This window comes from Chelon labrosus (genome assembly GCF_963514085.1).
Source record: "Chelon labrosus genome assembly, chromosome: 11".
NCBI classification, from domain to species: domain Eukaryota; kingdom Metazoa; phylum Chordata; class Actinopteri; order Mugiliformes; family Mugilidae; genus Chelon; species Chelon labrosus.
The window spans coordinates 29470142-29609945 of NC_140344.1; the positions used below are offsets into that span (position 1 = coordinate 29470142).

General features: G+C 44.3%; 11 protein-coding genes across 14 annotated transcripts; 6 read left to right on the forward strand and 5 right to left on the reverse strand.

Moving 5' to 3' along the window:
- Window positions 1–9702: 9702 nt before the first annotated feature.
- Window positions 9703–10323, forward strand: il17c (interleukin 17c; the record flags this gene model as incomplete). Its single annotated transcript, XM_084554874.1, has 1 exon — window positions 9703–10323. One exon carries the CDS (start codon window positions 9703–9705, stop codon window positions 9985–9987), a length of 285 nt encoding a protein of 94 aa, XP_084411000.1. The 3' UTR covers window positions 9988–10323.
- A 6083-nt stretch (window positions 10324–16406) lies between these two features.
- Window positions 16407–24014, reverse strand: utp4 (UTP4 small subunit processome component). The gene is made up of 17 exons (XM_084555622.1): window positions 23931–24014; window positions 22932–23117; window positions 22229–22417; window positions 22062–22146; window positions 21888–21977; window positions 21218–21429; window positions 20967–21138; window positions 20576–20667; window positions 20395–20491; window positions 20138–20202; window positions 19778–19900; window positions 17850–18006; window positions 17525–17631; window positions 17360–17455; window positions 17045–17230; window positions 16839–16949; window positions 16407–16620 (listed from the first exon to the last, which is right to left on the reverse strand). The coding sequence occupies exons 2-17, from the start codon at window positions 23088–23090 to the stop codon at window positions 16504–16506; spliced, it is 2058 nt and encodes a 685-aa protein (XP_084411748.1). The 5' UTR covers window positions 23091–23117; window positions 23931–24014; the 3' UTR covers window positions 16407–16503.
- A 56-nt stretch (window positions 24015–24070) lies between these two features.
- Window positions 24071–26236, forward strand: chtf8 (CTF8, chromosome transmission fidelity factor 8 homolog). The gene is made up of 3 exons (XM_084555623.1): window positions 24071–24225; window positions 24704–24827; window positions 25094–26236. Exons 1-3 carry the CDS (start codon window positions 24206–24208, stop codon window positions 25331–25333), a joined length of 384 nt encoding a protein of 127 aa, XP_084411749.1. The 5' UTR covers window positions 24071–24205; the 3' UTR covers window positions 25334–26236.
- Window positions 26237–30236: 4000 nt separating this feature from the next.
- On the reverse strand, window positions 30237–33601 carry has3 (hyaluronan synthase 3; the record flags this gene model as incomplete). The annotated part of the gene is made up of 4 exons (XM_084555819.1): window positions 30237–31166; window positions 31886–31987; window positions 32649–33199; window positions 33508–33601. 4 exons carry the CDS (start codon window positions 33599–33601, stop codon window positions 30237–30239), a joined length of 1677 nt encoding a protein of 558 aa, XP_084411945.1.
- A 7756-nt stretch (window positions 33602–41357) lies between these two features.
- tango6 (transport and golgi organization 6 homolog) lies at window positions 41358–60764 on the reverse strand. The gene is made up of 18 exons (XM_084555722.1): window positions 60610–60764; window positions 59167–59807; window positions 58697–58813; window positions 58450–58609; window positions 57934–58037; window positions 57682–57847; window positions 56232–56299; window positions 55630–55742; window positions 55292–55468; window positions 55088–55214; window positions 53982–54185; window positions 52893–53036; window positions 51985–52410; window positions 51540–51597; window positions 51310–51468; window positions 48182–48333; window positions 46448–46561; window positions 41358–43203 (listed from the first exon to the last, which is right to left on the reverse strand). The coding sequence occupies exons 1-18, from the start codon at window positions 60659–60661 to the stop codon at window positions 43027–43029; spliced, it is 3159 nt and encodes a 1052-aa protein (XP_084411848.1). The 5' UTR covers window positions 60662–60764; the 3' UTR covers window positions 41358–43026.
- A 1178-nt stretch (window positions 60765–61942) lies between these two features.
- On the reverse strand, window positions 61943–62939 carry LOC311496286 (uncharacterized protein). Its single transcript, XM_084556084.1, has 5 exons — window positions 62866–62939; window positions 62731–62786; window positions 62598–62656; window positions 62104–62532; window positions 61943–62000 (listed from the first exon to the last, which is right to left on the reverse strand). Exons 2-5 carry the CDS (start codon window positions 62733–62735, stop codon window positions 61960–61962), a joined length of 534 nt encoding a protein of 177 aa, XP_084412210.1. The 5' UTR covers window positions 62736–62786; window positions 62866–62939; the 3' UTR covers window positions 61943–61959.
- Window positions 62940–64066: 1127 nt separating this feature from the next.
- Window positions 64067–65018, forward strand: LOC311495891 (uncharacterized protein). The gene is made up of 4 exons (XM_084555539.1): window positions 64067–64104; window positions 64184–64239; window positions 64314–64372; window positions 64438–65018. Exons 2-4 carry the CDS (start codon window positions 64235–64237, stop codon window positions 64881–64883), a joined length of 510 nt encoding a protein of 169 aa, XP_084411665.1. The 5' UTR covers window positions 64067–64104; window positions 64184–64234; the 3' UTR covers window positions 64884–65018.
- An 835-nt stretch (window positions 65019–65853) lies between these two features.
- cry2 (cryptochrome circadian regulator 2) lies at window positions 65854–78905 on the forward strand. Of its 2 annotated transcripts, XM_084554431.1 has the most exons (13): window positions 65854–66451; window positions 67721–67829; window positions 70076–70218; window positions 72434–72618; window positions 72766–72854; window positions 72938–73078; window positions 73447–73572; window positions 73783–73968; window positions 74056–74207; window positions 74348–74550; window positions 75530–75610; window positions 75706–76205; window positions 76559–78905. In XM_084554431.1, exons 1-12 carry the CDS (start codon window positions 66294–66296, stop codon window positions 76197–76199), a joined length of 2067 nt encoding a protein of 688 aa, XP_084410557.1. In that variant the 5' UTR covers window positions 65854–66293; the 3' UTR covers window positions 76200–76205; window positions 76559–78905. The 2 variants fall into 2 exon arrangements, with proteins under 2 accessions (XP_084410557.1, XP_084410558.1); XM_084554432.1 differs by lacking the exon at window positions 75530–75610.
- Window positions 78906–81745: 2840 nt separating this feature from the next.
- Window positions 81746–91916, forward strand: LOC311496304 (C-Jun-amino-terminal kinase-interacting protein 1-like; the record flags this gene model as incomplete). Its single annotated transcript, XM_084556107.1, has 12 exons — window positions 81746–81832; window positions 85136–85211; window positions 86027–86608; window positions 87197–87733; window positions 88718–88954; window positions 89242–89317; window positions 89404–89570; window positions 90505–90608; window positions 90718–90828; window positions 91007–91077; window positions 91163–91261; window positions 91844–91916. Exons 1-12 carry the CDS (start codon window positions 81761–81763, stop codon window positions 91914–91916), a joined length of 2205 nt encoding a protein of 734 aa, XP_084412233.1. The 5' UTR covers window positions 81746–81760.
- A 5324-nt stretch (window positions 91917–97240) lies between these two features.
- On the reverse strand, window positions 97241–100679 carry cstpp1 (centriolar satellite-associated tubulin polyglutamylase complex regulator 1). Its single transcript, XM_084554488.1, has 9 exons — window positions 100404–100679; window positions 100210–100312; window positions 99815–99945; window positions 99526–99610; window positions 99061–99146; window positions 98740–98938; window positions 98549–98658; window positions 98223–98286; window positions 97241–98045 (listed from the first exon to the last, which is right to left on the reverse strand). The coding sequence occupies exons 1-9, from the start codon at window positions 100444–100446 to the stop codon at window positions 97877–97879; spliced, it is 990 nt and encodes a 329-aa protein (XP_084410614.1). The 5' UTR covers window positions 100447–100679; the 3' UTR covers window positions 97241–97876.
- A 998-nt stretch (window positions 100680–101677) lies between these two features.
- Window positions 101678–126606, forward strand: ckap5 (cytoskeleton associated protein 5). 3 transcript variants are annotated; one of them, XM_084555144.1, is made up of 44 exons: window positions 101678–101792; window positions 105106–105204; window positions 106898–107091; window positions 108370–108576; window positions 108996–109167; window positions 109259–109391; window positions 109479–109579; window positions 109730–109843; window positions 109926–110030; window positions 110110–110199; window positions 110443–110607; window positions 110886–111014; window positions 111097–111261; window positions 111343–111444; window positions 111754–111864; window positions 112108–112200; window positions 112334–112519; window positions 112603–112697; window positions 113143–113326; window positions 113852–114012; window positions 114184–114358; window positions 114756–114869; window positions 114984–115112; window positions 115359–115553; window positions 115644–115770; window positions 115912–115994; window positions 116773–116883; window positions 117953–118075; window positions 118344–118493; window positions 118791–118994; window positions 119088–119223; window positions 119496–119689; window positions 120094–120266; window positions 122393–122566; window positions 122658–122778; window positions 123009–123188; window positions 123268–123455; window positions 123896–123971; window positions 124060–124248; window positions 124371–124508; window positions 124630–124713; window positions 124789–124948; window positions 125030–125151; window positions 125375–126606. In XM_084555144.1, the coding sequence occupies exons 2-44, from the start codon at window positions 105148–105150 to the stop codon at window positions 125627–125629; spliced, it is 6165 nt and encodes a 2054-aa protein (XP_084411270.1). In that variant the 5' UTR covers window positions 101678–101792; window positions 105106–105147; the 3' UTR covers window positions 125630–126606. The 3 variants fall into 3 exon arrangements, with proteins under 3 accessions (XP_084411270.1, XP_084411271.1, XP_084411272.1); XM_084555145.1 differs by having other exon boundaries at window positions 125378–126606; XM_084555146.1 differs by lacking the exon at window positions 116773–116883.
- Window positions 126607–139804: the final 13198 nt, after the last annotated feature.

Here is a 139804-nt window from a genome sequence, read left to right on the forward strand (position 1 = left end):
TGCAGTCATCAGACCATGAATAACTGTCTCCAGGTCCTTCACACATATAAACAACTTTAATGTGGGGATGACTCTGAGACGATAAAAACTTCCTTTCACCACACAACTGAAGAAAACGCCAAGATTCTTAACGTCTGGGCCCAATGAGACGTTTAAATTACTGACAGAGCTGGGAGGAGGGTCACCAACCGTCCCTTGAAAAATGGAATCGTCCCGTATTTAGAAACAAAAGTACGTATTGAGCTGAAACGGGACGCACTTTGTCCCGTAGTACCATTAGAATCAAAAATAGTTTATAAAATGTCAGTGTAATGAATGAACAACAGGACGTCTCCTGCTCTGTGACCAGTCAGCTGACAGCAGGAATCACACTGTCAGCTGATTGGTCGAGGGACTGTCGCTTGTGCTACCAGAAGTCAACAACAGCTTATCCTCAAGATATTTATTTTATTCTGTTCATTTTGTTGTTTTGTATTAAAAATAAATTGTTGTCGTGTTTATATCATTCAGAAATATTAATTAATTCAGGGTTAAGTCGAATAGTTCAAAAATCATTTCACACCTGGGTCGGGTCGGCCGGCCCTGACAATGAGGTGTCCCTTAGTTATTATTCAGGGAGACGGTAACCAGCTGGGGGGGGGGCGGGGCAAATAAACTGACCTCAGTCATGTCGTCATTTAACTGAAGCATTAAGACAATCAGAGAGGGTCAGACGTGAGCTGCTTTCACTGATATCTGATGTTATATTTGTTAAAGGTGGAGCCGAGGGGAAACATTTATAAGGAAAAAAGAAGAGGCTCTAAAGTTGACCCCTGAGGGACACCGCATCTGATGGTTTCCCATGATGCACCTATCCTCCTGATTACTTCTCTCTTACTCCTCATGCATTCATGTGCTACTAGCGTTTAGCTCGTTATTAGCCAAGATGATTAACAGACCCCCTCTGCTACTGATCACAATCCCAGGAGATCAGCTGACTTGATGATCATTTAATTATTTAAGACGAGGTGCAGTAGAAATTTGTTTAGTTAATGACCTCAAGGTTTCCTCTTCTCCCTTCAAAGGGGAGTTCATCTTAGTTCTTACTCTGGAGGCTTCAGGTTCTGGGTTCTGTGAAGTCTGGAGACCAGAAATATGGTTCAGTTCCCTCCGCCAACGAAGTCTGAAGACTCAGGTCTGTTCTCCCACGGTCTACGCTGTAGGAGGTCACACCAACGTTGTGGTTCACTGATGATTGTTGGACTTTATGCAGGTCATGATGTAAATTACAAGCCAAGATAAGGAGTTCAGATTTTTATCAGGAATATCTGAGGGTGGAGTCCACCTGGAGGTCACATGACTAGAGTCTGACCTGGTCCTCACCTGGACCTGTCTCCAGTGTTCAGACGGTTGTCGTTATGTTTATGAGTTGTTGTGTTGCTGCTTTGCTTTAATTATGTCTAGTAGCTGTGTGCCGTGCCCAGGAGGTGATTGGTGGGAAGGTCCCGGCCCTGGCTCGTCAACAAGTCACAGAGTTACCTGTGTATCAGAGACCAAGATGGCAGGCCGGTGCTGGCAGCAGGTGTTCCTCATGCCCCCCAACTGACCACAGTGTCTGGGTTCTAATCCAGGCTGACTGGTTCCTTTCTGTGTGTAGTTTGCATGTTCTCCCTGTGTCTGCGTGGGTTCTCTCCAGGTTCTCCAGCTTCCTCCCACCGTCCAAAGACATGCTGGTTAGGTTCATTGGTGATTCTAAATTGGCCGTAGGTGTGAGTGTCTCTCTGTGTTAACCCTGTGATAGACTGGAGACCTGTCCAGGGTGGACCCCCCCTCTAGACCAATGACAGCTGGGATAGACTGGAGACCTGTCCAGGGTGGACCCCCCCTCTAGACCAATGACAGCTGGGATAGGCTCCAGCAGACCCCGCGGCCCTTAACAGAAGATGAATGAATGAATGAATGGCTAGGGGGGAGGGGCCTAATCATGTTGTGTCCTAGACATCCCTAGATGGGGCATAGCATGAATTGCAATTAAAACTTGAATCAACCAAATAGTAACGGTGAAAGGTCGTCTACCTGATTAATAAAACATGTAATCATCTGCAAACGATTACACTTTTACTGCCAAACAGTCGCTGGTTTAGATTTCAGAGTTTAAGAAGTCTCTCTGGTCCAGGAAGTAGTGTCCATGGTGACCACTAGTCCAGGTCTCTCTGGTCCAGGCAGGGATTAAATGAAGACTAACAACTCCTCAAGTCCTCAAACCCCAGATCATGTCGCAAGACCAACATACTCCAACTCCTGGCCTACAAGTCCCAACTGAAGATGTTCAAGTCCCCAAACCAGATCTCAAGTCAAGACCAACACATGTGAGGTCCAGACTCGAATGAAGGCCTACTCAAGAAAACAGGTCCCAAATCAAAGCCATCATCAGATCCTGGATCCCGTCACAAAACCAATATATTCCAAATCAAGACCAACACATGCTGAGTCCAGTCTTAGATGAAGACCACATCAAGACGACATCGTCCCAGGTCAAGTCCTCCTTGAAGACCAACTTGACCTGCAAGTCTCTAGTCAAGTCTAACACGTGGTCGCTCCAGGTTTGAATGAATCCAGACTAACAGTCCCAGACTATATCACTAAACCAATGCATCCCAGACCTTGTCCTGTTAGTCCCAGACCAGTCATGATCCTTTAATGATGAGGCTTCATGTTCCTTCATTAGGATCAGACCTGACTCTGAAACGTGTCTAGAAACCAAACCAGGACCTGGACAACTGAGCACGTCTCAGAGCTGAACCTGACATTTATGTTTTGAGAACCTTTTGCTTTAGTTTTAAAAAGCTACTGAACCAGTTTAACTTCATATTTATGGTTCATTAATAACGGAGTGAGCGTTGTTGTTCTATCAACAGGAACGAGCAGATTGTCTTTCAGCTAAAGGTTAAAAACTTTCTGCGTCTCCAGGTCAGATGTTCTTCCTCTTCAGTCTTCCTCTTTCCTTTTTTTTTTCTGCCACTCTTCATCTTCTTCGTTGACTCATGTGTTTCTTGGGGAAGTGCTTTTCTTTTGGTCAGTCTTGAGCCAATAAAGGAACTTGATCAGACTTCTGCTAAAGCAAAGCAAACGCCGTCTGACTGGATTCAGACGCTTTTAAAGAACGAGTTCATGAAGAGACGACGAGTCCATCATCAGCGTGGTGAGAATATGTGACACCTGCAGGCCAGCACAAGTGTTTTGCATTCAGGAATTCCTCTCAGAGTTCCCTCCAATCACGCGCCCTTTACCTGAACCTCATATTTGCTTATTTTTCCATAACTTGTCGTGAGTTGAATAACCTGTCCTGAGAGAGCAGAGACATCATTTCCACTGGAGACCAAACGGCCAGGTTTTTAAATCCGTCATGTGACTCCTCAGGTTTTAGTGCGGTGGACGGAGGACTGCAGCATTACGTCACATCCAACCACAGCCACTCTGACGGCGTCCTGTTAGGACTCTACAGGTGTGTTTGACCTTTAACTTCATGTTTGGACATTTCAGGCTGTGACGGCGTCCTCAGCTGCAGTTCCTCTCTTTGTCACAGGACGAGCTCTTTAATTTAGAAATGTGATTATTACTGAGGCGACTGACATCTGCTTAGAAAGTTCCAACTTCTCTCTTAAAACACGGCGTCAGCGTCAGAGGGACAGGAGGTCACATTTCAGTAAAACACAGAGGAACTCAACACACTCTAATTACATTATGTCCAGAGTCTGGTCCGACCAGCGCGTCACAAATCAAGTCCCAGGTCTACGAGTCCAAAGTCATGTCGCAAGACCAACATATAACAACCTGCAGCCTGGACGTCCCAACTCATCAAATCCTAAATCATCTTCCAAGAAGAAAAGATTCCAAGTCAAGGCCTGAAAGTCCCAACTCAAGATGTGCAAGTCTCAAATCAAGTTCAAGTCCAGACCAACACGTCCTGGGTCAGGTCCTGAGTGAAGACCAGACACAGACCTGGAAGTCCCAGATGACGTCCAGACTCACGTCCCATGTTAAAATCAATGAGTGTTTAGTCCGAACAAGTTCTAAGTCAGTAAACCGTGGCTCACAGGTCACAGGTCAAAGGTCACAGGTCAACAGCAATCAAGACCTGCAAGCTGTAAATCCAGTCCTGACTCAAGTCCAAGTCCTAGAGTCCTCGTTGGTGTTATATTTACAGTCACATGTGTCTGTTGTCATTTCTCTGAACCAGTTTGTTCCTAAACCTCAGAGAACCAGAGTCCGGGGCGAGTCCATCCGGGCTGAGGCAGAACTCTTTCAGTTTTCATGTGATGTGGATCAAACCGGGACAGAGACTCCACTGAACTGAAGACAGACCGGTGGAAAGTTAACTGTGAATGTCCCTAAAAAGCCTGTGTTGATAAGAGGACATTCCCCTCCGCTGATAGATGACCATCCCATCGAACAAAATGTCCCAGTCTGCTCAGGCCCTGTGACGACGGGATCCCTGCCAGCGGTGGTACTTTCTGTAGCAGCTGGTTAATCTACAATCACGTTAAAATGTGGACATACCGTCCTCCGTCCTCTGTCTTCACTTTATAGTGACTGCACATTTTTGTCCTTTGGGTGTGACGACGGCCGACCGACCGACAGTAAGAGTCACACGGTGTTGGTTTAATATGATTAGGATTTAAACGGTTGGATGATTAGAACATGAGTCAGTGGACGCTTTCGTTTACAACACAAATATTACATCAGTGAGCTGAACCTCTACAGTTACTAGTTAACATCAAGGTCAGACAGAGGACAGATGAGAGCAAAGACTTAGACTTCTTTAATGTCCATAAAACCAACACTGCATCATTCCAGCATCAGAACCTCATCCCTCCATCAAACATGGGGGTGCTAATGTCCTGGTTTGGGCCTGTTCTGCTGCATCTGGACCAGGACGGCTTGTCCTCATTGATGGACCAATGAATTGTGAATTCTACCAGTGAACTCTAAAAGAAAATGTCAGGACATCTGTCCATGAGCTGAATGTGAAGAGAAACTGGGTCATGCAGCAAGACAACGAGAACCAAGAACACAAGTGGTTCTACAAAAGAACGGTTAAAGAAGAACAAGATGAATGTTTAGGAACGGCCAAGTCAAAGTCCTGACCTTAATCCAATAGAAATGTTGTGGAAGGACCTGAAGCAAGCAGTTGATGTGAGGAAACCCACCAACATCTCAGAACTGAAGTGGTTCTGTTCTGAGGAATGGGCTAAAATTCCTCCAAGCTGCTGTAGACCACTGATCAGCTGTTACCAGAAACATCTAGTGACAAGGAGGTCACAGCAGATACTGGACACAAGGAGGACATGATATGTAATATTGGCTCACTTTAATGAGTAAACAAATAAAGAAGTGTAATCCTTCTGTTTCCTGTGTGTCATGAGTCCAGAGGAGGAGGTGCAGGTGGATGGATGGGTCAGCACAGTGTTTTGTTATTTGCTGCTCAGCGTGCTGCAGTCATCGTGAACACAGTCAGAAAAACAAAAAACATTGGAAGTTTTCTCAGTGAAGCTGGAGGTAAAACTCCTGGAGGAAAAAAGGAAGCATGGAATCCACCAAGCACGTGGCTGGCTGCCGCTTACCGTGGCTGAACAACAGTAAGGCCAAGAGGAAGCGAACAGCGAGGAGGAGGAGGAGCAACGCTGCAGGTGAACTCCAGGTGTTTAAACTCACCTGCTTTCTGTTCAGCCTTAAAGTCACATGTTCTATTTTGTTTCATTGACGTTTTCCTCCACAGTCTCCTGAAACACATCTGGAAATCCAGATGCAGAAGATGTTTGTGAGCTCTTTTTTAAAAAAAAGCTTTTTTTTTTTTTTTTTTTGCAAACAGCTGATTTCCAGTTCTTCCTGTTTTAATGTCGACCTGCTTCCCCTTTAATGTCGCCTCATTGTTTCAGCCTGACTGTGTTTTCATCTTTCTTTTCATTTTCTCTTCTCTGTCAATAAATAGGATGACATAGTGGTGCCACCCCCCCCCCCCCCCCCCCATGAGAAGATGAAGAAGATGGAAATAAATATCAGCTCTGTGTGAATACGATGTGTCAATGTTTATTTTATTTTGAAACGTTATTAAATTATATTGTTATATTTTTACTTATTGTGTTAACTTTACTATTTTAATTATTTTTTTATTATTTTTATTTTTCATTTATTTTATCTTAGTTTTTAGTTTATTTTTATTGATTATTTTTATTTTTTATTGATTTATCTTAATAGCTTTTAGTTTATTATTATTGATTATTTTGATTTTTCATTTATTTTATCTTAATAGTTTTTAGTTTGTTTTTATTGATTATTTTATTTTTTATTTTATTTTATCTTAATAGCTTTTAGTTTATTATTATTGATTATTTTTATTTTTTATTTTATTTTATCTTAATAGTTTTTAGTTTATTTTTATTGATTATTTTATTTTTTATTTTATTTTATCTTAATAGTTTTTAGTTTATTTTTATTGATTATTTTTATTTTTCATTTATTTTATCTTAATAGTTTTTATTTTATTTTTATTGATTATTTTTATTTTTCATTTATTTTATCTTAATAGTTTTTAGTTTATTTTTATTGATTATTTTATTTTTTATTTTATTTTATCTTAATAGTTTTTAGTTTATTTTTATTGATTATTTTTATTTTTCATTTATTTTATCTTAATAGTTTTTAGTTTATTTTTATTGATTATTTTTATTTTTCATTTATTTTATCTTAATAGTTTTTATTTTATTTTTATTGATTATTTTTATTTTTCATTTATTTTATCTTAATAGTTTTTAGTTTATTTTTATTGATTATTTTATTTTTTATTTTATTTTATCTTAATAGTTTTTAGTTTATTTTTATTGATTATTTTTATTTTTCATTTATTTTATCTTAATAGTTTTTAGTTTATTTTTATTGATTATTTTTATTTTTCATTTATTTTATCTTAATAGTTTTTATTTTATTTTTGTTGATTATTTTTATTCTTCATTTATTTGCTGTGATTTGATTTTGTCCAGTCAATTGTCTCCTGTTGTATTGTGTGTTGTGTGTTTTGTTGTTGCCTCATTGTTTCGCTGTGACTTTCAGTAAATGATCGTGTGACCTGAGTGGGAACAGAATTAACAATGATGTCTTTCATCATCAGTCGTAACAACAGCTGTCATCAGAGCAGAGCAGAGCTGTAGGAGCCTGCAGGCAGCAGATCTGACTGATACAACCATCAGGGCTATTTTAGGATCCAGTGAGTTGACCTCTGACCTCTGTGGAAACTCTGACTCCTCAGCTCTGAGTCACAGATGAAGAAAAAGAAAAAGAATGTTATTAGTTCTAATGTTTATGTTTGTTCAAGATAAATGGAAACAAACACACATAGAAGCTCTTTGTTTTTATTTATGGAAACTAAATAAATAAACAAATGTGTGTGTGTGTGTGTGTGTGTGTGTGTGTGTGTGTGTGTGTGTGTGTGTGTGTGTGTGTGTCTACATAAATAAATAAATAAATAAATGTAGTTGTGTCTAAATAACAAAGTAAAAAAATAATTATAGTTGTGTCTCACAGTGAATAGATAAATGAATAAATAAATAACTCTAATATTTTTAGTTTCCTGATTAATTAATAAACAAACATGTCCAGCTGTTTCCAGCTGTGTCGCCACAGACACTGTTTGTTTGTGTTTCCTCAGCAGCAGCTGATTCAGCCACAGAGACACCAACACTTCCTCTATCTGCTCTGACACCATTCATCATGAACACACAAACACAGATACATTCATTCAGCTTGAAATGATTTTAATTTACCTTCAAAAATAATAGAAACGTAATTTATTGGAGAAAGAAAGAAGTGTCTGTTCTTTCTCTGAGTCCTGACTCCTCAGCTCCTCCCTGCAGCGCCCCCTGCTGGAGACACATACAAACTATGAAGTCTGTTAAAGCTCAAAATATGGAGAATTAGAAGATGAAGCATTAATGAAAGTCTATCCTTTATTAATAATAATAATAAGATTAAGAGTATTATTATTAATATTATTATTATTATTGTTGTTGTTGTTGTTAATAATGATGATCAGAAGAAGGAATCATATTCTAATGCATTTAATTGAATAAATCATTCATTTTAAGGGCCTTTTTAAATCTATGTGTTTTCATTTTATCTTTACTTATTTGTATTTAGAGTCACGTGCTGCAGGTGAAGGTGTGTTTGTGTTTTTTTCCTTTGGCTCCACATCTTCTTCTTCTTCTTCTTCTTCTTCTTCTTCTTCTTCTGTACAGTTAAACTTTTTCCTGTTGTGATTATTGTGTGTGTGGGGGGGGGGGGGGGTAGTGGGCTGAGTCTCCGTCTCCGTAAACTCTCTTTACCTGCTACACTTTCACTGAGGGAAGAGGAAGTCGAGCAGCGTTTCCATTTCCTCATGTCTCGGTTTTTCCCACCTGCTCTGCTCAGAGCGGATAAATAGAGGAGGTGTCAGCTGATGGACACCACAACTCAGCGACTCCTCTACACGCCTCCTGCCTCCTGCCTCCTGCCTTCACACGTTCACACGTTCACAGAGACGCAGAGGATGGACATGAAGCAGGTGAGTGACCCGGACCCGGGACCTCCGCTCGGACCTTCAGCGCTGCGCTCTCCTCCATCACTCACCTCCTCTTTCTCCTCCTCCTCCTCCTCCTCCTCAGATTCTCCTCTTTGTATTACTCCTCGTCCCGGTCTGGACGTGTCAGGTCCAGCGCTGCCACAGTGAGACTGCGCTGAGGAAGGTGGCCCAGAGGAAGCTGGAGGGCCGGTTCCGACAGCCCCCCGAGCCTTCGCCTACGTCGGCCCCGGGATCACCGCGGATCTGCCCGGTGGATCTGTACCGGCACCAGGGGAAGGAGATCAGCGACAGGTCTCTGTCTCCGTGGAGATGGGTGTAAGTGTCAATCAAAAGCTTCAGATCAATGAGAGACGGATCAGCTGATCAGATGTAAACAGGTTGAGAGGAAAGAGACAGAAAATACAAGATGAAGCTTCATGTTCATCAGTTCACAGAGAAATGAATCCATTCATTATCTGTCACATGTGACAAGAGCAGAGAATGAATGAATGAATGAATGAAAGAAAGGATGGATGGATGGATGGATGGATGGATGGATGGATGGATGGATGAAAGGATGGATGGCACTGAGTCTTCAGATGATTAATGATTTCACTAAATGATAATAAAATGACCAGAGACAGGCTGATCAGCTGATCAGCTGATGAAATGACATTTATTAGAAAATATACAAAAAGTAGAATGAGAGGATGAAATCACATCTAAATAAATACACGTGAGAGTTGACTCTGGTCTCAGGGACACACATGAACACATGGACATTTGATTTTGATTTTGATTTTATTTGGATCCCCATTAGCTGATGCAGAAAACATCAGCTACTCTTCCTGGGGTCCACACACAACATATAACAGACAAGAAATCAACATACAAGACAATAGATATAAAAAGGAAAAGAGTAAATGCTTTTCCTGGGGTCCACACACTAAAACAAACAAGAAATCACAACAACAATAGATAGGATGACAGAAAGAAAAAAAAAAGAACATGTGAGTAAATAAAAATTCAATTTAGTAGTACATACTAGGATTTAGTGCAATCAGCTGTAAGGTGTCGCTTTACTTGTTTTTTGAAACTAACAGATGACTAACACATGAACAGATGAAGACATGAATGATCACGTGCCTCGTGTCCTCTGCAGCACCGTCACCAACGAGGACTACTTCCCGTCCTCCTACGTGAAGGCGGAGTGTCTGTGCTCCGGCTGCATCCAGGTGAAGACGGACGGCTCCCTGGAGGAGAGCTTCGACTATAACTCGGTGGAGGTGAACCAGACCAGGGTGTTCCTGAAGAGGGAGCGCTGCTGCGGGGGGGCCACCTACCACCTGAAGCCCGTCAGCATCAACGTGGCCGTGGGCTGCACCTGCGTCAGGGTGCTGTCCATCGAGGCCTAGACGGAAGGAATGCGCCTGTTTTAAGATGCACCAAGTTTAACTCGGGAGAGTCGAGTCTTCACGGCTGGTCCCTGGATCCTGGACCCCAGTCTGGCTGCTGGTCCTGGTTCTGATCCAGACTCGTCTCTCCTGTCTCTATTTATTGTCTCAGTGAGTCACCGTGTGTCTCCTGAGCTGATCAACATCTTCACTATCGTATAGTTTTATTGAACAGATGCTCTCATGTCTCATGTCTCATCTATTTATTGGGTTGTTGTTGTTGTGTTTATTTATTTCGGAGCTTTTGTCCTGGTGGGACATGATGGATCAGTTTGACCAATCAGCTCCTCAGCTTCATTGAAGCCAAAGAAAAGATTTTATTTAATATCACAGAAACATTTACACAGATCATTTATTTATTTCAGATATAATTCATGTTTCATTATTTATTGATATATATTTTTATTTTTGTTTAAGAACAAATAAAAACTCCAGTTCATTGGAACATTTCAAACATTTCTTTTGTATTTTTTTCTTTATTATTATCAGTTTGTGTGTTTGTTCAGTCACAGATGATGAATCATTGTGTGTCTGTATTCAGTAGGTGATGATCATAATAACCAACATTAGGTTGAAGAGAAACATCAGACAAACATCTAAAACTCCTCTAAAATGGAATAAATGAGATCAACCTAAAGAGACCAGATGGAGCTGGTGGAGAAAATAAAGAGAGAAACATTTAGTCACTGAATGAGAAACCAGATGAGTAGAAAGTATAAATGATGGAGGAATAAAAGATGAAAAACATCTTTAACGTTAGAATGAAAACTAAACGTTTTATTCAGCTCAGTGGCGCCTCCCAGCGGCTCAACACCAGCTACACACCAACCAGACTGAAGACTCAACAGACTCAGGGGCCTCGGGGGCCTCAGGGGCCTCGGGGGCCTCAGGGGCCTCAGGGGCCACTGGACAATAAGTCAGAGTTCAGTTAGAATATAAAAGAAAGAAAATGTAATGAGAGAGTGTTAAAAGATTCTGACCTTGGAGCTGAGAACTAAAGTAGAAACTAATCTGAACTAGAAGGATAAATAGATGAAATAGAAACATATAGATGTATTTATTTTATTCCTCCCTCTCCTTCTTCCTTCCTTCTCTAAAATAACCAACATCAGAAATAAACAGGAGTCACGTGGGTACGGCGAACAAGATGGCGGCTGATCAGGATCCTCGCTCTCCCACATGTAAATCCGTTCTGATATCAAAGTACAGGCTCAAATTATATTAAAAAACTACCCTTGTTTCGAAGAGTAAACAGCTGGCGCAGTTCTGGAAAACTGAAATAACCGAAATTAAGCGAAATGGCCACGTCGAAATATTTCCGAGGCACGGGCCACATGGCTGAAAGGCCTCAGTCACAGGAAGGAGAAGGTCCAACAGGTGGAGGTGACCCAGCTCCAGCCTCGACTGTCTGTTTACAGAAATCACTAACATGAGCAGCACACTGCAGAGCGTTGCTACAGATGTTTAACTATTAAAGAAACGACGACGGAGCTGAAAGAGACAGTGACGGTTATGAAAGAGAGTTTGTAGAAACGCGCCTGGAGGAGACTAGAGCTGCTCCAGGCTGATGGAGACAAGAGGAAGAAGATATGGATGTAGTGTGGGGTCACGTTCAGCCCTGGATCAGGATCCCTCACAGCAAAAGGGACAACGTGAGGCTCTTAGGCCTGAAAGACACTTTAGGGACCAATGGGACATCACTGAGGGCTGGGGGTCCGGGCTGGGGGTACGGGCTGGGGCTGGGGGTCCGGGCTGGGGCTGGGGGTCCGGGCTGGGGGTACGGGCTGGGGCTGGGGGTCCGGGCTGGGGGTCCGGGCTGATGCCGAGTTTGAGACTGAGAGAGCACACCGGTTGCTCGCACCGATGCCGGACCCGGAGCGGCCCCCGAGACCGGTGCTGATACGGTTCCTAAGACAGTCAGCGAGGGAAAAATGGGGCTTCGTATGGGAAGGATGTCGACTGTCTGTATCCCCCGATATGACCAAAGAGCTGGCGGAGAAGAGGAACCTTGACCTCGGTGAAGCGCAGACTCCAGGAGCCGGAGGTGAAGTGGGCCGACCTGCACGCTGGCCCTCCCGGCCACTGAGGCTCAAGTGTCGGGGGAAGAATGTGAGTTTCACTACGACAACGACCAGGGCAATGACTAAACACCCGACATAGGGGACGAGTGGAGATTTATGTCTGTATGGAAGAGCCACATACATGTTGAGAGGACGGGTGTCGGAGGAGAGGGGTCCCACGGACGGAGGACTACAGGCGGGAGGAGCGGTGACCCACGGACCAGATAAGGTTTAGTTTGGTTTCTCATTTTAAAGCTGCACATGTCAGCTACAGGACTGTCAGGCTTTTTCTGGCTTGAATTTATGTTTTGGACTTTGGTCATGTTTTTTCTTTTTCGTATTCTGTACCGGAAGTGTTCTTTACCCAGGTTAAATGTTAGTGTTCATTCAGAGTCCAGGGTTTTAAAGCATGAGGACACAGGAGGCAGACATCCAGATGAACAGTGCTTCAAACAGGAACAGTGAAGTAGACATGAGTATGGAGGGTCATTTGAACAAGGATGATTAAGAAATGTATTAAATACATGTCATGGAATATTAATGGAAGTGGAAATCCAGTCAGAAGACGCAAAGTATTGTCATATTTAAAGACTAATAAGGCAGATATAGGTTTCATGCAGGAAACCCATCTTGTTGAGGGTGAGGCATGTTTTTCACAGCTCAGTCACGAAATGGAGTTATGATTTTGGTTAACAGGACGATACATTTTGTTGCTTAAAGAGGTTAAAGATACAGAGGGAAGAATGATATGTGTCCAGGCATTAACAGAAGGTATGCAGGTGATATTGTGTAATATTTATGCACCTAACAAGGGAGACCCACACGTCTTTCACGAAGTGAACAGGGTTTTAGGGGAGATGGCAAATAATACTCGCAGGAGACTTTAATCAAGTAATGGACCCTGTTTTAGACAAAAGTCAGTTTAAAGGTCCACTGATGACTAAAGATAGGGAAGCAATTCATATGTGAAAAGATGACATGGTGCTTGTGGATATCTGGAGGCTTACTAACCCTCAGGAGAGGGAGTACACGTTTTTTTCCCATTGTCAGAAGTCACACTCCAGAATTGACTTCTTCTTAATTGCAAGCCCCTTAGTAAACAGTGTAGTTAGTTGTAGTATAAGAACTATTGCTATCACAGATAGATGCAGCGGTGGAATTATGTATAAACACAGAATTGGACATGGGTAAGAGGACTAGATGGAGAATGAATACATCATTACTACAGGACAAAGGCTTTAGGACGTTGTTGGGAGAGGATTTGAAATCTTTCTTTGAATTAAACATTGGCAGTACTAAGGAAATTGCAACAGTTTGGGAGGCCTCTAAAGCATATATGAGAGGGAAACTCATAGCTCGCTCAGCTCAAAAGAAAAAAGAGAGCCTACACAGAATTAAAGAATTAGAAGGTGAAATTAAATTAAAGGAAAATAACTTAGCGGAACACTTCTCACAATATCAGGAACTCCGTAAGCTTAAGTTTCAGCTGCATGAAATCTTTAACAAAAAAGCAGAATATTCCTTATATAGATTAAAATCAAATTTTTATGAAGGTGGGGAAAAACTGGGAAAATATTAGCTAGACAAGTGAAAGAAAAAGACTCCTCAAATATAATCTCAGCTATCAAACAGGGAGATAAATTAGTAACCTCAACAAAAGATATAAATGAGACATTCCAACAGTATTACAAGAAACTATATACATCAACAGTATCCTGTGATGACAATCAAATGAATTCATTCTTCTCTAACATTAATATGTCTGAGCTTAACCCTGATCACGCAAGGAAGTTAGAGTCGCCTATAACTGTAGCAGAAATAAAGAAAGCTGTGTCATTAATGAACACTGGGAAGTCACCAGGTTATGACGGATTTCCTGTGGAATATTATAAAGAACACCGAGACATCCTGGCCCCAGTCTTGGTGAAGGTGTATCAGGAGGCTTTTGAAAAAGGCCACTTGCCAGCGACATTTAATGAAGCTTTAATATCTCTGATCCCAAAAAAAGACAGAGACATAACAGACCCATCTAACTTTAGACCTATTAGCCTGCTCAATCTGGACTTTAAGATATTGACAAAAGTGCTGGCTCTACGACTTCAACAAGGTTTACCCAGTATTATACATCCCAACCAAGCAGGCTTCATGAAGAACAGGTCCTCATCGGACAACATGAGGAAATTAATACATCTAATGTGGCTTGCGCAATCCAAAAATGTGCCAATAGCTGCTATTTCCCTCGATGCCGAAAAGGCTTTTGACGAAGTGGAATAGAGTTTTCTCTTTTCTGCTTTGTCACATTTTGGGTTTGGTCCCTATTTTTCTCATTGGGTAAAGACATTATATAAAGAACCAAAAGCAGCAGTAATTACCAGTGGAGCTATATCATCATTTATCAGCCGGTCTAGAGGCACTCACCAGGGCTGCTCTTTGAGCCCTCTATGGTTTATAGTTAGTATCAGGAACAATAGGAGAATTAAGGGAGTAGAGGGCGGTGGACAGGAACTTAAACTGTTGCTATATGCTGATGATGTTTTAGCTGTAGTGACAGACCCTGAGGCATCTTTACCACATTTGATGGATACTATTCAGTCCTACTCTAAACTGTCACGTTACATAATTAACTGGAATAAATCCGAGGCTATGCCTTTGACTTCCACATGCCACCGTTACATGGTGGAAAAACTTAAATTTAAGTGGGTACCTCAAGGCATGAAGTCCCTTGGAATTAAACTCAGTCAAGACCTGGGAGAGATGCCTTCGTTAAACTTTAATCCAGTGTTGGAAAAAATGAAAACAAATTTGGAGAAGTGGCAAAAGATAAAACTTACTCTGTGGGGAAAAGTCAATATTATTAAGTATAGTAGCTCCTCAATTTAATTACTTAGTAATGATGCTGCCAATCACAATACCGCCTGCCATTTTTAAGAAGTATGATGATGTAGTTAAACAGTTTTTATGGGATGGGAAAAGAGCAAGGATAAAACTAAGCAAACTCTGCGCCCCCATGGAGAAAGGGGTCTTAGGTGTACCAGACCCAAGGTTATATGGGATATCTTTTGAAATGGCTAAATGAGCCAAATATTGGAAAATGACAGACAACAAGCTAGACTGGATGGAGATTGAGAGTGAGTTATGTTTACCATTTAGTTCAAAGGAGCAACTGTCTCAACAAAGTAATACAACAAATCCAATTCTTCTTCACTCTAAGGAAGTGTGGGCCAAGGTACACAAAATGCATAAGCTGTCACAATATGTACAGACATGTGCTTCATTATGGTTTAATCCTGCCATACATGCTGGTAACATGTCTTATGAGGAATTGTCGCGTCAATTTAAACTCGAAGGTAAACAACATTTTTGGAGATACATACAAATTAGGGACTGTGTAAAATTTCGAATTGGTAATTGTTCAGAAAATTATATTTTGGAATATTTGAATGCGCCACAGGAACGCTGCACGGCCTCACAATTTTATAAACTAACAAACTATTCAGTAAGTGGTGAGTCCTCTAATGTGAAATTGTTACGGCAGCAAGACTTGAGAATAAACTTTACCCAGGAGAAATGGCTGGGTATACTAGCAGACTGTGGAAAGTATGTGAGGGAGGCAAGAGGGAAGTTCACACAATATAAGATCGTACATAGATACTATCATACCCCTGTGAGATTATATAGAATGAAACTGATGAATGATAATATGTGTTGGAAGTGTAAAACAGTGGTAGGAACTTTTCTTCACTGTGTATGGGAATGTGCATTAGTGAGTCCATTCTGGGTTAAAGTCGTGGACTTCTTAAGTAACTGGTCAGGCTCAGTGATTCCCCTGACTCCTGCTGATGTTTATTAGGGGACAGATCGCAGATACTGAATATATCAAAAAGAACCTTTTCTGTGATTATGGTGGGCTTGGTCACAACTTCCAGAGTTATCTTAAGACACTGGAAAACCCCTGTATCTCCTGAACTGAGAGACTGCATCTTATGAATCTATGCTTCACAAACCGTCAGCTGACAAGGAGGATGGGATGACCTCTTGGGATCTTTTTTGGACCTACACGAGGACTAATGCAAACTCAGCCTGAGGAGTCAGAGACTTAATATAGCACAGCTCCTTTTCTTTTTTCTGTGGACTGGATTCCCCCCCACATTTATTTATTTACCTTTCTTACTTGGTTCTCTTATTTTATTTATCTAATTTTATTTTTCCTCTGTGACATGTCAGAATATGTTTATGCCAAGAGTCTGAGATGTATGACCAACCCTGTACTCAATAAAATTCAATAAAAACAAAAACACAAAGAACTAAATGAATAAATGAATAACGCTCCAGGACTCAGCTGAGACTAAATACTTTTATTACTTTATCAAAACATCTCTTACAAAGTGAAGCTGTATTAACAAACGCTGTCCAACGTTTATGTGGCAAACTTCTTCTGGCGGACGGGCGCAGGCAGCTGAGACATGATGTCCAACAGGGGACGCTCCACCACCACCAGAGACAGGTCGTCCAGCAGGCGGACGCTGAGGAGGTGCTGAGAGACACAAAGACGAGATGAGGGTTCAGTTATGACTGAACCAAAGCACGAGAGTTAAACAGATGAGAGGTCAGGGGTCAGAGGTCAGGGGTCAGCCTGGAACCAGAACAACGTCTCCCGTTCACATTCAGGTTGTTTCTGTGGAGGACGTTGGTCTGGTTTCTCTGTGGTGAGACCTGATTCTGCTCCAGTAAAGACGAGGGAGATGATCAAACCTGGAAGGTCTTGCAGATCTTGAAGGCGTGGCTCTGACGGCTCCTCTCTGACACCGGGAGACTCCTCAGGGTCATCTGGTTGTAGAGCGTCGTCTTCGCTTCAGGGAGCGGCTGCAAACACACCCACAGGTAAATGAGAAGCGTTCATTCGTCTCAGCTCGTTCCTGAACGACTGACACAGCTTCAGCGTCAGGACGCTCACGTACCAGACTCTGGTCGATGATGCAGAACATGAAGGCGTCGTGCAGGACGATGTGCGCCGGGTTTCTAGGGTTGAAGGTGACATGTGTGACCGGGGTGTCCCGCTCCAGCCACAGCGAGTGCAGTCCTTGTCTGTGCAGCGTCCGACTCCACTCGGTGTATTCCTTCGTCTGCAGCGAGTACTCAAAGATCTGCACCAGAGACAGACACGGTCACGGACACAGAGACAGAGACAGAGATGGTCAAGGTCACGGAGACAGAGACAGTCACAGCGTCTGCAGGCTACCATCAGAGACCATGAACCAGGTCCAGGGGTTTACCTGCTGGTCAGCGTGGACAGAGATCAGGTTGCTGGTCGTCGGGTGGATGGCGAGGGCGGTGGGACAGGAGCTGTAGACGGGGACGGTGCAGTGGAGCTGGAGGACAGAAAGACGTTCAGAGCTGCTCCTTTAATCTGGAGCTAAATCAATGAACCGGAGACTCACCTTCATCTGGGGGACGTTGTAGACGTGGATCTCTCCGTCTGTGTTCGCTGTAGCCAACCATTTACCGTCGTCACTGGCAACCAGCAGATGGACCGCCTCTCTGGACCCTGGACGTCCCAAAGCGCGTTAACACCGTTAGTTTATTGTTGTCAACCTTTATCAGCACAGATCAGCTCAGTCTCTACAATAACATCAACCGTCTTCCCTCCACTGCTCCCCCCTCCCTTATTCCTCCCTTTATCTCCCCTCCCTCCCTCTCTTCCTCCCCCCCCCCCTCTTCCTCCCTCCTGACCAGATGAGAGCAGAGAGGATCGTGGACTCTCACCTGTCTTGTGTCTGAGGGTGTGAAGGTATTTACACTCCAGCTGATCGAGGGCAACGACCACGACGGACGACTGACTGGAGGAGGCGAAGAGTCTGGAGGAGTCTGAGGAGAAGCAGAGCTGGGAGGCTGAGTGGAGCTCTCTGGGGAGTTTGGACACCTGGAGGGAGGGAGAGGAGGGAGAGGAGGGAGAGGAGGGAGAGGAGGGAGAGGAGGGAGAGGAGGGAGAGGAGGGAGAGAGAGCTTCATCATAATACTCAGTGATTAGAGGAGCAGCTTTAATTCACTCGTTTAATTCCTCTACTGTCTAAACCTGGATAGGAGCTGATTGAGTCTGGAACTAAATATAAAGATTAGATATAAATTAAAAAACAGAACAAAGAGTCTGAAAATAAATGAAATTAAACTGAAGACAGGACGATGAATCCAGCAGCTGGAATTATTCTATAAATATATTCTACATATTTATATTTACTTCATTGTAGTAATCTAGTCACTTTATATGTTAAATTAAAATAGTGTTTTGTTTTCCTGATTAAACTGATTTAAATGGTTCAAACATCATCTTAAAATATACTAGGGATGGCTCGATCCAACTTTTTCATGTCCGATACCGATACTGCAATTTGGAGTATCTGGCGATACCGATATCAATCCGATACCTTCTTTTCTCCTCTGTTAAGTTGTTTATGATACATATAGTTTGTATAGATGTACTTTGCTTAATATGGACATCTAAAAACGCCATGGTCAAACTGTGCAACAAATATTCTGCTCCCCTAAGGGAAGAAATAAAACAGCCCACGATGTGCCTCAAGCCATAAGCTCTTTATTTAAACTTCAGATCAGTGCAAACTGCAAACTTGAATGTTTCTTCTTTCACACGTAACCTCTGGGGTTGAACTGGATGTAAAACACTCATATCAAACTAGATATAGAATGGACTCAGTTTCAATGTTCCATTGAAGACTATAGGACAGGGGTGCCCACACTTCTTTGGCTTGCAAGCTGCTTTTACAATGACCAAGTCAAAGTGATCTACCTATCCTAAGTCATATTAATTGTTGCTACAGTGTTAAAAGCTCTATCCATCTTTGTTTTTATTTTTATCAAGAAAAACTGGTGCACTGCACCTTTAGAAAAATAGCGCTGTCTCTTTCAGAAAGACGGTAGTCTTGATTGTTGTGGTTGAAGTTGTGCGTGGCTGTGGATGTGTGCCGCTGAACTGAGGGTATGTTGCAAATATAAAGTAAAATAAATAAAGATGAACGTTTGTCTTGCTGTTTGTTTTGGAGGTGCAACAGTTAGTTGTTAAGCCAGACTAACATCTAAAACATTTTATTTTTTTCCAATGGCACGCGATCTACCCGCACCGGTCGATCACGGTCGATGTAATGGGCCCCCTGCTGTAGGACATATAGCTGCTTTAAGTGACTGCTGACTTTAAATAACTGTCACAAACATTTGCGTCCAGTGCTGCTGCCACCCCTTGAGACACTCGCGTTGCACAAGTTGCATTCGGCTGTTTTACTTTTCTCTTCCTTGTGTGCAAAGTAACTCCACACAGCTGACATGATAAGAGCGCTAGGCTAATTCACTGTCACCAGGTTCTGTTTACACACGCTTGCAGCAGCTGCTCTCTGTTTACGGCATGTCGCGCAAAATTAAGTTGAGCATTTGGGTATCGGATCGGTAGGGCTATAGTTATTTTTTCCGATATTCGATCCTGAAAATTTGATCAATATCGGGCCGATACCGATCCTAAGTATCGGATCGGGCCATCCCTAAAATATACATTCATTTATTTAACATCAGTGGTTTATGTTTATTATTATTATGACATTAAAGTAAATGAAATGACACTGAAGCCAGATAAATGAGTTGTAGTAAACTGAAGAGGTTTTAAAGCAGCTCTGTGTTGACAGACTCACCTTGTTGATGCTGATGTTGTTGTTGTCGTACTGGAGTCTGTAGAGACGAACGCTGGAGACGGTGGAGTAGACCAACCAACCTCCACACGGAGACAAAGAGCTGCAGCAGATGTGATCGTCTCCCTGTGGGAAAAGAAACGAGAACACTCGTTAATTAACCTGTCCAATGATACAACATCACAGAGCAGGAGACAAGGAATCAGGGTCAGGAACATGGACCTGATGGTTCTGGAGATAATCCAGATTTATGTGGGTCTTCTTAGAGGAGCTTCCAGTACATTAAGGTACCACAGCAGGGCGTCTGGTTCTCAGATTAAAAGATCTGACAGATCAGGAAAATAACTGGACATCATCGCTCACCTTCCTCTTCAGCTGGATGAGTTTCTCTGGTTTCCTCTTCACAGGTAGACTCTGTCCAGGACTTCCTGTTAAAACAGATTAAACCACTTCAGTGAATAAACATCAACAACTATCACCTCCATCACTGAGGACAAGATAAGTCCTGGTTAACGTCAACAGAGAAGGAGAGAGAAGTCAGCAGGTCAGCCTCCAGCGATGCTTCAGCTGCCGTTAGCGTCCAGATCAGCGTCGTGTGACAGCGGTAGAGTTTTACTCACCGTGTCCGTCGCTCTCTCCGAGTCTCCACAGCTCTAAATGATCAGGGAACTGGAAGAGCAGCAGCCCGGCTTTCCTCGCACAAGCCACCAGACTCCTCTACAGACGGAGACAGGAGGGGGGAGGTGAGCACGTCGTCATGGCAACGGAGACACAAACTGACGTAACCGGTCACGAACTCACGTGTGGGAACATTATTTTGCGTAACGCTGACTCCTGGGTGTTCTTCTCCACCTTGTCCAGCAGAGGCCTCACCACCAGCTGAGTGTCCATCCCTGAGGGGACACATCATCATCATCATCATCATCATCATCATCATCAGCTTCCTATCATGGTTTACGTTGCAGCAGGATCTAGATCTAAAGTCCATCAGTGTTCCTCTGAGACGACGTGTCTCTGGTTTTTATTTCTGGTTCTATAAACTAAAAAGACCAAAAACTGTTTCCAGGATGTTTCCCTGACGCAGCTCAAAGAGAACAAGAGGAAATAATCAGATGTAATGTTGGAAAATCAGACGCAGCAGTTTATTGTGACTTTGTCCTTTTAGAAACAAATGTCTTTATTCAACACTGACCTCCAGAGACCACGGCAGTGTCGGTGTGAACGAGCGCTCTCACGTCGTGCGAGTGGTTTTTAAAGGTCCTGGTTCTGACCCACTCCTTCTCGTTCCGGTCCACGGTGGAGGAGATGAACTGGAACTGGACGACCGTCCCCTCTGACGTCCCGGCGATCAGACTGCTCTCGTCCTGTCCAACGTTCAGAAACATCAACAACTCTGCACAGGTAACGGGGTTCAGTGAGGAGCTGCGGAGCGACGGGTCTCACCTGTGACACGCACAGAGCCTGGACGTCCCACTTGGTGACCAGGTGAGTCTTGACCAGAGTCCCCGTCCGTCCGTCCCAGATCTGGACCTTCCCTGCTGAATCTCCGCTGATGATGGTGTGGTCGGACAGAAAGGCGACGCTCCAGACCACCACCTCTTTACTCTTAGACGCCCCCACGCCTCTGTCCACCAGCAGCCTGTGAGTGGCGTGACCTGAAGCCACAACCAGAACCAGAATCACAACCAGAACCAGAACCAGAACCAGAACCATCATTAAGTAGAGATTAAATTAAATCAGGAACATGTGCACGTTATACAGCCCAGAAGAAGACTGAGATTTCCTCCATGTGCTTGGTGTCATTAGACAGAGTAGAGTCTTCAGTTTCTAATGACACCCAGCATGGTAGAGTGGGGCAGAGAGGATTGTGGGTAATGCTGCTTTACATTATGACTGTCTCTCATATTAACAAGGCTCTAATTATTTAAGTGAATTATTCAAATTAGTAACAAACAAACACTTTTTGAATGAAACAAACTTGGGTCGTTATTTTTAAAGTCTGATCTTTCAGAGACAGAACAAACACAGACCGTCCTGTGTAACCGACTGACTGACTGACTGACTGACTGACTGACTGACTGCTGGTTGGTTTAGATATTATTATTTTTGTTACCGGTCTCAGCATCAAAGATTCTGATCATGTCCATCGTTCCAGCAGCTATCTGTCCTCCAGAGGGATGCCAGGACAGAGATATGATACGACCTAGAGGACAATCAAACAAATCAAAACCAAACCAAACACTGATGCAGTTTAACACGAGGATGAAATCTGAAGGATGATCTGAACCTTTCTGTCGCTCCAGGTTTCTCTGGAACTGAATCTTCTCCTCCAGTATCTCAAACATCTTCACCGTCCCGTCCTCACATCCAACCTGACACAAGAAAACACCTTGTTCAGTTCGTTCGTTCAGCTCAACTATCATCAAATAGAACGATCACGAGGCCACGACCGACCGCCAGCTGTGTTCCCTGGCTGTTGCTGCTGAGGGCCCAGATCGGTCCCCCGTAGGCCTCCACGCTGTACCGGGGCCTCAGGATCTCCAGGTCATACTCTGTGACCTCTCCGTTCAACCCAGCGCTGAAGAGACGCCGGCCCACCCAACACAGAGCCTCCACCGCCCTGCCGTCCCGTCCTGGGATCACCTGGGAAACAAAATCAGCACTCACGTTTTAAAACCACCTCTGAGACAAAGTGAGATAAAGTGTTAACGGGACACGGCACAGAAAGGGTTAAACACTGAGGTCTGATTGACACCGACTACTGAACACACCCCTGAGAACTTTAAATCAAACGGCACATTGTCCTCTCCGTCAGTAATAAAAGTTAAAATGGAGAAAAAATGGGAACACTTGTGTTAAGGTAGATTTAAAGTGGGCCCCTATACTTTTCAATTTGGGGCCACAGTGTTAATCTGGAGCTCAGTTTAGTAGAGAACCAGAACTAAAAGTCAGAATCAGTCCTCCAGAGGACATTTCAGTGTCATTATCTGAGTAAAACCAGGAACTAGCAGAGCCTCCTGTTTCTGCAGCTGCTGTCAGAGAACATGTTTGTCGGTCAGGGTCAGCCGGGGCCGTCCAGCTCACGGTCAACAGAAGGTTTCTCATCCCGTCAGATATCTGTTGCCTCTGTGGGGAATCCGTCTCTTTTTCTTTTTACCTTTTCTTGGAAGTAGTTGTCAGCGAAGTTGAAGATCTCCAGCGCTCCATCGGCCCGGGCCACGGCCAGGCGCTCGGTGCCGCTGTTGAACGCCATGGCTCGGATGGCGCTGGGCATGTAGTCAAAGAAGCGAACACGGTGCACCTTGAACTCCCCCATCCTCCACCGTCAGCGGTAAAACAGCACCTGGCAGGTAAACAGGGACAGTGTCGGGTCAGTTCAGCAAAAAAACCCAGTGATGATGATACGATACGTCCCTGAGTTCCTCCTGGCGTCCTCTTCCTCAGCATGAAAACACAGAAGTGTGTGAAATTCTCACAGAGACATAAAACTACTTCCACTGATATTTACTGCTCATCTGGGACATTGTTGTTTTATTATTTCAGAGAACACATTAAACCAGTGGCTTGTTTATCAGTTTATTGTGCTGTGCTATGAACATGGATCTCTGCCCTGATGTTTTATGATTCATGTTTTATATTGACCACAGTCCCTGAATGATGTCACGAACCATTTAATACCAATAGATGCCTGTTACACCTGAGTTCATCCTGTCATCCTTCATTCTGGTCACACAGCAGTAACGCGAGGTTTAAATCAGTGACACTTATTCTGAAGTTCTCTCCCACATCCACAAAGACTCCTCCAACAATCTGGATCAACAAACATCCAGTCAACAGGAAACCAACACATTTTCCTCCCATGTTTGTTTTGATCCTGAAACTCAGGGAAAGCGCTAAAAACGTTTTAAATATTTAATTAATCTGAGATTTCTCATCCGGACAGTTAGAATATCTCTGGTGGTTATAGCTTTATATTAGCAGCATGTGTTGGTGTTTTAAAAATGAACTTAAAGCCAAACGGCTAGCTCTGATGCTAGTCAACTAGCGGAGCTAACGGCAGCTAGCTGTCCGTTAGTAAAACTAAACACGTCACAGTTTCATTAAATAAATCATTAAACTTCAACAACATCATTTATCTAAAGAATTCATTATTTACCAGCTGCGTTTCTTCACACGTGTCTAACTTTCCTCTGGATTAAACCACACGCCTGAAAACACGGGGATCCACGTTGATGACCTCTGAACCGGAACTGAACCAGCAAACGGAAATGCGTCATCGCGCTGGGAGCACGTACGGTGCTGGCGGGAAGTTGACTGAACGGAGCTGGTTTGTTATTGAAGCCGCTGCTCTGGGATCGTTTAACATGAATAAGATGATAATTTAAAGTTTATTAGAGTTAATTTGAGACATTTTAGTTATCGGACAAGACCATGGTTCAGATTGTCATCAGGTAAGAAATATTCCTGGGAGAAAATACGTATTTATGTTTTATACCCAGATTTAATTAATCATTCTGAGTTAAAATCAATACATGCCGAACTGTAAAGTAGTTCATGGTGATAGTTAAACATTGTGTTATTTTATATTTTATGTCTACTGTTACTCATATTAGCATGACAATATTGGAAACTAACAATATTTGAGTGGAGTCTGGTGTATGAAGGCTGTTAGTGCTGCTGTAGAGTGCATATGGACTTTTAAAAGCTTTTATTTTAGTTTCCTCTCACACCTTAGACCTTATATAAACATCTGTTATTTAATATACAAATGTCTTAGGTGCATTTTAGCCAAAACTGCCTCATTCAGACCTCAAATGAATTATATTGAAACATTTCTGCTGCTCTGTGTAATAAATAGTTGATCATATTAGCAGGACTAGCTGTTAGCGGTTCAGTAGTAAACATGTCTGGTTGGTGCTGTTCCTGCAGAGGCAGCGTGGACGGCTGCAGTCCTCCAGAGTGGCTCCTGGTGGAGCTGCAGGGAGAGATGGTGTCCAGACACAACACCGGTCTGGAGGGAAAGGTGATGGGAGACCTGCTCTACACCACAGAGGTAAGTCTTCAACAACACGGCCCAACAAATCCAAAAAAGATTAATCACATCTAACATGGAAAGAAAGAAAGAGAAAACTGTTTCCAAGTCAAATCAGGAAATCAGTAGTGATACCCAGCTGTAGTCCTGACGTAGATGTTGTTATTGTCCAGAACCTTTCAGAGCTCTGGGTCTTGTACTACAGTAAACTTTAATCCTCCAAGTTCTGGTACGTAGCAGTGATCTGTAAAGTCTCAGCGTCTGTTCTTCTTCCCTCCCTCCACCAGGGGGTGCCAGTGCTGATTGTCGGACACCACATGCTGTACGGGAAGCAGGTCAAACTGGAGAAACCCTTCGCCGTCCTCACCAAACATTCTGTCCACAGCAACGACGACGACGTAGCCATGGAAACGGACCAGCAAGGACCCGCCTCCACCTCTTACTCCGTGACTGCGCTGATCAAACGGAAGCTGATCTTCAAGACACGTCCCAAACCCATCATCACCAACGTACCCAAGAAGGTGTAGATCCTGGCTGAGGTCCCGTCGGCCCGATCAAAGACTGAGGAAAAACTCAGAGTCACAGAAACTGAGACTGGAGCCGAGACATGAGGAGGAGGAGGAGGAGGTCAGGGTGGATGATCGGGTGGACAGAGCATGTCTGGTGTCTGCAGGCCATCTTTAAAGTTCCTAATAAATGATGTTTTTGTGACAGATGGAGAAATAATGGAGAATTAAAGTCATGTTTTCAGGAACTTTTATATAAAAATAAACTGGTTTAGGTTTTAAGTTATGAAGGAGTGAGCCTCCTTTGAGTTGTTGGTTCCTGAAATAAACTGACATTTCCACACAGATCCAGTCTTTGGTTAAATGTTTAGAACATTTTCTAATGACCTGTAACTTATAAAGAATCACAGTTATTTTAATATTTTCATTACATTTACACTGAATTTTCTACATTTCTACATAAAAATGACTCAAAACATTCATGAATTTTCACACAAGACCTGAACGTAGACAAAGATAGAAAGTAATCTGGAAAATGCTGCATCTTACTTTGTTCAAACTGGAAAACAAATATGTAATTAAACCTGTCTGAAGGAGATGTTTGTTCCTCATCAGAGACCTGGTTCCTCTGAGGATGAAGCTTCAGGGTTCAGGTCTAATCTGAGTCTTTGTCTCTAGAATAAATCAGATCTTAACATGTGAGAGTCTTTCCATCTTGTTCCAACATCTGGATCATGTCTCCAAGTCAACAAGCAGCTGTTGATGGTTCTGATCCAGCGGTAGGTAGAGATCCATTAGAGACAGCAGCTGCTACAATATTCTACTGACCACATGATGGCGCTGCTGATTTACAGACACACACAAACTGAGATCAGATCTCAAGTGCTGGCTGGGGACGCATGTGGAGACACATTAGATTAAGACCAGGTGGATGGACAGGTGAGACCAGGTGTTGATGTGAGGTCTGAGCCAGTGTCGGAGCTTGTGACCATGTCGCCAGAATATTTACAGAATATTTACATTAACCTCCACCCACCCACTGACAAACAGCCGTGACTGAAAGGACCGATTCATGGAGGCTGCTGTAACGTTTCAAACACCTCACACTCTGTACTCTACATGTTTTTCAAGTCAAACATAGAAGCGTGTGGTTAAAGTCAGTTCAGTCGTTTTAATCAGTGACTTCATCAGAGAAACATTCACGCTGCTCCACCGGGAACCAAACACAGTGAACGCAGTAGAGTCAGTAGAACCACAGAGGCCTCAGGAGAGGACTGGTCCTCTCAATAGTAAAGGGCTATGTTGCATTTAAAAGCCAGTCATTTGTTGGTCAATGAACGTGATATATAATAAGAGAACGTTTAGATGGATCATCTCCACAAAAAGACCAGTTCATTCTTAAAGATGTATTCTTTAAAACGTGACTCAAAGTGTTCTGTTAATTCAAAGTAAATTTCATTCAGTCATAAGAAAGGAGGAGGAGGAGGTCAGGGCGGATGGTTGGGTGGACAGAGCATGTCTGGTGTCTGGAGGACATCTTTAAAGTCCCTCAGGATGTTTTTAGTAACTTAGTGAGTAGATGGAGACGTGCTGGAGATTTAATGTCATCTGTTCACGGTTCCCTTGATTTAGAAACAAGAAGCTTTTAGGAGGAAAAATACAAAATATAAAAGTTTAAATTATTAAATAGTTCTGAGTGGAAATCAATACACGCCGAACAGTAAAGTAGTTCATGGTGATAATTAAACATGGTGTTATTTTAAATGTTATGTCTACTTTAACTCATATTAGCATGGTAATGTTTGAAGTTAACAATATTTGAGTGGAGGCTGGTGGAAGAGGGTTTTTACTGAACTGTGTCCCTCTACTCAGCTGTACAGTTCTTTGTTCCTGAGCTCAGAGTGAAATAAACTGATATTTCCACACAGATTCATTCTTTACTGCTTCAGCCGTTATAAAGAACATTCTTCTTCTTCTTCTTCTTCTTTTTCCGTCCAACACAGCAAACACAGCAAAACTATGAAGGGATGAATGAAGGGAAAATGTCGGTGGAGACGTCGTCCGTCCGATCTGAATGAGAGGATTGTGTCAGAAACAGAAAAAGCATTTTCAACGACTCTGGAAAGTTCCAGCATCCTGCATCAAGAAACAACAACAACAGCTGTTCTGGTCTGAAAATGAGAAATAAAAACCCTGAGCCGACCTTCAAACACGTTCTCCTCTTTAATGAATGGGTCTTTTTTTTAATCAAGTTTAAACTTTTACAGCCAGCTCCAGACCAAACAACAAGAACATAAGTTAAACTGCAGAGATGTTCACAGTTAAAAAATAACATAAAACAAAGTTTTTTTTTTGGAAGATACCTTCATTAATCTCTTTGGTGTTCAGTCTTTACGTTTCTGCTGCTGATGGAGGGAACGAACGAAGACGACACAATCGTCCAGTAGGAAAACGTCTTTTGGCACCTTTACAATATATATATTTATATATTTATATAAAAAGCAATCTCTGAATTGCAGACGCTCTGGTGAGCGTTGGTGAGAAGTTTCTCTCCTCATTGACACCGTTCAACAGCACCAAGGACTCAGCTGCATGTTCAGAAAGGTTTGGGATTGTCTGTGGATCGTAGCGGATGATTGTGCTGTTCATGAGGAGGTCGGATCTGTCGGGGTGATCTCATCTCTGTGGAGGTTCAGGTCGCTGCACCTCCTCCTGTTCACACCAGACGACCCAGAACACGCTTCAGTCAGACTGCACCATGTTTGAGTCGACAGCTCTGTTCACAGGGACCAGTTTAACCTGCAGACGTCACAGAAATAAATAATAAACTCTGTGTTTGACTCTAATTTACTGACTTTATCTCTGGGTCTGACGTCTCTGCTACTAAAACCTGATGAGATCAGACTGTGGTGACCATAGACCGTATAACAATGGACGGAGGAACTGCTCCTCTAAAGTGAAGCCAAAGCAAGTAGAACTCCCCCTGGTGTCTGGCTGCAGTATAGGTCATAAGCTCCACCTCCTCCATGTTAGTGGGCGGGGCTTGGGCCAAACTAAAACACTAAAATACACGTCAGACAATTATTTTTTAAAGGACGGTTTCTGTCATTTTAGGTCGTTAATATAATGCTGATGAATGTTCAAGAGTCAATCATAAAACATGAGTGAGTCTGGAGGAAGTGTGGGCGGGGCATCAATATCAGGGCTCCACGTGGCTCCACCCTCAGACCGTACTGATCAGACTCTGGATCCAAACTCACAAGATGGCGCCGCCTGTATCCCCGGGAACATAGAGTCAGTTTGACCAATGAGAGGAAGAGGAGACGTGGCGTCCATATTTATATACAGTCTATGGTTTAAACCTGAACTACCTGTCACTATTTAAATCAGCTCCTCCTTTACTGATGAACATGAATCCATCACTAAATAAACTCCATCACATCACATGTCGTCCTCTTCCTTCATGGTTTCTTTCTTCTGATGGTTCTGTGAATGGGTCTGAATGCTACAGAGACAAACATCTGTCCAGACTCTGGTTTATAACTCAGCCTTCATCATTAGAAGAAGAACAGAAAACATCCATGAACCACTGAGACGCTGATTCTCTCTGGATCAGTTTCACATCAGGACCTCTGTGTCTGGAGGAACATGGTTGGTGATCAGTGGAGTGATTTATAAATGACAGACCTGGATGATTCACAGACGACCTCTGACGTTATTACACATTACTGGACGTCCCAGGTTAAACTAGCCCCAGTGAATCATCATTTAAAACGTGTCCATCAGCAGAACCCATGTACTCCAGAGCCAGACATGTGTGAGGATATAATCAAATGTGTCAGAACATATCAGTTTAATGCATCACCAAAAAGCAACCGACACATTTTCTAGCGCTGTCCCTGAATCAGGATGTGGCAGTGAACGATAGCGAACGTCCAGCTGAATTTACACCGAGCTAAGAAAACCCTGGTGGTCGACTGACGCTGTGTGCAGACACCTGTCCCTAATGCAGTCAGCATGTATTCAGACGGAGGATAAAAACCTTTCTATAGCTGCAGGTAGCTGGTACTGACTAACGTTGTTCTCTACACGTCTGTTGGAGTTTATTTTCTTGGCTTCCAGGCTAGACGTCTAAATCTTCAGTATGAATTTGATGAACTTAACCTGATCTATGGCTTTAAATATTATTATTATTTCTATTATTTGAACAAAGATTGTATCATGAAACCTGATGACAAAGGTCTACCAGCGTTTGAGTTTTTAAGCCAAAGCATCGATAAATTCAAAAGCTGCCGACACTGATGTTCTGTATTTTTACACATGTCAGTCTGTACAGGAGGAGCGACTACAGTGACCACGAACTGAAGACTGAGAGGTGCATTAAGACAGATTCTAAGTCTAGACTGCTTATCCTGCTAGCTCTGTTAGCCGTTAGCTTCCTGACTCCAGCTCTAGTCTGTTCTCGTCTCAGTAGAGTTTTTAAATAAACTCAAGCCGGTCTTTCAGTCGACTCTGCAGACAGTGGAACCACTGATCAGATTTGTTTTGCTGCTCTGACTTTAGGGTCATGTTTACCCTTCTCTCCTTTGTCTTTGTCATCTACCTAATGTTTTTCAGAGCGTCAGTATGAACTCTTAACACCCTGGATCGGTCCTGCTTGGTTTGTTTTTTGTTTTTTCAGTCTGAAGCACCATTGAGCCTGATAATAAATGGGGAGCTGTATGGATCCCGTCACCGTTGAGGATTCCTGCCGCCCAGAGTTCAGATTCACGCCTCTTCTTTTTGTTTTTTAGCACCAGTGATGAAGGTGTGATCCTGGTTTCCAGCTCGATCCTTCTAGCGGTTCGCGGGGTCAAACAAGGACCTCGCTAGAATCGGTGAAAAACCCGGCGCAAGCGTCCCAGGGCTCTCTCTGCTGACGGGGTTATGCCTCAGCGTACGGCAGGTGATACTGCTCCTCCCTCTTGTTGCACCGTTTGGCTACGATCGCCAGGTAGAGCACCAGCAGAATGATCCAGTAGCAGGCGTAGAGTATCGTCCCCGCTATCAACAAGGCTTTCTCAGTCTCACTGAACGGCTCTTGTGTTTCACAGTAGACTGTATAGGCCACGCCCCCGAGCAGCACCGTAGCCCACACTGTGACTGGAACGGCGCCGATGAGGTTGACCACGATCTTCCTGCGGCCCGAGGTGCCCCACCCGGCCTTGTTGATGGTGAGCAGGGCAAATATTTTGGCGGGAAGCAGGCTGGACATGTAGAGCAGGGAGTAGAGCGACATGAAGATCATGACCAGGCTGCCCCGCAGGAAGCAGGCGTAGGTGGCCTTCACCATCCCGACCAGCTGCACCGTCAACAAGAAGAGCAGGATGTTCCAGAGCCGCCCCCGATAGAAGAGATGGATGACGGTGGCGACCAGGAAGAAAGGGAAGAAGCCGGTGACCACGGACTCGTAGGTCATCCAGAGACTGTGCTTGTGGAACCACAGGGCGTTGTAAAGCCACTCGCGGAAGTACGACTTGCTCCATCGAGTCTGCTGGTTGAGCCAACGCAGATACTGGGTCGGCGTCTCGGTCTGGCACTGCGACCGCGCCGTGAACTTCGTCTTGTAGCCGAAGCTGAGCACCCGGTTGGTGAGGTGGCGGTCGTCTCCAAAGCTGCACTTGGAGCCCAGGAAGGTCTGGTGGTACCAGGGCTCCAGGAAGCGCTGCAGCAGGGAGTTCCTGTACATCCCCAGGGGGCCGCTGATGCACTGGACGCAGCCGAAGTAGGACTGGCAGGCCCGCTCGATGTTGAAGGCCATCCAGTAGCGTACGCTGCTGAGGAAGGAGATCCATGAGTCGTACTTGTTGAGGATCTGGAGGACGGACCAGAAGAGAAAAGAGTTAAAGAAAAGGAAAAATCTTCTTTTTACAGCATCTTGTCTGTGAAGGTTCTCAGTCATCCAGGTCATGGTGGAAATTAAGGAACAAGCTAAAACAAAGACATCTGGAATTTTACGGTTTCTTCAAGATGTTTCATCCATGATTCTTCTAGTACCAGGTGAGTCTCAGGTGGACACCACCCAAAGATGTTCCTGATAAAAACCCTAACTCTGTCTTCTTCTGTCTTGAAAAGCAACTTCAAGATCCAGCAGTCCTTGTTCAGCTTTTCTTTTTGGATTTACAGCATCTTTGCAGTTAGAACTCAAACAAGGAGCAGAGTTATGAAGCCACATTTTCACCAAAAAAAGAAATCAGAAACATAGAACTTTCCAAGAACCTAAAAGTAACTTCAGGTTTTTGTTTCCAGCTCGGCCTAAGACCCAGAGAGGATAAATCTGATGTTTCAAAAAGCTCAAAACAAAACTTTAATGTTTTATCTCATTGCAGATCCAGAACTCCTGCTGGATCTCTTCTCTGCAGATTTTTGGAAAAATATTCAAAGTGAAAAACAAACGTTTAAACTGTGAAGCAGAGATTATTCACCTGAAACGTCCAGGTTTTACAGATAATAACAGAGACTCTTATTCTCTGGAGGAAGTTTCTTCCTGTGGTGGAAAACGCAGCTTTGATGAGTAAAATGATAATACTTGACCTGTACGTCTCCACCGACCCCTCCCACCATCGGGTCTTCCTCAAGTATCTTCAGCATCTCTATGGTACAAGCCGGGTCCAGGACTGTGTCAGAGTCACACACCTGAAAGCAGAGGAAAGAGGTTCAGGCTGCAGGTGTTGCAGAATGCTGACTGGTATTAACGCTAAAACATGAGAAATATGAGAGGCTGCTGAGAGACATCCCCACTGTGGACATGACCTTTGACCTGCTGCAAGGACGCAGATGGTGGGCAACAGCTGGGGAAGAAGACGGAGCTGGTGCTTTCTGAAGGTCAATGAGTTCAGTGTTGAGTTGTGTCTTCGTAACAGGTTTAGCATTTAGATTCCCTGCTTGGTTTAAATCTAAAGACAGAATTAACCTTAAATCTTGATATAACGTTTTGTGGAGACTCAGCTCTTAAGGTTAGACCCCATCCAGGACCAGATTTCACTTTCTTTTCTTCAAAGATAGTAACACCTCAGGTTGGTTACAGCAGTAAAAAAGAAGACTTGAGGAAATTAGAGCATAGCTACATCATGGGAAGCCCCCCAGCGGTCTAGGCCTATAGCATCATGGGAGGCCCCCCAGTAGAAGGTCTCTAAAATGAAACCCACCAGAACCTTCATGGAGACCAGATTTAGAGCAGGACTGTTTTCACTAGTGTACCTAATGAAGTGGCCAGTGAGCTGCAGTCATCAACAGGAATAAAACATATTTCTGAATCATCGGTGCAGACGTTCTTTCTTCCTGAGGGTGTTCTTACCTGCACATAGTCCACACTGTCGCCCAGAGCTTTGAAGGCGGTGTACATCACCTCCCTCTTCCCTCCCCACTCCTGCATGACGCAGGAATAGCGGCAGCCTCTGACCAGCCGAGCCACCCTCGACGCCTCCTCCATGTGCACCGTGCTTCTCCCCCCGCCTCCGACTCCTCCTCCTCCGCTGCCGTCGCTGTGGTAGTTCCCCTTCCACACCATGCTGCCGGCCTGGTCGGCCCCGCCCATCACCTCCTGGAAAATGTCTATCATGTAGTGGTCCTCGGGTCGGTTCCCATCCACCACCAGCACCACCTTCAAGCCCGGGAAGGAGATCCGGCGGATGCTGCGCAGGCACTTCCTCAGGTAGTCCGGGTCCTCCTGGAAGGCTGCGATGCAGAGGGCCACGGAGCGGCGGAGGTGCTGAGGCCGGGCGGGGTTCCTCATCCGTCGGTGCTCCAAAAAGGCGAAGAGGCTCTGGAGGAAGAGGTGGAGGGAGAGGAATGCACCATAGAGGCCGAAGGAGAGGTGGTGCTGCTCAGTGTGGATGAACTGGTAGCCTTCAAAACAAAGAACGGGAAGAGCAGTGATACGACCAGTCACAGCCAGGGAGGGGAGACTCCAGAGCAGAGGCTAATGGAGATGCTAATGACGACGTTAAAGGGGATGCTAAGGACAATGCTTATGGTGATGCTAAAGGTAGGGAAAACAAGGGTGATGCTAATGGAGATGCTAATGGCTCCAGCAGTGTATTTCTCCAGGTGGGAGTTGGCAACCTTTAGCAGTGGTTAGCATGACAGCATGAAGGTTGTGGGTTCTAACGTAGCTTGGTGCTGTTCATGTTTCTGTTTGTGTGGCTGAAGTTCACCTGTGACATAAGCCAGGAGGATGGTGAAGAGGACCACCGCAGCAAAGAGGGTGGTGAGCACGATGTTCACCGCATTCCTGCAGCGAGAGGGCATCTGGAGGCCGGAGAGGAGAGACAGGACAAATAAAAAATAAAGTCATGTGACCTCCAGGTGATAAAAATCTAAACTCTCCACCAGACATTTAGAGCTGAACACTTGGAGGAAACATTTTGTTTTTTAGATCAACTTCTACCTGGACGACTGAGAACCTCCACAGACGTCATTAGGTCTGTGTACAGAGGTCCGTTCAGACTGAGAGCTGGACCTCTGGACTCTCACAGAGAGAGATTGTAAGTCCTCGTTAACTGACCCAAGTGTCATTTCCTGTTTCCTTTCACCAGCACTAACATCACAGCGACTCTGTGTCCATTAAACTAAGAAACTGAACCTGAAATAAATCAGATCTTAACATGTGAGAGTCTTTCCATCTTGTTCCAACATCTGGATCATGTCTCCAAGTCACCAAGCAGCTGTGGATGGTTCTGATCCAGCGGTAGGTAGAGATCCATTAGAGACAGCAGCTGCTACAATATTCTACTGACCACATGATGGCGCTGCTCATTTACAGACACACAAACTGAGATCAGATCTCAAGTGCTGGCTGGGGACGCATGTGGAGACACATTTAGATTAAGACCAGGTGGAGACACAGGATGGATGTTAACAGAAGGTCTGAACAGAGCTTTACATCCACAGTTTAGTTCTAGTACTCTAATTCCACAGCTACTGTTTCTGCTACTACTTCTAATACCTCTACTACTGCCCCCACACCACCCCCATCACCCCCACCCTGTCCTGCGTCCCTCTCTCTCTGGGTTAATAGCTCTAATTAAAGGCCAGGCGGGGTTTGGCCGGTGCTCAGGACCAGACGAAACGCTGGAACAATTCTGTCCTTTCATTCATGAAATTACCTCCTACACTGTAACCTCCAGGCCCCACCTTAGCTTCCACCTCCCCCCACCTACCACCCCCCCCACCTACTCCCCCCACCGTGAGACAAGCTAACATTTATATTTGGCAGTGAGCTCTGTGGGACCCTCTGATTTATCAGTTTCCCCCGGATCAATGTACAGATTTTCATTCTTCCTCCTTCGGCCAGAGTTCAGGATCAGTCTGATACCTGAGGTCCTGGCAGAGAGGGCGGGGGTGGTGGCGGGGTGAGGGGAATTTGCAAATTGAGGTTCTTGGAACGCACACAAAACATTTTTTCCTCCCGAGCATTGGTTTCACATGTCATCGCTGTCATTTAGAGCTTCTTCAGAATAATTCCTCTAAATGATTGGCTGCTCGTTTTCCTCCTGATGATTCTGGATCTCTGACTCTGTAGAAACCTCTTTAATCAAATAACAATCCCTGTTTTTCGTCTGTCTTCAGATTAGTTGAGCTAATTCTGAAACATACCTCCTTAGAAACTACAAAGATACCCCCCGTGGTTCAGGTACCCTCTGGATGGGAACCACTGATGTCCTCCTGGGATTATTATTTCTGCCAAAGACAACAGCTTCCACGGTGGATTATAGCAGCGGCCAAGGCAGCGTGGTCTGAACGCCCCGGGGCCCGAGGGCCAGATAATAAGCAGACCATCACAGGGACTGTTTGATGAGGGGGTTGTTGTCGGGTCAGGAGCTGGGATTAGGCAGGGAACTGAGGGGGGACAGGTGCAATTAGCCCTGAGGTTACGTCTGCTGGGATATCCTGACAAGTCAGTGGTTTATAGGATGGATGGTGGATGGTGGATGCTGGCGGATCCACATCTTTAGTGCATGGAGCTGAAGGTGGAAACTGAACTTGTTGAAGCACTGAACTACCAGGAACGTTTCAGTCAGTCAAAGGTCTGCTAACCTGGCCTGTTCACAGAGCTAATCCTGTTAGCATGCTAAACTTATTGGAAACTACCAAAATTAAGCCACATTAAGCCCCGCCCCCAAACGATCTGATTGGCCCTTTGTTGGAGCAGAATCAGTTCCCAACAGAGAGACTCCAAATAAACTTTGTGAACCTGTACGATGGAAGATGGAGGAAGGTTTTTAAAAGAAGTCGTCACCTTTGTCGTAATAAAATAATCCTGTAAGTGTCCTAGGTGTTAGTCCTCAGAGAACCTGGAGCTGGTCACCTGGTCCACCTGATGGTTCAGATGATGGATCCATGTTAGTCTGGATGATCACAGAGTTACAGAGGATCCAGGAGGCACAATAATCCTTAAACCTTAAGAAAATGAGTCAAAATGAATCAGCTGGTGGTGACAGTCCCAGCTGTGCTGGGGTTGGAGGGAGTTCAGGTGGAGGTGGAGGGCTGTTACTGAATGATGGATCTGCCCCAGAGCAAAGAGCTGAGGGAGGGAGGGAGAGAGGGAGGGAGAGAGGGAGGGAGAGAGGTGTCTGGGAAGAGTGTTGGGTGGAGCTAAAGAACCAGGGCTTTAATTAAACCAGTAAACTCCAGGAATCTGTCCAAAACCATCCAAGTAATCCACGAACAACCGTTAAGATATACACAATAAAATACAATATTACACGGCTATGTAAAGTTATTGCCCAGATATTAAGGATATTACAGTTTGTGTCGTGACGTCTACTGTTAAAATGTGACAGGAAATCACAGGTGAAGGTCAAAGGTCAGACTTTCAGGTGATATGAAGAACCTCGGTTAAAACGTTAAATCTGTTACTGTTACTCTTCTGTCCATAACCACATTAAGCCCCGCCCCCAAATGATGTGATTGGTCCAGCAGATCTTTGCTGGAGCAGATTCAGTTCCCAACTTTGAGACTCCACATAAACATTTAGTTTGCTTCTGTCGTTTCTGGCGACACTGAATACGTCGTCCATACGTTGACACTGTAGGATGAACCTTGACTCTAATCAACAGATACTAACTGGAGTGTTTGATGTGAACCACTCCTCCTTAGACATCTATCAGAAGACCTGCTGATGTGGAAGAAGCTGGGAGACAAACATCTAAAACATGGAGATGGTTCCATCCTGATTCCAAGATCTCTATTAAACAAATGAAGCTCATCTAAAACGACCCAAAATAAACCAGGACTATCTCCAGAACTATCCAGTCCATGTTCCTGACCCTGGTCTCTGTGGACCCTGGTCTCCATGGACCCTGGTCTCTATATGGACCCTGGTCTCTCTGGATCCTGGTCTCTATGGATCCTGGTCTCCGTGGACCCTGGTCTCTGTGGACCCTGGTCTCTATATGGACCCTGGTCTCTATATGGACCCTGGTCTCCATGGACTCTGGTCTCTATGGACCCTGGTGTCCATGGACCCTGGTGTCCATGGACCCTGGTCTCCATGGATCCTGGTCTCTATGGACCCTGGTGTCCATGGACCCTGGTCTCCATGGACCCTGGTCTCTGTGGACCCTGGTCTCTATGATAGGTCAGACTTCAGTGTCAGTAACATTGTGTCTGATTAATTAGTGATAAACTAAAACGTCTTCTAGATCAGAGAGTAGAAAACACCCTGATAGCAATGATATCATTCTGAACTCATTCAGCAACCCCTTGACTAGAACTGGACCAAGAGTTTAGAGAAATACCACAAAGGTTCTAGTAACAATAGAACCAGGCCCACTCTCCATTTGGACGTTTGGAGAACCAAAGAACCCAAAGTGTTCCACGTTGGGTTTTTACCTCTTGAAAGTGAATCTGGCTACAAAATCCTCCTGATTCCACTACAGGAGGCAACGTACACACAATTCAACCTCTGGACATTTTATTTCTCCTGGACATCATCACATTCTACCATTGTGATCATTATACAATCCAGAAGAAGATGGAGATTTCCTCCATGTTGTTCACACATGGAACTCCCCAGGGAACCAGTCACCAAGGCATGCTACATATCAATGCTAAGCTAACTTTCACTACTAGATGGCTGCATTATGGTAGTACCACCAATAGCCCACTAGGTGGAGGTAATGGACCGTGTATTGATATACAGTGATCAGATTCTGTCAGTCAAGTCACCATGTGGTGAACAGTTGATCATGTAGATAGACTCTAAACTAAAGGACCATATAAAAACAGTGTCAGAGGTTTTCTTACTTATGAATTAAACTATCAGCTTCACCTGAGGCCTCACACTGTTCACACTGGCTGATAAATACCAGCAGGTTTTCTATAAAAGGCCACTAGACCAGGCAGGTCCAGCACAGCAATGATGCCATGGAAAATCAAACAGGCCAGCGTTTTCTTTAGAGACGCCAGAAGCCTTCAAACAGACGCTCTAACGGTCACTGTCTGCCTCCAGGAAAAAGCAGCGAGTGTATTACATGCCAGCAGACAACGTGAAGACACAAAATACTCTGATTCTTCAGCTTTCATTGAGTCATTTAAGAGCAGTCAACAGGACTGGACCTTAAACTCTGAGTTAAAATATTCCCTCTACCTCACACAGCAAACGTTCACCACTGTCCTGGGCTTTTATGTCACTTATTCCAGGTTTTCTAACACTTTCCATTCAGTCTGTGTGCCTCTTTAATTTACACTTTAATTCATTCAACATTTACAAACCTCAAACTAAAACCCAGTTTATTTTCTCAGATTTTAATCCTTATACCCAGGATTTATTCTGGTTAGCAGAGGAAGGATTAATCTTCTGTCTTAATGGGTTCAAGTGCAAACAGTACAATTAAAACTTTTACCTTCCTGATCCAGTGGACCCTCCGTCTTCGTCTCCCCCGTCGAGCTGGGACGTCCAGCTCTCTCCTCTCCTCTCCTCGACACAGCGCTCTCCTTGTTTCTGTCCCCCTCCTTCCTCCAGCTCACACTACATCTTTATTCCAGCTTGCTCGTTTAATTCAGGAGATTCCACATCCAAAAATACAGCAGGCAGTTTAAGGCACCACCCTCCAACCCCGTCTATGAGCCAGCCTCCTCCTCCTTCTCCTCCTCCTCCTACTCCTTCTATCTCCCAGGACCGTCCCGGGGCATGAAGCCCCCAGCTGAGATGTGATCTGCGGGGCTCAGCCAGCAGCTGATGCTGGTGCAGTTTTTGCAGGTTTTGTGCAGGAGTTGGTCTGGTCATTACTTCTGGTGCCGTCCATCTCTGCTCCTGATCCTCTGCAGACTGAAGGTGAAACAAACTCTTGCCTGTGACTCAGGTCGGATTCCTTCTTTGCCCCCCCAGGTTTGCTCAGCCTCTCATTCCTCTGTGTTGTGCTGCAGCATCAGCTCCTTTCTGCATCTTCCGTTTGCAGCAGAGTCTAAACCCCTGTCCTCACACCGTCCCGTCTGGACGGCTGGCAGCCCGACACTGCTCCTTCCCTCCCCTTCCTGGACTCCCCAACCAGCTCCCTGTCTCTCTGCAATGCAGCCAGCAGCCTCCAACAAGCCTGGGGACTGTTTGACTGGAGCCCCCTCTTCTCTCCACTTCTCTGCCTGACTCAAAGCATCCTTTATGGACTTATTTATCTTCCCACCCTCCCCTCTCCTCCCCTCTCCTCCCCTCTCCTGCTCTGAGGCTGAGCTGCTGACATCCTGCAGGTTATGCCTGGGCCGACTGCAGTGTGCCTCGGAGAATCGATACGCCGCTGCCAAAGACACTCAAGTGCATTTAATTTGCGTCAGGCAACTAAATGCTCGTCACATAAATCAAACCTTTTTCATCTTCCTCTCCGACTCGTGGTGCGATGCTGTAATTACAGTAATAGACGTCTCTGGAAAAACACAGGGTCAAACTATCTGAAACAGAGATGAATGAACAAGAGGGTTTCAAGGGTTAAATTAGGAAAGGTTGAGCAAAAGACTTAAATAAACTTTATTGATCCACAAGGGAAATTGTTTGGTCACAGTAGCTTAGTTGCACATAAAAAACACTCTGAAGAACCACAAGTAAAAGAAAGATTAAATAAAATAAAATAATAAAAGCAAAAAATGTACAGAGCATATGAACATGAGATGCCACAAGGCTCTATCCTTGGTCCTCTTTGATTTTAACTAAACTTCTTAAATAACTCTTTAATGTCCATTCTTTTCTACGTCGTGGACTCCTTTCCTGCTCAGACTTTGCCTTTGCTGTGTTTTAAGCAATAATTCTTCATCACAGACTTGTTTTAAAGGCAGAAACAACCAAATAAATGTTTCAAGGTTTCGTGGTTTCATGGTTTTTATTGTCATTACAAAACATGCGGCAAAGAAAAAGAGTGAAACTCAGTCCTGAGCTCCAGTCACAGCATGACGGAAAAAAAAGACATGGGTAAAACTAAATAAACTAAACAGTCTCAAGCAAGGATAAATTTATTAATAAATACATATATGGGTATGTATGTAGGTATTGGAGCTTCTCCACTTCTACTAAAGCCTCTAATTACCTAATCAATGCATCAGGCTCAGTCTCCTAATAAAATAAAATCTGTCCTTCAAATCACAAAACGGCTTTACTTTTCATCTGTAAAAAGGGTGATCAGCTGTTTGAAAGCATCAATGGCCTTGGTCATAATGTTGAGTGGTTCTAACTCTCTGATCCAATTCAGGATGTGATCCATTCATCGTTTTTAAGCTCTTTTATCTTTGATTGAAGAAGTTAAAGGTAAAACCTGTATGACCTGTCTGTCCCATTAAAAGATAAAAAGAGTCAACAGACCTCCATCCGATGCACAGCCGCCATCTTGACCTTGACTGTGATCAGTAGTAGCTGGAAGGCAGAAATGATTTTCATGTGGCGTCTCCTGGGACGTCCCCCCGGTTCTCCTTTACTACTGCCTCCTTAGATTGTTGGAACACAAAATAATTACCTGAAGAAAACATCAGCAGATAAAACATTCTGTGAATTCAAAAATACTTAACAGATTTAGCTAACTGCACGTACTACTGTTTTTAACTATGTAGCACTTCAGCTAACCATTTACTCCAAGGACAAATTAGCTAAACGTAGTAAATAGTTGTCTGTAAACAATAACATGCTAGCTGAACGTAGCTTACTACAGACAGCTACTTACTACATTTAGCTCTTCACTAAACCCACTTATTGTATTTTATGGCTAACTAATTACTTTTAGCTAACCATTGAAGCTACAACTTCAAGTTAAACAATTTACTACATTTAGCCAACCACTTCACTGACAATCAGTTAATTAGCTAATTACTTTTTGCTAACATTTAAGCTATTACTCTTAGCTAAGTAGTTACTGCATCACACTCAGCTATTTTTAGTCAATTAGTTATTACTGGTAGCTAATGACTGAATGCTAAACATTTATTATATCACTAAAACAACTACTTTAAGCTAATCATTTACTACATTATGCTTTTTTCATTAAGTATTTGCAACATTCAGTTCGCCACTAACACAGCTAATAGCTAATACACCTTAACCAAATATTACTTGTGAGCCTTTAGCTAAACACTTAATCCACTAACCTTAAAGCTAACTCCTTTCACCAATCATTTAATGTTTAATCTGCTGTTCTGTTAAGTATATCCTAGTTTAAATGTTAGCTAACAGAAATTGATTAAATTGTAATAAATAAAAGTAATAATTTTAGCTAGTAATAAAAGTTGCTAGGTCCACTTAAATGGATTAAGTGGTCAGCTAAATGTAGTAAATAACTGTTCATGATTAGTTAACTGGCCTGCTTTATGTGGTAAACAGTTGGTAGCTTAAATATTAGCTAAACATTGTTAAATTGTTTAAGAAAAGCAGCTAAAATGATATAAATGTTAGATAAATATAGTAAATATTAGCTTAAAGTAGCTTTAATGATTAGCTAAAAGTAAGTAATCGACTGAATAAAGCCTTAAATTAAAACTTATTAGTGAAAACAATCTTGGATTGTGATACGAGTACATTTGATAGGTGGACGTGGTTGGTTCCAAACAGACAAGCTGAACGAGACTGAGTCAACATTTCATTTTAGGTTTTTGCAGCTGATTTAATCAAAAGAACAACATCAGTGGACTTTAGATGTTTGTTGTATTGTGTTAAATATCTGGACTCTGTAGTCAAACAAACCTGCTGTTGTATGTGCAGCAGTAAATATACAATCAGTGATTCACTGGATTAAACTGAGGGCATCAGATGTTCAAGGCACCAATGACGCTAAAACCAAAGTGAATTAACATGAAAAACTTCTAGTTTTGAAGTTTCTTTCCATTTTAAGAAACTGCACAGTGAACGGTTTAGTTCTCCATTTATGGCTTCTAGTGACATTTGGACCAAAATAACTCAACAGTACCTCACTCTGAAAACATCTAAAAACAATGTGTTCAACTGACACTTACCTAAAACAGACTTCACTCTGGATTACAAGGTTTCTGTTAGCAACAGTAAAAACACATGATCTACAGTCAGCACTGGATGTATCTGAATCTATTTAAATCATCTTTATTTGCTGTTTATTCCCTTTATCAACAGAGATGTTTGTTCCTCAGCAGTGACCTGGTTCCTCTGAGGATGGAAGCAGGAACTTAGAGATGGACACTTTAACACTCATTTTAACTCATTAGTTTTTGCCATTAGCTAATGCTACCCAACTGATAACAAGCTAACCAGCCAACAATTACTTTATCAAACCATTTATTCCATCACTTTTAGCTGCTTACTCTGCTTTGCAACCATTTAAGTTGTGAAGCTGAAGTTTGCTCTCAACATAAAGCACACTAATGTTTGAAATGTCCTCTTTTGTTCATGGCAGTTTAACGAGGAAATGAATAAAAGGAATATTGGCGATTAGAAATGATTAATTTAAACACAGGTGTGTCGTGTTTCAGTGATGGTGCAGTGTAGAGGCCTGAAGAGCTTCCTGCCTCGGTGACACCTTGACTCCACGCCGGAGGAAACATCCATAGTCTGCAAACAGCGCTGGAGCTCCTTGTGTCTGCCTGTTGTATGTTCTCACAGGGGGAGACGTGGAGGTCATGCCTCATACAATGTTAGCCTTTTGCTCAGTGCATGAAACAAAAGAAGGAATGTCTCATTCCTCTCCGTCAGCCTCGAGGCCGGCTCTGTTCAAACCCTCCAGGACCTCGTTTACATAAAGCAGTCCAGCTTTTGTTCGGTCTCCACTTCAGGGTGAGGTTAGTATGTGCTGAAGAAGAAATCATGTCATCTCCTGATTACCACCGTGTTTTCAAAGACGTAAAGACGAAGCCCCGACTCTGACAGGGGTCACGCTGGACACCTAGAACAAACCAGAGATTTAAGAGAGTTCCTACTTGGCCTCTCGTCTTTCATCACTCACCCGATATCACTGAAAACAGGCAAACAAAAAACAGGAAGTCATTAACTGGAGACAAACGTCCTGCTTTAATGTCATGTATGTGTTAAGATGTAGAAGCAAATGTAAAGTAACAGAGGACAGACATGAGCTGACTTCTAGTGCTTCAAAAATGCCCGATCCTACAATTCCCATAATGCACCACTTGGTTTTCATCTCCTACTCAAGTGGCTCGACGGAGTTAAGGCCGAAAAACAAGATGAATCCTTGAAAATGAAAGTTTATTTTGGAAGTGAAAGGAAAGTCCTCTACGTTCTACGGCAGGACAACAATCTTCTTCTCCAGCTTCTGCTCAGGAAAGATGAACCTCCTCATGACGTCGTCCAGCTCCTCCAGAGCCAGCTGGGCATGAAGCACCGCCACCTCGTCCGGGTCCGAGCGAACGACCCACTTCAGAGCTCGGTACAGGTCCAACAGAACGTCCCTGAGAACCTGGAGAACACGGAGACAGAGGTTAGAGGGACGAATGTCCTCGGAGGACGGTTTGACGTACTTTTATCATCTACAGTGATGCTTAAAGGTTTTAGTTTTCTTCAGAATGTTCTAAAATGAGCCAATATTACATATCAGAGAGGAGCTCCTCTAGGATCCAATCAGAGTCCATGTGTTCAGAAGTGTTTCCATCAATGTAATGAGACTCAGGTGTGGTTCAGGTCCTGGTTTAGTTTCAATAAATCAGAGATTTGTCTCAGTCTGATCTTCACAACACATGTTTGTGGACAAAGGAGCTTTCTGAGGAGCTCAGAGAAAGAGTTGTTGTTGCTCATCAGGCTGGAAAAGGTTCCAGAACCATCTCTAAAGAGTTTGGAACCCACAAATAATCCACAGTCAGACAGATTCAGAACAAATGGAGAAGATTGAAGACGACTGTTAAATCAGGAACTAAAGAAAAACTTAACGTGTGAGACTTTACAGCTTGTTCTAAAATATGGATCATCTCCCCAAGTCCTGAGGCAAGAACTTCTCGTCTTTTTCAGTGATTCTGACTTGGTCCAGCTCTCTGGTCTAACCCCTGCTCTGCTGTTCCCATGCCTCCTGTGTATCATTAGATGACCTTCTCCAGATGTTCCAGTAATGACAGGACCTGGACTGGGACTAGCAGCTGGACTTTAAATCTGCAGCCGTGGCAGCGTCTCAAAGACCCACGTCACACCTGAACCAGGTACAGGACGAGGCGGAGCTAGAAAACTTGACCTTCCCGTTGTCTTTTTCCTTTTCTCTCCATATCTGCATCCAAACCCTGAAAACGTGTCTTCACTTGAAATTCGTTAGTTTTTGCGCTGCAGGTCGAACTAAATACTTTAATCTGGTTAAAATGAATTCTTCTTCATGATACAAACTGCAGCATAATACAGATTAAATCCAGAGTCTGTTTATAAGTCCAGGTGTAGATCCGATGCTGCGTGTTCATTTATTTCCTGTTTTAATGTCATTTTAGGCTCATAGGTTTTGTCTGAAACTACTTCATAATAATCCTTATTCTGACTCGTTTCTATTCAGAGTGTGGTTCTGATTAAGTAGAACAGCTACACATTTGGAACACGGAGAAGAATAGCAATATAGTCCTGATTTACTCTGGAATTAAAGAAAAACTTCTCAAATGATTCTCAAACAGAACACAGAGTTTGATAAATAAATTAAATTACATCTGTGGAGGTTCATCAAAAACAAAAAAACAAAGCTGAAACAGAGACCTCTGGACGTGTTGGTTTCATGAACAGCTTCTTTGAGAAAGTTGTCTTGGTTTCATCTTGTTTTTTTTGGATCAGATGAAACTGAAGCCAGTATCTGATCTACTTCCTCCTTCATTAAAGTCCAGTGGCTGACAGTAGAAACCAGAACAGTCTTCGTCTTGTCTCAGAAACAAGCGTCTGTCCACTCTGAGGGACGACAGTCGCCTTCAAAAGTGGGAACCGAGCAGCCCCCAAAGTCCTCGGGGCTCCAGGACGTCATGGAGCATGAACCTGGAGCTGGAGGATGTTTAGGAGGAATATCATCTGATAACCATCGGAGGCCGATAGATCTCAGTCCTCCAACCAATCAGAGCAATGACAAATGCCTCAATCCTCTAAAGTGATTTCACTGTAAATATCCATACGACATCCAGTCTGAATGTTGCATGGATGGAGGAGAGGAAACAAGAAGATTTATAATAATATTATTATGAACTAAAGGCCCAGTTTACATCCTGGTTGGAAGCCACGTCCAGAGTTCCTCCACCTACAAATATTTGAATGGAAGAAGAAAGTTTGTCTGGAGTCTCTCTGTTGGAAACTGATTCAGCTCCAGCAAGGATCTGCCGGACCAATCAGATCGTTTGGGGGCAGGGCTCAAAGAATTAGCTTTTAACTAAATGCTATTTCCAAACTTTAGTTGTGTTTGTTGTCGTCAGACTGAATCCTGAATAACTGTACCCCAGTTTTTATCTTTGTGGTCGTTTTGTTTCTGATCTTGGTGGTTAATCACAAGGATTAGGGTTACTAACTAATCTATTCAGATAATAATCTGTGGATGATATTCTAGTATGGGTATTCATCAGTTAGGGATGATACCAGAAATCTGCTTTTCTGAATCCCAGAGGCCAAAGAGTTGCTGATGTGATCTGTGGACGCCTTAGAGACGAATGAAGGTGAAACCGTGAGAAAGCTAAAACCTGGAGCGGCTCTAAAGACGTCGTTGACACTGATTCTGGGTGAGAAGCCAACATTTAGTCCATAAACCCAGAGAGGACGGCAGGTGGATGGGGGCTGGATTACAGGAGCCGGAGGTTAAAGGGACGGAGGCAGCGAACGTCCTCAACGACCTGAAGTCTGGCAGACCACCTGGGTCCGGACGGAAAATTACAAGACGGTTTACCTGGAGCTTTGTGGAGGTGACGGAGAACAAACCCTGGAGTGATTGATCTGGTTTTAACTGCTGGTCAAAGGTTCATCCTGCTTTTATTTTACTCACTCCGTCTCAGCTCTCATGAGTTTAAAAGGTGACAAAGAAAAATAGTTTGAGCTTTAATTATTGATGTGGAATCTGGATGTTTTCATTTTATTTAACCATTAACACAAGTTTATCAAATTATTATTTATTCCTCTATCAGTTTTATCCAATGATTTAAACCTGTTACTGTTATTACTTTAACTATTATTATCCTTCAAATTTAAGATGTTTTAAAGTTTTACTGACACATTTAAAGTGACTTAATACGTGATTCTGGATTCTGGGAGTCTCGGCTGAAAACAAATCTATCTATTCATAAAATCATTGTTTAGACTTTTTAAATGTTTGTCATTTCCTCCATCCTCTCATTTAATCAGGTCTAACTACTGATTCCACTACAGGAGGCAACGTACACACAATTCAACCTCTGGACATTTTATTTATCCTGGACATCATCACATTCTACCATTGTGATCATTATACAATCCAGAAGAAGATGGAGATTTCCTCCATCCTCCATTTTTTTTAACTGTTCAAATAAATAACCAACACTTTTTTAGTGATGCAACATTCTGCAGAACCCGGTATCAGGTCCGTCGGGTGGACAAGGTTAAGGGGTTTAACCTTTGTAGGTAAATGTGCATATGTGTGTGGTTGAAGACACGGTTTATATGGTTTAGTTTGATCTAAAATGGATGATCTTTTATTGTCTCTGTGGATGAGAAACGTATTGAGGAGTTTGTACCTGGGTGGTTTTGTCGCTGAGGCCTCGGAGCAGCAGAGCGATGACGTGGACGGCAGCTCTCCTCACCTCGGCCTCCTTCTCTGTCTTTATCAGAGCCGTCAGACACGAAGTCAGCTGCACAAGAAACACACAAAATAACACATTCACTTTAATATAAATGTGTCTCCACATGCGTCCCCAGCCAGCACTTGAGATCTGATCTCAGTTTGTGTGTCTGTAAATGAGCAGCGCCATCATGTGGTCAGTAGAATATTGTAGCAGCTGCTGTCTCTAATGGATCTCTACCTACCGCTGGATCAGAACCATCAACAGCTGCTTGTTGACTTGGAGACATGATCCAGATGTTGGAACAAGATGGAAAGACTCTCACATGTTAAGATCTGATTGATTTTAGAGACAAAGACTCAGATTAGACCTGAACCCTGAAGCTTCATCCTCTCTTTTAAAAGGCTCTCACTACTAATGAACAGACATCACTGATTCATGTGATCATTTCTACTAGTGGTTGAATGAATGAGTTAAACTCCTCTTCCTCAGATCAGCCCTGTTGAGTAGGTGGTCTTTAATGTGACCCAGGACTCATTGTGTGTTCACACTACCAAAGGAAGGAGGTCACGTGTCCCAGACCACCTCCACATGTGGACTGACACCAGATCAGTGTTCACACCTGGACCTGTTTAACCTGGACACTAGAGACTAGATCAGTGTTCACACCTGGACCTGTTAAACCTGGACTCTAGAGACCAGATCAGTGTTCACACCTGGACCTGTTTAACCTGGACTCTAGAGACCAGATCAGTGTTCACACCTGGACCTGTTTAACCTGGACACTAGAGACCAGATCAGTGTTCACACCTGGACTTTAAGATGATCTGAACCAGATCTAAACAGGGACTGAGACAAACAGCCAGAATTATTGCGTCTGAGTTTAGACTCTGGACCACAGAGACAACACTGACACCATCAGGTCAGACTGCGATTTACAACATGACCTTCCATCATCTTCATTCAGCATCGAGCTTTATTTGAACATGTTTGATTCTTCTGAAGAGTCACTGACAACCTGAGGGTTAATTTAACTGCTGAGGTCAACACCAAAGCTAAACTGGATGGACTGATGTCCAGGTTCATGAATAAGCATCCTGTTCCTGCTGCTGACAGAGCTGCTCTTTCACGCCATCAGGCTGCAGCAGCATGTTTCCTAGAAGCTGCTGACCGCTGCAGCAGCCAGGAACACACATGTGAGGCCGTGGGCCGTGATCAAAGTCTGTGAGTTCATGTTTGTGCAGCCCACACAGGCTCCCCCGGACCTGGATCAAATCCCTGAACGAAGAGGACGAGGTGACATTCAAAAGAAAACAGTCCAGTCATATAACTTAATCGGTTAATCTGTTGTTCTAGTTGATTGCATCATGTAGACAGTTCATGTTGTAAACTTAAATAAACAAGTCTTTGACCCATTTGCTTTTGTTTTTCTGCTAATGCTAATGCTAAGCTAATGTTCTCTTTGATTTTTCTTCAAACATGGTCGACTGTCCCGTCTTAAACTACAGATCTGTCCTGATCTGGATAAATAAATTATTATTTTACTTGGTCTCTGAGACCTCTGCCCCACCCACATCATCATTCTAGTCTGATCCTCGTCATCTGCCCCCTGGTGTCTAGAGGCTCCAGAATTACACCTTATTTAACGTAGAATTAAATCACATGCTGATCTGGTGCATCAGCTCTCACCTCCTGAGCCAGCGGTCCCAGGGCGTAGTCCAGTCTCTGACAGAGCTCCCCCAGGTTGGACAGGCTGCTGGCTCGGACGCTCTGGTCCAGGTCTCTGGTTCCCTGCAGGAAGACGCCCACCAGAGGACGGCCAAGGTGGGGGGCCAGCTCACCTGGAGGAGACGAGTTTTATCAGATTTATCAGGCTGTGAGGAAAATGATGCTGCAGCTTCTAATAAACCCAGCAGCATGTGTCTATTGAAAACCAACGTGTTGTAGTCTGACTTCTGAGAATCAGAGTCTGGATTTTATTATTGTTTCAACCAATGCAGATAAAAATGATACCTCCAACCAATCAGAGACATTTAAACAAATCAGATGACCTGCATGACTACTGTTACTCTACTGTCCATCACCACATTAAGCCCCGCCCCAACACAATCTGATTGGCCCAGCAGATCTTTGCTGGAGCAGATTCAGTTCCCAACAGAGAGACTGCAGATAAACTGTTGACATTAGATTAGATTAGATTATACTTTATTTATCCCACAACGGGGAAATTCACCCGTTACAGCAGCAGAAAGTGTAATATATCGCATATATATTGAATACGTCGTCCATACGTTGACGCTGTAGGATGAACCTTGACTCTAATCAACAGATACTAACTGGAGTCTGATGTGAACCACTCCTCCTTAGACATCTATCAGAAGACCTGCTGATGTGGAAGAAGCTGGGAGACAAACATCTAAAACATGGAGATGGTTCCATCCTTCTAACGAAGATCTCTACAAAACACATGAAGCCATTCTGTCCATCACCACATTAAGGTCTGGCCCCAAACGTGACTAAACGTTTATTGACTGAAGGTCAATCAAACGACCACAAAGAGAGTCAAAGGGCTGCAAGAGGAGATGGAAAACAGCTACGAATAAAACTACAACAAGACACGATACCATCACTGAAAGATAAAACGACCACAAAAAGGTGCAGAGAAACAAACGGCTGGAAAAGCACCGCAAAGAAAAGCACAAAAACAACCACAAAGAGAAACAAGTGGCAGTAAAAGGATTCAAACTCACGACAAGAAGACACAAAAACACAACTAAAGTCTGGAAATTAGACTATTAGACCACTAGACTGAGTCTGGCATTAGTTAGAAACTAATTCATGAAGCTCGGTCTCATCCACTCCACCAGACTGATCCAGCTCCACTCCCACAGTGAACGCTACAGGACGTCATTCATCCTCTACTCTATCCAGCTGGACAACAACAACAACAACAACAGAACTCCATGTTATTCATGTTAATGCACCTTATTAATCCTTCCTATGGATAGAATGTAGATTTACACCTGTCTCTATTTTTTGTACATTTCTTCAAATTTAATTCTTTGACCCCATGTTATCAAAGTGTACTGGAGTGTTTCAGTCGTACTCTAACACCAGCGCTGACTGTCTGCTAGCAGCTCGTCCTCTGGTTCTGTCTGGTGGCTCAGACACACAGCGTCCTGATCCAGCTGGCTCTCATGTCCATGTCTCAATAGACATCTGTGACGGAGCTAATGAAAGAGAAACACTGTGTGTGTGTGTGTGGGTGGGTGTGTGTGTGTGTGTGTGTTAGTGTGAGTCAGCAGCTGAATCAGCCTGCGTCATAAACCTGCAACACATCCCAGCCGGATGCGACACCTCCACGTCCTCGTCCTCCAACATAAACTGTATCAGCTGCAGAGAGGTTCCCTGAAACAGCACCAGAGCCAGACATTCATTCATTCATTCATTCATCCATTCATTCATTCATTCATTCATTCATCCATTCATTAACTAAACATTTACTCAGGCGAGTCCGTTAAGAAAACCTTCATCTTTACAAACAGTCTGGCATAAGACAAACCTTGGCCAGCCACAAACACATCGGCTCTCTGCTGAGTGTGAAGCGTCGTCCAATCTCTCGGCAACGATATAAACCCCCCGATTGTCCCGGAGAAGTGGTACGAGGGCAACCTGGCGCATTAAACCAGAGCAAGAGGGGCAAAAAACCAAAACAGGAGTTTCTATCAGGGACAGGGTCGCCTCTGACAGAGCTGGGCCTGGAGAGAAGCCTCCACTGTGCCGATCAGCTGCTCATCTCCAACAGTGTTTACCACTCACACAAAGTCTTTTCTGTCTGTTTGTGGCAGATTTACGACAAACATACGTTATCTGAGAGAAAGCTGCTCCTTTGAAAGGACCTGCAGCTGCATTTAGAGCTCACTCATCAAGAAACAGATCACAGGCTGAAGGGGTAGTGTGACGGTTCAACACAGAGTCTGTTTAAAGCTGCAGCAATTGATGTTTTTGAACACTAGGGGGCAGCACAATAAGAACAAACACTTTATATATTCATTCTTCTTTTGGCTCCATGTTTGGTCACCACCAGCTCCAAAGACAAATATTTCACCCTTTAGCTGCTGAATGTGTCTTTATATCGACCAGCTGGTCTCTAAGTGTGTCTACTGGTAAATGAGCTTATTCTGATACCTGCTGAAGGAAAAGATAAAAACTACAAAACTACAAAGATCTAAAAGATGTCAAACTGTTGAACAGCTGCTTGTTGACTTGGAGACATGATCCAGATGTTGGAACAAGATGGAAAGACTCTCACATGTTAAGATCTGATTTATTTATGGAGGGAAGGAAGGAAGGAAGGAAGAAGGAAGGAAGAAGGAGGGAAGGAAGGAGGGAAGGAGGGAAGGAAGAAGGAAGGAAGGAAAGAAAGAGGGAAGGAAGAAAGAAGGAGGGAAGGAAGAAGGAGGGAAGGAAGAAGGAAGGAAGAAAAGAAGGAAGGAAGAAGGAAGAAGGAGGGAAGGAAGAAGGAAGGAGGGAAGGAAGAAGGAAGGAAAGAAAGAGGGAAGGAAGGAAGAAGGAAATAAGGAAGAAAAGAAGGATGGAAGAAGGAAGGAAGGAAGAAGGAGGGAAGGAAGGAAGGAAGAAAAGAAGGAGGGAAGGAAGGAAGGAAGAGAAGAACCAGATTCCCCAAAGTATTGGACCTTTCCTTTACGTAACAACATGGACATTAACGTCCAACGTCTCTAATCTGCTCCCACAAACCCAACTATGGACCAGGACCAGGACCAGGGCCAGGACCAGGACCAGGACACGATGCTCACCCATCGCCCGGCTCGCCCTCATCAGGACCTCGCCCACTTTCAGCCGGGTTTCCAGGGAGCGCTCCTTGTTGGATGAGGGGAGGGAGGGGCCACGCTGGAAGTCTTTCAGGAGCCGTTCCAGGATCCTGTCTGGGTAGGAGTCAGCCAGAGCAGCCAGACCTGAGGACAGTTTATAATCAGTTAACACTTTATCAGTATTAGCATCACAGCTAGCCTAGCGGGGGCGTTACCTTGAATGGCTGACAGGTAGATGAACGAGTCCTCATGCTCCAGGTTCTCCAAGAAGAGCTGCAGAAGACATGAGCACCATTTATTTATCATACAGAGTCTGCTTCTGACACTTCTGATGTGTTGAATCAATAACTGGAGCAGGGTGCATGCATTAAACCAGCCATCAAAGGGAATAATCCACATGGACAGCGTCTGTCTGGGGGGGGGCTCAGGTAAAGTGACGAGGGTCTACTGATAATCAATAAAAGGGGGTCTGTGCAGAACCAGCAGGGGCTGAAGCTTCTGATGACAGAGAATAGTAAATGAGTTGGAGTCCTTTGTTGTTGGTAGAACCTTAACAAGGCCCAGGAGAAGAGGTTCAACCGCCTCATTTATTATACATGTCCCAGGAGACACACATAAGACCAGTAATAATACATGTTTGAATTCTGGTCCTGAACTCACCGTGAGGACCTTCTCCTGGGCTTGGACCGCCTCTGGGTCTCCGTGTTGCACCATCTGGGTCAGGACCCTCAGGGCGAACGCTTTGGTCGGCACGTCCGGGTCACACGCTTCCAGCAGCCAATCAGAAAAGGGCTTAGTATATGAACGAGGACTCATTCCAGACCCTCCAGAGGACGGTGGGACTCTGCCGTGGGCGTTAACAGGTGTCTGTGAGTGGTCTGCTTTAGTCTGAGTCGTCGTCTCAGGGTTGTTCCTGGGCGGCTGAGGGGCAGCGGGAAGGTTTTCAGGACAGTAGGCGCCGTGAGTGGCAATGACGGCTCTGAGGTTGGACGCCAGCTCCTGGACAACCACGTCAGGATGCTGCTGAGAAAGTGTCTCCAGAGGGGGGAGCAGCCTCGACATGGACGAGTAGTCGTCTGCAGTAAGCTGTGAAATTAGAGACGACTTAATTCAACATGTGTCCAAAGAGGCTGAAAGAGGGGCAAGTGTGAATGTACACACGAGTCAACCTTTGGACATTTTATTTAGCCTGGACATCATCACTGGGGAGGGAAACCAGTCACCAGGGCATGCTACATATCAATGCTAAGCTAACAGTCACTACTAGATGGCTGTAATATGGTAGTACACCATTAGAACACTAGACTGAGGTGAGTACTGTGTATGAAACTAATGTAAAGGGATCAGATTCTATCAGTCAAGTCACCATGTGGTGCACAGTTGATGTAGAATCATGTGGATAGTCAAAGTTTGTGTTTTCTCTGTTAGCTGAGGCTAGCTGGTTAGCTGAGGCTAGCTGGTTAGCTCCAGGAAAGAGTCGGTCTCTAGTTTCTAATGACACCCAGCATGGCAGAGTGGAGCAGAGAGGATTGTGGGTAATGCAGATAACGTGTTAGGTGAGTGAATACCTGAGGTCCAGAGAGCAGCGTGGCCACCAGGCCCATCCCCATGCTCAGAGTCTGACTCTCCACTGGGTTCTCAACACCTGGCCCAGCAGCCTGATTGAGGCCAACACATGCCCTCTGGAGCAGAGACACCATGAAGTCCACCACCTGCAGAGAAACCAGTCTTCAGCTCGTTAACCAAGATGAAAAATATTCCTCAACGACCGTTTCTTCTGTAACTGAGATGTTGACGAGCTAAAGCTGATGATAAAAACTATGATGAAATGTTAATGAGATGAGAATAGAATGTTATTTGAATGTCGGACGTTCAAGATACATGATCTCTTCGTACAGGCTGACTGTCTGTCCTGTGATTGGATAAATCTGATCTAGCTAGCCAAAGCTAGCTAGCTGCTACTAGCCCTGTGTCTACAGATGAGGAGGAAGGAGCATCACTCTGATACTGATGCAGCCTCCATCACGGTCACTAAGATAACTCTGAAGTTAAAGAAGTCTCATCTAAGAACTTTACTAGTTACATGAAGTTAATGACCTCTGACCTTTGACACATAGTTAAACAGCAGACAGTAGAGTGGATGATGGATTAGCATTTAAATGATCCAACCTTCTAAATGATCAAAGCTGATAAGAGATCAGTGGATTCACATTAAACTGGTCTAGAGAGAGAAACTCTGATTAATGTTTAGTCTAAAGACGACAGATTAAATAAATGTTGTTAGTGTCAGTTTGACTAAATGTGATAATTAGAAGTTGATAAAGATGCAAAGACTTTTAAAACTAGACTAAAACTATGAAAGATAAAAATGACTACAGCTGCATCTCTCAGCATTCAGTCCTTATAAAGACTAAGACGTCATCCAGTGAAGTGAGGTCAGTTTATCAGAGACGTTAAACAGCAGAGATGAAGCACACGGCCTATTTCTTGTGGCCTACTTCCTTTACCAGAGCTCCCTCTGGACCACCGACCGATTTTTTAACTATGCTGTAGGTGGGTAGGAGTGGCCTCAGGAGGCTGAGCGGAGACACAGTAGCTGTCTCATTAAATGTGTCCCTTAAACAAAACAACATGAATTCAGGACGTCTCCGTCTCACCTGGGTGGTTTTTCTCAGCAGCTCGCTGTGCTCTAGAGACTCAACCATCGCCGCCAGCACCTGCAGCAAAGCCAGCCTCTGGGCTCGTCTCTCTGCTCCACCCACCAGACGCTGCTCCACCTCCAGCAGCGTCATGGCCGACACGTCCAGACGTCCTTCGTCCTTTGTCTCCTCGTCTGCTGCAGCGGCCCAGCTCGTCAACTCCTGCAGGAGGAGCAACGTCAGCAGAGGTTAGAGTCTGAGCAAACGCCAACACAATATACAAGAGAACCTGATCTACACACAACAGGAAAGAAACCACTTTAAACCAGATCAGATGTTTCATTCAAGTCCAGTCACAGGTAAGACGTACCTGTTAAACCAGACTCTGGCCTCTGGTGTCCAGACCTTAACATTAACATCCATCCTGATCTGGTCTCTAGTGTCCAGGTTAAACAGGTCCAGGTGTGAACACTGATCTGGTCTAGTGTCCAGGTTAAACAGGTCCAGGTGTGAACACTGATCTGGTCTCTAGAGTCCAGGTTAAACAGGTCCAGGTGTGAACACTGATCTGGTCTCTAGTGTCCAGGTTAAACAGGTCCAGGTGTGAACACTGATCTGGTCTCAGTCCACATGTGGAGGTGGTCTGGGACACATTCCTTCCTTCCTTCTCTATAATAACTAACATCATAAATAAATCAGATCTTAACATGTGAGAGTCTTTCCATCTGGTTCCAACATCTGGATCATGTCTCCAAGTCAACAAGCAGCTGTTGATGGTTCTGATCCAGTGGTAGGTAGAGATCCATTAGAGACAGCAGCTGCTACAATATTCTACTGACCACATGATGGCGCTGCTGATTTACAGACAGACAAACTGAGATCAGATCTCAAGTGCTGGCTGGGGACGCATGTGGAGACACATTTATATTAAGACCAGGTGGATGGACAGGTGAGACCAGGTGAGACCAGGTGTTGGTGTGAGGTGTGAACGGGGGGCTTATGTTTTTAATGATGCTGGATTTATATTAAGACTGACTGGAAGTTCTGTTGTCAGACAACCTCACATATCCCACATTAACATCCACCCTCAGGTGAAGTTGGTCTGACAGTCAGTGGTTCTTTACCTGCAGCAGGTCCAGGAAGAAGTCTCCTGGCAGGTCACAGTCTTTAAGTTCAACCAGCAGATGCATCAGACACTCCAGCCTCCACTGTTCCCCCGACAGCTTCTCGTAGAGCTCGTCATCCTCGTCGCTGGAAGCAACAGCACAGAGAAGTTATGCTGAGAGTCTCAGGAGCTCTCAGAGGATCTGTTGGCTGAGCGTCGTCACCTGCAGCCGTCTCTGGAGCTCAGTCTGGCTCCTCCATCGCTGCCAGGGATGAAGTGGAAACCTGCCGCCACCTCCTTCCTCCGCCCCTGTAGACCTGAGAGCTGCCTCAGAGCTGACAGGGCTGCAGGCGTCTCAGCGTGGCTCAAGTACCACAGAAGAATCTCCTGACAGGGGGCGCTGTGGAGCACAGAGGACGCACTCAGAATCACAGTTGACCTAGCCTTTACTTAGCCTGAACAAGCTAACGTTAGCCGTCTTCTAACCCTTCTCCACTTTATAAAGCTGCATTGTTTAAACTACAGATCAGTCCCAGCTACTATCAGAGAGCAATCATTTACCGGAGGTGGGAGACGTTCTGCCTGGTGAAACAGAAGAGTGTGAAGACGACAGGAAGCAGTTCTTCTAGAGCTTTGAGAAGAGACGATGATGGACTGTTTCCAACCACAAAGATCTGAGAGCATCAGGAGAAAACACAACAACAGGAGTTTGACATCTACGGCTCTGTAGACTCATTGTAATAAACACTGAGTTTATCTTTACTTGGGTCTGAATCAATCTTTCCTTACGATCTTGAAGTTATATTATCAGCTGATGATGCTACGTTAGCTTCTCGCACAATTCTGGTTGTAGTTAAAGTTTAGTTCATAAATTCATTTCAGATTTATTAAATATACAAAAGGAGCTTCTTATTAACAACAATACAAGATCAATCTGCTCAATGAGAGGAGAAAACTAATAATTATTTATTTGGTTTAATTGGTTTGGAATCAGTCATCAGTGTTTGCTGTGGGTCAACTAAGACTAAAGGTGATGAGCTGAAACACATTCAGTTTTGAGGATGTCAGTTTAACTTTGGGCTGAAGATAAAGGAGGAAAAGATGTCTAGACTAGTTTAGACTGGACAAAGACATTTTGTCTTCATAGTCCCGGACTTCCTCACCTTGTACACGTCCTCCACACATTGAGTCAGCTCAGACTCCTCCACAACAGCCGGGGAATCACCGTCATCTGGAAAACACATATACTGTATGAACTGGAGAGTTACCACATGATTCTACATCAACTATCCACCACATGGTGACTGGACTGATAGAATCTGAGCCCTGTGTTTCAGTTTCATCCATGGTCCTTTGCCTCCATCTAGTGGTCTAATGGTGGTACTACAGATCATGAAGTTAGCTTAGCATTGATATGTAGCATGCCTTGGTGACTGGTTTCCCTGGGGAGTTCCATGTGTGAACAACATGGAGGAAATCTCCATCTTCTTCTGGATTGTATAATGATCACAATGGTAGAATGTGATGATGTCCAGGAGAAATAAAATGTCCAAAGGTTGAATTGTGTGTACGTTGCCTCCTGTAGTGGAATCAGTAGGATTTTGTAGCCAGATTCCCTTTCAAGAGGTAAAAACCCAACGTGGAACACTTTGGGTTCTTTGGTTCTCCACATGTCCAAATGGAGAGTGGGCCTGGTTCTATTGTTACTAGAACCTTTGTGGTATTTCTCTAAACTCTTGGTCCAGTTCTAGTCAAGGGGTTGCTGAATGAGTTCAGAATGATATCATTGCTATCAGGGTGTTTTCTACTCTCTGATCTAGAAGATGTTTTAGTTGATCACTAATTATCCACTCCTACCTGAATGAACAATTCTCCAACCTGCCTATGATTCCTCTTACATTTTCAAACTGTCATGTAACATCATCAGTTTGTATCATCAGATTCCACATGTACACTTTAGTCAGATATGTGTATCTATGACAGATGTATGTTTATCTTGCTGTTCTCTTCTCTCTTTCTTCTGTCTGTACCCGGCTGGCCTTAGGCAGATGGTTCCCTCCATGTGAGCTGGGTTCTGCTCGAGGTTTCTTCCCGTTAAAAGGGAGTTTTTCCTTGCCGCTGTTGCCTTTAGGCTTGCTCTGGGGGTTTCAGGCCGGGTTTTTGTAAAGCGTCTTGAGACGATTTGTATTGTTATTGACGCTATATAAATAAAATTGAATTGAAATTGAACTGAATTAATTAATCAGACACAATGTTACTGACACTGAAGTCTGACCTATCCATGGAGACCAGGGTCCATGGAGACCAGGGTCCATAGAGACCAGGGTCCATAGAGACCAGGGTCCATGGAGACCAGGGTCCATACAGACCAGGGTCCACAGAGACCAGGGTCCACAGAGACCAGGGTCCATAGAGACCAGGGTCATGGAGACCAGGGTCATAGAGACCAGGGTCCACGGAGACCAGGGTCCATAGAGACCAGGGTCCATGGAGACCAGGGTCATAGAGACCAGGGTCCATAGAGACCAGGGTCTGGAGATAGTCCTGGTTTATTTTGGGGTACGTTGTATTTAACATGTAACACGTGTGGAGATGATGCAGCCTGTTACTGACTGGAGGTGACGGTGCAGCAGCGGTGCAGCGGAGCCAGCAGAGGGCCGAGCAGGTACTGCCGGGCAAAGCTGGGCCTCTCCTGCACCATGGAGAGCGCCGCCCTTGTGGCCACACGTTGGAACTGTCGTGCCGTCAGTTTGTCTTTAAAGTGCAGGAGGTCGAGGATCTGAGGATCAAACACTGACTTTAGTTTTTTTTAACACAAACGAAGACAAAGACGGACAGGACAGGAGGAACCAGAGTGTAGCTGACCTGAGGACAGACGAGTCTGAAGTAGACGTCTGCTGAAGACTGTTGAGGACACGCCACCAGGATCCGAGCTACAGCGTCACATTTCCTCCAGTCTGACTCTCCCCCTGCAGGACAGACACTGAGCTTCAGTTTAAGATGTTTATTAAAATAAAAACCTTGTGTTCTCTGCTCCAGAAATGTTCTGGTCATCCAACGCTGCCATAAACTCCCTAACCCTCTCTGGAAGATGTTTCTCCTTGACGCTGTCTCCAGGAAACTTTTCTCTTCTTTTAAACGTTCAGTGTTTGTTGTTGTTGTTTGGGTGCAGCCTTTGACTGAGTGGACTCCATGGATTCTGTTTAGATGATCAACTACTACCACCGCACCACACATCCACAAAACAAATAACTACGAATGTCCTGGCTTGTCTGAAGCCTGTATCGGTTGAAACACGTCTGCTTAGACTAATGATTTATTTCTAATCATCACCAGTTTGCTCAAACATGTTGTAAAAATAATTTCCACAGGTCTCCTCACCTGTCCCTCCCTCCAGGATGGCTCTGACGACAGCCTGCACACCGTTAGCCTGCATCAGACGCTCAGACAGCAGCTGACCACACAGACGCCTCAGCCAGGCTGGAGCTGATCCCAGAGCTGCCCTGCTGCTGGAGCCGGAGGATCCACCAACGGGACCAGACTGACAGGACACAACACAATGAAGGAACATGCAGGTTTACCAACAGTCAAACAGACTTTTTAACAGATTAAAACTCTTCATGAGCACCTGCTTGGGTCCACCTTGGAGGATCAGCAGCTCCTTGATGATGATCGGCTGGTAGACTTTCCCTAGGAGGTTTCTCAGGGCGTCTTTGCACAGTCGACATTCCTCAGCACTGAGCGGCTGGAAGGTCCAAGAAGAAAAACAGAAAGACAAAAACATCTTAGTAAAAATTAGGGATGTCCTGATGGGGGGGGGGGCAAACCAGGCAAAATGAATGGATCAGAATCAGGCTTCGGCCAAGTCTCATCTTCTGTAGTTATTTATTTTAGGTCTGACATAAACCAAAACCACGTCCCTGTAGCATCAAAATGTCTTCTTCTCTTCAGCTAACATCAGAGCTGCCAAAAATCTAAGAAGAAGAAGAAAAAGGAGAAAACTTCTTCTTCTTCTTCTTCTGTTTCAGTGGCTTCATCTTTCCATTCCCTGGTGTTTACTTGTTCATGTGTCACTTTAACAGAGAATGAAATGATTACCCTGTCCTCCTCTCGGTGCGGCTGGTGTCCCAGCTGACACAGCGCTGCCATCATGTCCCCCAGATGTCGTGTGAAGACCAGCGTGGCCAGAGAGGACAGCTCTGCCAGCTGCAACAGGACATTAGTGGTGGTAAGAAGGCGGCGCCCCCCGGCAGGCCCCGCCCCCCTGCACACTAGTTTTTCCACCATGGCCCCGAACGCTGACCTGCGTCCCAGAGGAACCCCCACTCCAGGGGCCAGGTAGGGGCAGAGCCCCAGAGAAACCACAAACTGCAGAGCAGCCCCCAGCGTCTTCTGCTGGGCCACGCTCAGGACGTCTGGCGGTAAAGGCGGAGCCATCTCAGCTGTGCGGCGGTTTGCTGCAGAGGGGGGCGGAGTCTGCTGGAAGCGTTCCAGCTCCTCAGAGAGGTGTCGCGCTAAGGCGAGGAGCAGGAGCAGACACTCCTGCACGAAGGCCCATGAGACGTCCTCGGTATCGCTGCAGAACCAGACGGCCTCCGCCTTCACCTCCTCCCTCAGCCTCCTCACCTCCTCAAAGCTGCCCTCGCTCTGGAGCTGCTCCAGGAGAAGGGCCCTGTTGGCCCCCAGAGCCGCCAGCAGGACGTCCTGTTGTGAGGACTGAGCATCGTGCACAGACGGCTCTGCAGACAGTAACACATGGGAGTTAACTCTGAACTGAACCGCTGTCATTAAGACTTTACTTTAGACACTAAACTCATTTTATTACTATATTAATTAAATTCTAGTCATGGAGAGACACCAGGATCCATCTAGTGACAAACTCACTGTCAAATAAAGTTCTTGATTTGTTTTCAGCAGCAGTAAGTCTGCTTTAGATTTATTACTGAACAACTACGTTCATCTTCATCTAATTTTTAATTAACTCTGACTAGGAGGTCGTGACCAGAGGATCCTGAGAGTAGACAAAGAGAACCCAGACAAATACATGAAACTGAAATATTAGACTCGTTTATTTATTTATTTATCCAGGTAAAATGAGCCAATATTACATATCAGAGAGGAGCTCCTCTAGGATCCAATCAGAGTCCATGTGTTCAGAAGTGTTTCCATCAATGTAATGAGACTCAGGTGTGGTTCAGGTCCTAGTTTAGTTTCAATAAATCAGGGATTTGTCTCAGTCTGATCTTCACAACACACGTTTGTGGACAAAGGAGCTTTCTGAGGAGCTCAGAGAAAGAGTTGTTGTTGCTCATCAGATCAGTTAACACCTGACAGTGGAAAGTAAACTTAGTTTCTGTGAATCATTAAAATCACAAAAAAAAAAAAAATGCCTTTTTTACATTTGCTAGTTCAAACCCAGAATACACAGACTGACTTAAATGTCAATGTAAGGATGTATTTTAACACAGGTGAGCCCCGTGGAGCTAAAGCTAAAGCTGCTACATGCTTCAGTTTAGCTTCGTTGTAACCTCATAAACTTACCGCCGAGTGGTCTGGTGAGGACATTTAACGCCGAGATGATACCGGAAGTCATCTCGCCATCACGCAGACCGCTAACGCTTCTTTTAAAGTTCCTAAACGAGCTCCAACTCCCGTCTTACACAGAAACTGACTTAACTTTGAGCCGCTAAAGCTAAAAACATGTCATAACGGCGCTGAGAGTTTACGTCATAGCGCAGCGACCTCTGGGATTGGCTGACGCTGCGTGGCCTTCACAATCAAGCAAAGAGCGTCGTAATTTTACCAGAACATGTACGAGCATTTGTTTTCAAGTCAGAATAAACTGATGTTTAATTACCCAACGGACACTTAATGAAGTAGGAATTATAAAACTACAATTATTACACAGATTATAGATAAAAGTCACCATAGTCAGTACATCACAATAAAGTAAAAGAACACGATGATGTATCGTCAGGATGTACTTAAAGTACCCACAGTGAAACGTTTACATGTGCTATAAGATGTCTGTAATGAATAATCAGAATTTAAAATATTAAATATAAGTAAAAACAGATTGAACATTTGATTCATTGTCCTGCTACTTCTCTCTCTGGTCCCTCTGTAAGGAGGTTTTTAATCATTTCAACCATATACAGCAGGAGCAGTACACAATGAGAAGTTGAAATGTGTTGCACACATCTTTGTGCTGTAGCAAGTTTCCATTTAATCTTGGATCAATCCAGGAAACATGTAACACTACATATAGATTTATATTGTGAGGAGCTGTGTTGTATAACAGGGTTACCATGACATTGTGATGTCCTGGTGTGAACAAGCCTTTGTGTTGTTGAAGTCTGCTGAATTGAGCGCTGAAAACTGGAGATAGTTGGAATGGAATAAGTGATATAAGGGAACTTTAAATCCTGGATGTCACCAATGGGGACAAGTAGGTCAAGGACTTTAAGGTTTCTACCTGATGGTTAGAGAAGCAGCCACAGCTTTACATCCTCAGCTGAAGATCCAGCTCTGGTCCAAGCAGACAAATGGCTAAACATGGATGCTTTAATGACACTTTGCCCATGAGAAAGCAAGGGTGGGCAGGCTGCTGTAGGCAAAGACCATGAGTTTACGGGATATACGCCCAAACTGGTGACCGTTTAAAGCCGCTTCAGATCATTTAGTCAATTAGCATTTAACTGCAGCTCATGACCAGGACCCCAGACTAGAGTACATCAAGTTAAACTACCCAGAGACTGAAACACCAAAGTTAAAAAACCTTGAGCAGAACCAGTTCAGATGGAGAAAACGTCTGCTTGAAGCCAGACAGGCCGAGAGAGATGTGTTGAATTGTTAATAAATGCACCAGTGAGTATTTGTATTAAAGCCATTTTATTTGACATTAGAATCAGCAGCTCCTCTCAAGACAGAACCTACAGAAGCAAATAAAGCAGGAGTCAGAGACGGGATCAAGTCCTCATGATCACATCCTGATATCTGATCCTCTCCACAGAGACGGTCAGTAGCCATATTTGCCTGAAGCTTTAGATCCACTCCACGCCGGCGTCTTGGTGTCCTGTCTGAACTCTGGCTCAGCTGGGAACACAGAATATATGGGGGTGTAGCGGCTCTGGGAGAACACGGCTCTTCCTCTCTGGTAGCGTGAACGAGAGCTGATGGAGAAGAGCGGCTCCAGATCAGACACGTCGCTGAGCACCGGCTCGTCCACGGCTGCAGCAGATTCAGAGACCCAGGTCTCCTCTGCAGGGGTCCGGTAGTAGTTGGACCACTCAGGTACAGCCTGAGCCGCCTCATGGCCGCCATAGGGTCCAGGTCCAGAGTTAGACTGGTCTCCTAGTCCAGGGAAGCCACCTTTTGGGTCAGAACTCCACGCTCCTGTGAACCCATACCCAGCAGAAGACGGCTGCCACACGGGGTCTGAGGCCGCTCTCTGAGATCCACGATCTGAGGAGACACCAGCGTTGGTTGCAGATCGTTCAGATTTTCATTCTGGTTCAGAGACGTCTTACCTTTCTGGACAGGAACGCAGGAGACGCTTCCCATCAGCAGACACGAAATCCACAACACCCTGCACACACACACACCAGCCAACATTAATGAGATGGAAACCACCACCACCTCTGAGACGTTCAACACGCTCACCTCATACTGCTGCAGGGGATTCTGGGTAAAGGTAAAGGTGACTGGTTGACCTGCTCCTGATAGACACACACAACAATAAACTGATAAACAACCAGATTAGAGAGAGTTCAGGTGAATCAAGAGGACAGTTTCTACCTTCAACTAAAGCTGCAGCTGATCCCAACCAGAGCTCCTCAGTGACTCCATCCTGCAGGAGCTGCTTTTATATGATCCTCAGAGCACAGTCAGCTGATCACAGCTGATTGCTCAGTGGGAACAGCTGCTGTTCAGTCCTCTCCACCTTCTCATCCTCACATCTCTTACTGAACTGGACCAGACCAGCTGGTTTCTGTCCTCTGTGTTTCCTTCCAGATCTGGTGTCAGTCCACATGTGGAGGTGGTCTGGGACACATGTGACCTCCTTCCTTTGGTAGTGTGAACACACAATGAGTCCTGGGTCACATTAAAGACCACCTACTCAACAGGGCTGATCTGTGGAAGAGGAGTTTAACTCATTCATTCAACCACTAGTAGAAATGATCACATGAGGATGAAGCTTCAGGGTTCAGGTCTAATCTGAGTCTTTGTCTCTAAAATAATTCAGATCTTAACATGTGAGAGTCTTTCCATCTTGTTCCAACATCTGGATCATGTCTCCAAGTCAACCAGCAGCTGTTGATGGTTCTGATCCAGCGGTAGGTAGAGATCCATTAGAGACAGCAGCTGGTACAATATTCTACTGACCACATGATGGCGCTGCTGATTTACAGACACACACACTGAGATCAGATCTCAAGTGCTGGCTGGGGACGCATGTGGAGACACATTTAGATTAAGTCCAGGTGGAGACACAGGGACTTAGAGATGGACAGGTGTTCATATGAGGTCTTAGTGTCAACGCTGAAACATCTTCATGTGTCTTCTCCAACGTTAAGGACAGAAGAGGACATGTCACCAGTTCAGGAGCTGTTTTAAGTGACAACATGACGCCGCTTGTAGAACCAGAGAGAGCTCTGATGTTGTTTAGTTCATCTCATTTAGTTTCAGATTTTGGTTCATTTATTGGATCTACTGAGATGAAGAAACATCTTCAGACAACACAGGATCTTTATTAGTGCCAGAGCAGGACAGGAAAACAGCTTGAAGAATAAAAGTCAATAAATAAATTCTGTGGCCAGATAAAGATGTTAAAGCTCTGAAATCAGAAGGAAGTGGAGGTTCAGCATAAAGACACTGAATCACCTGCAGGTGGTTAATTAACCAAACAGCAGCTGTTCCCACTGAGCAATCAGCTGTGATCAGCTGACTGTGCTCTGAGGATCATATAAAAGCAGCTCCTGCAGGATGGAGTCACTGAGGAGCTCTGGTTGGGATCAGCTGCAGCTTTAGTTGAAGGTAGAAACTGTCCTCTTGATTCACCTGAACTTTCTCTAACCTGGTTGTTTATCAGTTTATTGTTGTGTGTGTCTATCAGGAGCAGGTCAACCAGTCACCTTTACCTTTACCCAGAATCCCCTGCAGCAGTATGAGGTGAGCGTGTTGAACGTCTCAGAGGTGGTGGTGGTTTCCATCTCATTAACGTTGGCTGGTGTGTGTGTGTGCAGGGTGTTGTGGATTTCGTGTCTGCTGATGGGAAGCGTCTCCTGCGTTCCTGTCCAGAAAGGTAAGACGTCTCTGAACCAGAATGAAGATCTGAACGATCTGCAACCAACGCTGGTGTCTCCTCAGATCGTGGATCTCAGAGAGCGGCCTCAGACCCCGTGTGGCAGCCGTCTTCTGCTGGGTATGGGTTCACAGGAGCGTGGAGTTCTGACCCAAAAGGTGGCTTCCTTGGAGTAGGAGACCAGTCTAACTCTGGACCTGGACCCTACGGCGGCCATGAGGCGGCTCAGGCTGTACCTGAGTGGTCCAACTACTACCAGACCCCTGTGGAGGAGACCTGGGTCTCTGAATCCGCTGCAGCCGTGGACGAGCCGGTGCTCAGCGACGTGTCTGATCTGGAGCCGCTCTTCTCCATCAGCTCTCGTTCACGCTACCAGAGAGGAAGAGCCGTGTTCTCCCAGAGCCGCTACACCCCCATATATTCTGTGTTCCCAGCTGAGCCAGAGTTCAGACAGGACACCAAGACGCCGGCGTGGAGCGGATCTAAAGCTTCAGGCAAATATGGCTACTGACCGTCTCTGTGGAGAGGATCAGTCAGTCGATGGTTCACGGACTCTTTTTGTCTTCAGGTCTTAAAGTTCCTGAGGTTTTGTTGCCGTTTTCTACTGCTCATGATGCAATAAAGGACTTTATGAACACGCATAAAACCTTCTGTCGGTTATGTCCAACTTAGTTAAAGTCTCTTCAGATTTCAGTGATAAGTTCAGCCTGGTGCAACTGTTTGACCTGCAGGACTATCGCTAGAATGGATTTAACTTTAAAAAGATTTTGAGGCATATCTACCACAAAAGGGGTAAAATACTACAAATGCACATACTTGGAATTATTGTACATGTCCAAGTGTAACTACAGTGGTCAAGTGATTTCTAAAGCACATATTTAAAACCACTGTTGGCCAAATGTTTTCACTTTCAACACAAAGGGTAGAAGATTTTTTATTTTTATTTTTTTAAATTAAACACAAACAGCCCTAAAACAATGGACGCAGAAGTTAAATGTGTTGAGGTTTAAAAACGGCCACTGTCTGGACCAGCCTGATACGAAGAGGAAAACTGATCCAGGGTTTGAAACGCACAAGAGAAGGGATGAGCTTCATCCTTGATACCTGATTAAACGGTCATCATGCTCATGAAAGTTTGCTTTCAAACTGGGGATTGTCACTGCAGCAGCATTCAGCATATCATACATATATGAGGGAGCTGGAATCTGTCTTTATTTTATTTCACATAAGTCTCACAGGAGGTTTAAATATGAACAATATATGGAATAAGTCTAAAATATAGTTTTCTATGTGTATAGGTCAGTGGTGTCTTATTACGGAAGCGTATTGCTGCCACACTGTAGGAAAAAAAAAGGCTCAATATTATGTAAATACATGAAAGTTTCTTGTTATAACATATTTTTCACGTTTTAACATAAGTATCACGTTATTTCATGATGATATTTTCACGTTATAACGTGAAAAATATGTTATAACAAGAAACTTTCATGTAATTACATAATATTGAGCCTTTTTTTTTTCTACAGTGTGGCAGCAATACTCTTCCGTACTCTTCCGTATCTTATAGACGCTTTCAGTCTTTTCTATATTCCATAGTTATTGTTGTTCTTCGTCCTCTCCGCAGGAAACGTGACCCAGAGCTGCTATCTGCTATTTACCGAATCAGCCAATCACAGCTCCCTTGTTTTATAATTCACGGTGACGCTTTGCTGTCCGTCCAATCAGCGACGACACTCCCTCCAGCCACGCCCATGCCGCTGTGACCACGCCCTCAGTGTCGTTCGTGCTCTGACGGTGGCTGAAGTTGTTCTCTGGAGCCTCCTGACGCGTCTCCGTCTTCGGCCTCAAACCCGCTCGTCTCGGCCTCTTTTTTCCGCCGCTCCCGTTGGATTCTAACCGAATGATGGAATAAGAAGACGCCATGGTGGTGAATTCAGTCCACTGGTTCCGCAAAGGTCTGCGGCTCCACGATAATCCGGCGCTGCAGGAGGCCCTGAACGGAGCGGACACGGTGCGCTGTGTTTATATCCTGGATCCGTGGTTCGCTGGCGCCGCTAACGTAGGAATCAACCGATGGAGGTTTGTGACTCATTTAAACTCCTTTAAACACAGTTAGATATATTAACAGCAGCCCCCAGGCTCCATTTTAAAGGATTTGTTTGTCTGATAAATATTCAGCTCTTGGAGTTTAGGTTTGGGCCTCCGCTGTGCGTCAGTTAGCTAGCGCTAGCTTAAAATGGAGCGTTCCATTCCGAGCCCCATAGAAGAAACGTACAAGTTTATGTTATCCTCATTTATCAGCGAAGTGTCTCGACTAGAATAAGACAACTTATTTAACTGAATCCGTGCTCCGTCCTGGTTTGTTCGGCATACACGTGGACAGTTTAGAAACGGTTAAATCGAAGACAGCCCCTCCAGCTAACAGTCAACACACTGTCAGCTAGAGGAGGTTTACATGGTCAGTGTAAACTTTTCTCACAGCAGTCTGGTGATAGAGACAGAACAGACGGGCATGTAAACAAGCCTCAAATTATGTTTTACATTTGATTTAAACTCCTTACTCCTCCACAGAAATGTCTGCTGGACACTGAATGCATGTTAATGGTGAAGTTTACTGTAGTTTTATTCCACTACACATTTAATTACTTCACAAAATTAAGGTTTCTATAAAGCCATCATTAGCAGCCATTACAGGGCTACACAGTAAAGATCAAACCAGCCCTACATATCCAGCGTGCTGTGCATCAGAGTTAATTATATAGTAAAAACACTCCCTTCATTAGGGACACCAGTGGAACCTGTCCTGCTCTGAATCCAGTCCTCTAGAAGGTGTTTAGCTTTCGTTTCTAATAACTGAGCGAGATGATGAGTCAACTGTAGAACTATTGAACTGACATGTGTTCCTATTATTGTGCCTGCGTAGACATTGTACTTTACTGTGTTTGTTTGTGTGGGGTCTGAATACGGGTCAGAGGTTTTGAGTGAAGACAGCCCGTTATGAATCATTTAAAGCTTCGAGCTGCAGCTGAACAGACGTTTCTAATCTTTTCTGTGGCCTACAGGGAAACATGCATGTGCTGGTGTTATTAGGGCTGGGCATCTCCAGAGTCTGTTCTCAGTCATCCAGGTTTATACAAAAAAGACAAAACAAAGACAGCTGGATGAAATGTCATCAGCAATCCCAACAAGTTTATTCCATATTCAGATTAACCTCCTTCACGTAGATGTTCAGTCCAGCTGTGATACAACCCAGAAAATCCTCCCCTCAGAGAAGCTGAATCCTCTGATAAGATGTCGTGGAGTTGAAACAGATCTCCATCTCTTTGACTGATGTTTGTGTGTGTGCAGGTTTCTGCTGGAGGCTCTGGAGGATCTGGACAACAGTCTGAAGAAGCTCAACTCCAGGCTGTTTGTCGTCAGAGGGCAGCCAACTGACGTCTTCCCCAGGCTTTTTAAGGTCAGTGTTCCTGCCCCGCCAGCCTGTTCTGTTGTTACCCCTCTTCAACCAGGAATCACCATCCAGAGAACCAGCCCACATGAGTCAGTTCACTGCAGGTGGAGGGGCAGGGTCCCACTCAGACAGCAAAACAAAGACTCCCTGGAGTGGCTGGAAATGAGACGCTTTATTCAGGACGATGTGTAAAAATAAGACGCACTCACTGAACTCTTTACCAGCTGTTGGTTTAGTTGGGGAGATTATCCATATGTTAAGTTCTTTATTTTAGAGAAGACAGGAAGGAAGGAAGGAAAGAAAGAGAGGAAGAAGGAAGGGAGTTGTTTGTGCATCATGACTTGAGGAGATGATCCGTATATTTAATCTCTGCCCTGACGTTGTAAACAGACAGTAAACTGCTCTGAGTAGTAACACCTACGTCGCCCTGTGGCCTTTTCAAAATATAATAAAACAGAATAGCACTTATGTAAAAGCCAGTATTATCAACAGGGTTGGGCTTCACTCCTGGATCGATTCTTTACAGGATAGAAACACTTTGGATCCTCTTGGTTCCAAATATTTTTGTTTTTGTGGTGGGAAGTGTCCCCGTCCTCTGAATGTGGTGGTGGACAGTTGTTGTGGAGTCTCTCCGTTGGGAACTGATCCTGCTCCAGCAAAGATCTGTTAGCTTAAACATGCTAGTGTTGATGTTAACGTTGTGATGACGTGTCGCTGACGAAGAAGTGGCCTAGTGGTTTGAAAAGTAGGAGGTAACCCACTCTATGTGTGGGTTAAATGCAGAGAATAAGTTAAAGAGAAGAACCCAATGAACACATGAAACACAAATATTAGACTAAAATGATCCAATATTACATATCAGAGAGGTGCTCCTCTAGGATCCAATCAGAGTCCATGTGTTCAGAAGTGTTTCCATCAATGTAATGAGACTCAGGTGTGGTTCAGTTCCTGGTTTAGTTTCAATAAATCAGGGATTTGTCTCAGTCTGATCTTCACAACACATGTTTGTGGACAAAGGAGCTTTCTGAGGAGCTCAGAGAAAGAGTTGTTGTTGCTCATCAGGCTGGAAAAGGTTCCAGAACCATCTCTGACGCCGTCCTCTACCTCCCATGTAAACTGATGGAGTCAGTGATGAGGTTTCCATTCGGCCGCGACACGATAAGAATCACGATGATTGTCTGCTGGAGGCCACTGAAGAAAGAGGAGAACTAGTTTGTCTTTTCAGGGATGGGGTGTGTTCAGAAATCGATCCTGTTTCACCTGAAGGAACGATCATCTCACAACAGACTGAACACACCTGATGATTCTTTAGTTTGTTGTTATTGTTGTTGTTATGCAACACACATGATCCAAACCAGGAGCTCTGCTGTTTGAGACTCTGAAAGAAAAATGAAATCAACACGAGTTTAATTGATTTTCATTTTAAAAAGCCAAAAAAAAATGTTAAACCAGTAAATTTACATTTGGTCCTTTAACCAGAAAGAAGTAAAGGAGAAACCAGTGGTTATTAGATTCATAGAAGAAGAAGAAGAAGAAGAAGAAGAAGATGTTTCCATCAGTGATTTCAGATCTTTTCTGTCTAAACGGAGCATGGTCATGACTCTGGACAATATTCAGATGGAAGTTTAGACTTTCTGACTCAAGGGATCTGGTCATCTGGAGAAGAACCAGGTTTATTTAGAGCTGAACACAATGATCCATGGACCAGAGAGACCTGGACCAGAGAGACCTGGACCAGTGGTCACCATGGAGACTATTTCCTGGACCCCAAATGGTTCAGAAACACAAAGACAAAGATTTTTAACTGAGAAACAAGAATAACAGGAAGGACTTGTAGCCTCAGTTCTTTTCAGAATCACAGTCTGGTAACTCTTATCTGGATTTTTATTTTATTTTATTAAATACATTTTATAAATCAGTATCAGATCTCTCAAATCAATCGTTTTGAATCGAAGGAAAGAAAATTAGGAATTTATTTTTAAACCTGGTCCTACTTTTCATATTTGAGACCAGACTTTCTCCAGCCATAGTTACTGTTGTGGTCGCTCCGTTGGGACCTGAGTATGAACTGTCAGCAACAGTAATGTTTAAATTATCTTCATTTGAAAAAAAGACAATATCAATTCATAAAACCCTCAGATAATAATATTAATCAGGTCCCAACAGAGCGACTCCAGATAAACACTACACCAGTAACCGTATATATTTATATTTATTAACCCGTGACCCTTTGTTTCCCTCTGTCCTGTCAGGAGTGGAACGTGACCCGGCTGACGTTTGAGTTCGACCCGGAGCCTTATGGGAAGGAGAGGGACAACGCCATCATCAAGATGGCCCACGAGTTTGGAGTGGAGACCATCGTCAGGAACTCACACACCCTCTACACCCTGGACAGGTGAGTGGAGCTGCACGGAAAATACCTCCTGAAATCATGGTGGACAGAAATACTGGTTCAAAATCTGTTCAGACACGACAGAGGAAAACATTTATACTGACATATTATACACAGTGGTTCAGTTTCTTTTATTTATCAGACGTCATGTTCAGTTTAAAGAAGCTTTGTATTATTTTAAGGTTTAAACACATTACAACGACCCAAATCCTCTGATCACTGTGTGTCATGTTTGTGTCATTTCACTTTGACTGAGTCTCTCTCAGATCATGTAGAGTTGTATTGTGGTTGTTTTTCATCTTTTTGTGGTTGTTATATTTGTCATTTTGTGTTGTTCAGGTTGGTTTGTGGTGTTGTTGTGGTTAGTCTGAGGTCAGTTTGTGTTGTTGGGGTCTCTTCAGGCTCATCCTGTTTGTTTTAGGTCACACTCGTTGGTCTTCTGGTTGTTTTGTGCCATTTTAAGCGGTTTTGATTTGTGTTGTATTTAATGTGTTGTGATTGGTCATTCTGTGTTGCATGGTTGCATTTATTCCCAGTTCCAGTTTCTGTAAACAGTCACTTCATTGAGAGGCCCTCACCCAGGGGCCCCGGGGTCTGAGCGGTCAGCGGTTCAGTGCTCCATGCTCTGGTCTGGGTTCACTGGTTAATTACTGTTATATAATGATTCATTAAAACGTGCTACGGTCACATATTAAACCACATCGTTCTCTGTAGTCGTCATGATTCACTTCAGTTCAGCTGAAACTCTCCAACAACATCCTGGAGAATCAGACAGCAGCACAGGCTGCAGCGCCCCCCGGTGGCCCCCCGCGGCCCCTGCAGGTCACACCCCGGTCCATGTGCAGAGATCAGGTGGTTCAATGAATAAGACTGGAGGAGTTTCCTCTGAAGCAGAGCAGCGTTACATAACTCTCTGAATATTACTGGGTGGACTGTACGAGGCAGGAGGAGCTTAGCTCTGGTCCTCGTGGACATGTGTTCAGCTTATTGAGCTCCTTTGTTGTAGTCACGGCGAGCCGGCCAATAGGAGGCCGCCTCTGCTGCGGAGCCTCCAACCAGCGCTCCTGAACGCCTCACGGATACACACAAGTTGCCTAAGATGGAAAAACTATAAATACAGAACACAGAACATCAGTGAATCACAGCAGTTAATAGGTTAAAGCTTTGACAGCCGAGGTCACATGTTAACCAACACATAGGATACATCCCATAATACAACACCTGTATGGCTGGATGTCCCACGTCAATAAAACACTGACGAGCTGCAGCAGAGGTTCTGCTCTCAGAGGTTTGTGGTTGTTCTGAAGTCATTATGAATTAGATTTATTTAGTTTTGTGTGTCTTTGTGTTGTTTTTGTTGCTTTGTAGTTTCATTTGTGTTGTTAGACTCCCTCAAGTCTCTCTTTGTGGGTTTATGGTTGCTTTTGTGGAAGTTTGATGCCATTTCAGGTCATATTCTTTCTGTTTTGCATCTTTTTTTCCTCATATTTTACCTTTAAAAACAAAAAAATAGACTTTGAAGCCATTAAAACGTCTGATCTGAGTTTTAGTTTCAAGGTCCCGTGTTTGTCTTGTTGACTAAAATCAGTAAAACGTGTCGACTAACGAGCTGCAGCAGAGGTTCTGTTCTCAGAGGTCTTAGTTTTGGTGGTTTGTGGTTGTCTGTGCACTACTTGAAGCCATTTGAATTTGATTGGAATTGTTTTGTGTTTCTTTGTGTTGTTTTTGTTGCTTTGTAGTTTCATTTGTGGACATTTGTGTTGTTGTGCTCCGGTAGTGTCTTTTGTGGGTTTGTGGTTACGTTTGACGCCATTTTGGGTCGTTTTCTTTCTGTTTGTGGTATGTTTACTTTTTATTTTCTCATATTTTACTTTTAAAAACAGAAACGTTTGAATTTGAAGCCATTAAAATGTCTGATCTGAGTTTTAGCTTCAAGGTCCCGTGTTTGTCTCTTTGACTAAAAGCATTTCCAGTTTGTTAATTAGGATAAATCAATAAAACACTGACGAGCTGCAGCAGAGGTTCTGCTCTCAGAGCTTTGTGGTTGTTTTGAAGCCATTATGAATTAGATTTGTTTTGTTTTGTGTCTCTTCGTGTTGTTTTTGTTGCTTTATTTCATTTGTGTTGTTAGACTCCCTCCAGTGTCTCTTTGTGGGTTTATGGTTGCTTTTGTGAAAGTCTGATCATTGTTCTACATTCTTTCGTCTTTCGTTCTCAGGATCATCGAGCTGAACAACAACAGTCCTCCTCTGACCTTTAAGAGGTTTCAGGCCATCGTCAGCAGACTGGAGTTACCAAGGAGACCCCTGCCCCCCATCAACCAGCAGCAGATGGACAAATGTCGAACTAAAATAGCCGACAACCACCAAGAGCTGTACAGCATCCCTTCACTGGAAGAACTAGGTAGGATTCATGGGTTTTAAGGTTTGAATGGATCTCCAGTCTCGGCTTCACTGTGACACAAATAAAGTCTTCTCAGAGTCAGAGTTTTAGTTCATTTCTGAAGAGTTCATGTTAACAGCATCTGTTTCCTGGTGGTCATGTGTCCAGGCTTCAGGACGCAGGGTTTACCTACAGCTGTGTGGCGGGGGGGAGAGTCTGAGGCCTTGGACCGACTCAACAAACATCTGGACAAGAAGGTCGGTCATACAAACAGGAAGCTCCTGGTGTCACTTTAAATGTTCTCCTGTCTGAATTAAAGCTGGATGTTTTTTTTGTGTAGGTGTGGGTGGCCAACCTGGAGCACCCACGGGTCAGCACATGCTCTCTGTACGCCAGCCCCACCGGCCTCAGCCCCTACCTGCGCTTCGGCTGCCTCTCCTGCAGAGTGCTGTACTACAACCTCCGAGAGCTCTACATGAAGGTAGCGTGGACACCTTCAGAAATGTTTATTATATAGTAGAAGACAAAATCTGTCAAGGATTAAACTATCTGACCAGAAGAAGAAGGAAGATTGAAGGAAGACTGAAATCACTGCAACAGAAAGAGACCAGACGCCTGAGTTACAGCAAACTGATTAAGGAGTTAATTAACCAACATTTGTAGTAAAAGTTGATTGTTGAACTTTGATTGATTAAACTTTCATTGTACTGTTTGTCCTTTAAAGTGGTGAAGTTAGTCTTTCCATCTCTTCAGGGTTGTTAATCGTCCCGTATAAACTTCAGTGACTTGCTGAGTTCTTTATTTGACCCTCAGACGTGGATTCTCAGTGTTTCCTCTTCTGTCCATCAGCTCCGTAAGCGCTGCAGTCCTCCTCTGTCTCTGTTCGGTCAGCTCTTATGGAGGGAGTTCTTCTACACCGCCGCCACCAACAACCCCAACTTTGACCGCATGGAGGGAAACCCCATCTGTGTCCAGGTGAGCATCAACAATGACCTACAGGGTCACGCTAACATCAGGGTTAATGTTGACGGACGTTTTAGTCGTCTGTTTAAATATGTGTCAGGAAAAAGGCGATAACTTCACGTAACTAGTAAAGTAGATGAGACTTCTTTAAACTTGGATAAATGCCTTCATTCTCGGTGTAAACACTGAAGTTAAACGGGTCTGTGTCACGTTTGTCTCCAGATCCCATGGGACCAGAATCCAGAGGCGCTGGCCAAGTGGGCCGAGGGTCGGACCGGCTTCCCCTGGATCGACGCCATCATGACCCAGCTGAGACAGGAGGGCTGGATCCACCACCTGGCCCGTCACGCCGTGGCCTGCTTCCTGACCAGGGGAGACCTGTGGATCAGCTGGGAGAGCGGCATGAAGGTGGGACCCCCGAGACTTTCAGGCTTGGTTTTATTTTGGGACAGAGTGGCGATGCTTCATGACGTCGGCGTTTCTTTGTCGCTGCAGGTGTTTGAGGAGTTGCTGCTGGATGCAGACTGGAGCGTGAACGCCGGCAGCTGGATGTGGTTGTCCTGCAGTGCCTTCTTCCAGCAGTTCTTCCACTGCTACTGTCCCGTCGGCTTTGGACGGAGGACAGACCCGACAGGAGACTACATCAGGTATGTCCGTTAGAGACAGCAGCTGGTATAATGTCCTACTGACCACATGAGGGCGCTGCTTATTTACAGACACACACACTGAGATCAGATCTCCAGACTCAGACCAGATTCAGCTGACATTCCTCTGGTCTCTCCTGCAGGCGTTACATCCCCATCCTGAAGGACTATCCCAACCGTTACATCTACGAGCCGTGGAACGCCCCCGAGTCGCTACAGAAGGCGGCCAACTGTGTGGTGGGAGTGGATTACCCCAAACCGATGATCAACCACGCAGAGGGCAGCAGGCTCAACATCGAGAGGATGAAACAAGTTTACCAGCAGCTGTCTCATTACAGAGGACTCAGTAAGTCAGCAAGGCTTCCGTCGTATCGTACAGACGCTACTGATATTTATTTTATTGTCTTCTGTGGTTTAGAGTCTATCCCCATGATTCTACATCAACTATCCACCACATGGTGACTTGACTGACAGAATCTGAGCCCTGAGCCTCAGTTTCATACATGATCCTTTACCTCCATCTAGTGGTCTAATGGTGGTACTACAGATACTAAACACAATGCAGCCATCTAGTAGTGAAAGTTAGCTTAGCATTGATATGTAGGAACACTTTGGGTTCTTTGGTTCTCCAGATGTCCACATGGAGAGTGGGCCTGGTTCTATTGTTACTAGAACCTTTGTGGTATTTCTCTAAACTCTTGGTCCAGTTCTAGTCAAGGGGTTGCTGAATGAGTTCAGAATGATATCATTGCTATCAGGGTGTTTTCTACTCTCTGATCTAGAAGATGTTTTAGTTGATCACTAATTAATCAGACACAATGTTACTGACACTGAAGTCTGACCTATCCATGGAGACCAGGGTCTATAGAGACCAGGGTCATAGTGACCAGGGTCCATGGAGACCAGGGTCCACGGAGACCAGGGTCCATGGAGACCAGGGTCAGGAACATGAACCTGCTGGTTCTGGAGATAGTCCTGATTTATTTAGGGTCTTTTTAGGCGACACTCTCCTCCCAGAGTCCTAGAACAGGAATCATTTAAAACATTTTCTTTCCGTCTGGATGAAAACACACCGGGGACAAACCTTTTAATAACCGTGTCAGAGATCCTGGTCCCGTTCATGTCAGAATCAGGTTTTTATAGAACTGCTCAGAGCTCATTAATCAACCAGGACGTCATCAGATAACCTCTGGACGCTCTGAGCTGGTGATGAGCAGAGATTCAGTTCGATCTGAGTTTTTTTTCAGGGAGGAAACTCGTGGCTAACTCTTGTAGCGTGAGGCAGGAGATGAACCGTTCTCTTATGAGGTGTGTGTTTGTGTCAGGTCTGCTAGCATCAGTCCCGACGATCCAGGAGGAAGCAGAGCCACCGATGACCGACGAGTCCCAGACCAGCAGTGGCCCCGGTAGGAGGACACCACAGAAGACAGAAGAATCATATTGTCCCTTCAGAGATGTAGAACATGTTGATGAACGTGTTCTGACTCTTGTCTCGTTTCAGATTCTCCTCCCAGAGATCTGGTCGCCGACTGTGAAGCCGCCGGCTGCTCCACGGCCCCCGACTCCTCCACCTGGGCCCCACACCCAGACCTGGAGGAGGCCGACCCGAGCCGCCACCCTCACACCGTCTCCACCTCCTCGGGCTCTCACCCCGGCCATCCACCCTCCCCAACCCCCAGCCCCCTGTCGTGGTCCAAACCCTCCTCCCCATGCTCCTCCTGCCCCACCTCGTCTCCGTCACCGACTCCGTCCACCACCCAGACCTCCTCTCTGGGGCCCAGGAGGAAAGGCCTCACCCGGAAATCACGTCGCGGCCAGAGGCAGCGAGCGCGACACTGCTGCCCCCCGGTGGCCAGGGAGGGGGAGGAGGCAGTGGGGGAGGAGAGGATGGAGGAGAGGATGGAGGAAGACAGGATGGAGGAGGACGTGGAGCAGGACGAGGAGAGAATGGAGGATGAGAAGACTTCAGAGGAGACGGGAGGACAGCAGCAGTGATTCAAGGTGAAACATCTGGATGTAATTATGATCACCTGGCTCCTCCTCCAACCAATCAGAGACATTTAAACTAGTCAGATGACGTGGCTGCTGTTACTCTCCTGTTCATCATCACATTAAGCCCCGCCCACACTATCTGATTGGATGTTTTCTCCAAGCTACAAAGTCACTGTCTTGTTTTGTTGATGAATTTGTTTGATCATTTCCTGATCTTGTTAGAACCTGAAATTTTGCATCTTGGTGTCTTTAGAACCTGATCTGTTTAGAACCTGAACTCATTAGAACTTTTGAACCTGAGCTCAATAAAACTGAACTCATTAGTGCTTAAACGGTTTCTCCTCCTCTGGTTTGTTTTTCAGGTACGAGAACAATCTGCTAACACCTGGACACACAATAGACGTACGAGGAACCGGCTTCTGGACTTCAGGAGAACGACGGACGCAGTTAAATAAACATTTTACTCACATTTACTCCAGAAAACCGTGGAAACACAACAGAGACGTTCTAGTGAGTGAGAACAAACACTCGGTGGTTAACAGGAAGTGGAGGCCGTGAGCCGTGAGTATCTCAGGAGTAACGAGGCTCTGCAGCAACATGGCCGCCCGCCGCCAGGTCTCCGGGACAGAAAAGGAACCTCGATGTGTTTTCCACCGTTGTATTACTGTCGTTTCTAAAGATTAATGAGATGTGGCAACAAGAAGAACAAGAAGGTGTTCACAAAGATGGCCGACACGTCGCAGTTTCCTCATGTCGTACAAAAGTGAAGCTGAAATATGTCAGAAATGAACAGTGACATTGTTTTGCTGCAAGGCAACTGTTGGTACCTTTGACCTATAGAGGCTAACAGCTAACAAGCAGCTAGCTTAATGTAGGAAATATAAAGGAATATTATGAGATTAAATTACAAAATGTCAACGTCTGAAAACATCAGCAAACACGTCACAACTCGTGACCATAAGGGGGCGCTGTTCATACAAAGATAGAGTTAGTTTATCCCAGCTGTCACCATCCTGACGCTAGCTAGTTAGCTAAATGTTAGCTTCTTTGGTTTAACACTAAGCTTGATATATAAGCAGCCTTCATGGCGTCTCCAGCACAAGATGGCCGCCTCCGTTTCCACCATATTTTGGCTTCACTTGTGGGGGGGCGGGGTCATGTTGTTTCTAAACCAGTTCACTCTGAATCAGAACAAGAGCGTCTTTAGCAGCAGACGTCGGCTTCAGACTTCAGACAATATCAGGATCAAATCATAACCCAACGGCTTCGTAACGAGTTTGTGACGTAGATCTGCCTGAAAAAAACAAAACCCTCATGATTTTATTCAAAACTGAAATAAGAGCTGAAACTTATTTTTAACAGCTTGTTTCACTAAATTATAAACACACAACAGCTGGAAATTAGCAGTTAGCTTTAGCAAAAGCTAATTTAACCACTTTTTTCCTGTTTCAGTGAGACGTCTGTTATATTCAGACTTACATTCTTGGAAGTTGTTGCGTTTTGATTGGCCGTATACCAGGAAGTAGACCTGATGAGCCTGTGATCAGCTGATCTGACCCAGAAACGTCTGAACCCGGCGAATCTCAACGTGTTGATATGTAAATGCCTCGTGTGAATGTTTTTTGGAAGATATCTGATATTTTTGCCAGCAGCAATTTTAATTAGGGAGCGTAATGTTTTTGTAGTGCGTGACCTCCCCGTCTGTGGAGGCGTAGCGGGATGCTAGCCGACAGGATTTAGATGGAGGAGGTGACGAGGGGGCGGAGCCTGAAAACGCTGCTTTGCGTGACTTGAATGTAGAGAAGAAACAAGACGTGTTGTTCTCCCCACATATTTATCTGTATATAAGATATGTAAATGAACCTCGTCCCGTGTCACTAAGGGTCTGGTTGGTTGGGGGGGGGTTCACAAAGGCTCAAACTAAAAGTGTCCCCTAGAGGGCAGCAGCAGATTCTGCACCCGGTCGGTCAAACTGTAAAACCTGTTTTTAAATTAATCTCAATCCAAATAAGTTAATAAATAATAAGAGAGAGTAAAATCAGCCGATCAGTCAGTGTCTCAAACATCACTGGAAATAATTCAACTTTTAATCAAAACTACAGATTCTCCATCATGTGGAGGTACGATGCAAAAGTCTAGTAAAAGAAAACGTCCTTTAATCGTTTCAGATTTATTTTTTTTATATATATTTTAAACATGACAGGAATTGTTAAATGAGTTTTAATATTGTTAACACTGTAAAAATATGAGGATGACGTTGGTCAAACTAATTCAGTTAAAGACCAGAAATATCTGAGTCTGTTCAAGATCTCTTTACTTGGTTTATTCATAAAGTTCAAAAACCAGATGGGTCGAATGTGAACCCATTAGAACCCAAACTCTTTCGAACCTGTTCAGGTTTAAGACCCAGGCAGGTTGGGTTCTTTCTAAAGGAGCAGGATCATAAAGACCCTGCAGCTGATGCTCTTTGTGAACCCCCCGTCCCCCCCACCTCACTGATTCCTGGACGGCGTAGATTTCCCTCAAAGCGGGGTAAGACAGAAACCCTGCAGCTCCCGATGGAGGCGTCCTGTCGGTGGAACCCTCTGACCAACTGGAGAGGAAAAGTTCCCACTGATCCTGAACGCAACACGGGCCTGGATCACCGGCTCCTGGTCGTTCTTTCCAGCTGGAGTCAGCGTGATGCTCTCAGTGGGGTGGGGTGACAGGGTTGGGGGGGGGGGTCTGTCCAATGTCGTGGGCCTCGTGGATATTTATTTGTTTTCTATTGTACAAAAAAAGAGTTTATTTTCATTAAAATTGCTGAAGAAATTGTGATTCAATGAGAGTTCATGGTGTCATTTCTCTTTATTCACAACAGAAGTACAATGCCCTGCTAGCTAAGCTAAGCTAGCTGATGCTAACCGTAAAGTCCAAAACCAAAAATAAATAGGTTTAAATCTTAATCGTCCCAATGAAAGACAAAATATTTGTTTGTTTGATTCTCGTTTCTTCTTGGGAAGTAAGACATGAAAATACTTTCATCCTTTTATGGAATTATCGGGAAAGTTTCCCTGAAACTACAGGAACATATAAATGAAAGCATCTACACAGGAAAGATATTTCACCAACAACTAGTCAGATATGTCTTCTAAATACAACAACAACATGGCGTCCTCCGTCCCTGGTGTCTTCTCTGATTCAGATGTTTTTGATTGATAGTCTGAACACATTCAGCTGGAACTGTGTTGGTTTAAAGAATGAAAACAGCTACATGTGGATAAATGCTAGAAAGGCCTATTAGCTGCTAGCTAAAGGTAAGATGCTAATGCTAAATTAGCTGATAATCTGTTTATCCTAATTTGTCCACTAGGGGTCGCACCGTTTAGTCAGAGTAGCGGACCTAAAACACAGATACCAGACATAAACAGCAGGGGGCAGCAGGGCGCAGCCTGGGGCCGTAAATGACACGTTTGTTTATCGTGATTAAGATTAACTGGGCGTGAGATGTATCCATGGTTACCAGAATGTCTTTGTCAAAAAGGGGAAAAGTGGACATAGAGAAACGAGTCTTCCAAGAAAAATGGACAGTTCCTGTTTATTCACAGAGGTGAATGTGCTTGGTGAGTTTCAACCATTAACGTATTTAATATACAATGAATCCAACAAACTGAAGGACAACTGAGAAGAGAGAAGGTAAATGATTATTTCGCAGGTCTGAGGAAACAGCATCTGATTTAACCATAGACTGTATATAAATATGGATATCGTCTCCACTTCCTCTCATTGGTCAAACTGACTCTATGTTCCCGGGGATACGGGCGGCGCCATCTTGTGAGTCTGATCTGAGGGCGGAGCCACGTGGAGCCCTGATATTGATGCCCCGCCCACACTTCCTCCAGACTCACTCATGTTTTAGTTTATTATTTTTTTACATTGGCATGGCAACTGGTAGTCACCATGATGTCACATCCTGTTTCTATAGCGTCAGATAACTAAAACTTATCCAAAAGATTGACACTTGAACATTCATCAACATTGTATTAACTAAATGACAGAAACCATCCTTGAAAAAAAATTATTTTTAGTGTTTTAGTTTGGCCCAAGCCCCGCCCACTAACATGGAGGGGGTGGAGCTTATGACCTATACTGCAGCCAGCCACCAGGGGGAGCTCTACTTGGTTTGAGTGCCACGTCCATCTTTATACTGTTTGACTGCCCTGAATGCTAGCATGTAGCATCAAAGAGCTAAAGCTAACAAAATAATCAAATGACTAATTTGACTCTCAGTTGAGTTTGACTGTTTATTTGGCGACTGGTTTAATATCATTCCAGCAGACTGACTGACTGGTTTGCTGATGTTGGATGGATGGATAAATAAACCTCTGGGTTATTTTCTGACTGTTTTAATGAATGACTGGTTCCCTGGTTCTATGTGTGAAATATTAATTGACTGACTGGGTTTGGGTTTATTAGCTTGACTGATTTTAACTAAACGACTGGTTTGCTGACTGTTTGTTTTGCTCTTAGAACTTTGACAGTTTTACTGGCTGACTGACTGGTTTTTAGTTTGCTAGGTGACCTTTAACTTGACTGACTGGATAAATAAACCACTGGCTTATTTCCTGATGACTGGTTTGTTGGCTGACTGGTTTCATGCTAGACTGACTGACTGGTCACTGTTAGCTTCTGACTAAATGACTGTTGAATGGCTGACTGGTTCACTGGGTGATCTTTGTCCTGACTGACTGGATGGTTTGTTGACTGATTTTCTGTCTGTTTTCATTAGTGACTGTTCATTGGTTCAGTCAGTGTAATATTCAACCATTTGTTGACCGGCTGGTCCTCAGTTTACTGACTGGTTCACTGACTGTTGCCGTTGTGTCTCCATGTTAGCGTCTAATCTAATCAGCCTCTCTCTTGTGTTCCTATCTTTGTGAGAACCTTCCACTGTCATTCACTAAACCACATCCATGAAGCTTCACACTGAAACACACACACGTCCTCACAGTGATAGTCGTTCACACAGAAAAGGCCTCACAACCTCATAAAGCCACCACACACACACACTCAGTGTTTATTAGCTCCACTGAAAACACCTCGGGCCGATCAGCTGATGATGTCATGCTTCGCTCTGATTGGCTGGCCCTGACTTCCTCCTGCTCCCCCTCCTCCCTCCTCCCTCCTTCCTCTCTCTCCTCCATCTTTCAGCCCTCATTCACTCCATCACTGCTCAGCACCACCTCTCCTCTTCCTCCTTCTGTTTGCTCTCCTCCGCTGCCAGGAACATGATGCTGATGCTGAGGATGAGGAGGATGATGACGATGATGATGATGATGATGTGACACCGTGGCCAGCCAATCACGAGGCGTGCAGGAAGAGGAAGGGGCGTGGCCAGATCAGCTCGGAGCTGATCGATGCTGAGGAGACAGAGGAGGAGGAAGAAGAAGGGGAAGAGAGGGAGGTAGAGGAGGGTGGGGGAGGCCTAGTCCGAGCTGAGGAGCGCCGACGCTGGCTTCATAAAGGAGGAGGAAGAGGAGGAGGAGGAGGAGGAGGAAGAGGAGGAAGTATCAACCTGAGCTGTCATGGATAAATATCGACCAAAGAGACCGACCACCCTGGCTCTGTTCCCACAGCTGCCACAGGCTGGCACCCAGGTAGGCAAGACGGGGGCCCGGCCCCGACCGAGGGTCCGATGATGGGTGGATCCACTGGATGACAGGGTCTCTGTGGGTCCTGGGGTGTCCCCTGGGTGGATCTGGTGGGTAGCGTGGTCTCTGTGGGTGCTGGTCTGTCTCCTGGGTGGATCCGGGGCTTGTTGTGAGTCTGCTTGTGTTCTGGCTCTGGGTCAGATCTGGAAACGGTTCAGCTGCAGTTTCCTGTTTGTTGTTTTCACCCAGGATATCTTGATTCAGTCGATCGATGCTCATGAGTCCGTCTGTGTCGTGCTGCTCGGGGTTAAGTGACTTGCTCAAGGACACTTGGACGGTGGCGGTGGGGATTGAACCTGACTCAGACATGAGCTGTTCTGCCATCTTGTGAAATAAATACTAGTTTAATAGAGGAGCTGTGTTCAGACACAACCAGCATCAGTATACCTTCTATACGTATATATCTAATATTACACCATGAAAGAAGAAGAAGAAGAAGCTAAAAATAATAAATGACAAACACTTCAAATAGTTTTACTTGAACCCAGCTGCTCTGTTGTCCATTTATTTATTATACATTCATTTAATTTACAATAAACTGTGTGATTTAAATTCAGCTCAACAACGTAAATAAATGCTAGTTAATTAGCCTTCAGACAGACGAGCTTTGATTTCTTCAATATAATTAATTAATTATAACTATTAATTATTTTTTCTTATTTCTGTGGTTTAACTAACTCAGTTGTTAAGAACATTACATCTTCCATAAAACAGATGAATGTGTGAATGTTATGTTTAGCTTTAAGACGCTGGAGTGTAATGTGCACTAAGCTAGGCTAGTTAGCTTTCAGCTAGTTTTTTTCTTTCCCTGGAATAATTTACATTTTAGATTTGGTTTGTTTGCCACCGTTTATTAAATCATATAAATAATAATAATGAGGATAGAAATGTATCTAGTCCTTCTAAAAGCTAATCAGCTAAAAGCTAACTAGCCTAGCTGTAATACAGCGATTGTACTGTGGCTAGTTGCAGCTAGCTACATTTTAGCTATTAGTTCAGTAACAGGTTTTGTTGATCTGCTATCAGAGTTTTTAATCACATAACTGAGACGAAATCTAAACCATAATGTGTAAAGAAAAAAGCTAAATCTCTTAAAGCTAATTAGCTAACATTATACTCTAACTGTTGTGAGTTTCATGTAATTTTATGTTAAAATGAATCAGAATTTTAATCTATTTTATTCCAGGTTAAGATTTTAAATGACAGCTCAGTATATTCTGTCTTTATATAATGTGTAGCTAGTTAGCTGTAGTTAGCGGTGGTTAGCTGTGGTTAGCTGTGGTTAGCTTTTAGAAGAAGGAATAGTAATTGGTTTAGTTTCTAACATGTAATATGTAAACCTAAGACTGGAGACCTGTCCAGGGTGGACGCCGCCTCTCACCTGATGACACCTGGGATAGGCTCCAGCCCCACAGGACAAGTGGTTACAGAAGATGAATGAATTAATGAATATGTAAACCTAAAGCTAATTCTTTCAAACTTAACAGGTCCTTCTAAATGCTAAAAACTAAGCACTTGAGATCTGATCTCAGTTTGTGTGTCTGTAAATCAGCAGCGCCATCATGTGGTCAGTAGAATATTGTAGCAGCTGCTGTCTCTAATGGATCTCTACCTACCGCTGGATCAGAACCATCAACAGCTGCTGGTTGACTTGGAGACATGATCCAGATGTTGGAACAAGACGGAAAGACTCTCACATGTTAAGATCTGATTTATTTTCTGAGCTGATTCTAGTTCAGATTAGTTTCTAGTTTAGTTTGGTTCTCAGCTCCAAGACCAGACTCTTTTAAAAGTCTCTCATTACTAATGAACAGACATCACTGATTCATGTGATCATTTCTACTAGTGGTTGAATGAATGAGTTAAACTCCTCTTCCTCAGATCAGCCCTGTTGAGTAGGTGGTCTTTAATGTGACCCAGGACTCATTGTGTGTTCACACTACCAAATGAAGGAGGTCACATGTGTCCCAGACCACCTCCACGTGTGGACTGACACCAGATCAGTGTTCACACCTGGACCTGTTTAACCTGGACTCTAGAGACCAGATCAGTGTTCACACCTGGACCTGTTTAACCTGGACACTAGAGACCAGATCAGTGTTCACACCTGGACCTGTTTAACCTGGACACTAGAGACCAGATCAGTGTTCACACCTGGACCTGTTTAACCTGGACACTAGAGACCAGATCAGTGTCCACACCTGGACCTGTTTAACCTGGACACTAGAGACCAGATCAGTGTTCACACCTGTGAATGAAGGTCTGAACTGACCCGTCCTCTAATCCAGAGTCAGGTGTGTTGCTGTTCATCCCAGTTAACGGTGAAGGTGATGTGACCGTCACTGATCCTCTGTAACCTGATGTGGGACGACTTTGTGCTGACAGGAAGATATAGAAGCTGATTGTCTCTGAGCTGCTGCTGAGAAACAGACTGAGATTCATCATCAGACTGTTTCACAGACGCCTCTCCATCATGATCAGTGACAGAGATCAGAGATGAGCCGTTACCACGGAGACCAGATCAAATGATGTGATCAGAGACATGAGTTTATGTCAAAGCATCTTTACCGATGAAGAGGAGCATCACATCTACTGGAAACAGAACAGGAGGAGGAGGAGGAGTCCAGTTCTGATTAGTAGAGGAACACAGGCTGATATGAACAGATCTAATCTGATCTGGCCACTCTGAGTGTTTGTTGTGAGGACAAGGAGGAAACAGCTGATCTCTGCAGCCTCCACTCTGTTTACTGCTGCTAACAGCATTAGCATTAGCGTTTGCAGCTAGCTGGTCAGGATCCAGATCTACTCAAACGTTTGGAAATTAAGAAGCTGTGGATTATTTAGAGGATAATAACATCATCATCTAAATCTAAATCTAAACGTCTTTAGGATGAAACGAGACAGATCTGTGTTACTGGTCAACATCAGGGAACACACACACACACACCGTTGCCCTAGCAACAGAACAGGGAGAGCAGATGTATGATGGGATGTCGGTGTGAGTCAGCGTGTCTGTGTAGTTCCTTGCTGTCAGACACTTCCTGGCAGTGATGTCATCAGAGCGAGACAGAGGCTGACTGTTAACGCTGCTGCTGCTGCTGCTGCTGCTGCTGATGAGGATGAGGATGATGAGGATGATGATGATGATGATGATTGATGGCCGCCCGGTGCATGATGGGAAATCTGGCTCTGATCTGATCTCACAGCTGATTGGTTCTGTGTTGGTTGAAGTCTCTTCTCTGTGTCCAGGACTCTATCAACAACAACTCGTTTGGAAAGAAGGACAGCTGGAAGGACTCCCACTCTTCCTCCCCTCACATCACAGGTATGAACACATGAACACAGGACAGGTGTGAACACATGAACACAGGACAGGTGTGAACACATGAACAGGGATGAACACAGGACAGGTGTGAACACATGACAGGGATGAACATAGGGCAGGTGTGAACACATGAACACAGGACAGGTGTGAACACATTATAGGTGTGAACACAGGAACACATGACAGGTGTGAACACATGACAGGTGTGAACACTTGAACCCAGGACAGGTGTGAACACATGACAGGTGTGAACACATGACAGGGATGAACATAGGGCAGGTGTGAACACATGACAGGGATGAACATAGGGCAGGTGTGAACACATGAACACTAAATAAAGTGTATTTATTTTATTATTGGTGTAAATCAAGAACATTTAAAGTAAATTCTTTAATTAAAGTTAAAGTTAGTTTTCACTTCATCTCAAGTTTAATTAATTAATTAATTAAATACATCAGTTAAAGCATTTCCTGATTTTAACTGAGATTTAATTTGATTGTTTTTATGAACTTCTGCACCGTTAGACTTTTAGATTTCTTCTGTTCTTGTGAAGCTCTTTGTCATTTTGTCAGTTATCAATAAATAAAGATTCTAATAATTAAAGCTCCACAGTCTGGAAGGAGTAGTTAGTAGATTAACAGTTGGTTGTTCTGTTCATTATCAGACTCAGTGAAGCCGTTTAGTTTCCGTCCAACGTTTAGAAATGAAAGTTTACGTCAAACAGAGTTCTCTCCTCCAGGATCAGCTCTGATAATCCCTCGTGTTCTTGTCGTTTCTTAATACTGAAGCTTTTGTTTGTTTGCGTGTGCGTTAAGGAGATCTAACGCCTCCAGACGTCCAACCCAAAGCCGAGGACAAAGTCCGTCACGCTACGCAACGCCGGCCGGCACCAAAACCCCCGAATGGATCCAACAACAGCAGAGCCACGGGTCAGACCGCCGCCTCCAACCAAGACGCCAGAGCTCGACCCGGGGAACGGCCGCCGTCCTCCAGCACGCCCAGGAGCCAACGGAGAGCAGCGGCAGGAGCAGGAGGAGGAAGAGGAGGACGAGGAGGAAGAGGAGGAGGAAGAGGAGCCACAACAATGAGAGAGAGAAGCCTGGGGGAGGTCAGAGGGAAGGATGGAGGCATGGATAGAAGAGGAGGACGACTGTGTGACGAGTCCAGGACGAAGGACAAGGACAGAAACAAAGCAGCCAACGGACCGAGAGGCCGAGCAGCTGATGGGAGAGGAAGAGGAGGAGGCGCTAGAGGAGGCAACAGAGGAGGAGGAGGAGGAGGAGGAGGCGTCAAGACGAACAACATACTGTCCAACCAGGAGGAGGTCTATCTGCCCGCAATGGTCGTCCCACGCACACCTGTGGCCCCCAGGAACCAGGAGAAGACCCAGGACCAAGGTGAGGAACTCCTCCAGGAGCAGGAACAACTTCTTATTATTATTAGTTATTATTCATCACTCAGTAATAAATCTGTACAACCTGAGAACAACCTGAGAACAACCTGAGAACAATCTGAGAACAATCTGAGAGAACGTCACAGCAGCAACGTCAGGTTAATGTAAGGAAATATTAGGTGTAGATGAGGATAATATTAGCATGTTTAATGTTTGGATTTATATAAGGTAATTATAGATATAGACTAGCTTCATTATGTTAACTTGAGAATAAAAGGTTTGTGTAATTCCAGGGTCGTGGTTAAATAAAGATAATGTCAGGTTTACATTAGGGCAACTTTAAAAAACTTTAAAAGTTACAGTAACATTAGGGTTTGAAGGAGTAATGTTCATGTGTTTGTGTTTGGAAATAGAGAAGTATTCATGTGAATTCATCCGTCTCTGTTTTTGCTGTTGACTAAATATTTGTGTTCATGTTTTAATCGTCTGGAGGGAATGTGTCTAATCACAGTTTAGTTGTAGACGTGGAACAAACGACTCTAAAGCCTCTAATACCATGATCCTGTTGTGTAATGAGTGAAATCGTTCTCAGGCCAAAACCATGACAGGACCCAGGACAACCCCCCCGTCCTCTCCCGGTCCAGCAGCGAGGGGGGGTCCAACAGGATGTCTCTCAGCTCAGACACCGAGGGCCCCCCACCAGGGCCCCTGCATCCCTCCCTGTCCCACCGAACCAACCCAGTCATCAGCGAGGAGGAGGGGGAGGGAGATGTGACGCCCCGCGTGAACGTCCAGAACGGTCCGAGCCGCCGCCTCGCAGGTAACGACAACACAGGTACAGACCAAACCAAGTCAGAGGTGGACGCAGGGGGGCAAGGAGGCGTCAGGGACACTCAGACTGTACCAAAGAGTGAATCTGCAGCAGGCCTGAGCTATGACAATGTTAAATACACTCTGGTGGTGGATGAACACGCTCAGCTGGAGCTGGTCAACCTCAAGGACTGTCTGCACGGTTACAACGAGCACAACGACGACAGCGATACAGAAACCGTCTACCAGTCAGCCAACGAGGAGGAAGACCCCGAGTACGAGGAGGAGAGGAAGAAGAGCGAGGAGGCACGAGAGCAAGGTGATGAAGATTAATTTTAAAACAGGCTGAGCACACATGCATGAAAATCTTTAGTATAATGACACCATAGATTCATACGTCCATCAAATCTACTTCAGGCCGTGTGGTGTCAGACACACTACAGCCATATGGTACAGAAAGGGATGTTTACAGAAATATGTAACATGATGTGGATGACACGTCAGTCTTTTTATAGATTCTATAATGTTCACAATAGTAGAGTCAGATTTATTTTGCTATTCATGTTGTTTTTTTCAACTGAACCTTTGCGATCCTGGGCACCACACGGTGACTTATCTGACAGAATCTGAGCCCTGTTACTAAATTTCATACGTGGTTGTTTGTCTCCATCTGGTGGTCTAATGATGGAACTACACATAATAAACACAACACAGTCATCTTGTAGTGACAGTTAGCTTAGCATTGATACGTAGCATGCCTTGGTGACTGGTTTCCTTGGGGAGTTACATGTGTGAACAACATGGAGGAAATCTCAATATTCTTATAAATTCTATAATGTGCACAATGGTCATCTGGATATAGACACATATAGGTACTATATATATATATCTATATATATATATATATCTATATATATATATATATCTATATATATATATATGCCTAGTTTTGCTAGTATTAGAGGTCAGTGAGTAACAAGTCATTTCTTTTTCTTTATTAGGTGTAACTGTTTAATTATACATTCTGAGATTAATAATTCCAGTTTTGATTAAAAATAAAAAGGTTTATTTTCCAAAGAAATTAGTTTTTCAATATTAAAACAAGACTTTTGGATTAAATGCAGTTTAAATTATCTTAATAAAGGTTGGGTGTCATCTGCATGTCATGTATAGTTGTCTGTTATTAATATCAAATAAAAAGAGCAACAAGTAGAGGACCCAGTACTAAACCCTGTGGAACACCGCTGACAAGATAACGGTTTAGAAGGCCTCAGTTTTACCTGTCCTTGTTTTCTGCTCCAAGAAAGGAGGAAAGAAGAGGAAGAGGTGAAGAAGAGGAGGGAGGAGGACGTGAAGAGGAGGCGGGAGGAGGAGGTGAAGAGGAGGAGGGAAGTTGTGGCGAGGATCTGCAAACAGCCTAAGGTGACGTCAGCCACGACTTCAGAGGACGACGAGTGTAATGGAGGAAGAGCCGGCGTTCCAAGGAGCAGGAAGTTCCTCAATCTGTTTGCCAACAGCAGCAGCCATTACAGCGCCACAGGTTTGTTTATTCTCATTTAAATCAAATCAGTCTGAATATATTCATTCATCTTCATTCATTCATCTTCTGTAACTGCTTGTCCTGTGAAGGGTCACGGGGGTCTGGAGGAAGAATATCTCCCACTTTCAATGTCTGCTGGGTTTAGAATAATTAGAGTTCCAGTCTTTAAGTCTTAGTTTAAATAAAACAGATTTCTCTGCGTGTTCTTTCATTAAAAGATGGATTTAAATAAAACACAACCTTTGAGCTGTAGCTGGTGAGAATAACGTCAGCGCTGTCCCGTTCAGGTGCCGGCCCGTTTGGTGTGTTCTCCTGCGTCCTGGACGGCGTGGAGAGGCAGCAGAGCCACAGAGCCGCCTTCAGGTCGACACACATGAACAAACTAAAACATAACGTGACCAAGAAACACATGACGCTGAGATCCATGGTCTTTCTTGGTCCGGTTTTAGGTTCGTCCCTCGTCATGCGGATGAGCTGAACCTCGAGACTGACGACCCGGTCTTAATCCTGGACCAGTCGGAGGATCTGTGGTGTCAGGGCTACAACATGAGGACTGGAGCTACCGGCATCTTCCCAGCCTTCTACGCTGTCAGGGTGCCCAGAGACTTTAACCAAGGTACGCTGCGACAGACTGGACAGCAGCAGTAGAGAAGCATCATGTAGCTGGAGCTAACCAGCTAGCATCAGCTAACAGAGGAAACACACAGACTTTGAATTTCACACATGTCAGAATTACTTCTTCTGTCTCATTATTTCATCAAATCTAAAAAATGTAACTGATATAGTTTTATTATCTTCTGTCCTTTAGAGTCTATCCACATGATTCTACATCAGCTATGAACCACATGGTGACTTGACTGATAGAATCTGAGCCCTGTGCCTCAGTTTCATACGTGGTTCTTTGTCTCCATCTAGTGGTCTAATGGTGGTACTACAGATAATAAACATTCATCTTGCAGGAAAAGTTAGCTAAGCACTGATATGTAGCATGCCTTGGTGACTGGTTTCCCAGAGTCCACAGAGACCAGGGTCCATAGAGACTGGAGTCACAGAAACCAGGGTTCATAGAGACCAGGGTCCACAGAGACTGGACTCATAGAGAACCAGGGTCCATAGAGACCAGGGTCATAGAGACCAGGGTCCACAGAGACTGGAGTCATAGAGACCAGGGTCCATAGAGAACCAGGGTCCATAGAGACCAGGGTCATAGAGACCAGGGTCCATAGAGACTGGAGTCATAGAGACCAGGGTCCATAGAGACCAGGCTCCATAGAGACCAGGGTCCACAGAGACCAGGGTCCATACAGAGACCCGGATCCACAGAGACTGGAGTCATAGACAACCAGGGTCATAGAGACCAGGGTCACAGAGACCAGGGTCATAGAGACCAGGGTCCACAGAGACTGGAGTCATAGAGAACCAGGGTCCATAGAGACCAGGGTCCATAGAGAACCAGGGTCCAGACCAATGACCTGATGGAGATAGTCCAGGTTTATTTTGGGTGTTTTTGATTAAGAGTTTAAATTGTGTCTCTGTTTTTCTTCTACTAGTCCAGAAAGACGGTTCCAAGGAGCAGTTCCTGGTTCGATTTCTGGGTTCAGTTCAGGTTCCCATCCACAGAGGCAACGATGTGCTCTGTGCTGCGATGCAGAAGGTACAGATATACACATACACTGTTACATTTATTTATGAACCTGATCACTGATGACTGTACACAGCCTGGGTCTGTGAGTCTCTGACTGACTGGTTCTTTGTGTTAACAGGTGGCGTGTAACAGGCGGTCAGCAGGTCAGCCTCCGTCAGCCTGTGTGCTGGAGGTCAGCGTGAGGGGGGTGAAGATCAGCGTCCAGGACCAGTGTCACTCTGCTCATAGAGTACGTCAGCACATGAAAGTAGACGATGCATGGAACGGAAATATTATACTTAAAAGATGCCAATATTAGATATCAGTGAGGAGTAAAAGAATATCTATGATTTCATTATTCATTGTACCTGTTCTTCTAATTTAGATTCACGTTCTGGGATAACGTCTTCTTGTCTTGTCTCCTTCAGGGCGACCAGTGTTTCCATTTCTTCCAGCTGAAGAACATCTCATTCTGCGGCTGTCATCCAAAACACAGCAAGTGAGTCCAGCGACCACATCTAAACTTGACTGAACGTTGTCCACCAGGTTTCCATCAGTAAAGACGTGTCCTTGTGTCCCTGCAGATATTTCGGTTTCATCACCAAACATCCTGACCAGCAGCGCTTCGCCTGCCACGTGCTGATGTCAGAGACAACTCTTCATCCTCTGGCTGAGTCTGTCGGGTAAGAGGTTCATCCTCTGGAGAACACGAGAGTCTGGATCCTGGTCAGGTGTCAGTCAGAACGATCACTAATGTGAAGACACACAAGCAAACGATAAAAGACTTAAAATGAAAAAGAAAATCAGCTGCAGAACAACAAAGAATACAGAGAGACACAAAACAACTACCAACAGATACAAAACCACAGCAAAGACAAACAAAATGACGACAAAAAGAACCACAACAACAAGGACAGTTAGAAAGACATGTCAATCAGTTGCAAAGAGACAAAACGTCTACAGAGAGAAAGAAAACGATATAAAGAGACAAAAATCAAGTCCATAACGCCTACAGGCTGACAAAAACAACCACAAAGAGACACAGAACAACTAGACAGACAGTTAGAAAGACATGTCAATCAGTTGTAAAACTTCTACAGAGACACAGAAAACAAAGAGACCCACCTTGGTTCCTTCCTCCAGATCCAGATCCAGATCCAGATCCAGATCCGCCGTGATGAACCGTGGTCGTCTTTATATTTTGTTCTTAGCTCTGTGACCTGCTGCTGTTCTGGAGCTGACCTGAGTCTCTGTGTTTCCTACAGGAGGGCGTTCCAGCAGTATTACAAGGAGCACATGAGCTACTCCTGTCCCACCGAGGACATCTTCATCGAGTGAAGCCCCCCCGTCTCCACTATGAACTCACTATGTGCATGTAAGCCTGGTCTTACACCACCGTCTGCACCACCCATATATCTCCTTCTTTGCATGGTGGATCTCGTTTCTTTTCTCAGCTGCATCCACTGATACAGCTTCTCCTTCCTCTGGCCACGTCACCATATAAATATGGATGGAGAGGATCACGTCAATCCACCCAAACATGTCTAATACTGACGCATTAATCTGCAAAAACAGATATTTATATGTAAGTACAGATGAGTATTTGATATAAAACCACAGAGACGACAAACACAGTAATTACACTTTCTAAAAACTGGGTTAAATCTGAATCTGAAACATTATGACACCAGGAACAAGTGTCGTTTGTTCAGTAAGCTAGCATTAGCCACGGCTAGTTGACTCGTTTCTGTGTCGAGATGATTTAATGCTCCAAAGATTTAAATTTTAAATGACATTAAACGCTGCAGCTGAAACAAAGAAATAATAAACAGATAAACAAAGATCAACTAGTGGTGCTAAACGCTAACTAGCTTACCTTAGCTTAGCTTAGCTTAGCTTAGCAGACTAGTGCCAAGGACAGCCTCCAGCTCCAGTGAGGATTTTATTTAGTTACTATATTTTAAATCAAATATTTAAACGTGTTAAGAACTTTATTAAACTTTAGAGTCAGTCGGTGACTTTTAAACTGAATAACAACGTTTTTAAACCTTCACACGCTTCAAACTCCAGTTTTATTGTTTGTGTAATTACTGTGCTCAGACTTTGTCAGAAGGAATGAAGTTAATTTAATCTGTTTGTGAAGCTGCTCCAGTGAATCATCACTAATCAGAGACGGTCTGATTCATCGACCACGTCAGCAGCTCAGCCAGGTCGATCAGCATCACATTAATGTTCAGAACACAAACGACACAAAACGCTTTCACACGAGTCCGTCCTGCAGCCGTGGAGATGATGGACCAGGTCTCTGGGCCAGAGTCTCAGTCAGAGATCACAAATATGTACGCAAGAGACTACACATGACCAAAGACACACAAAGACAAAACGACTGCAAAGAGACCAACTACAAACGTACAACAACATCTCTAGAGAGACCATGAAACTACTAGAAAAACACAAAACAACTACACAGTGAAACAATATGACGACGACGAGACACAAACGACTTCAAAGAGACAGAAAACAACTACAGAGACATGTAAACCTCTCAAAACGAGCTCAAAGAGACACAGCGTCCCACACAGAGACACAAAAAGACTCCAAAGAGACGAGAACTTCTACAGACATGACCGGGGCTCTCAGTCTGGGTCGTGATCTCTAATGTTGGAGGTGGTGGTCTTATGTTCGGCGCCCAGGGGCCTGAAGTCTCCACGATGTGTCCATCAGGATTCATCCTGCAGGGACCATGAACGTTTTATTTGTCATGTGATTCTTCCTGCTTCTAAAATTAGAACATTTGTTGCTTTTAACGTCATTAAAGACGTGACTCTGAGCTTTTGGGAACGTCACAACGTAAAATAAAATTAAATATTTATTCAACTTTTAAATTTAAAAACATTTTTAAGTTAATTTCCTGGAAACTTTTCTCTTAAATTCCTAAAATGAACCTGCTGCCTGACAAAGTTCCCAGGAAACACTGGAGTTCTAGTTTGTGATTATTAAACACTTAAAAGAGGTCGTGAATTTGTTTGCAGACGTGCGCAGACTCTCTGAAAGTTTTGCACATAGTGACATAATAAAACCACTCTGCATGGGTCTGAAGTAGAATAAGAAGCTGAATGTAGCTGCTCATGTAATCCATTTATTTACCTGGACGATTAAATTAACTGCATTCGTTCAACCAAAATTTAAATGGAGGTTTATTTTTGATGCGACTTCCCCGAGAAAGAAATATGAGGTGGTTAAAAGTCCAGCAGCACCAGAAGGATAAGGAACAACTTCACAACGAAGGGCTTCTTCTTATTAACAGCTACTCTCTGCAGTTTTAAAGTTTTCACGTAAAAACCAAACTCTTGTTTCTTTGCACAGATTCCCAACGTACGTATTAATCTAAATCTCTAACCCTGATGACTGGATGACAATCTGCTGTGGCAGGGCGAAGGTGCCTCGTTTCTCTTTCTGCTGCTCTCCTCTTTCTTCCGAGCGAAGCCTTCATCACAGGGTTTCCTTTAATTCTCTAACGACAAGGCCCGAGTGACGCCGTGCAATTCAGACCAGAGCGATGGAGGGAGGTGCTTCACTGTGCTCTCATCTTCCACTGTGTCACTTTTTCTGTTCAGGTTTTTCTTTCCATCACCTGCTCAAATCCACGACCAAAGACCAGGATGTTTGAGACGGTCGGTGTCGTCTGGGGTTACATGGATTCATTTTGGTGTCGAAGCTGCAGCCGAGACTTTTTAGGACGGTTTATAGAACGATGAGGTCCAGGTTAGATCTGATGTGAATCTAAAACCAAACCTGAGACAAAGACGTCTGGACAAGAAGACGGTTCCTCCAAGTGTTCAGCTCCAAATGATGGTGGAGAGTTGAGGTTATTATCACCTGGAGGTCACATGACTAGAGTCTGGTAATGACCTGATACTCACCTGGCCCTGGACCTGGACCTGGACCTGGAGGAACCTGTTCTGATGATCCATTATTGTCCAGAGACTCCAGAGTCTTGAGACTTTCTGAACATGAATGGGGAAAGAAAACAGGATCAGAGCAGGTTCCTCCAGCTCCAGGTCCGGGTCCTGGTCCAGGTGAGTATCAGGTCATTACCAGACTCTAGTCATGTGACCTCCAGGTAATAAAACCCTGAACTCTCCACCATCATTTAGGGCTGAACACTTGGAGGAAACATCCTCTGGTCCAGACGTCTTTGATTCATCTTGTTCTTTAATTTCTATCGTGACTTTTCCTTCAGTTCTTCAGATCTCACTCTGATGGAAACACAACAAACATTAAATCTCATTTTAATCTCAAAGCTTTTATCGTCTTCAGCTCCACAAACACAGAACCACCTGATGAGAACATGGTGGTTGTTTTCTGTTTACTCTTTCTTCACATCTGCACGGCGTCCAGATGTGGTTCATGTGAAGTAGATGTTGGAAACAAGATGCTAAAAGCTAGCAGCTAAACCAGACTGTTGATCTGGTTCTTTGAAAACTGATCGTAAGACAACAGTCGATGCTGCAGGTTTGGGTCCTGGTTCCACAAATCCAGAACCGAACCAGAATGTTCTCCCTAAACAGAGCAGCTCCCTCCGTTCTGCCACGACATTTAACCTCTTTAGTGTTAAAACTATATCATATATAACGCTGCACTCAGCTGAACTCCCAGATAACTTGTTTTGAGCTGGTGGAGACCAAACATGGAGCCAAAACACTCTGATCAGTTATTTAACGCTCGTTTCTGCTGCAGCTTTAAGATCCAGGATTCAAACGTTTAGATTCAAACCGACCGTGATGAGATCTGAGCAGGTGAAGACGATGGAAACGAAGCCGCACACGTTTCACATTTGAAGAAATCAGTGCCTCTATTTTTATTTCTGTTTTTATTTAGTTCTCTGGTGCAGTGATGATGATGATGATGATGATGATGATGATGTATTAACTGTTCGATGTCTCCAATCACAGAAACAAACACAACAAAACATCTTGTTTTAAATATGATGTGGTGCGCATACTGATCGTTGCCATGGAAACGGCAGCCATCTTTGCTCATGACTCTTCATTGCTCAGTGTGCAGTCAGATGATTTAAAGAAGTTCACTGGAGCCTTTGATGGAGAGCTTCAGAGCTGGATCAGGTGACTAAAGAGTCACAAACTGTCGACCAATCAGAGCTCAGCTCGTCTTTCACTACCTGTGTGATGTCATCAGGAAGGAGGAGCTGACGGATTGAAACTGGGTCTCAGATTTGTTGTGGAGGTTGTGAGGCGTCAAAGATGGAGATCATCATGTGGTACCAGCTGCTGTCTCTAATGGATCTCTACCTACCGCTGGATCAGAACCATCAACAGCTGCTGGTTGACTTGGAGACATGATCCAGATGTTGGAACCAGATGGAAAGACTCTCACATGCTAAGATCTGATTTATTTTAGAGACAAAGACTCAGATTAGACCTGAACCCTGGAAGCTTCATCCTCAGAGGAACCAGGTCTCTGATGAGAAATAATCAACATGATCACATCAGTAATTAACCACATGGTCGTCCAAACTAAACTCAGACCTGATTATTAGACTGATCTGGTCTCTAGAGTCCAGGTGTGAACACTGATCTGGTGTCAGTCCACATGTGGAGGTGGTCTGGGACACATGTGGCCTCCTTCCTTTGGTAGTGTGAACACACAATGAGTCCTGGGTCACATTAAAGACCAGAGACCTGGTTCCTCTGAGGATGAAGCTTCCAGGGTTCAGGTCTAATCTGAGTCTTTGTCTCTAAAATAAATCAGATCTTAACATGTGAGAGTCTTTCCATCTTGTTCCAACATCTGGATCATGTCTCCAAGTCAACCAGCAGCTGTTGATGGTTCTGATCCAGTGGTAGGTAGAGATCCATTAGAGACAGCAGCTGCTACAATATTCTACTGACCACATGATGGCGCTGCTGATTTACAGACACACAAACTGAGATCAGATCTCAAGTGCTGGCTGGGGACACATGTGGAGACACATTTATATGAAGACCAGGTGGAGACACGTGTTTGTGGCGTTGACCAATAGCATCACAGAGCCTGTAACCATGGCAACGATAAAGACAGATTGAAGGACAGGTCAGCTCCATCTCCCACTTGTTTGTTTACTCTTGACTCCTCCCTCCAGATGACATCACTCAGGTAGGAACAGACGGGGAGCTCTGATTGGTCGGTCTGTCCCCGTTGGAGGTGCACTGCCACCAGTCTGCTCCACCAGGAAGTGTCCTTTCTATGTGTTCCACCTCTATAACAGCCAGGACTCTGCTGTACATAAGTCATCAGTATAGATATCCCCTGTATAGATCCTGTATGTATGTATGTTTGTATAGGAGTTATTATGGTATGCCGTCGGTCTGACTAAACCCCGGGTGTAACAGAGCATGATATCAGTGTTGTAAAATGAAGACGAGCTGCACAGACTGAAGCTGATGGAGGTCGTTTCCTGTCAATAAATCATGTTTACAACCAGATTACAGGTTATCTGTCAGCTTATTAAAGAATGGAAGAAGGTGTGTGTGTGTGTGTGAGCTGGTGAATCTATATCCTATAGGTGATGATAATAATCACCAAGAGAACCTCTGCAACATCAGGTTGAACAGAAACATCAGAGAAATATCTAAAAACTCCACTAATATGGAATAAATGAATGTAGATTAGAATCTTTGAAATAATCAGTGAATAATTCAGACTCCAGTAAGGACTGAGCTCAGTGACCATATACAGCTGCTGATCACCATGTGTTCATCGTTCAGACGTTAGAACATCAACATAAGATCAGCTGATTCATTCAACTCCTCCTCCATCTTTATTAGACACCAACAGTTTCACAGTTCCATCTTTATTGTTCACAGTGTGAGTCACATCATTGATCAGCTGTCTTCATACAGTGTTAATGTCAGAGGACGTTTGAGACGCCGTCAGAGTCTGTCATGTTATTAAATGATGCATCAAGCAGCTCTAAATGATTCCTAATTATTAGTTACCATGATTAATGGATGAGGAATAATTAATAAATAAATAAATAAATAAATCAGCCTTTAAATCTTTTTACAAGAAAATAAACAAATTTACAACAAAACTCTTCTGAACAAAATAAACAGAAACAGAAGCACCAGCATGGCTTTAAGTTCCCAGAATGCCGTGCAGCACACAAGGCATTCTGGGAACTTAAAGCCATGCTGTCCAGACAGGTTTACTTCTTGCGTCAGGAGGTCGTTTTTCTGACGGCGACGTTTAGACGGACGTGAGTAATGGTGGAGCGGTCAGAGGTCAGAGGTCAGAGGTCAGTTCTCAGAGGAGTCGGTCTCTTCTGTGGAGCCGTCACTCTCCACCTCCATCCTCCTCCTGTGGTGGATGTTCCTCCTGGGGGAGGCCTTCCTCTGCACCTCCTTCAGCCCCCCCACCGCGCTGCCGCTGCTGTTGCTGCCGGGGCTCACGGAGATCTGAGCGATTCTGGACGGAGAGAATCAGGAAGTAAGAACCTGGAGCGTCGGCTCTGAGGTCAGGAGCTCTGGGTTTATCTGTCTGTGAACTTTAACAAGAAGCTTCCTCGTTCATGAGATCAGTTAGCTTTAAATGCTAACCCTGCTAGCACGCTATGAATAAAGAGAATAATGTTTGTGTCCTCACAGTTTGTCCAGCTCCTGGTCCATCTCTGGGTCAACGAGTAGCTCAGCCTTACTGGGCAACGCTCCTGCAGCAGCAGAGACAAACAGGATTCATTAGTGTCAAACCAACAAACCGACGCTATGACGGCTGAGAGACGAGCTGCAGAGGAAGAGGAAGAGGAAGAGATGAACCTGTTGTTCAAAGTTTTATGACTTGTTGAGGTGTGTGTCCTGGTCCCATGATTCCTTCTGCTGTTAAAGGAGGAGGAGATGGAGGAGGAGATGGAGGAGATGATGGAGGAGATGATGGAGGAGATGATGGAGGAGATGTTAATGTGTAGAACTGACCTATAGTTTGGTTGATGGTGTCGTGTTTGGTCAGACTCATGAGGAAGCCGTAGTAGGACACTCTGTCCGTCTGCTCCAGGACGTCCTTCATACACGACCTGGGAGGGTGGCTGCACACAGACTGACTCATTAATGACTCATGAATATTAATTAACATTGACGAGTCATTAATGAGTCCAGAGGACGTCTACCTGTGTTTGAAGCGGTCACACAGGGCGTCTAAACACTGAGCCAGCGTGGACGCCTCCACTCCGTCCTGCTCCTCCTTGTCGTTCTCTGCCGCCACCGAGGGGAGCTGCTCGATGGAGGTGGACGTGGGGACGATGACGGTGTTGGGACTCTTCCCCGCCAACAGATCCTGGTAGATCATCAGCACGCTGTCCAGGAACTCTGCAGAGCCAACAGGAAGTGACCTGATCAGGGGCTTCATCGGCCTCTCATTTTAGATTTTATCCACGAGATGAGGAAAGACATCACAAGATCAGATCAGATGGTTTTCAGTGTATTTGTACCTTGGTAGTAGAACTGCAGCTGGAAGGCGTAGAGGAAGTCAGAGAAAGACATGAGACAGTCGATGGCGTCGTCCATCAGAACGATTCTACAGAAGCAGAGAAGAAAGAGACGTCATCTACACGCTGACAGGGTTTCAGGGTCATTCTCAACACTTCACTGATTTCTCCTTCATTAGTTTTGTTTCTTATCATTTTCTTAAGAAACGTGTTGAAGTCTTTATTAAAGCTGACAGAGGAGAGTTAGACTAAGACACGTGAAAGAAACTAGAGGGAGAAGATGGAGGAGACGCCACAAACCTCTGGAACCATGCGTTTGTAAATTAACATATCTCTATAAGAATCAAACCAGGAGGTCGGTAGTGACGCCCTGTCCTAGTTTTAATCATGTTTGGTTTTAATCTTAATCTTTCTTCTTCCATCTTGTCCTGAAATCATTTCTAATGAACCTGTCCTCCTGCTGCTGACCTGGCTGCACTCTGCACCGTCTCCACAGGGAAGTCTGGACACAGCAGCTGCAGCAGAGACCTGTACTCCAGCGTGGACAGCAGGTCTGCACTCAGGGAACAAATCACACAACACTTTGATTATTAATCGTTTTCAGTCACTTCCGTTCACGTCCACCTCCTCAAATGTGAACATTCACTAGTTTACTATAATAATAATACTTTAGATATCTTGAGGAGGACTTTTGATCTATTTTCTGACATATTCAGACCAGAACACAGATGATCAGTTCCTCTAGTCTGTGGCTCACCTCCACTCTTGCCGATCTGCCTGAAGCATCTCCAGAAGACTCTGATGAAGGAGGCTCTGTTATGAGGAGTGGCTCTGATGTAGTTGAACTCCCTGAAGAGGACGTGGTTGCTGTTCTTCACGCTGCTGAAGCTACAAACACACACAGCTGGAGTCAGACGCTGGATGGAAGGTTTGACTAAAGAAAACTGTTGGTTCCAGTCTCACGGTTCCCCAGAGAAGCTGACAACCAGCTGACTGGAATGAATCCATTAATCCAGTGCGTTCTACATATATTCGAGAAACAATTCCATTTAAATATGTTAAAACCTGCAGAGTCTGTGTTTCCAGACTATGCAGCTAAAGCTAGTTAGCTTGCTCGTTAGCTAGCTAGCTAGCCTGTGGGAGACAACGTACTATTCAGCGAAGTATCTGACGACCCCGAACTGCGTGTATTCCTCTTTATGCTCCAGCAGCTGAGTCACGGCGTCGCTCAGGTAGAACAACACGTTACTGTCCGCTGGGTCACAAACAAACAGAGACACAAACACAGACACACCGTTAGCTCAAGGGCTAACCGACGCTAACTGAGCTAACAACACGGGACCTACCGAGGTACTCCTCAGCGGAGACGGTGGAATTAAAACGGTTCATTCTGATGAAACGATCGATAACAAACTCAACAAATGTGTCGCTGTGACATTAATAAAGTTATAAAGTTATAAAGTTAGTCCATGTAAACATTTAGTGAGTAATCATTTAGTTTCTGGGGTTGTCCTGGCTGTCATGTTAGCTATCTGCCGTAGGTGGGCGTCGGCTTCCATGGAAACGACCGGATGTTGTGAGTTACAATCAATAAGATCCCCGAAAAACACAGATCACAAAGGTTCCTCCTTTGTCTTAATAAATCAAATAAAATAAAATATGATAGATAGATAGATAGAATAAAACAATATAACGGTGTGTATACACACACACACACACACACACAAGAGCCAGTAATGGTGGCAGGTATCACATGCATTTTGAGTAATAATAATAATAATGTAGACCCCGCGACCCTTCACAGGAATAAGCGGTTACAGAAGATGAATGAATGAATAATAACAATGTATAAATGTATAACATGTCATATATAATATAATAGAAGAATCTATTTAGAGACTACTATAATTATAATATATATATTAAAAACATGTTATAAGTTGCAAAATATATAAATTGAACGTATAAAATCAAATATCGGTTTGACCAACTTAGCGACAGGGAGGGGTTTACTACGAACAACCAATCAAATCTCTTCAAATGATGAGCAATGCACGTGACGGACCAATCAGCAGAGAAAATTTGTTTCTTCGGGGCGGGGCGTATTTCAAATGCAGCCAATCAGTGGCTTCGTTTGGTGACACGCAAGGAAGCCCATTAGATGAATCGCTAAAGAATAGAATGTGACGGTGTTCGCTGTGACCGCGTAATAATGTGTTTGTTGTCGTTACTCGGTGTGAAGGACTTCCTCCACGGAGACCGACTCAATCTAAAGTCTGTGACCGAACACAGGAGCGATGTAGTCGGGGTGGTGCCCCGGTCTCCGCCCCTCCTCTGTCTCTCCGCCCTTGGAGCCATTTCAAAAAGTTGCAACAAGTTGAACACATTAAGCAGTGACCAGACCGGAAGTGGGCTGTCATTTGAATGTAAAATAAGAGCGCAATACGCACAACCTTCACAGATAGACGCACACATAACTGAATCTGTACTCCACAACATTGATTCATTAAAAAACATCACGAATACACCACATCTATGAGTTTATTCGATGCTCTTTATTAGACGGGAAACGGTGAAGCTGTCGGTTTTATTTTGCACCGGAAGTTGTGTTGAGTCTTGTGTGTGACAGACGCAGTTGTTGTATAAAGCTCGGCCGGGCTCCGCTGTAGTGATCTCATTATCGCTCTCATCTAACTGGGCTGCAGCATCGCATTGTCTCATCAAAACGCAAACAGGTGATTTAAAAATTATTTTCTTTTTTTCAGTTATCGCGGATGCTAGGCTCGGGGCTAGCATGCTAGGCCGGTGCGAACGCGTAGCTGTCGCTGTGAACTGCGTTGTCAGGCCTGTGTGTGTTGGCGCGGATGGAGGGTTAGCTGGTGGCTAACGACGGTTACCGACCCGCTAGCAAACAATGAGGTCTCGCTGTCAACATTTGCTCAGCGTAATAAATGTTTAGCTCAATGTTAACATGATAACACTAAATGTCTCAACTATAGCTCTTTGTATTTTTTCCACTGAAGCGGTTTGAACCGGAATGAGCGGGGATACGCTCTAACCTAGCAACTGTCACTGTGTTGCTAAGTTAGCTAGCTAGCTAACGTCTGTCTGTCTGACTAGCTAACCAGCGTCGCCTAGTTAGGATGCTGACCGCTCCCTGTTGAGTAAACTAAGGGATTAAATGATTGACAGCCAGTGGAGCGTTGAGTTGTTGACACGGTGGCCTGTTTATGAGGGTGCAGTCCCTCTGGGCTAGCTCTGCATGCAGGGTGCACGCCTAAAACACATTCTGCTGCTTCTGTTGGTTGGTTCAAAAGATGCAAATCGGTTGTTTTTCTGCTCATGCACACACCTGGGGAACTGTTGGTGTTGTTGGCTGGGTGATATTTCCTCCCTGTCCAGTTAATTAGGTAACAGACATCCTAATCTAAATAATGTGGCAGTGGTGTGATCATTGCTGAGGATGTAGTTCTCACAGAAAGCATCAGAGTTGTAAATATGAACGAGTCTGTCACCAGAAACTACTTCATCTGCAGCTTCTCTCATGGACTGAATAGAATTATTTTATTAATTGTGTTTTATCCAAACGTATCGTAAGGATTTTGAGACATGACTTTTGTTAAACCTGAGCTATGTTGGTATTTTAGTCTTTTAGTGCTCCTTCCCTCCAGAGTTCTGGTTTTTCTGTCACACGTCTGTGGCTCCATGTGGCCTCCAGTTATTTGAAATGCTTCATGTTTAAGACCGACTCCAAACTGACGGCGTCCTGCAGCCTGTTTACTAGACTGGACCGGATCAATGTGAAATATGAACCCAGAGCCTCTCCCTGAATGTGCATTAGACGATCACATGATTACTCTTTCAAGTGGAAGAGAGTGCATGTGAGCGAATGGACAAAGAAATCACTTTACACAGATTAGAGTCTCTGATGTTTCAACTAACTTAGTTCATTTAAAAATTACATGTTAACACAAAGGATTCAATAATTAGGTTGTGTCATGTTTAGCCCACATAAGGAGACGGTGTGTTTGTTTTTATGGCCTGGTCCTTTAGTGTCATTCTGGACTTGGACTTCAGTCTTTGTCATATGAGTCCTTTTATTTCTCATTATTGTGTCAATAAAATATATGACAACATGTACATAGCTCTACAGCACATTAAGACTAAAACAACCTCTAAGCTGTTTTATTTTATTTTATTTTCTCGTCCGTTGTCTCTAAACCAAAGAACATTTAGATCTGGATTGTTTTAACAAAATAAATTAACAGCCAACAAACTTGAATAACTTAATTAATATCTAGGGATGAACCAATCAAATCATTTTGCCCCGTCTCTGGTCCTAACTGTCCTAGAGTTGGTCTCCTGTGTCTTCCTAAAGTCTGTCCTTGTCTTCCTTGTCTTCTCCTAGAGTTGGTCTCCTGTAGCTTCCTAAAGTCTGTCCTTGTCTTCCTTGTCTTCTCCTAGAGTTGGTCTCCTGTAGCTTCCTAAAGTCTGTCCTTGTCTTCCTTGTCTTCTCCTAGAGTTGGTCTCCTGTAGCTTCCTAAAGTCTGTCCTTGTCTTCCTTGTCTTCTCCTAGAGTTGGTCTCCTGTAGCTTCCTAAAGTCTGTCCTTGTCTTCCTTGTCTTCTCCTAGAGTTGGTCTCCTGTGTCTTCCTAAAGTCTGTCCTTGTCTTCCTTGTCTTCTCCTAGAGTTGGTCTCCTGTGTCTTCCTAAAGTCTGTCCTTGTCTTCCTTGTCTTCTCCTAGAGTTGGTCTCCTGTAGCTTCCTAAAGTCTGTCCTTGTCTTCCTTGTCTTCTCCTAGAGTTGGTCTCCTGTAGCTTCCTAAAGTCTGTCCTTGTCTTCCTTGTCTTCTCCTAGAGTTGGTCTCCTGTAGCTTCCTAAAGTCTGTCCTTGTCTTCCTTGTCTTCTCCTAGAGTTGGTCTCCTGTGTCTTGCTAAAGTCTGTCCTTGTCTTCCTTGTCTTCTCCTAGAGTTGGTCTCCTGTAGCTTCCTAAAGTCTGTCCTTGTCTTCCTTGTCTTCTCCTAGAGTTGGTCTCCTGTAGCTTCCTAAAGTCTGTCCTTGTCTTCCTTGTCTTCTCCTAGAGTTGGTCTCCTGTGTCTTCCTAAAGTCTGTCCTTGTCTTCCTTGTCTTCTCCTAGAGTTGGTCTCCTGTGTCTTCCTAAAGTCTGTCCTTGTCTTCCTTGTCTTCTCCTAGAGTTGGTCTCCTGTAGCTTCCTAAAGTCTGTCCTTGTCTGTCCTTGTCTTCTCCTAGAGTTGGTCTCCTGTAGCTTCCTAAAGTCTGTCCTTGTCTTCCTTGTCTTCTCCTAGAGTTGGTCTCCTGTGTCTTCCTAAAGTCTGTCCTTGTCTTCCTTGTCTTCTCCTAGAGTTGGTCTCCTGTAGCTTCCTAAAGTCTGTCCTTGTCTTCCTTGTCTTCTCCTAGAGTTGGTCTCCTGTGTCTTCCTAAAGTCTGTCCTTGTCTTCCTTGTCTTCTCCTAGAGTTGGTCTCCTGTAGCTTCCTAAAGTCTGTCCTTGTCTTCCTTGTCTTCTCCTAGAGTTGGTCTCCTGTGTCGTCCTAAAGTCTGTCCTTGTCTTCCTTGTCTTCTCCTAGAGTTGGTCTCCTGTGTCTTCCTAAAGTCTGTCCTTGTCTTCCTTGTCTTCTCCTAGAGTTGGTCTCCTGTAGCTTCCTAAAGTCTGTCCTTGTCTTCCTTGTCTTCTCCTAGAGTTGGTCTCCTGTAGCTTCCTAAAGTCTGTCCTTGTCTTCCTTGTCTTCTCCTAGAGTTGGTCTCCTGTAGCTTCCTAAAGTCTGTCCTTGTCTTCCTTGTCTTCTCCTAGAGTTGGTCTCCTGTAGCTTCCTAAAGTCTGTCCTTGTCTTCCTTGTCTCCCTTGTCCTCTCTTCTTCTAAGCGTTCAGTGTCTGTTGTTGTTGTTTGGGTGTAGCCTTTGACTGAGTGGACTCCATGGATTCTGTTTAGATGATCAACTACTACCACCTCACCACACATCCACATCTACACTAGTGACTGACTCAGGATGTGATTGTGTGTTGTTTGTGTTGTTTGTGTTGTTTTGCAGCTGATTTCCTTTGGGGTAGCCCAGCCCCCCCGACCGGTCACCATGGGGGACGATAGCGAGTGGATGAAGCTTCCCATCGACCAGAAATGTGAACACAAGGTGAACAACTCCCTGCTGTTCTTGTTCTCTGGATCTATAGACTCAGATTATGATCGGTTTCATTCATCTCATCCTGCTCCTCTGATCAGTGAAATACACTCACTGGCCAGTTCTTTAGGTACAGCTGATTAAAGACGTGTTTAGGTAAAGAAAACATTTTATTCATGTGATGTAAATAATATATAATGTCTTCAAAGAAACCAGAGCCTGAAACCCAGTGGAGAAATAAAACATTATTTAAACATTATTGATCCCTGAGGCGACGAGAAGTTAGAAGGTTACAAAATAATAAAATGGAGAACTTAAAGTTAATTTTTAAAAACAAGAAGATTTAAATATAATTATGGAGAAAATAGAATTTGTGGATATTAAGAATAATTCTTAATAATAGAAACAAGCTGCTCACTTCAACACACCAGTTTATTAAGTTTATTTATGACTTCTTTTTATAAATTACTTTATTTTTATTTGTCTGTGTCTTTGAAAGCCTGATTATTATTATTATTGGAGCATTAAATAACTAAATAAGCTGATAGTTTTATTGTTTACTGAGCAGATATGAAGTTAAAACATGTTTTTAAAGGAGAATACAGATGTCTGCTGCTCCTGTAGTAATTAATGTTCTCTACACTCCCTGTCCACTTCATTAGGTACACTAGTGGACGCATTCTAATATAAATTCTCCTCAACGACTGATCTGATGCTGAGTTGATTTATTAAAGGTGGGAATTCATCTGGATGATCACTGTGGACGATGTGGCTCAGATTTAATGCAGGACTGTTGTACTAGTGTACCTAATGAAGTGGCCAGTGTGCAGGAGGAGTCTTCAAAAATCAAACTCCTTCAGGTGTATTAGAATATTAGAGGATAGTTTTGTTAAAGAGCAGACTGAGACGGATTAAATGATCAGTCTCTTCCTGTTCGTCTGGACTTTAGTTTAGGATTAAACTCATCAGGTCTCTCCTGTAATCCACTGCGTCCTCCATCTCTTAGTGTCGACGCTCACTACTCTTTATATAAAGAACAGAATCGTTGTAGTGATTGTTGGGATCAGTACAAACTCATTTAAATCACTGAATAATAATCTGGTTCCGGTCTAAATGAACCAGAGAGTAAGTGTTAGGTCTGACCTCCAGGATAGAGCTAATACACATTTAGATTTAAGCTCGAATATGAAAACTAGGGCTGGGTTTAATAATAAATAAATAGAATATAATTTTTAGACTCAAATCCATCTTGATTTTAAAGATCTGACATTGGTTCATGAACTCCTCTGATGTGTACAGATAGAGCTAATTCTTATTGTTCTTACAGATTACAGAGGTTATATTCTTCTCTTCAGTTATTGTTGAGATGAAACAGAACCATTAACAGTCTGACCTCTGACCTCAGTGTCCTGCTCCACTGCTTTTTAACTGTCCAGACGTTTTGTCTCCAAACAAAGACCTTTTTGATTTGTGCATCATCAAACCACAACTGAGACTCTCATTACTGATGTCTCTCAGCAAACAGTTTGTCTTTTGTACCTTTTTTAAAAGGCTGAAGGATTCATTCATGTCTAGTGGATGACTGGCGACTGAATGTAGGTCACATCCTCAGACCTCCACCTTCCTCCTACAGGAGCTGGAGGATGGATTGAGTTTCCCTCTCAGAAACAGAAGCCTGATGTTTGTCTGACTCTGTGTCCTCCAGGTGTGGAAAGCCCGTCTGAACGGTTACGAAGAAGCTCTCAAGTTGTTTCAGAGGATAGAAGACGAGAAGAGTCCTGAGTGGGGGAAGTACCTGGGGCTGATCAAGAAGTTTGTCACAGACTCTAATGCTGTGGCTCAGCTCAAAGGCCTGGAGGCCGCCCTGGCCTTCGTGGAGAACGCCCACGTGGCTGGGAAGTAAGTTCAAGTCTCATCTGTTTGTTCAAAGGTTCATCAACAACAGACTCGTATGTTTCATCGTGGTTTAAAGAGGTGAGCGATGCAGAAGCCACTGATTATTATTATTATCAACTCTATAACGACTATAACGTCCCACAACATCCTCCACATCCAGATTTCTGCTTCTGCTCAGGCCGCTAGGTTCCCACTTTGAGGGATGGCTGGCTCTGATTGGCAGATGAACAACCAATCAGAGCCAGTCATTCCTCAAACTGAATAGATTCTTGTTTTTGAGGCGACATGAAGACTGGTTCTGGTTTCTATTATCAGCTACTGGACTTTAATGAAGGAGGAAATGGGTCAGATTTGTTTTATTCCTTCTGTGGCTTCAGTTTCATGTTATGTCAAAAAAAAAAATAAAACACAGTTCCACATGTCTTTGTCTCAGCTGTTTTTTAGATAAACCATGACCTCCATAGATAATTTAATTTATTTTCAAACCTGGTGTTCTGTTCACATTTACCTATTTTTGCCTACGTATTTTATTCCAGAGTAAATCAGGGCTACGTTGGTTCTTCTTTTAAATGTTCCAGATGTGTAGCTGTTCTACTTTTCCCGAGGAATAAAATCACATTACAGTGATTTCATTATTTTAACATCTGATTGAAACCACACTGAATAGAAATGAGTTCAAACAGGGATTTAGTTTTTTGAAGTGGCTTCAGACGGACCCTGTGATCACAGCATCCCTGTTCACATGGTTTTCTTTTTGGGGATTCAGCCTCCAGACTGTTGTTGTTGTTGGGACATATTTGATTTTCTCTGTGTTCTATTGGTACAAAATAAAACCAATTAGACCTGAGCCACTGAGGTCGAGCTGCGTGCGACTGTCGCCTCCATATTTGTGTAATAGTTAAATTTAAATATTAATGTAAATAAATAGAGAGCTGTTGTCATGACGCTTTGACTCCTTTCTTTTTAAGCTCTGAAAACATCCAAACAGCCAGATGTGAAGCTGAAGACTAATTCAGTTACATAAATCAACATAATGTTTATTTTATTACGTTCTTCTGAGTAGGACTTGATGTCACGACTGATTTCTTGAATCAGTTTTAGTTTCAACTATTTCCAGAGGTTCGTGTTGTCTCCTCGGTCTTCTCCCTCTAGTTTCTCGTCTTTCTCGTGTCTTTGTCAGACGTTTTAAATCCTGACGCTGCGTTTTGCATCAGTACTGTGTCTTTAAAATGAAGCTCGTTTTATTTCTGAGTCGCATGTCTTTTGTCTTCCTTGCTGCAGGACGACGGGCGAGGTGGTGTCGGGCGTGGTGACCAAAGTGTTCAACCAGCCGAAGGCTCGAGCCAAAGAGCTCGGCTCAGACATCTGCCTGATGTACATCGAGATCGAGAAGGCTGAGGTGGTTCAGGACGAGCTGCTCAAAGGACTGGACAACAAGAACCCCAAGATAGTGGTGTCCTGCCTCGAGACCCTCAGGAAGGCTCTCAGGTCTGTTAGAGTGACTTTCTGAGTCGTCCTTTAATCAGTCAGTCACTAAATAATAACCTTTATATCTGAGAGTCATTATGAACCTTCATGCTGTGACGTTAACCACTGCCAAAGGTTTCTAACGCCCTCTTAGAGTCGCATCACTGCCCTCTGCAGGATAAAATTATTACAACAGGTGTCTCTAGACTCTGTCAACGTATTAATGTAGTCGGTGATGAGTCACTGCAACAACATTTAAATAATACAGTCTCTGCAGATGATGGATGAGTTTACAGTTCACACTTTTCCAGTTTCCAGTCAATTGAAGAAGCAGGGCAGTGACCTTGTTGACAGAAGCTGCTCAGTAATATCCGTTAGTCATCTACGTCTACCTGCCGTCTGGTTTTAACCTCTGGCTGCGTCGTCGTTTCTTCCCACAGTGAGTTTGGATCCAAGGTCGTGACGTTGAAGCCGGTGGTGAAGATCTTATCCAAACAGTTTGAGTCCAGAGAGAAGGCGGTGAGAGATGAGGCCAAGCTGCTCGCAGTAGAAATCTACAAGTGGATCAGAGACGCTCTGAGGCCTCCGCTGCAGAGCATCAACTCTGTACAGGTGAGAGTCACTCACACACCTTCCTTATTAATGTTCAGCTTCACGAGTCGACTTAAAGTGAACGAGGCCTTTCTGATCTCTGCCCCTACAGATGAAGGAGCTGGAGGAGGAGTGGGTGAAGCTGCCTTCGTCTCCTCCCAAGCAGACCAGGTTCCTTCGCTCTCAGCAGGACCTGAAGGCGAAGTTTGAGCAGCAACAAGCCCAAGCAGGAGACCAGTCTGATGGTGGGTGTGACTGACATCTGAACTGTGGTTTATCTTTAACCTTGATGAGGAGTTAAAATCATTTAAATCATGTTTCTCCTCCTCCAGGAGAAGACGAGGAGGAGGCGGTGGTGGCTGTGGATCCATACGAGCTGCTGGAACCTGTAGAGATTCTGTCCAAGATGCCAAAAGACTTTTATGAGAAAATAGTAAGTTTGTGAAGATGAGGAGGAAAAGAGTCAGTGATGGTTCCTTTCTTTCTCTTTTACTTGAACCCTGTTCATCTATGAAGCTGATAACAGACGATCCATCTTGTTGTTAAAAGCTCAAATTAAACAAAATGATCTGTGTTTTTACAGGAAGCTAAAAAGTGGCAGGAGAGGAAGGAAGCTCTGGAGGCCGTCGAGGCTCTGACCAAGAACCCTAAACTAGAGAACGGAGACTATGGAGACCTGGTCAGAGCCCTGAAGAAGGTGAAGACTCAGACCTGTCTCTTAAAGTAAAGATGTGAGAGGGAACGTCTGTGGTGACTCTGGTTCTGGTTCTGTGCTGCAGGTCGTCGGGAAAGACGCCAACGTGATGCTGGTGTCGATGGCGGCTAAATGTCTGGCGGCACTGGCCAGCGGACTCAGGAAGAAGTTTGGGACGTATGCTGGACAGGTGAGTAGAGGACATGAAGGACATCCTCTCTGGGTTCTGGACCAGACCTTGTCTCTGATTGGAGCTCGCTCTCTTTTAGGTGGTTCCAACTATTCTGGAGAAGTTCAAGGAGAAGAAGCCTCAGGTTGTGCAGGCGCTGCAGGAGGCCATCGACGCCATCTTCCTCACCGTGAGTATCGTCTTCACCAGGGACCAGTCGATTCACACGGTCTGGATTAGATCCACGACGTCTGGATTAGATCCACGACGTCTGGATTAGATTCAGTGTCGAATCATTTAGAGAGATTTCAGTTTCAAAACAATTCTTCAAATTTAGGAAAGAGTTTTTCCTGAATCTACCACGTGATCAATGAATTGTCATCCATCTGTCAGCCGATGTTTGACACAACGTTTTATTTTCCTCTCCTTCCAGACGACCCTTCAGAACCTGTCTGAGGACGTCCTGGCCGTCATGGACAACAAGAACCCGTCCATCAAGCAGCAGGCGTCTCTGTTTCTGGCCCGGTCCTTCAGACACTGCAGCCAGGCCACGCTGCCCAAGAGCGTCCTCAAGCCTCTCTGTGCTGCTCTCCTCAAGGTACCGACCTAAAACATTAGATCAGTCATCACAGGAGAGCTTCCAGATATTCAGCCGTAAAGAACGGTTAAAAGATGAATGGATAGTGTAAGAACATGAGACACGAGACACATGCTGCTATCGGCCTAGGCAGCTGGGGGACGATGCACTGAGCACATGTCTGAGCTGGACGTTTATCTAGATATCATTTTTTTTAAGAGGTTTGGTTGAGCTGAGATCAAGATGAAACCCTCTCTGAGATCGTCTCTTGTTGAAGTTGTCCTCTTTGTCCGTTGCAGCAAGTGAACGACTCGGCTCCTGAGGTCCGAGACGCTGCCTTCGAAGCTCTGGGTACGGCCATGAAGGTGGTCGGGGAGAGAGCTGTGAACCCTTTCCTGACCGACCTGGATAAACTCAAAGTAGATAAGGTAAAGATCGCAGAGGATGCAGCACCGGTTCATATTTCATTTTTAAATAAACTGCTAACCAGGGTCCTTTGATGCACAACAGATTAAGGAGTCTGCTGATAAAGTGGAGCTTCCTGGAGGGAAGAAGGGAGCGGGAGGAGGTGGAGCAGTGGAAAAGAAGCCTGCAGCTAAAGCAGCTCCAGCAGCTGAAGCTCCAACTAAATCCTCCGGTCCTCCCAAGAAGACCCAGGCTGCTGCCGCCAGCAAGGTACGCTGAGGACGATGCACAGAAATAAAACCAAGGTGTCCATCCTGGTCCTGTAAATGATTTCCTGTCTCTTCTCTGCAGCCGTCTGCAGGTCCGGCTAAGAAAGGAAAAGCAGCGTCTGCAGCCGCTGGAAAAACCAAGAAGACGTCCGACAGTAAAGAGTTCACAGAGACTGAGCTGTCGGTAAGAAAGAAGAAAACTACTCCAGACCCCGACCAGTTTAAAGAAATGTTTTGATTAGATTCAAGAGGACTGGACTTCATTTAATATATGGGTTAACCTGCCGCAACAAAAACCCTCCTACTACTGTGTAGCGTGTGTTTTTAGCTGCGGCCTCAAGCAGATATTTCCTCCATAGGACCTGGTTCTGCTCCAGGTTTCTTCCCATTAAACTAGTTTCTCTTAGTCCTGCTCTGGGGGGGTTCCAGACACTGTTTCTCTAGTAGCTATTGATCTTCTGCTTCCTCTAACGTGTGTGTGTCGTCCAATCAGGCGGAGGCGTGCGAGGACCTGGCAGCAGGTGTACTTCCTGCTTCCTGTCTGCAGCAGCTGGACTCAGCCAACTGGAAGGAGAGGCTGGCCAGTATGGAGGAGTTCCAGAAGGTGAAGGCTTCTTCTTTATGTTGATTCATTTCAAATTAATCAGTTTAAACTTTTATTGGCTGCAGTTCTTGATGATGTGAAATCATTTCTTGTTCGTATAAGAAGTTAAGATATCAGGGTTTATTATCTCTGGCTGGAGATCCTCATCTCTCATTATTATCTCACATTTAATTGACATAATAATTGGATAATAATAAGTTGCTTTGTTAATGAGTATAAATGTGGATCTGTGTCGTCTCTCAGGCCGTGGAGACGATGGATAAGACCACGATGCCCTGCCAGGCTTTAGTCAGGATGTTGGCCAAGAAACCGGGCTGGAAGGAGACCAACTTCCAGGTAACTGCTGGTGATAATAGAACATTTAGAGACGTCCTTTTATCCACACTGAAAACTGACCAGGAACAGGTCAATAAGCAGAACTGACCCTGATGTCGTACCAGCTCTGATAGCTTCCTCTCCTCTGGTGCAGGTGATGCAGATGAAGCTGCACGTCGTGGCTCTGGTCGCTCAGAGAGGACGGTTTTCAAAGACGTCTGCCTTGGTGGTGTTGGACGGCCTGGTGGACAAGGTCGGAGACGTCAAATGTGGCGGAAACGCCAAAGAAGGACTGACGGCCATCGGAGAGGCCTGCACGCTGCCGTGGACCGCAGAGCAGGTTTGAGATGGAGCTTTTTAGGATTATATAAAGATTCATCCAACAAACACGATGTTGGATTTTAACTTGTTTTTATTTTCCAGGTTGTGTCGATGGCGTTCTCACAGAAGAACCCAAAAAACCAGGCAGAGAGTCTGAACTGGCTGGCTAACGCCATGAAGGAGTTTGGCTTCGCTGGGTAAAGTCCTGAACTCGTTTTAACCCAAATCATAGAATAAGAACTATTTCCTGCAGATTTTCCTCCAGAAACATCAACGTTTTATTTCGTGATGAGCTGGAAGAAACTTCTATTTTTACAACTAAATATAATACAGTTCATTGTATACAATAAACTACATAAATAATTTTCCTCAGTAAATCACAACAAATGTCTGGTGTATCAAATATGATGCAAATGTCGAAATGATTATAAATGATTTGTTGTCTAAAGATTTTAAAAGTACGTCTATTGGAAACTAAAATAGATGTTTCTCTGTTATATCGTTGAGTTAATATAACGGCAGTAAATCTTCTCTTCATGCAGGTTATGGATGAATGAATCTTGATGATTTTCAGCTTTAGCTTTAAACCTGTTGACCCTGAATGAACCAAAAACTCATTTCATTTATCTTTTCCCGTCTCAGCATCAACGTGAAGGGTTTCATCAACAACGTGAAGACGGCTCTGGGGGCGACCAACCCCGCCGTCCGGACGGCAGCCATCGCTCTGCTGGGCGTCATGTACCTCTACATGGGAGCTCCTCTCAGGATGTTCTTTGAAGACGAGAAGCCGGCTCTCCTCGCTCAGATAGACGCCGAGTTTGAGAAGGTAGAACGACTTGTTTATAGGCCCGACTCTGGGAAAATGAGTCAGAATGAGAAGATCCTCAATAATACTGAACCTGGGTAGTTGATAGAGGTGACATAACAGTGACACAACACAGAGAAGAAGATCTAAGAAATTAAATGTAGAGGAAAGTCGAACATGCACAGAACAAAACTTACTTACTTTCTATTTTGTTGTTGTTTTGCAGAAAATTATTATATTAAATATATTCTACATATTTATATTTATTTTATTGAATCAACCTACAATTACTTCACACTTTATATATTAAATTAAATGTCGGTGTGTGTCAGTTTTCTTTTAACTAAACTGATTATTTAAATGGTTAAAATATCATCTTAAAATATGCATTAAATTATTACATATTAGTTAAATTAAATTTAAAAAAAGAAGGAAAATGTGCACACAACAGAGTTTAAAAATAAAATGAAATGATACTGAAGAAAAATATAAAATATAGCTGAGTTCAGGGTAAATGATAAATGTTTGTGTGTCTCTCTCGAACAGATGCAGGGTCAGTCTCCTCCAGCTCCAATCAGATGCATCAAGAAAACAGCAGCAGCAGATGACGAAGGTGATGATGGAGACGAGCAGGACGAAGATGGAGGAGGAGGAGGAGGAGGAGGAGGACAAGACATCATGGATCTACTGCCTCGGACAGACATCAGGTAACAAACTTAGTCTGGGACGACTGATTTCAAGAAGAAGAATCTGTGAGACGGTTTGACTCCAGGTTTTAGTTCAGGCTTCTCACTGATATCTTTAATTGTTTTGTTTTGATGGTGAAATGCTTCATCCTAACTCCTCCTCCTCCTCCTCCTCCTCCTCCTCTCTCCCAGTGACAAGATCACGTCCGACCTGGTGTCTAAGATCGGGGACAAGAACTGGAAGATCAGGAAGGAGGGTCTGGACGAGGCTGCAGCCGTCATCTCTGAGGCCAAGTTCATCACAGCCAACCTGGGAGAGCTTCCTCTGGCCCTGAAGGGACGACTCTGCGACTCCAACAAGATCCTGGTGAGGAAGAACACACGTTATCCACCAGAGGGTCTTTATACACGTCCATGAAAAGAGTTCAGAAATGTATTTATGTTTAATTCAATAGTTTAGATCCATTGGACGTCACTACTGATTCACAAGGTTTCAGTTCATTTAGAGATTAAGGACTGAGCTAAATGACCACATACAGCTGCTGGATCTCATCTGAGTTCACTGGATCATCATGTAGAAAGTAATAACAGGCTAAGCTACGACACGCTAGTGACTGCAGAGGCTCAGATCAGACCAGGATCAGATTGTTAAGTATTGATGATGTGGAGCAGAGGTCTCAGAAGACGTCAGGAAAGATTTTAGAGATTATTTATTTTTTTCCTCAAACTAAAATAAACCGTCCGTCATCGTCCTCGTCCTCCAGGTGCAGCAGACTCTGACCATCCTGCAGCAGCTGGCTACGGCCATAGGACCAGGACTGAAGCAGCACGTTAAAGCTCTGGGCTTCCCTGTTATCACGGTGCTGGGAGACAGCAAGGTAAGGATGATGTCGACGAGTTGTTGCAGCTAAATACAAGAAAAGAAAAGCCTTTATGAGTCAACCCAGATACAAGAAAACTAAAACTAACCTGGTGTCTCTGTCTCTGTGCAGCCCAACGTGAGGGCGGCTGCCCTGACCACTCTGCAGGCCTGGGTGGAGCAGACCGGGATGAAGGACTGGCTGGAGGGAGAAGACCTGTCTGACGAGCTGAAGAGGGAGAATCCCTTCCTACGACAGGAGGTGCAACAATAAATAAACTCTTTACCGTCTCCTTTCAGGACGAAACCGTCACATTTATAGAAGAGCTGATAGTCAGGCATCGTATCTAAATCATCTGATTGGCTCAGTTCATTGTCGGTCTAAACTAAACGCCGTGGGCTAAACCTAATCCAGATTTTGCACATGCACAGAGAAATACTGTCTCCAAAAATATTCAGTCTTAATCCCTGGTTCTTTATAATAAAACTTGTCCGTCTCATCATCCAGGTGCTGGGCTGGTTAGCAGAGAAGCTGCCCAGCCTGAGGACGGTACCTGGAGACCTGATGCTGTGCATCCCTCAGCTGTACGCCTGCCTGGAGGACAGGAACGGAGACGTGAGGAAGAAGGCTCAGGACGCCCTGCCCACCTTCATGATGCACCTGGGCTACGACAAGATGCACAAGGCCACCGGGAAACTCAAGGTACTGAAACGGAAGCACCATTAAAAGCTTTTCATTGCAGACAGCTGGCAGTGACTCATGACTTCCTGTCTGCTTCCTGTCTGCTTCCAGCCGGCCTCCAAGGATCAGGTGGTAGCCATGTTGGAAAAGGCCCGAGCAGTGATGCCCGCGAAACTTGCAGCTCCGGCCAAAGCTGGAGGAGGGAAAGGATCTGGAGAGACGAGCAGAGCTGCTTCAGGTTGGTCCTGAAACGATAGACCATGATCTACAGCACAGATCAAACCATAAACCAGACCTACAGACACTCAGGACTAAACTCAGACTGGACTGACATTAGCTGCTACACACATAAACTGACCTCTGCTGGTTTTCTCTGCAGCCTCCAGGTCTGCACCAGCTGCAGAGGACGTGGACAGTAAACCTGAAGTGAAGAAGGTCAGAGGAGGAGTGGCTGCAAAGAAGGTACGTCAGTCTGGATCCTCTCCTGGTTTTATACAAGTCTGGTAACTGTCCATCTGGATTTCATTATGATACAGAGAATAGAACGGCTCTGCATCAGTTAGATAGTCCTCTATAAGGACGGTCTGATCAGCTGATCACAGGGTTGGTCTGAAACACATAAATACATAAACAGATATAATCCTGCTTTCTGTGGGATCGAATAAAAAAACTGAAGGCACCTTGGAGGACATTTGGGGAAATTATCTGGAGATTGTGGCGTCATCTGTTTGAGATCCACAGATCAAACCGTTTATGTCAGAGGTGATAAACTAGATTTAGTTCAGAGGCCACATTCAGTTTCATTATGAAAATGTTTATTTACTGAACTAAACATTTAATGAAATACTTTTTAATTTAGTTCTGGCTCTCAGTGCCTCAGCATTAAACTTTCAAATTTGCAGTTTATGTCTTCTCTGTCATTTTGTGGAACTTTGCAAATTCATCCTCTGGACCAGACTGGATCCTCTGGTGGCCTGGTTTTGGGCCCCGGTCCCTATGTTAGACATCCCTGTGATAGAGAAATCTAAACATCTTTGCTTGAAGTAATGAAATCCAAACGAAGCGACACCAGACTGAAACTTTCCACTCGTTTTGGGTTTAAATCTAGTCTGACCCGTTTTATTCACATCAACCATGTACATTTTAATTTCTAGTTTTGTTGGTTTGTTTTCTTGTCTCCATGAAAACCACTTATTTTATTATGAAGTGTAAACATGATGTGGTTTCTGTACTCACCCAGCCTCCCTCCCCTCCCGAGGAACCTGTCCCTCCCCCTCCCTCCAAGGACAAGGACTGTAATGGTAGTAAAAAGCCCCCAGGCAAAGGGAAGGCTGCTGCTGGCAGTCAACAGGTAGATGTGATGAACAGGACGTCCTCGAGACGAAACTCAGTCCAGCATGTCTTTATCTTCATGAGCGGCAGAGTTTCTCAGAGGACACTTGTCAGCTGGACAGATGTTAACCCCTGTCCAGCTTCTCTGGGCCGTGACCCGGCTCCGTCTAATTCTGTGTCTCTAATCACTAATATGAAATACACCGGACATGCAGCAGAGTCTTAGTCACACACTGGACGGTGAAACATTAGAGGAACTAAAGCTCAGCGTGATGCATGTTCACAGAAGAAACAGACTCGTTCAGACCTTCATCAACATCCTCACTGATCTGGTCTCTAGAGTCCAGGTTAAACAGGTCCAGGTGTGAACACTGATCTGGTCTCTAGAGTCCAGGTTAAACAGGTCCAGGTGTGAACACTGATCTGGTCTCTAGTGTCCAGGTTAAACAGGTCCAGGTGTGAACACTGATCTGGTCTCAGTCCACATGTGGAGGTGGTCTGGGACACATTCCTTCCTTCCTTCTCTATAATAACTAACATCATAAATAAATCAGATCTTAACATGTGAGAGTCTTTCCATCTGGTTCCAACATCTGGATCATGTCTCCAAGTCAACCAGCAGCTGTTGATGGTTCTGATCCAGTGGTAGGTAGAGATCCATTAGAGACAGCAGCTGCTACAATATTCTACTGACCACATGATGGCGCTGCTGATTTACAGACACACAAACTGAGATCAGATCTAAAGTGCTGGCTGGGGACGCATGTGGAGACACATTTAGATTAAGACCAGGTAGATGGACAGGTGAGACCAGGTGAGACCAGGCTGATCAGGATGTTGATGGTAAAGGTCTGAAGAGACGTTAAAGGACACATGAAGGTTTCTGGTCTCCACTGCATGTGCGTTAGATCTCAGTGTTTCTGATTGTTAACCTGCACTCTGATCCTTTCAGCTTTAACACCACCTCCTCTCCTGTCCCTGCTCCGTCTCTTACTCCTCTTGCGTCCAGTCAAACATTAAAATAAAACCCCGTCAGGACTCTGGTTCAGTGTTTCTGTCTCTCACTGGGACGTTGTCTCCTCTCTCAGGGTCCTGCTGGTAAGAAACCTGCAGCCAAAGGCCAGAAGGATGATGAAGATAGGTCTGGGCCCATCTTCATCCTCATCCCCAACGCTAAGGAACAGAGGATCAAAGAGGAGAAGCAGCTGAAGGTAAAACTAATGAACTCAGTGTTTATGGAAGTGTTTCTGGTATTTAGAATAACCCCCTGACTGCAATGTCAAAATATTAGGAACACGTGTCAGTTCAATAGTTCTACAGAATGAAAACACAGTAGAATCAACATCTGTCACCAGTTAGAGCAGGACTGTTTTCACTGGTGTACCTAATGAAGTGGCCGGTTGGTGTAAATGTAAGCTGTAGTTTCCAGCGTCTACACAGCAGAGGGCGCTGCATCATCTGATTTTCTACTTGTTTCAGATCCTGAAGTGGAACTTCAACACGCCTCGAGATGAATACTTGGAGCAGCTGAAAACTCAGATGTCCACCTGTTTTGCAAAATGGCTGCAGGACGAGTTGTTTCACTTTGACTTCCAGAGACATGTGAAGGCCATCGGGGTCATGATTGAGGTAACTGTTTGTACTGAGGGGGGGTGGAGAGGGGTGGAGGGGGGCATCTTGGTTACATGTGTGAACAACATGGAGTGTACGTTGCCTCCTGTAGTGGAATCAGTAGTACTTTGTAGCCAGATTCCCTTTCAAGAGGTAAAAACCCAACGTGGAACACTTTGGGTTCTTTGGTTCTCCAAATGGAGAGTGGGCCTGGTTCTATTGTTACTAGAACCTTTGTAGAATATGTGTGCCATGTGGTGTGATCTCATTGTGTCAGGTTGAGGCTGGTTTAATAATGAAGTTTGTGTTTGACAGCGGTTGGAGAGCGAGAGCGACGCCACCCTGAGCTGCCTGGACCTGATCCTGAAGTGGTTCACCCTGCGGTTCTTTGACACCAACACCACGGTCCTGATGAAGGTGCTGGAGTATCTCAAGCTGCTGTTTGCCATGTTGAACCGAGAGAACTACCACCTGACGGAGTACGAGGCCAACTCCTTCGTCCCGTACCTCATAATGAAGGTGAGAACACGGGACGGTGATCTGATGAGACGCCTTAAAGCTCCCTTTATTTCTTTATTTGACCTCCTCCACCTTCCTCCTCCTCCTCCTCAGGTCGGAGAGTCAAAGGATGTGGTCCGCAAAGATGTTCGGGCCATCCTGAACATGCTGTGTAAAGTTTACCCTGCATCCAAGGTCTTCCCTTTCCTCATGGACGGAACCAAGTCCAAGAACTCCAAGCAGAGAGCTGGTAGGTCGATTCCCAGCATCGTCCTCCAAATAATCTTAAGGCTAAAGCTTAATTTGTAGTCACCCGTCCCAGAAATATAACTAGACCACGATTCAAATTGCACACATATTTATTTATTTATTTATTTATTTGATAAAGTAATGACGTTATTTGGTGCGTGCGCTCACCAGATGGGAGTAGAAGTTAAAGGGTTCATAGAAAGTGAAGCTCTCTGAGGTCGCGGGTCGTCAGGAGACGGTCTCCTAACGGCGTCGTCTCTATGGTTTCCTCAGAGTGTCTGGAGGAGTTGGGTTGTTTGATCGAGGGCTACGGGATGAACGTCTGCCAGCCGACTCCAGCCAAGTCTCTGAAGGAGATCGCCGTCCACATCGGAGACAGAGACACGTCTGTCCGCAACGCTGCCCTCAACACGGTGGTGGCCGTCTACAACGTCTGTGGGGATCAGGTCTACAAACTAATCGGAAACGTAAGAGAGACGCATGCTTTAAACAAATGACCTGTTACTAATTTAAATGCTTTAGGTAAAAAGAATGAAACTAGAGAATCTACTCTTTCTATTGAGTCAAAGCATCACATAGCTGGAGCTAACCAGCTAGCCAACTAGCATCAGCTAGCCTCAGCTAACACAGGTAGCCAGATATATTATTATCTCTTATGGTCCTTTAGAGTCTATCCACACGACTCTCCATCAACTATCCACCACATGGTGACTTGACTCAGTTTCATTCATGGTCCTTTGTCTCCATCTAGTGGGTTAATGGTGGTACTGCACACAATACACATAATACAGTGCTCTAGTAGCGACGGTTAGCTTAGCACTGATATTTTTATGGACATTTCATTCAATGATCCTGTTTGTCTCGTGTCCAGTTGTCTGAGAAGGACATGAGCATGCTGGAGGAGAGAATCAAACGATCTGCAAAGAAGACGCCGGCGGCTCCGGCCAAGCCGAGCGCGGCGGAGAGATCTCAGAGGGAGCATCCGGCGAACCCCAACGGGACCTTCCTCCGCAAACCTGCACAGGAAGACCCCAACAAACTCAAGTAGGTGCCCTCTGACTCTGCCTGAATGAAAAGATGACACTCACAGAATGAGATGTTTAACACTGAGGAGCAGGAATTCACTGCATGAGCGACACTTTAATCTCTGAGTGAAATACATCAGATATACATCAGTGTTTGAGTCTGTAACCAGAGGATGAATCAGAACGATTCTTACTGAGTAAACGGAGACGACCGGTTTAGTTAAACGGCACCAACTAGAGGTGTAACGGTACATGACCCTGGTACTGTGAACTATATTAGAAAACATAAACACCGGATATTAAAAAGTTCTTACAAACACAGATTAGTCATCCGTTCAGGCGTCGGGTTGGCTGGTGAAGCATTTGTGAAATAATTAATTTATTTTAAACTGCAGTGAAATGATTTAATTAAACGTCCTGTACCGTTCCACCTTGACCCGTCTCTAACGGTTGAAAGGTCATGAATGTGGAATGAAGCGTCTGTTACTTCTCAGCATGTCAGCGTCTCTATCAACCTCTTCTCTTCTCTGTGTCACATCCACCGTGTTGATGATCAGATTCATTTCACGTCAGTTTGAACGTTTGCTCGTACTAATCTGTCCCTCTCTTCTGGTCTTGACTCGTCGCATGTTGTCTTGCTCTCACAGCTGCTGCTTTAAAGGAAAGAGTCTGTGAGAGCAACCAGAGCTAGCTCCGTCCGTCCGTCCGTCCGTCTGTCTGTCTGTCTCTTAACCCTTCATCTTTCTTCCTGTGTGATATTTCCTCCTCTCTGCTCGGCCTGCCTTCCTCTCCGGAGCAGAATAATGTATCGCACATATAGGATGTGAGTACCAACTCCTCCTCCTCCTCCTCGTCCTCCTCCTCGTCCTCCTGCTCCTCGTCCTCGCTGTCATTCATGAGACTAATAAACAGAAGCAGACTAATGTCCAGCTTTAAAACCATTCCTGTCTGTCTGTGGATGTTGTTGTGTCGTCTGCTACAAACATTAGGATCACGTCATTAATAACTAACAGAGTAGGTCAGAGCAGATGTTTGTCTCTGTTGAGTCTCATTCTGCAGCTTCACCTGTTAACTGTCTGCTAGCTCCATTCATTAGCTCTACACCGCTAATTAAGATGTTAATGGTTCAGTTAAAATACAACCTGGAGGGAGGGAAGAGGGGAGGAAAGAAGGAATTAAAGGAAAAGGGGAGGAAAGAAAGAGGGGACTACTTAAAGAAGAGGGAAGAGAAAAGGAGTAGTGAAAGAGGAGAAGGAAGATGGGATGAATGAGAGAAGGAAAGAAGAAGGGAGGGGAAGGATAGAAGGAAGTAAGGTCAGTGTGTGTGTCTGTAAATCAGCAGCGCCATCATGTGGTCAGTAGAATATTGTAGCAGCTGCTGTCTCTAATGGATCTCTACCTACCGCTGGATCAGAACCATCAACAGCTGCTGGTTGACTTGGAGACATGATCCAGATGTTGGAGCAAGATGGAAAGACTCTCACATGATAAGATCTGATTTATTTTAGAGACAAAGACTCAGATTAGACCTGAACCCTGGAAGCTTCATCCTCAGAGGAACCAGGTCTCTGATGATGAAGGACATAAAGACACCAGAGTTACTGAGGACATACCTGTGGTCCCCGTCCTGAACTGTCCCTACTTTAGTTTTCATATTCAGACTGAATACATCACCTTGTGCTGCAGATGTATGAGGACGTGTTCTAGATGTTACTGAGTCCCAGTCGTCCTCGTGGCTGTCCTCGTGGCTGTCCTCCTTCCTCTTCATGTTGTTTTCAGATCAGTGCCCATCAGCTCCTCTTCAGACTGGGTTCACATCCTCCTCAGGAAAAGTTTGACTCTTTTAAACTTATTAGAGTCAAACTTTAAACTGAGTTCAGGGTCAATGTTTGTACAAGAGGAGTTCCTTCTGCTCCTCCTGTTCCTTCTGCTCCTTCTTCCTCTTTTTCTTCTCATTTTTCTCTTCTCAATCTTCTCCTCCTCCTCTTCCTCTTAATCTTATTTCCTCCTCCTCTAATTAAAATTCAGTGTGTTGTTAAATCAAAGTGATGAATCTGGGCTGGTCCAGTCGGGACAGGAGCAGAGCGGCACCGATCGACAGCACACCGGTCTAAACTCCGCCCCCCTCTGTTTGTCCCCGCCCAGCCAAGCCCGCCAGAACGCCCAGCACAGCGAGTCCTCCCACCCGTCCATCCCCAAGGAGTTCCAGTTGGACCTGGACATGATCGAGATGGACCAGAGCCGAGTGTGTGACCTGCCGGACCTGGTCCAACACAAGCTGGACGAGCTGCTGGAGCCCATCATGATCCCAGAGCCCAAGTAACCACAACACCCCCCCCCCCCCACCCTGACCCCCCCATGATGATGATGACGATGATGATGATGATGATGATGATCTTGTCTTTAACAGGATGAGAGCCGTGTCTCCTCACTTCGACGACCTCCACAACAGCACGGCCTCCACCATCAACTTCGTCATCTCTCAGGTGGCGAGCGGCGACATCAACACCAGCATCCAGGCGCTGGCCCAGGTCGGTCTATGAGCCGCCGCCTCCTCCTCCTCCTCCTCCTCCTCCTCCTCCTCCTCCTCCTCTCTGCATTGATTAGAATCACGTGGTTCAGGGTCAATGTTTGTACTAGAGGAGCTCCTGCTGCTCCTTCTCTTCCTCCTCCCTCTCCTTTTCTTTTTGTCCTCCTCCATCATTGACGGTCTCTCCCCCTCCTCCCTCTCCTCCTCCTCCTCCTCCTCCCTCTCCTCCAGATTGACGAGGTCCTGCGTCAGGAGGACAAGGCCGAGGTCATGTCTGGACACATAGACCAGTTCCTGATCGCCACCTTCATGCAGCTGAGGCTCATCTACAGCACTCACATGGCCGACGAGCGTCTGGACAAGAGGGACATCATCAAGCTCTACAGCTGCATCATAGGAAACATGCTGTCGGTGAGTCTCCGCCCACTTTCTCCACGGGGACGCGGCGAGGAGGCGTGTCCCTGAAGGTCCTCTGGTTTCTGTCCTCCAGCTGTTCTCCATGGAGGCTCTGGCCAGGGAGGCGTCCATGGGGGTGTTGAAGGACCTGATGCACGGTCTGATCACGCTGATGCTGGACAGCCGGGTGGAGGACATAGAGGACGGGACGCAGGTCATCAGGTCTGTCAACCTGCTGGTGATCAGAGTCCTGGAGAACTCAGACCAGACCAACATGATCAGGTGAGTGGGAACTACTTCTAGACGAGATCCTCCTCCTCCCTTCTTCTCCTCCTCCTCCCTTCTTCTCCTCCTCCTCCCTTCTTCTCCTCCTCCTCCTTCTCCTCATCATCCTCCCTTCTTCCTCTTCTTCTCATCATCCTCCCTTCTTCCTCTTCTTCTCATCATCCTCCCTTCTTCCTCTTCTCCTCCTCCTCCTCCTCTCTTCTTCTTCCTCTTGTTCTTCTCTTCCTTTCTTCTCCTCATCCTCCCTTCTTCCTCATCTTCTCCTCCTCCTCCTCCAGTTGGTTTAAAGGTGAAACAGTTGAAACATTTCATTAAAGCTAGATCTACCGTGGGGCCCCTAAAGCTTTCAGTCTGGGGCCCTCTCTCTCCAGATGTGGTTGTATCTAAACTCTTCATCCTCCTTCTCCTCTTCCTCCTCTTCCTCCTCCTCTCTGCAGTGCTCTGCTGGTTCTCCTCCAGGACACCTTGGTGACGACGGCCGGTTCTCCCATGTTCTCTGAGCTGGTCATGAAGGTAAGACCGCCCCGGCTCTGGATCAGAACCAGATCTGAACTGAGCCTCAGTCTGACCCCCCCGTCCCCTCCTGTCTTTGTGTCCTCAGTGTCTGTGGAGGATAATCCGCTTCCTCCCAGAAACCATCAACAGCATCAACCTGGACCGGATCCTCCTGGACGTCCACAACTTCATGAAGGTTTTCCCCAAAGAGAAGCTGAAGCAGCTGAAGAACGACGTCCCCCATCGGACCCTGAAGACCCTGCTGCACACGCTCTGCAAGCTCACAGGGGCCAAGGTAGCTCAGCCCCTACAGATCTTCTAGAGACCAGAATGTCCTCACTAGGACTCTGGTCTCTGGTCTCTAAATTACTGATCATATTGTCGATGGTACTGATGGTGGTATTACTGATCCGTCAGATCCTGGACCACCTGTCGATGATAGAGAACCGTAACGAGTCGGAGCTGGAGGCTCATCTGAGGAGAGTCGTCAAACACTCTGGAAACCTGATGGGACAGAAGAGTGACCGTGGCAACGAGAAGAGCGGCCAGCGCATGGTTAGTGACACACAACGATACACAGAGACACACAACAACACACAACAGAGACACCCTGCAGTCGACCGTGAGTGTGTTGAGCTGAACCTCAGCTGTAGTTGTTGTTGTGTCTCGTTGTCAGGACGACCGCATGTCGAAGGCGAAGGTCAGCGACATCCTGTCTGAGATCTTCAAGAAGATCGGCTCCAAGGAGAACACCAAAGAGGTTGGTTGACCCTCAGACGTCCCACTAGTCTCTGACAGGTCTGATTTCTAACGTGGAGCCTGTGACCGTCCTCAGGGTCTGACCGAGCTCTACGAGTACAAACAGAAATACTCCGACGCAGACCTGGAGCCGTTCCTCAAGAACACCTCCCAGTTCTTCCAGAGCTACGTGGAGCGAGGCCTCCGCATGATCGAGTCCGAGAGGGAGGGGAAGGCTCGCATCCAGACCTCAGCAGGTACGAGACGGGACGGGAGACCTCTGTCCCGACTCGGTGGATCAGGACGTCCTGGTAACGCTGCTCTGTGTTTGTTTGCAGTGATTCCTCAACACGGCGTCGACTCCGGTCTGAGCGGAACCACCGAAGAACTGAAACCAGCCGTTTACTACGAGAGACTGAAGATCCTCAGACAGAGACAAGGACTGGAGAACACCTCCAGGGTGAGTCCACATTTAAACTCTGCAGCGCCCCCTGGTGTCTGGATGTCTTCTCAGCCTCCTTTAACGTTTAACTCAGTGGTTCATGATTCCACATCAAATGCTTCCTGACTGCTGTGATGTTTATGTGAGAGTGAGATGAAGGTCTGAACAGAGCTAACCTCCCCCTCCTCCTCCTCCTCCCCTCCTCCCCCTCCTCCCCCTCCTCCCCCTCCTCCTCCTCCAGCAGCAGGGCGTGGGCGGCAGCGAGGACGAGCCTCAGCAGCGTCCCTCCATCTCCTCCCTCTTGTCCTCGAAGCCGTCGGTGGCGTCGTCGACCGACATGCTGCACAGCAAACTGTCGCAGCTCAAAGAGTCCCGTGAGCTCTACCAGCAGGAGCACAACACGCACTCCCCGACGCACCCCCGCTCCGCCTCGCCCGCCGCCAACCTGGACGACCTGAAGAAGCGTCTGGAGCGCATCAAGAGCAACCGGCAGTGAAGCGGCGGTGGCGGTGGCGGCAGCAGGAACCTCTGCGTCTTTTAAATAAAACTCACTCGTGTTTTCTGTTCGTGTTCTGAAAAGAAGAAAAAAAATAATAATAATAAAGCGACAAACCCACCGTGCCTGTTCGTCATCAAACGCACCCTGATTGTAGGCCAGAAACCATAGCAACACGTCTCTGTACACATTTAACCACGTCGTCATCGTCCTCCTGCTGCGTTCAGGGACAGGAAAGAGTGTTGGAATAAAGGCTTGAGTTCCTCTAGTGATTTAGAAAATAAATAACTGAATTAAATGAAGAGAGCAGGTGATGAAACGCTGATCAGTGTTTTATTTATCCAGTTTTCTGAGCTGATGTTTGAGAGTTTCAGGCTGGAACTCTGAAATATCACCTCCTAACGTGATGAAGGAACGCGTCCTCCTCATCCTCCTCTTTTCCTGCTGCGTTCAGGTGCAGTAAACCTTGTTATAAAGAAGGTTGTAGCCGAGTTCTCTCCAGTGATTTAGAAAATAACTGAAAGCAGCGAGGGAGCAGGAGCAGGAGGAGGAGGAGCAGCGTCGTTTCATTTATCATAAATAAAACACGGTAAACCGACTCAACTATTCGGGCCGTAGTTTTTCCGTCTGGTGACACTTTAAAAAAAAAAGAAAAAAAAAAAAAACTCCAGCTTTTATTTTGAAGGGGGGAGGAAGTGTGTGTGTGGGAGTCGTGTGTACATACCGTTTGTAAAGTTCTCCTCCTCCTCTAACTCCTTCACGTATTTAACAGCCATGGACCAGGTGGAGCCAAGATGGCCGCCGCCGCTCGCTGGTGGCTCGTTTTTATTTGTCCTGTAAATAAAGTTTGTGTTAATAAATTCATTCATCGTTCTGTAGCCCAATGTTCAGATAACTTTGTATTTAACTCGTCTCACGTCTCAGCTTTCCTTGTATAATCCATCATGGACAACGCCAATAAAGTCTTGTTTTTTTTTAACAATCCAACTTTGACTCTTTATTTATTTTTATTTATTTATTTATTTATTTATTTATGTTGGAACCAGGAAAGATCTGAGCATCATACTGATCACTGAAACAGATTCATCTTTAATGAGACTCAGTGATTGGTTCAGGTTTAGTTTCAGGATTTTAAAGTTTTATATTATAAAATTATAAAATCTTTGTCACTATTTATTAAAAACTAAACTATGACGTGTCATAAACATCCTGTATTTAAATTCAACTTTCATTTTAATTTCTACAGCATTAATTATTTAAATTGTCTGAAGACTCTTTCCAGAGCTTTGAATGTGTTAAATAATTCTGTTTTATATTTTATATTTATATCAGTTAAGACAATTAATCAACAGTTTAGTTAAAATCCAATCATCATTAACTCACATTAAAATCTCTTCTAATGTAAAACTAATTAAAAAAAGATGTAAATAAATGATTAAAATAATACAAATAATTCTGAAAATCTTTTCCACCAGGACATTTGGAGATTTTCAGATTTAAAAATAAATGAATAAAAATATTTTGTCTAGTGTAAATATATTGTGTTTGTTTAATCAGAATAAAAAACGTCATCTTTATCACACATGAGGAGTTTATTGTTGTGACTGATCCAATAGAAATGAAACAAAACACAGAAATCAGTGAATATTAATAAAAACTTGAACAAACAGACTCCTGGTCGATGCTAACTGGTGTCTCTTTGCTCTGGTTCCACGTCGAACGTTCTGTCTCTGTCTCTGTTTTTTTCTCTGGTGGAGAATGTGAAGTGTAAATTGAGGTCAGCTGACGGGACCACACAGCGGGTCAGGACCCAGAGCGGGACGTCCGCCGGGTCCTGAGAGGAGCTGCTGGTTCTGAGTTCCTTCGTCATGACATAATGTTTTAATCTGATCCTGAGAGTGAAGGGGCTCTCGACGGCCTCGACCACACACCCCGACCCCCCCAACAAGCCCCCCTGACCCCCCCACGGCCCCTCACGGCCCCCCACAGCCCCTCACGGCCCCTCACATCTGTAAACACCGTTTATTCTGATGTGGAAAACACAATGTCAGTATTCAGAGACTCAAGTGTTATCACAAAAGATTAATGTAGAGAAAGAAAGAAAGAAAGAGAGAGAGAGGAGTGGTGGGAACTGATGATTAGGTTTTAACTCGATCACACTCATCAATGAAACCAAAGAGAGAAAGAAAGAAAGAGGCTGATCGACTGGAGATCAGGAACAAGAGCTCCAAAGATCTGAGACACAAAACAAACGAAATAGAAAGAGGAGAAGGAGGAGGAGGAGGAGGAGGAGGAGGAGGAATCAGAGACGGAGAGGGAGGAGAAGAAGATGAAGGAATAAGGGAAGAAGGTGAAGAAGATGGAGGTGGAGAAAAGTGGAGGTGAAGACGTCAGAGTCTTCGTTAGATCTCGTTAACAAAGAAACAAACATCAGCTCTGATTCTGTTTAAAGGACCTCTAGTGGCTGATGGTGATACTGCACCTCTATACTCAATGCTAATGCTGCATGTGATGCTAAAGCTGCTAATGTTGCTAATGCTGCTAATGCTACTGATGCAAACTACATTTTATAAGTGACATGGAGGAAGCTCTGCCCCCTGGTGGAGGAAACAAGGCTGAGGCTCTATTTGAGTGTGTGTGTGGGTGTGTGTGTGTGTGCGTGTGTGGGTGTGTGTGTGTGTGTCCGATGCCACACAGAGCTGTGACATCGGACACACACACACTCTCACAGCTCGTTAGCTCGGGGCTAGCGTGTCCGATCAGGTTCAGTGTGGACGCTGTGGGGTCGTTATCGATCTCATTTACCTTTAGAGGTTATTCAGCTGGACAGAGAGGAGGAGGAGGAGGAGGAGGATGAGGAAGAGGAGGAGGAGGAGGAGGAACTCCTTCTTTTTCTTCTTCAGCTTTTTCTTTGTGACACACAAACGTCTGGACAGGTGAAGCTGAAACCAGAAAATCAGCTCAGAACAGGAAGTAAGAGACGTCAGTGAACTTATCCTGGAAGACGACTGTCCTCATGTCCACTATAAGACAATAAAAGACGAGAGGAGGACAGGAGAGGAGGAGGAGAGAGGAGGTGGGACATGCTAATGCTGCACCATCTTTGAGTGTTTTTAAATCCACAGAGAAAAGTTTTCTAGTTGTGTCTCATGTTTCTGTTCCTGATGTTGAGCTTTAACTCTCAGTGAGTATCTCCCCCCCCCTTCATCCTCCCCCTCCTCCTCCTCCTCCTCCTCCTCCTCCTCCTCCTTCCTCCCCCTCAGTGATGATGAACTGCCCTGTCTTGCCCCCGTGAGTCTGTTCAGAGTGTGAATGACGGACTAACCTCTCTGTGAATGATGGACTCCTCGGGGTCACTGCAGCCCCGGGGGCCCTTTGTTGTGGCCCCTCTCTGCTGCACTTGACGGCCCCTCGGTACCATGTTAGTGTTTCCTCTCAGGTAGGAGAAGGAGGAGAAGGAGGAGAAGGAGGAGACCCTCCACTCGCCTCACCGCCTCCTTTATAGAGACTGAAAGAACCGTTACCAGCAAAGAGACAAACAAACCTCCGACTGATGGATGCTGGTAACCATGGTAACCTTTACTCCTCAGCATCAGGTGAGGAGTTTCCAGGAGGGACAGAAACATACTACTACTCCTCCTTCTCCTCCTCCTTCTGCTTATCCTGTTTCTCCTCCTCTTTTTTCCTCTTCTTCCTCCTCCTTCTTCTTCTAATCCTTCTCCTCTTCCTCCTTGTCCTCTTCGTTCCTCTTCTCCTCCTTGTCCCTGTTCTCCCTTTTCTCCTCCTCCTCCTCCCCTCCCTCTTTGTCCTCTTTCTCCTCCTCATCCCTTCTTTCCTGTTTTGTCTTCTCCTTCTTCATCATCTTCTCTTCCTTGTTCTCTTTTTTATTTATCATCTGTTTCTACTGCTCCTTCCTCTCCTCCTCCTCCTCCTCCTCCTCCTCCTCCTGCTCTGTTTCCAGTAACAGTCCCATCTTCAGACATATAACTCCTATCTTCCCGCTTCCTGTTTTATTCCTTTCAGAATAAAAGCTCTTAAACCTGATTAACTAGTTTTTCAGTGTCAATTTGATTCGAACATCAAACAATGTCTTAATTACTGCTGTTAGTGTTCAGGTTATTTAGATCAAATGTGAAGAATCAGCTCCTCTTCCTCCTCCTCCTCCTCCTCCTCCTCCTCCTCCATTGACCAGGAGTTAATTAGTCTTTTCATTAGCCATGAATGAACTAATTGATTAACGAGGAATGCTAATGGGTTTAAGTGTAAACAGCCTCTCCTCTGCTCTCAGCCTCCTCCTCCTCCTCCTCCTCCTCACATTAATCCATGAGCTCAGAGCAGAGGTTCGTTTTAATTAAATTCTCTCAGAATAAGAGTCGTTCAACACAAAGAGGAAGAAAGACTTGGCTCAGATCTGACTCCCTCCTCCTCTGCATCGTTACGTCACTACGCTGAGGAGGATGAAGGAGGAACTTCAGAGGGCAGCGGCAACACTTAAAGGAATAATGAGGATTAGCGTAGCTTAGCGTAGCTTAGCACAGCTTCCATAATAAAACCTCATCAAACCACAGACGAGAGCAGAACTGAGAGAAACCGCAGCTGAGAACGTTACACACATGAGCTAGCTGTAGGCTAACAATAACAAGAAGCTAGCTGTAGGCTAACCATACCAAGAAGCTAGCTGTAGGCTAACAATAACAAGAAGCTAGCTGTAGGCTAACAATAACAAAAAGCTAGCTGTAGGCTAACAATAACAAGAAGCTAGCTGTAGGCTAACAATAACAAAAAGCTAGCTGTAGGCTAACAATAACAAGAAGCTAGCTGTAGACTAACAATAACAAGAAGCTAGCTGTAGGCTAACAATAACAAGAAGCTAGCTGTATTATCAAGGACAATACCTAGAAGCTGTTATCTAACAATAACAAGAAGCTAGCTCTAAGCTAACAATACCAAGAAGCTAGCGGTATTACCAAGAACATTACCCAGAAGCTGTTAGCTGACAATAACAAGAAGCTAGTCAAAAGTTATCAATACCAAGAAGCTAACAGTAAGCTAATAATACCAAGAGGTTAGCTGTAAGCTTACAAGGACAACTGATTAACTCTGAACTATTTAGATTTAGATCTTACCCTAAGATAACAGCTAACAGTAGATGGAAGCTAATTCTGGGCTAGCAGGATGCTATCGTTGAACTAACAATACCAACAAACAAACTTTACACTAACTGGCAGTAGCCTACTGATTAACTCAGTACATAGAAAGCAAGCTGTAAGCTAATGGGGACCAAGGACTGACGCTACATTAACAGAATTTAACTCTGAGATTACTAAGCTAACAGTAGCTACCTAGAAGTTTACTTTGAACAAGCAGAACTATCTAGTGGTAAACTAGCAATACCACAAAGCTAGCGGTCGGCTAACTGAGACGTCTGATTAACTATGAACAGGACTCAGAAGTTAGCTTGGAGATAACTACAAGCTAAACATATAAACCTAGCAGTAAGCTAACTGGCTGTAGAAGTTAACTGTGAGCTAAACCTCGACGCTAAAGTTGTTTTTTTTTAACTTTGATGCTAAATCATTTTCCTGATTTTATCTTTAACCAAAAATCAATTAATTTTCATTCCAGTTTAACTTTTTACCAAATTAAAGTGGAAACAAATAAAGTCTCCTGCTTGCAAAGATTCAACACAAATATTTTTAAATGCAATAAAATGTGATTAAAAGGTAAATGTCATGATGTGAATGAAGGTTTCAGAAAATCTGCTTCATGTCTTTTAATTAGACGTTAGTCATCAACTGATCAGTAACGTTAGAAATCAACCTTCATCTTTGGAAAAGTGTTTTATGTTCTGTCTTGTCTTGTATCACTGAGTTTAATGTTTAATGAACATTAACTTTATAATATCTGGATACTGGAATATACGTTTAATGAATTCTACCTGTTTTGAATTCAATGTTTTTATTTATAATACTTGGTTTTATTTGGTTTTATTTGGTTTTACTTGGTGTTGAGGAGCTTCGTGTTGTGGTGAATTTATTTTAATTAGGTTACATATGTGGAAATAAGAAGTGTGAGACGTTTAGTGAAGCTGTTTGTCCTTCAGACCTCAGACTGAGCTTCTCATAACGAGTTAAAGTGTGATTTAACTAAACTTCATGTGACTCTCTGGAGAAAAGGACGTGGACATGCACTTGATCACGTTGGACTGAACTCTGTCCTGTTCTCTGATTGTCATGAGAAAAGCTGCAATTATCAGAACACAAAAAGACCTGGATGGAGGACGGAGGGACGGAGGGACGGGGGGAGGGACGGAGGGACGGAGGGATGGAGGGAGGATGTTAAGTAAATGATGTGAATGATGATTAGAGGAGAAAGCAGCTCTATGGGACATATGGACAAGTGGAGGACGTTTCATGATCTTCTCTCTATTTCAGGGATTAGAGACGAGTGGGGGGGGGGGGGGGGGGGGGGGGCTGGATTAAAAAGACTTGATGGGAAACTTTCCACCTCCAAACCTGAACAGGAATAAAAAGGTTTATTCTACAGAAATAACAAACATAGCAGTTTTAAAAGTGTTATCAACTAAAACTAAATTACACGGAGGCGTTCATATCATCTGATTTATAATTAAAGTCTCTTAATGTGGACGTTAAAGTTCTTAAACTATGATTTAATACCACGGCAGCAACAAGAACCTGTTGATGTCCTTCGTTTTTATGGGGATAAATGAAAGTGTGTTGGTCCAGCTCAGATAAAGCAGAGAAAGTTTGATGCTTTAAAGTTTGACTTTAACGAGCAGCCGAGCGTAGAAGCACCTGGACCTGGAGGGAGGGAGGCCGGGATTTACACATTAGCTGGACTCCTTTCTCAGGACGGACCCCCATGAAATCACCCTTTAACTCAGAGAGAGAGAGAGAGAGAGTGTGTGTGTGTGTGTGTGTGTGTGTGTGCTGCTAATGTCCATGGTAAATTGATAGCATTACTGTCTGGTTGTGAAAAGGCAGAACTAAAGATCCTGTGTCCCACCAACCACTGACTTCCTAACACAACAGCTGTGTGTGTGTGTGTGTGTGTGTGTGTGTGGTGTGTGTGTGTGTGTGTGTGTGTGTGTAGGAAGTACTCACATATTATACTGCAGTAATACTGCATCAAATGGATGTAGAGATCGTAAACTCTTCTAAATATGTGACGACGGTTTTTGATTCTCAGCTGAACGTGTTCATTTATTTCTCAGGATTAATTCCTCTGGCGTCTCCAGATCTCTACTTTGTGCTGCGTCCTACTGACAGCCTTCTTACTTTTTCATTTATTTATTAGTCTGCTGATACAACAGTGAAGGACCAGAATAGTTTAAATAATATTGTGAATGTCTTCTCTAAAATTACTGGAATTCAAATGTGTGACCTGAACTCTCTTTGGGAGAAACATGTCGTCTGATGAACCAATCATCTTCTTGGAAATGATTTTCTTCTTCTTCCATCAGGTCAGCGCTACCTGCTGCCTTAAGACACATCATTTATTCCTCCAGATGTTAAATACTGAGTTAAATGAAATGATTGTTGACTGATCTGGTCTTGGTACGACGTACTTTAGGTAGAACGGATATGTGTAATTCATTCATTCATTCATTGATTCAGTTATTTATTACTCATCTTTATAGTGTTTCTAATAAGCACATATTACATTTTATTCTGGGCTGTTATTTTATTTTTTATCTTATTTTATTCTCTTTTATCATGATTTATTCTGCTTTCTGCCGTTTATTAATTGTATCCGTGTCATGCTACTGTGTGAATGCTTGTATATAACAGTGATGATAGTAATTTTTATTTATTAAAAGGTGATAAATAAAGGTATAATTAGATGTACTGAATACAAACACATACAAGGAGATAAGAAGAGCAGAGATTTTCAGATCAAATATATTTTAAGAAGAGACACTAAAACCTAAAACCCTTTAGTTTTAGTTTTATGTGTTTTACTGGTTCTGGTTAAAATCCTGAGAAACTGATTTATTATTTTAGAAAGTTAAAAAGACAAAATAAAAACATGTTAAAAGATAAAAATGGGATTTTGGTAAAAGTTCCTGAGATGATAAAACTTCAGTCAGTGTCCAGAAACCAGCAGGACATGATGCTGTCGCCGTGGAAACCAGCCGAGGGTAAAATCTGATTGGCCGCTGTGTTGAGGTTGTCACGGCTTCATCAGCTGCTAAACATCTGAAAACCAAACTTATGGATTAATAAAATAAAGGAAAACTTAACGTCTGACAGACTTTACAGCTCGTTCTAAAACATGGATCATCTCACACACGTTCCCTGTTAATTGACTTGTGTTTCATGTCTTTTTATTTCTTTGCCCCCCCTCCTCCCCCATCCTCCCCCCTCCTCCCCCCGGCCTCGGGCCTAGCCATGTATGACAGATATGGTTGATTGTGAGTAGATCAGAGCAGATCATGGAGGTGAATGAAAGTCTTTCAGCTCTGAAAGGAGCCCTGATATGGAAGGAATGGGGAAATCCTCCGGCTGCTCTTTTCTTCTGCTCACGGTGCGTTTGAGTGTTTGACTGTGAAACCATCAACCAACACTCAAACAGGAAGTAGCTTGAATAGACGTCCCGCTGAGCAGAGCGACTATAATCTGAGAACCAACGGCAGGAAATGAAAATGTGTTTTGAGTTTCTTTTTTTTTTTAAATCCTTTTCTTGGAGCAGGTCTGAATTTGTGCTTTTGAGTCCGTCCTCAGTGATAATGGACACGATGCTCAGCTGGTCCCGTCAATGGAGACTTGTTTTACTCAGAATGAGTCGTTTGAATATCTTCATGTTAACACTCCCACTAATAAAAAGCCTCCGTTCAGAGGCAACGAGTCGAGGTTAATAGAGAAGAAGAAGAAGAAGATACCGCCATTAAAACCACCGAAGAAGAAACGGGATACGACTCTGATCAGAGATGAGCTGTTACCATGGAGACGGAACCAGATGATATGATCAGATACATGTGTTTACATCTGAACATCAAGCAGTGATGAAGAGGAGCAACACATCTACTGGAAACAGAACAGGAGGAGGAGGAGGAGGAGGAGGAGGAAGGAAAATGAGAACAATGAGGAAGAAAAGAAGAAGATGGAAGAGGAGGAGGGGTAAGAGGAATGAGAAGAAAGAGAAAAGGGAGAATGTGGAGGAAGAGGAGAAAAGAAGGAGTTGATGAGCAGAAGGAGAAGAAGAACGAGGATGAGAAAAGAAGAAAGAGGAAGAAGAAGAGGAAGGGGGAAGAGAAGAAGGAGAACATATAAGAGGAAAATATAAGAAGAAGATGAAGAAGAAAAAGAAAAACGAGGAGAGGACGAATGAGGACAAGGAGGAGGAGAAGAAGACAAAGAGGATGAGGATACTGAGAAGGAGGAAAGGGAGAAGGAGGTGGTGAAGAAGAAAGGAGAACCAGAGATGTGTTGAATTGTTTCAGTAGAAGAAGAAGACCAAGACGACTCCAACTTTGTTCATCTGTTTATTTAAAAACAGCTGTTGACCACGTTGATTAAAAACACAAAATGAAACGTTTGACAAATAAAAATAAAAATGAATGTATTTAGAGACAGGCAGCGTCTGGGACAGCCGAGGACCTGAGGGACCTGGATGGGTCCTGGTCTGGTCTGATGATGGACAGGTGTGTCTGTTACCTGGGGAACACATGGAACCAGGATGCATGATGGGAAGAAGACAAACTGGTGGGAGACTCTGGGTCCTTTCACGTGAGTTAAACGTGGGAGACTAGTGATGATGTTGTAGTGAAAGCAGATGTGATCAGCAGCTGTATATGGTCACTGAGCTCAGTCCTTACTGGAATCATTTCAAAGACATTCATTTATTCCATATTAGTGGAGTTTTTAGATATTTCTCTGATGTTTCTGTTCAACCTGATGTTGCAGAGGTTCTCTTGGTGATTATTATCATCACCTAGAGGATATAGATTCACCAGCTCACACACACACACACACACACACACACACTGATTTAGTAGTAGAGCAAACACAGATAAAATGAAACCAGTTTTATTTTTGTTCTAATATTTCTATTTCTATCATTGTGATATTTTAACATCCGTATATTTTTATATTATCCTGACTATCACTTCATAAACCGCTTCAATCCGTGTTGTTTTCTGTCGAACGTCAGTCGGCCTCGCGTGACCCACTCCTCTGATTTAGTTTAAAGCTTCATTTATTTGTATTTTTGGTCTGTGGGCTGGAGACGGAGCCTCTGGTAGAGTCCTAGAGTCAGATTATGTGAGCAGCAGATCCCTGGCTGTGATGGATCTGACTGGATTAGCTGTTTCCTGCCCAGACACAATGGACTGCACCAGGAAACCAGATCAAACCACACACAACTAATATCCATGTGCAGAGCGTGCATATCATAACATGTGCCCGTGTGCACTAGTGTGTGCTCATGTAGGAGCCAAGAGGCAGACTGAAGGGCCGAGGCCAACAAAGGACCAGGAGGGAGAAGCAGCAGGAAGCTGACTAGTCACTTTATCCCCTCACTCTCTCTCTGCCGGGCAGACGGCGGGATCAGGAGAGAAAGATGAAGTTAAAATCAAAGGTTGAAGCACAGGATTAGTCCCGAGAGAGAGGGAGGGGGGGCGGGGGGCGGCTCAGGTTTAAAGAAGCCGAGCGCGATGGTTTTCAACGTCTGAGTCCTGCAGACACAAGCAACAAGTCGGCTGCACATTACAGAACATTTCAAAGAAAGAACAGAACAGACTGAGTTTGATTAGAAGAGAAAGAGAAAGAGAAAGAGTTTAAAAGTGTTCAGATCAGTTCAAGACACAAAACTAAAGAACTGTTAAACCTCTGTGTATTAATACGTTTTCCTAAATTCATGATTCTCAACACCAGCTTCTGGCAGCCGTTTCCAAAATGGCCGCCTTCCTGGTCTTTCTAGTTTATTAATGTTAATAATCTGATTGATGTGAATATTGACTTTATTGAATCAACCTGTAATGACTTCATCCTTTCTACATGATGTTGTAGTGAAAGCAGATGTGATCAGCAGCTGTATATGGTCACTGAGCTCAGTCCACTGGAGTCTGAGCCTCAGCTTCACCGTCATCATTAAGGATTCATCCTCTCATCTGAGACTGAACATTAAGTCTAAACCAATGATTCATTAACAGATGATAAATGCTCAGAAATAAAAAAAATGTCATTGACGTTTTTTTAAATATAAAGTTAAAATACAATAAAAAAAAATAAGTGAATAAGTAAAAACCTTTAAATGGCAGCACATGAATTCATTTAAATTCCACTTAAATGAACTTAAAGTTAATTCATCTTAATTTAGTTTCATCCCAAATGAAATGAAAATGAGTTTTAAATGTTATTTTATATTTTAGCTTCATCACTTGTTAAAAGAAGCTGCTGTTGTTCATATTTAAATAAAGACAAAACAATTATTTTCATTTTTAATTTGAGGAAAAATAAAAACGTAATTAGTTTTGTCTAAAGTTTAAAAAATGTTTTATTAAACATCTTTTTACTAAAATCATTAGAAAATCTCTTCACTGGTTTTGTTCCTGGACACGTTATCATTTTAGAAAATAAAAAACCTGTAAAGTGCAACTGAGTTAGAGATGAAAATATATATATATGTTCTAAAGTGTTATTTATTATATATTATATATTATATATATTATGATTTAGAGTGAATAGTTCTTCTATAGTGCTTAATAAATATGTTTCATTGAATTTTTATTTTTATTTTTTCTGAATTTGTCTCAAATCTCTTTTATTTCATTGATGCAACAAATAAATAAATAAATGTTTTTATTCGTTGTCCTGATTAAACTTTTCTCTCTGACGCTGTGACTGTCCTGATCAGTCGGTTTAAAAAAAAAAAAAAAAAGCAGCAGAAGAAAAGACTGAGCTCTGTTTCTGGATTTAAATAAAAAAACCCACAAACAACAGTTTGACTTTGAACCATCAGTAAATGCTGTGTTTTATAAACTGTAGTGATCATTAAGGATCAGCTCAGTTAAATCAAGTCAGATCAAACTCGTCTCGTCTGATCTGGTGTCGGTGTCACGTCTTGAGGAGCTGATCCATATCTTGGAGCCGAGGTTAAACTTTTATCACGTAGATGAATAAACGGTTTGATCTAAACTTTCTGTCCTGATTAAACTTTCTTCTCTGACGCTGTGACTTTTCTGATCTCAGCCGAGGTTTCTCTCAGTCGGGGATTTGAACCTCCAACCCCTCGCTGCTTTAATCTCGCTCCTCGTCTCGGCGGGCGTCTCGGGGTCTTGGTCAATGTTTCTCTGAAGATTATTTCCCTGCTGGCTGAAACGCTCCTGCTGTTTCTACCACATGTGTCTAGTTTTATTCTGGTGATTGTTTCTTAAAGCTTATTGTAAATTTTTTAACTGAACGTCGTTGCTCTTTCTTATTTTCCGTGTGGGAACAGTTCGGCCTGCAGCTCTAACTCTGCAGAAATGCCGTCACATTTGAATGTGAAGATAAACATCGGTGCGCATGAATGTTCTGCAACAGAATCTCAGTGTGTGCTGATCCGTGTGAGAACGCTTGTCCCTCGGCGTATGCATATATAAGCCTACTATACGCCCTCAACTACAACACTGTTCCTGTTCTCTCTCTCACACACAGCAACACTCAAAAGGCAGAGTCCCTTTTTCCCTGTTATGCAAATAGCGTGAGCCCTTAAAACGGTTTGAGTGAGAATTAAACGTGAATTAAATGAGGCTTGGCTCTTTTCTCTCCACTCTGCCTGAATGAGGCAAAGTCCCGTCTCCATGGGAGATCCCCACGCCGTTGCCATGCCTGTTATGGGATTGACAAGACGAGAAGTGACATAAATACCGTGGCCGGCGTTCAATCCAATTATGTGGCGTGGCCCGCCTCAATACCTGCTAGCCATGCAGCGCTGCGCTGGCGTCCTCGCTTTCACAAATGAGACGAGCAGCATTCATCCCCGGGCCTCGCGCTAACCTCGGCCTGTTCACCTCAGCTAGCTCCGAGTCTGGGCCCTCAACCCTACGCTCAGCCCATCAGCCCGGCTTAACACGGCTCTTTGGACAAGGTGCTTCTCTTAAAAAGGCCCCCGGCTAAAACCAAATCCCCTGTGAAGGACCCGAAGGGCCCGAGCTGTCGCAGAAACTCATCACTGCTTATATAACAAGATGCAACGAAGGACAAGACAGGAAATATTGTCAGTCTGAAATGTTGATAACAGAAGAATTAATGATCTGAGTCAAGACTGGAGCATATCCATCTAAAGATTTAATTATTCCTCACGAGACGTCCACCTGGACAACATTGTTAGCTTACAGGCTAGGAAGAGATACTATTAGCTAAGAGGCTAAGAAGACGTACTGTTAGCTAGGAGGTTAAGAAGTTAGGAGGAACTACTATTAGCTAGGAAGCTATGAAGAGCTACTATTAGCTACAAGGCTAGGAAGCTAGGAAGCGCTACTGTTAGTTTATAGGCTAGGAAGCTACGAGGAGCTACTATTAGCTATGAAGCTAGCAAGCTAGGAAGGGCTACTATTAGCTACGAAGCTAGGAGGAGCTACTATTAGCTAGGAGGCTAAGAAGACCTACTGTTAGCTGGGAGGTTAGGAAGCTGGGAAGGGCTACTATTAGTTACAAGGCTAGGAAGCTAGGAAGGGCTACTATTAGCTCCAAGGCTAGGAAGCTAAGAAAAGTTACTATTAGCTATGTAGCTAGCAAGCTAGGAAGGGCTACTATTAGCTACGAAGCTAGGAGGAGCTACTATTAGCTAGGAGGCTAAGAAGACCTACTGTTAGCTGGGAGGTTAGGAAGCTGGGAAGGGCTACTATTAGTTACAAGGCTAGGAAGCTAGGAAGGGCTACTGTTAGCTGGGAGGCTAGGAAGCTACGGAGAGCTACTATTGGCTAGGAAGCTAGGAAGCTATGAAGAGCTACTATTAACTACAAGGCTAGGATGCTAGGAAGAGCTACTGCTAGCTTATAAGCTACGAAGCTAGGAGGAGCTACTATTAGCTACAAAGTTGGGAAGCTAGGAAGAGCGACTATTAGCTAGGAAGCTAGAAGGAGCTACCATTAGCTTGCAGGCTAAGAAGAGCTGCTGTTAGCTGGCAAGATAGTTGGCTACCCTAACCCTACTAGATCATATTTGTTTG

Excerpts from the sequence above, each read along its gene's own strand:
- utp4 (XM_084555622.1), bottom strand. The coding sequence starts at position 23,090 with ATGGGGGAGTTCAAGGTGCACCGTGTTCGCTTCTTTGACTACATGCCC. Across the intron at positions 20,668-20,966 it reads CACTGCCGTGGTCTCTGGAG|GGATGGACACTCAGCTGGTG; the intron begins GTCAGTGTTGAA and ends GTGTCCCCTCAG. Across the intron at positions 18,007-19,777 it reads ACAACATCAGCATCAACAAG|GTGTCCAAACTCCCCAGAGA; the intron begins GTGAGTCTGTCA and ends CCCTCCCTCCAG.
- chtf8 (XM_084555623.1), top strand. The coding sequence starts at position 24,206 with ATGGTTCAGATTGTCATCAG. Across the intron at positions 24,226-24,703 it reads ATGGTTCAGATTGTCATCAG|AGGCAGCGTGGACGGCTGCA; the intron begins GTAAGAAATATT and ends CTGTTCCTGCAG. Across the intron at positions 24,828-25,093 it reads ACCTGCTCTACACCACAGAG|GGGGTGCCAGTGCTGATTGT; the intron begins GTAAGTCTTCAA and ends TCCCTCCACCAG.
- tango6 (XM_084555722.1), bottom strand. The coding sequence starts at position 60,661 with ATGACTTCCGGTATCATCTCGGCGTTAAATGTCCTCACCAGACCACTC. Across the intron at positions 59,808-60,609 it reads CCTCACCAGACCACTCGGCG|AGCCGTCTGTGCACGATGCT; the intron begins GTAAGTTTATGA and ends TACTGTCTGCAG. Across the intron at positions 46,562-48,181 it reads TGGGACCGCTGGCTCAGGAG|CTGACTTCGTGTCTGACGGC; the intron begins GTGAGAGCTGAT and ends TTTCTTGTGCAG.
- LOC311496286 (XM_084556084.1), bottom strand. Across the intron at positions 62,533-62,597 it reads CTGCGTTCCTGTCCAGAAAG|ATCGTGGATCTCAGAGAGCG; the intron begins GTAAGACGTCTC and ends GTGTCTCCTCAG. Across the intron at positions 62,001-62,103 it reads GAGTGGATCTAAAGCTTCAG|GTTCTGTCTTGAGAGGAGCT; the intron begins GCAAATATGGCT and ends TTGCTTCTGTAG.
- LOC311495891 (XM_084555539.1), top strand. Across the intron at positions 64,373-64,437 it reads CTGCGTTCCTGTCCAGAAAG|ATCGTGGATCTCAGAGAGCG; the intron begins GTAAGACGTCTC and ends GTGTCTCCTCAG.
- cry2 (XM_084554431.1), top strand. The coding sequence starts at position 66,294 with ATGGTGGTGAATTCAGTCCACTGGTTCCGCAAAGGTCTGCGGCTCCAC. Across the intron at positions 70,219-72,433 it reads ACCCTCTACACCCTGGACAG|GATCATCGAGCTGAACAACA; the intron begins GTGAGTGGAGCT and ends TTTCGTTCTCAG. Across the intron at positions 74,208-74,347 it reads CCGACAGGAGACTACATCAG|GCGTTACATCCCCATCCTGA; the intron begins GTATGTCCGTTA and ends TCTCTCCTGCAG.
- cstpp1 (XM_084554488.1), bottom strand. The coding sequence starts at position 100,446 with ATGAACCGTTTTAATTCCACCGTCTCCGCTGAGGAGTACCTCG. Across the intron at positions 100,313-100,403 it reads CTCCGCTGAGGAGTACCTCG|CGGACAGTAACGTGTTGTTC; the intron begins GTAGGTCCCGTG and ends TTTGTGACCCAG. Across the intron at positions 98,046-98,222 it reads GACCAGGAGCTGGACAAACT|AATCGCTCAGATCTCCGTGA; the intron begins GTGAGGACACAA and ends CTCTCCGTCCAG.
- ckap5 (XM_084555144.1), top strand. The coding sequence starts at position 105,148 with ATGGGGGACGATAGCGAGTGGATGAAGCTTCCCATCGACCAGAAATGT. Across the intron at positions 111,262-111,342 it reads AGGCTGCTGCCGCCAGCAAG|CCGTCTGCAGGTCCGGCTAA; the intron begins GTACGCTGAGGA and ends TCTTCTCTGCAG. Across the intron at positions 124,249-124,370 it reads GCAAGCTCACAGGGGCCAAG|ATCCTGGACCACCTGTCGAT; the intron begins GTAGCTCAGCCC and ends CTGATCCGTCAG.